The 136,364-nt window shown below is 42.7% G+C and overlaps 2 protein-coding genes across 3 annotated transcripts; both read right to left on the bottom strand.

The window, feature by feature from the left end:
- Positions 1-29,532: 29,532 nt before the first annotated feature.
- CFAP298 (cilia and flagella associated protein 298) lies at positions 29,533-45,702 on the bottom strand. The gene is made up of 7 exons (XM_060010388.1): positions 45,192-45,702; positions 42,764-42,931; positions 38,130-38,197; positions 32,700-32,858; positions 30,879-31,010; positions 30,159-30,254; positions 29,533-29,868 (listed from the first exon to the last, which is right to left on the bottom strand). The coding sequence occupies exons 1-7, from the start codon at positions 45,328-45,330 to the stop codon at positions 29,758-29,760; spliced, it is 873 nt and encodes a 290-aa protein (XP_059866371.1). The 5' UTR covers positions 45,331-45,702; the 3' UTR covers positions 29,533-29,757.
- A 3,643-nt stretch (positions 45,703-49,345) lies between these two features.
- On the bottom strand, positions 49,346-135,885 carry SYNJ1 (synaptojanin 1). 2 transcript variants are annotated; one of them, XM_060010386.1, is made up of 31 exons: positions 135,779-135,885; positions 134,576-134,721; positions 114,864-114,950; positions 112,741-113,008; positions 109,514-109,739; positions 108,656-108,739; positions 103,799-103,860; positions 102,561-102,657; positions 101,030-101,199; positions 98,594-98,675; positions 96,002-96,154; positions 92,798-92,963; positions 87,834-88,025; positions 85,841-85,925; positions 81,341-81,481; positions 79,663-79,855; positions 79,256-79,414; positions 77,999-78,155; positions 77,276-77,393; positions 76,961-77,176; positions 74,030-74,108; positions 69,598-69,760; positions 65,796-66,005; positions 64,370-64,477; positions 63,781-63,819; positions 62,020-62,067; positions 60,688-60,726; positions 60,487-60,557; positions 58,731-58,839; positions 58,278-58,471; positions 49,346-52,398 (listed from the first exon to the last, which is right to left on the bottom strand). In XM_060010386.1, the coding sequence occupies exons 1-31, from the start codon at positions 135,883-135,885 to the stop codon at positions 51,601-51,603; spliced, it is 4,767 nt and encodes a 1,588-aa protein (XP_059866369.1). In that variant the 3' UTR covers positions 49,346-51,600. The 2 variants fall into 2 exon arrangements, with proteins under 2 accessions (XP_059866369.1, XP_059866370.1); XM_060010387.1 differs by lacking the exons at positions 60,688-60,726; positions 62,020-62,067; positions 63,781-63,819.
- Positions 135,886-136,364: the final 479 nt, after the last annotated feature.

Genomic DNA, 136,364 nt, shown 5'->3' with positions numbered 1-136,364 from the left:
CCCACTCCTTGCCCCACCCAGACCCTGGAACACTGATGTCAACCAGACTGGACATGCCTCTGCACCAGCCCTGGCCTCAGGGTCCCCCTCCTGCTGTGCTGCCCTCTTGTTTCCCAACTTCTGTCTGACTTGGTCTTAGCTTGATCTCAGGAAGATCTATCTGTGCTTCAGTTTCCTCATCTGTAAAATGGGCACAATAATAGTAACTCCTCCCTAGCGGTGTGGAGAGTGACCGTGCTTCACACCTAATAAGAACCACCGTAAATGAAAGCTTTTATCTTTGATTATTTCTTCCTCCTGAGGGTCAGCATCCAGCAGGGCCAAAACTTCTCCAGTTTTACCACATTCAGGGCATCAGCCAGAGCTCTAGGGCAAAGTAAGAACAAGCTGCTGAGGGGGAGAACAAGGCACCCCTCCAGCCTCACCACAGAGGGGAGTTTGGAGGAGAAATGACTGTGCAGAGCTCCAAGGAAAGTGTCAAGGCCTGACCTTGCTGGGAGTCTTCAGCCAAGTCCATTGTGAAGTTTCCCACACTTGGACTTGAAAGGCCAGGCCCAGTATTGGCAGGATAGCTGTAAACCCGGAACTATGGTCACTGGGTTTTCAGAAGCCCATTGTAAGCCTGACCACCAATGCAGAGTTGGCCAAACTCCATCCCATGACTGGACGATAGCCTCAGAGATTAAATCCTAAATAAATACTCCAACTAAATGCCCTGTCAATTGGAAGCCACCCTGGCCTATAGCTGGAAGTAAGACAAGAAAGAAGCGCGATAGCATCAACCAGATAAGGGAGAATTCAGGAAGCCAGCTAATAATTATCCAAGGCCATCACATCCTTTGTAGGAATTTCGAATCAACAGGCACCTCCCCGTGGGGGCAGTGCTGGGCTCCCTGGAGAATGAATGAGACGGTACTAATCACCACGTTGATCGTCTGGTAGGGAGCCAGCAGCCACGTGTGCTTAGCTAATCTTAAACTGAAATCAGTTCATAACATTTATTTATTTATTTATTTTTAAGTTTTTAAATTTTGACTGCATTGGGTCTTCGTTGCTGCACGCAGGCTTTCTCTAGCTGCGGCGAGCAGGGGCTTCTCTTCGTTGCGGTGCGCGGGCTTCTCATTGTCGTGGCTTCTCTTGTTGCGGAACACGGGCTCTAGGCGTGCGGGCTTCAGTATTTGTGGCTCGTGAGCTCAGCAGTTGTGTCTCGCGGGCTCTAGAGCGCAGGCTCAGTAGCTGTGGTGCACGGGCTTAGTTGCTCCGCGGCATGTGGGATCTTCCCGGACCAGGGCTCGAACCCATGTCCCCTGCATTGGCAGGCAGATTCTTAACCACTACGCCACCAGGGAAGTCCGGTTAATAAAATGTAAAAGTCAGCTCTTCAATCACGCTAGTCACTCAGTGGCCACGTGGCCAGCGGCTCCCGTCTTGGATGGTGCAGAGAGCTCTTTTAGGCGATGCTGAGCTGGTGTATTAAGTCAGACTCGGAGACACAAGCCCAACTCACTGCAATGAAATGGAGCAGATATTTTATTACCAACCGAGGGGGTAATCAGATCAAAATCCCAGGCACAGAAACATGGGGTAAAGTACCTCCTACTCCCACCCTGGCTCACCTTCCTGGGGATGCCCTCACACGTCCCTAGTCTCCATGCCCTCAGGGCTCGGTCCTGCGGGGACACCTCGGTGCAGCCCAGCCCTTGTGGGCACCGACCCCTGCAGAGCCGCGCCCGCAGCCGTCGTGTCCACCTTTGCTGCCCCAGCTGCACACAGCTCATGGCGCCCTTTTGCTCTGGCCACCTGTCCTGCCGCAGCTGCTGCCACCAGCCCTCCTCTGGGCACCGCTGCTGCTATCAATTCACCTTTTATTATCGCCTCCTGAGAAGAGTGCGCCTTCCGAGAAGAGCCAGCGCCCCTTCCTCCTGGCCCAGCAGGCTAGCGGCACCCCCAGGAAGGGTCCAGAGGAACCTCAGGCCAAGCCCTCTTCACACCAAGGCCTGTCTCCCCATTTCCCAGGCAGCAGTGGCTGGTCCACCAGGCCCACACCTCCTACCCTCCTCTTCCTCGTAACCTTCAGGACCTTCCATCTTTTTGCTGAACCTGTGAGTGGAGTCAGCAGAGGCCCTCTTCTTTATCCTTTGGAGGTTTTAGCTTCACAAGACAGAGTATAAGAATGACATTAGCCCAATTCCCTGACTGTCCAGTTCGCTGCTGAGGCCTGGGTTCAGTCCCTGGTGGGGGAACTCAGATCCTGCGAGCCTCGGGGCGGGACCAGAAAGAAAAAAGAAAAAAAGAATGACATCAGATGGTCAAACCAAATGGCCATGGGAGCCCAGAGAGAACGATTCTACCTAATGGGCTGGAGATGCTTAATGGAGACGGTGCTCAACAGGGTCCTCAGGAATGAGCAGAATTTTTTTTGTTGTTTTTTTTGCGGTACGCGGGCCTCTCACTGTTGTGGCCTCTCCCGTTGCGGAGCACAGGCTCCGGATGCGCAGGCTCAGCGGCCATGGCTCACGGGCCCAGCCGCCCCGCGGCACGTGGGATCTTCCCGGACCGGGGCGCGAAACTGTGTCCCCTGCATCGGCAGTCGGACTCTCAACCACTGCGCCACCAGGGAAGCCCATGAGCAGAATTTTAAAAGGTGAAGGTGGGGAAACCTGAGGGAGAAACGGGAGCCGCAGCAGTGGGCCAGGAGGTGGGAACAGGAAGGGGATGTTTGGGAATGGGGAGCCGCCAGGGTGAGGGGCGCCATGGGAAATCAGGCTGACGGGGTAGAGAACACCGTGAGCTGGGTCTGGACTCCAGGGTGCAGGACTGGCTGTAGGGGGCATCACCCACTTTGGGCAGGATCCCTCCATCTCCAAGAAGCAAAAGCCAGTGTTCAGAGCACGTAAGGGACTTGCCCATTCAGCGCACCCACAGCCAGTAACGGACTGGGCCTGGCCTCAAACCTGGGCCTCGAACTCTTGGAATAGTAATGGCTCCTGATTTTAAGGTTGCTGGTGACTATCCAGCTAGTCTTACTATCTTATAAGTTACCAAATTACAGCTTAGTTTTCTCTTGGAGAAATTAAACAACGTTCTTAGAAAGCTATTCCAGGGACTGACTCGCAAGGGTGCTTGAAAATGCAGTGGGGACTTCCCTGGCGGTCCAGGGACTTCCTTGGTGGTCCAGAGGTTGAGACTTCGCCTTCCAGTGCAGGGCGTGTGGGTTTGATCCCTGGTGGAGGAGCTGGGATCCCACATGCCTCGCAGCCAGGAAGCCAAGACATAGACGGAGGCAATGTTGTAGCAGATTCATTGAAGACTTTGAGAATGGTTCACATCAAAAAAACTCTTAAAAAAAAAAAAGATGCAATGAACTTCTCCAATGATACAAATATATGTCCAGGACCTGACAGATGATCTGTAGCAGAGCCATTCTTTGGAATGTTCCCAATCTGCCTGAAGATTGCTCACGGCCCAACTGCCCTTCTTTCAGATGGGTCCGACAGAAAATCCAATTGGGGATTTATCTTGAGATGAAAATGCAGCCTTCCTGCTTGTAAGCAAACTGCCCACGATATCATGAGCTCAGACTGCATGACTCAGTAGAACAAAGACAGGAAGGCTGGTCACTTCCGATCGGGGCTGCATATTAATTCCCCGTACTTTGTTGCAACTCATGACTCCATGCATGGAGTTCTTTCAAGAAAAGAAAAATAGACCTTGTCATTTCCTATTGTTTCAAAGACAAAATCCAGCCTGGGAAAGATTACGGCAAGAGGAAGGGGACTCGTGTTCAGATGACTAAACAGCAATCTGACCTGGAAAATGCTTGATTAGTTTCCGAGGAAGGGAGGGAGTAGCAATTAGAGGGATGTGTAGAATCATGATATTACCTCCCTCACGGAGAAAAAGCAAAATGTTCCCAACCCACTCACCATGAACGAGCAAGAGAATGTGTTAGGAATCTACAAAACCCAGTGAGTTGCCTCCCAGCTCTGAGCTCCCCGAACTTCCTTCCTTAGAACTTGACCTCTGATTGTAAAGCCTCTGGACCCTGGGAGAGCAAGGCATGTGCTGTCAGCAGAGGGGGACTCACAGGAGCTATAGCCAGGCTCGCCTCCTCCGAGGTTTCTGTTAAATCAGACTTGCCTACATCACTCAGCTCAGGCACGTGGAAAACTTCTTTTCTTATGGAAGATGTCTTGGGAGGAATTCCAACTGTTCGGAAAAAATTAGAATAAAGACGGGTTGTACTGTGTTTTTAAATGAGGTAGATCTGTACATACAGACATGAAAACTTCTTGAAGTCCTATTCAATGAAAGGGGCAAATTGGAAAATAATGCATAGATTATGATATCATTATGTAAAAGGAAAAGACTCCCACATAAAACTATATTTTTCTGTGTATGCATAGAAATCTATAGGTCTGCCTCTCACATCTGCAGGTCGGAGAGAAGGAACGAGTGTTACATACCTAACAGCCAAGCGTTAAAATGTTATCGACATCAGGCCGAAAATATAAAGTTATATAAAGAATGTTCTCTTGCCTTCCTTGACACATATACCTTTATAACGACCTTGAAGCCCAGGTTCAAACAGAATTCTCAGGCTTTTCAGGGTTTGATGCGGCAACACGGCTGCATGGGGAGGAGGGGGCTGGTCTCATACTCTGGCCCCTGACCCTCCCTTCGAGTCCCACCTCCCTTCTGTCCCTCCCTGGGAGGGGCCTCCCATACTGAAGTGTGGATGACACGGCTCCTGTGTCCATTCCCTGTTCCATCCATGCCCCCAACAGCCTTAAGTATGTGATCTCCTGCTGGGGGCCCAGCCCTGTAGGAAGTCAGGGTGGCTGGCAAGGCACTGGGGTGAAGGACAGGGTGGAGAAGGCTGGAAGAGAGTGGAGAGCAGGTGGGTCAGGGCGAAGGGAAGGGATTCTGTACAAGGGCAAACAAAAAGCCCAAATATGGGGGGTACCTGGGCTGCAAGATATAAGCAGGTAGGTGACAGGGCTCAGGAAGCCCAGGCAGAGGCCAGGCTGGGCCTCTCAGCCGCCTGCCCATCGGAAACCGCAGGGAGGGAATTCCCTGGCAGTCCAGTGGTTAGGACTCTACACTCTCACTGCCCGGGCTTGATGCCTGGTCGGGGAACTAAGATCCCACAAGCCGTACAGCACGGCCAAAAAAAAAAAAACAGAACGAAACCCAGGGGAGTTTGTGATGAGAATGCAGATTCCCAGGCCCTGCCCCCTGAGACTCAGTGGCTCTTGGGTGGGGATTTGGAATCTATCCTCTTAGACAATGTGAAGAGCCCTGGGCGGGGGCTGCAGATGGGCTGAGGACAAGGTCCTTGAGGACCTCAAGAGGTCCTTGACCTGGGAAAGGCAGGGGGCAGGAAGCCAAGCAGGTAAAGACAGCTCAACTTCACGCCTCCAGAAACCCCTGACCCTCCTGTAAGCCTGTCTAAAAGCTCCCGCTGACCCAGTGGGTATCCTTGGGTGTCTGCCTACAGGGCTGGTGAGAAGCTCAGGTGAGTGGGTTTCACAAGCACTTCCCGTATCTGTAGTAATTTCAGCTAGGGTGACCCACCATCCTGGTTTGCTGGGGGCCAAGGGGTCTTCTGCAATGCGGGAGTCTCAGCGCTAAAACCAGGGTCGTCATCCTGGGCAGTCGCGATGGGTGGACACACACGGGTGGTCACCCTAATTCTCACCTTCCTTCTGACCAGGCAGTGCAAGGATAGAAATCTCACGTTGCAACGAACAGCCACTGGGTTCTAAATCTCGTTTTCCTTAAATCCATGTCCCAAAGAAATATTATAGCATTTGCTCTTTTTCGTTTTATAAGACATGTTGAAAAGCTGCCATTCATCTCTAAATCCCTCTTTTCAGTCACTTTTAATATCCTTTCAATATAAGAGAGAAAGAGAGAAGGCCCTTGGTACTGAAACTTCACATACTTGGACTAGACCCAAAGGTGAATATTTATTTCAGCAAAATTTATTCAGGGTCTTGAAAGTCAAGTGTGTGAATATAAAATGCACCTTTTCAGTCTAAAATAATGCCCTTTTCTGCGCTTGGATGCCTGAATCATGAAATGTCAGGTTGACATATTCGGCGATCCCAGGAATGTGACCCTAGAAAACAAGAAAGGAGAACGCGGTGCTTCTAAGGTCGTGGGCTCCTTGGGGCCTGCGAGGCTGCCCAGGCTGGTTGGCGGACTTGGGTTCTGGGAGGGTCCGGTCCAGCGGCCTTGCCTGGCGCTGCTCCCATCTTACCCCCTTCCTGCTCACGGGGTCTGTTTAAACTCATTTCACACACGAGCGTCATTCGTTTCAGCTTCAGCCCCTCACCCCGATTCCAGCGTGAAAGTGTATCTGGCTCTCACACAAGGTGCCCTCGTGTGGGCGGGGCCAGAAGGATCCCTCAGCACCTTCAAATTCCAGCCCCATCAACCCAGGGACAGAGCACCGCATCCCCCCACCCCACCCCGCTCACAAAGGCTCCCCGGCCCCAGAGCTGCAGAAACCAGGCTTTCACCCTCTCAGATCTTCATTTGCTCAGTTGTTCTTTCCATCAGAATCATTAGCTATTTGAAGGGCAAAGAGAACACGGTGTGCGTGCATGGGTGCATCTGTATGCGCGTGTGTGCACGTGCGTGTATGCCTGTGGGTGTGTACATGTGTGTGTGCAGGCATGTGTGTCTTATCTCCCTCTGCCCTTAAAAGCACGTTGCCAAGTGGCCAGGGCATGAGGCGTCGTTTCCACTCTGCAGGTCTGCACGTGTAAGTTTGAATAGCGGCCGCTGGCGTAGAGGTCAGTAGGGTGGGTGCTGGCTTCTGCTGACCTGGGATCAAACCCCACCTCTGCCACTCGGTAGCTGCGTGACCTTGGGTGGCTGGCTTGGCACCTCTGTGCCTCTGTTTCCTCCTCTGGAAAATAGAGATGGTACAACCACAGAGTGCTGTGGCGGGAAGTAAATGAGGTTGGGAGCGCCAAGTGCTTGCACAGGGCCCAGGTGTCAGAGTGCCCGGGGAACGGTAGCCGGGAGGCCCTGTTACCTGAGGATTCTCCAGGTGTTCCCACCCTCACAGGCAACCCTCCAACCCCACTGCTTGTTGAAAAGCCTGGCTTTGGTCAAGAAAGTGGGAAGTTTACTCATACAGAATTCCTAGGAAGTTTGTCTTTAATGAAAAGGAAACCAGAGAGAAGATAAAGGATGGAAGGAGCCTTGTCCATGGACACCTGGCCAGGCCCTGGGCTCAGGGGCCCTCTCGGCCACCTGGGCTGTTTCCCTGGAGAAGGCCCGGCTCATGTCACCTTGTGCCCCAAGAATGATTCCCTTTTGGTCAGCGTTGGAGCCCACCCACCATCCCCAAGACCACAGCCCGTCACCCCGCCCTGCCCAGCCCTCCAGAGCCCTTCAGGGAGATCACAGGATGGAAAGTCTTTGTTAAATCCTGTGTTCTAAGGCTCATCTAGGAAAACAGTGAAAGTAACACATTAGTGTATAGAAAAAACATCTATTAGAATGTGCTAGGCAGTGGCATTCCTATATATAAAAACATAAACATTGACATAGCAGTGTTATTCACAAGCGCCAAAAGGGGGAGGCAACCCAAGTGTCCACTGACAGATGATAAGCAAAATGTGGTCTGTCCACACAACGGAATATTATTCAGTCTTAAAAAGGAAGGACGTTCTGACACAGGCTACCATGTGTGAACCTTGAGGACATTTTGCTAAGTGACGTAAGGCAGACACAAAAGGACCAATACTGTGTTATTTCACTTATAGGAGTAGTCGAATCCAGGGAGACAAAGTAGAATGGTGGTTGCCAGGGGCTGGGGGTGGGGGGAACGGGAGAGTTGTTATTTAATGGGTATAGAGTTTCAGTTTTGCAAGATGAAAGGCGCTCTGGAGATGGGTTTCAGAACAGTCTGAATGTACTTAACACCGCTGAACTGTGCCCTTGGAAATGTTTAAGATGGTAGGTTTTGTGTTTTGTGTATCTTATCACAAGTCAAAAAGTATACGTAAACATTGATATTCATACTTAAAAATGAAAAGCTAACATTATGAAACAAAATACTTGTGTGACTCTGCCAGTGATTGGTTCAGGTCTCCTCAGCCACGCTCAGCCCGCATTTCACAGCCGGAGTACCTCCTTCTAGAATGAAGGCTGCAGCTCTTTCTACCCTGTGGTGAAGTCATGGTGGGAAAACCCCGTATTCGAGACCACCATGAGAAACAGACAAAGGAAAGGAGTCGCAGGGTGCTGGTTGTGCAGGGATATGGGGGAGTGTGGCGGGCCAAGCGGGATAGGTAGGAAATTGGAGTCTAAAGGGGCCCAGACAATCTCACCAGACATTCCAGCAACCACGCTCCTCTGTATTTACTCAAAGGAGTTGAAAACTTATCTCCACACACAAACCCACACACGAATGTTTAGAGCAGCTCTATTCATAATCCTCAGAACTTGGAAGCAACCAGAAGTCTTTCAGTAGGTGAATGGATAAACTGTGGTCCGTCCAGACAACGGGATATTATTCAGTGCTAAAACGAAATGAGCTTTCAAGCCATGAAAAGATATGAAGGAAACTTAAATGTATATTACAAAGTGAAAGAAGCCAATCTCAAAAGGCTGCCTATGCTATGATTCCAACCATACGACATTCTAGAAAAGGCAAGACTACAGAGACAGTGAAAGCATCAGTGGTGGCCAGGGTTAGGGGAGAGGGAGGGATGGATAGATGGAACTCAAAGGATTTTTAGGGCTGTGAAAATACTCTGTATGATACTATAATGTAGCTACGTGTCGTACATTTGCCCAGACCCATAGAATGTACAACACGAAGAGTGGACCTTAATGTAAACTATGGACTTCCGGTAATAATAATGTGTCAGCATAGGTTCATTGATTGTGACAAATGTATGCCTCTGGTCTGGGGTCTCAATAATGGGAAAGGCTGTGCATGTGTGGCGGCAGGTAGTTATGGGGACTCTCTGTACTTTCCATTCAGTTTTGTTGTGAACCTAACACAGTTCGAAAAAATAAAATCTATTTAAAAGAAAAAAAAATACGGGTAAATAAAGGCTAACTACTTTTTTAAAAAAGGACCCAGACAGGTTCCTTGAGAAATTAGAAAATGTCCCAGTTTATTAAATTCCATTCATTTCTTCATTCAATAATTTTTTTTTTTAATTTGCCATCTCTTCTTTGGTGAGGTGTCTGTTCAGATTTCTTGCCTATTTTTAGTTGGCAAAATAAACTTATTTTCTTATTGTTGAGTTTTAATAGCTCTTTATATATTTCAGATGTTAGACCTTGATCAGATAAGGACTTTAAAAAAATATGAGGGCTTACTCTGTGCCGAGCACTGTTCTAGGGAGTGAACAAAACAGAAAACAACCCACCCGCATGGATCTTACGTTCTAAGTAACCCACAGTAGGCCATCTTGTGATAAATGCTATGGGGACAAATAAAACAGAGTAAGGTGGAGGAAGAGACCTTGGGATGCTATTTATAAGAATGGTCAGGGAAGGTCTTGCTAGTAAGGTAGCATGTGAAGGAAGGAAGTGAAGGAAGGAAGGAAGGAAGGAACAAGCCACAAACCAGAAGGAAGTGAAGGAACAAGCCACAAAGCAGAGGGAAGAGGGCTCCCAGAAGAAGCAGAGTAAGTGCAAAGGCCCCGAGGAAGAGAACATGCTCAGCCTGTTTGGAGGAGAGCAGGAGGTCAGGGTGGTGGAGTCGGGTTGGGGGAGGGCAGGGGCTGGTCATTTAGGGCCATGTAGACCTCTGAGAAGGACTTTGGCTTTGGGTTGTGGATCCATTTCCTGCAGCTGCTGTAACAAATACCACAAACTAGGTGGCTTAAAACAACAGAAATTAGTCTCTGACAGTTCTGAACCCTAGAAGCCAGAAATCCAGGGGTCGCGAGGGCCGTGTTCTCTGAAGGCTCTAGGGGAGGATCCTCCCCGGCTTCCTCCAGCCTCTGGTGGCTCCGTGTGGTCTTGGCTTGTGGCTGCATCACTCCAGTGTCTGTCTCCCTCTTCACATGCCCTTCCCTTCTCTCCATGTCTCCTTCTCTGTGTGTCTCTAAAAGGACACGTCATTGGATTTAGGGCCCTCCTGGATAACCCAGGATGATCTTGTCTCGAGGTCCATAATTTAGATTATATCTGCAAAGGCTCTATTTCCAACAGCATGGAGGTCAACGGCGGTGTGACAAGAGCCACTTCCGTGATGCTGTGTGGACTAGAGGCCACCTGGAGTAAGTTCAGGAGAAAATGCGAGGGAACAGCAGGTGTGCACAATGATTTTAAGGTGCTTCTCCATAAAGGAAAGCAGAGAAGGGAGACAAGAGCTAGAGAAGGATGAGAGGTCAAGAGAGGATTTTTTAATATGCTGTTTAAATTTTTTATTTATTTAATTTATTACATAAATGCAGTCGCATTTATATATAATTTCAGTAAGCCACTTTGTGGCAACAATACGTTACAACTATCTTCCCATGTTATTTACTGTACTTCTACAACTGACTTTTAAATTTTTTTCTTTATTTTTTATTGTGGTAAAATATATATAACATAAAATTTTCCATTTTAACCACTTTCAAGTGTACAGTTCAGGAGTATAAAGTATATTTTGGGGCAACCATCACCACCGTCCACCACCAGAACTCTTTTCATCTTGCAAAACCGAAACTCGGAACCCATTAAAGACTAACTCTGCCATCCACGCCCCCCACAGCCCCCTGGAACCACCACTCTGCTTTCTGCCTCTGACTCTGACTACTCTGGGAAACTCATATAAGTGGAATTATGCAGTATTTGTCCTTTTGCGTCTGAGTCATGTCTCTTGGCAGAATGTCCTCAAGTTTCATCCATGTTGTAGCCTGTGTCAGAGTCTGCTTCCTTTTTAAGGCTGAATAATATTCCATGATATGGATAGACCACATTTTGTTTATCCATTCCTTCCTTGATGGACGCTTGGGTTGCTTCTGCCTTTTGGCTATAGTGAATGATGATGCTACGAGCATGGTGTACTATAACTGGCTCTCGTGTTTATTTGGTTAGGTGACTTCAAAAGGTACAAAAGAGCATATAGGGGCTTCCCTGGTGGCGCAGTGGTTGAGAGTCCGCCTGCCGATGCAGGGGACATGGGTGCGTGCCCTGGTCCGGGAAGATCCCACATGCCGCGGAGCGGCTGGGCCCGTGAGCCATGGCCGCTGAGCCTGCGCGTCCGGAGCCCGTGCTCTGCAACGGGAGAGGCCACAACAGTGAGAGCCCCGCATACCACAAATAAAGAAAAAAAAAAAAAAGAGCATAGAGTGAAAGCGTGACTCCTTCCATCCCATTCCCCTCCTCTCTACAGTTTTAACCACAAGTGGTCACAGTTACCAGTTTCTTGTGATTTTTCCACAAAGAGTCTATGAGTATATGAGCATTTATGTATTTATTTTTCTTTTTAAACAAATGGTTGAGTGCATACACATAGTTTTGTATCTTGATATCGTGTCCTTGTTCCTCATGGTGGTTGTAGGTGTTCCACTATGTGGATGTACAATAATTTATCCATCCATTCCTTTTTGATGAACATTCAAGATGCTTCCAATCTTTTGCTATTACAGTGCTGTTAGGTGTAGTAGACTGAATGGTGGCCACCCAAACTTATCAAGCCCTAATTCCTGGAACCTGAGAGTGTTACTTTATGTGGAAAAATTTTGCAGATGTGATTAAAGGTGTGATTAAGGCTCAAGATGAAGAGATGATCCTAGATTACATCTATCTCCCACTTTCTGAAAGTTCGTTTTAGGCCACTTCGCTTTTACTAAAGACCTACGTTAGTACCTGTTTTTGCTAACTGAAAGAATTTCGAAGAGGGTTTTCATTTATATGAAAAAAAAGGCAAAAATTGAAAAATAACATTCAGCATTTGTTTTGCAGCGAGCTGTTATAGAGGTAGTCATCCTCAGCAGCTAGAGTGGTACCACCACGCTCCTTCCCTAGGAACTCCACTCAGCATCTCAGCATCAAGCCGCCAGAGCTTTGAACTGTCTGAGCATCCATGCTCAACTTACTTTGTGCATTCATGAACAAGATGTGTCCTAAGGTAATTGCTTCTTTACTTTATGCCAGTTCGGCTTGCGGAAGATTTCATAGCAATGCTCTACTGTTGGATAGTGGGGGGAACCTCTATCTGAGTGAAATCATGTGTGTCCTTAGAGAGGCAGAGGGAGATTTGGTACAGACAGAAGAGAAGGCACACACAGAAAGAAGGTGATGTGAAGACAGAAGAAGAAACTGGGAGGCTGGCAGACACGAGAAGCCGGAAGAGGCAAGGAAGGACTTGTCTTCAGAGTGCGGACCCGCTGACACCTTGACTTTGGCTCAGTGACACCAATTTCGAACTTTATCTCCTAAATGTGAGATCATAAATTTCTGTTGTTTAAGCTACCAAGTTTGTGGTAATTTATAGCAGCCACAAGAAACAAACACAATAAATATATCCTCAGAATGTAAATCTACACACATTTGTGATTATATCTGTAGGAAAAATTGCTAGAAGTGGAATTATGAGGTTAAAGGATAAGTGTACTTTAAAATTTGATAGATATTTACCAAAACGCCCTTCATCAGGTGGTCCTAATTTCAGCTCCTGCCAACTATAAACAAGAATGCCTATCCCCGACGTGGGGCGACTTCCCATCCCCCACCGGGTCTCACGCATGCACATTTCACCGACAGGTGAAGTCTGTGAATCTAGCTCTGGCTGTTGGAATGTGAACAGAAGTGATGTGTGCATCCAAGGGAAGTGAGACGAGGGTGTGCATGCTCCACTTTCTCTTTTCCTCTCCACCAGCTGGAAGCCAATTTCAAGGCCCTGGGAAATGGTAGAGCCCACATGGTGGAAGGAATCCATCAATGAGTCACTGAACCACCGAGCGGAAAAACACGTCCACCAACTAGAAACGTCCACACGGGACTATTACAGAAGCAAGAAATACATTTCTATTGTATTAAGCCTCTGAAATGTTGGCTTTTGTCACATTACCCTAACTAATACGCCATGATACTATTTTTAAAATAAAAACACCAGATCCCCTTTTCTGAGGACTCACTTGGGAAGTGTTAGCCACATATGTCAAGGTTAAGAATGACATTAGCTGCCGGGACTTCCCTGGTGGCATAGTAGTTAAGAATCATCCTGCCAATGCAGGGGACATGGGTTCGATCCCTGGTCCGGGAAGATGCCACATGCCGCGGAGCAACTAAGCCCGTGCGCCACAACTGCTGAGCCTACACTCTGGAGCCCGTGAGCCACAACTACTGAGCCCATGTGCCACACTACTGAAGGCTGTGCACCACAACAAGAGAAGCCACCGCAATGAGAAGCCCGCACACCCCAACGAAGAGTTGCCCCCGCTCGCCTCAACTAGAGAAAGCCTGCGCGCAGCAACAAAGACCCAACACAGCCATAAATAAATAAATAAATGACATTAGCTGCTCTTTATTCTTTATCATGATGAGGAAGTATCCTCCATTTCATGGATTACCAATTGCCTTCCAACTCGGGGGATGCGGTTTCAATCCCTGGTCAGGGAACTAAGATCCCACATGCGGCAGGGCAACTAAGCCCACACGCCACAACTAGAGAGAAGCCCACGCGCCATGACAAGAGATCCTGCGTGCGCAACTAAGACCCAACACAGCCAAGTAAATAAATATTAAAAAAAAAAAAAAGTAAACAGAAAATGCAAATTAAAACATTTCGGTAGATGAAAATTCTTCCCCTAAAACCAACTACAAAGCACAAGACTTATTTGGACAAATAACAAAAAGAAAACCTAGAATCAGATAGTCAAAAAATAAAAACAGAAATGGAAGGAAAAATTAAAAAAAATTTTTTTTTTTTCCAATTAAGGAAGCAAAAAAGAGAAGAGATGCTTCTGACACCGAATTCATTGTGCGGACAGAGAGGATTTGTTTTAAGATGGGGACCCTTACGTAATTATAGATTAATGGGATGGATGATGCTGTAGGGAGTATGGCGGTGTGGAGCAGAGAGGGGGTCGGCCAGAGCTGTGTCCCGGCCGGGGAACAAGGCCCTGGCCTTGGCGGGAGCCCGGACAGTTTGCCCCCTGAAATGCGGGCAGATGCCAGGTGGGGGCGAAGTGGTGGCAGGAGCATGCGGACCATCTCTCTGGTAGGGGCTTCTGTTTTCTCTGTGAATTAGGAGGCAAGAGAGGATGGGAGGAGCGCAGAGGTGTGGCGAGAGAGGAGACGTGACGTGGGTGCCTAAGGGGAGAAGCTAAGGACCAGGGGTGCCCTCCCCATGGCCATGACTGTGCTGTTCTCTCCATCGTGCTGTGCTGGAATGTTGTTTTTAACAATGTTTGGGGTTTTGCCAAACAAAGTTCCCAAGGGAGAGGGCCGAGTGTGGGAGCTGACTGGGCCTGCTGTGGTGGTTTAAAGGCGCCCTGAGGTCTGTGAGGGGGTGTTCAGATGCAGGGTGGTGAAGGGGCAGCAAACAGAGCTGTACAAAGACCCCGAGGGGTTGAAGAAGTGTCAGAGGCAGGGTTTTGAGGGAGGAGAGAGGATTATGATCTAGAACAGCCAGGAGGACATCGACCCACACCCGCCTGGGAATCACCCACCTGGGAATCGGGGGATCGGGGAGAAACCGGTCCCCACTTCACAGGCTGCACAGAGAGCGGGCCTCAGGGGAGAGTCAGGCTTTCGATGCGACAGAGTGAAGGAGACGCTGGAGGGGAGGTTGAGCATATGAGGGATTTTTGTGGATGTACCACAGGCTCTCCCGAGCCAAATGGTAGGGGTCTGGATGAGAGACCCAGGAGTCTTGGGCCTCTTGGGACCATCAAAAACGGGAATAAAGGGCATGATGGGACCAGCCAGAATGGTCCCCAAGCAGATCACAGGGGCCTGGGACCCTCTACATTCTAGTGAAGTTCCTCATTCAACAACTTGCTCTTAAAATTTGACCTGTGGCAGGCACCATGAGAGAACCCCAGCTGGACCCAAACCTGACAGACGTCTTTCCTGGGGAGGCTGTGTCTGAAGATTGAGGCCATGATATGCTGGGTCCGTCACCTCCCTTGATCCACGAGAACTCAATTATCACTTGGTTCTGGAGGGTTTGACTGTCCTCAAATCACATCTCCTGAAACTGTGAACAGTAACTGAAAATTTTGGAACTCTTTCTCTGTGCCATGTTAAGTGTTTTCACAGGGAGTATTTCATTTAGTCTTCATAACAGCCCTATGAAGTTAGGTGTATTATCATTCCCATTTTACAGATGAGGACACTGAGGCAGACAAAGGTAAAGTAACTTGTTTGGATTCCAGAGCCAGCAAGAGGTGGTGTCAGGATTTGAACATAAGCCTGTGATCTTCACCCAAGCTCCTCTGCCTGCTACCAGCAAAAGCAAGCACCAAAAAAGCCTAAACTGACACGAGGGGCAATGCTCAATTGCCCCAGCTCTGGAGATGAAAAGATTTTTCTTTCGATTCAGAAAGAATCCTCCCCCATAGTCACCCACTCAGTGATCGGCTCTCATTGTTTCTACCTCTCTCAGTTAAACGGCCAAATGGTGCTTGCAGTGGTGACTTACCAATTCAAAACTACCAGCAGAAAATGCTCAGTAGAGGAAAAAGAGACGTTGCCGGATTAGGTGTTGATTCAGGAGCGATGAGCGATTCCCACGTTTGTCTATCTGACAGTCGAACGCTGAAGCATCTTGCTCGGGTCTTCTTTTGAGTGTGGAACGTGGGAAGACTCTTTGAAGTGTTCCTCTGTTTTCCTCTGGCAGGCAAGTGCCCTTCAGTCTTTCAACACTCCAGCACAAAGCATTGGCTCAGTGCATCTCGATTTTCCACAGCCCGAGGCAACTTTATCAATTCTGTCTCTGGTTTCTCTTGTTTACATTGTTAAGCGTTGCAGGAATGGGGCCGCCGTGAGGTAAGAGGAAGATGGAGATGGGTTGTGTAGCTATACCAATTAGATTGGGTTCATCTGCAAGTAACCTAATAATGAAAACAGTGACTTAACCTGTAGAGAAGAACACACATAAGCCTTCCTGAGTGATACGGTGGCCCATGGTGTTACAGACCCAGGCTTCTTCTACCTCGTTGCTCTGCCACACGTGGCTTTCTTTTCCAAGGTCATCTCATAGTCCAATATGATTGCTGGAGCTCCAGCCATTACCACTGCATTCCAGGTGACAGAAAAGAGAAGAAGAGGAAGAAATCACTTTTAAAGAGATGTTCCACTATTACCTCCACCCCTTCACTTTAATTTCTCTCTCCAAAGTTTTCTTCTATGGCTACCTCTAGATGTGAAGAATATTGGGGGATGTAGTGTTTTAGTTGGCAGCACTGTACCCAGCTTTTTTTTTTTTTTTTAAAGTGCTCTTTTGCTAAGAGAAAAGGAAAGAATTGCAACTGGGAGGCAAATGGCTGGCTTTGTTATAGTTACTCTGCTGTATTATGAGGAAGAAGATCAAGGTCATGGGTTCAGGAAGAACTAGGAGACATACATGTGTCTGGTGCTGGGATCTGTGGACAAGCTATGCTGGGTAAGCATATGCAAGCAAAGTGCCCCGAGGTGGTGGGTCTAAGGGTGATTTCTGCCTCCCCCAGAGCAGCCTGAAGGAGGGAGGCACAGGCAGGTGCTATTTAAATGGTAAAAAGAAGATGTTAAATTTGTCTCCTGGCCAATTCAACAGAGGTCCACTCTAGTTCATCGTGCCAGGGATGAGGGCCCAGCACTATGGGATCCCTGTCTGTCTCTCTTTATTCTGACACCCAGCTAATCACTGCAGGATCCTTGACAATGTCACAGAAAGTCAAGTTCAGGACTCGGTCCATCTCTCATGAGTTCAGACCCGTTATTACAAGTGTCCATGCATAGCCCAGCTTCCCCAGGCTCAGTAAGCCACCCATGTAGGAGGAGTCTCAGCTGGGTCAGGTTCATGGCCCCCACTGGCCCAGATGTTGTGTCTGTGACAATTAAAAAAATAAGAAAAAGGTACTCTCTCTGGGGACATGCAGCTCCATGCTCAATCTCAGCACACACAGCCAGGACCATCTGTGCTGTGTACAACCTGGACAGCTGTGAACGGCAGCCCTGATAAAGAGGGTATAAACTAGGGGCTGGCATCACATTTCCTGGTCACCCAAACAACCATTACTGATTATTTCCCAAGTGTGAGGAGTACCTTGTACTCCTGCCCCATTGATGTGGGCCCTCCCTCCACCCTGCCAAGCTGGAGAGGATAGAGCAAAGCAGTGAAGAACATAGGTTCAGATTTAGATAAACCTGGGGTCAAATCCTGGCTACGCACTTATGAGTTGGGCTTCAGGGAGAGATAACCTACGTGGTTTAGTTAGAATTGGGCTCAGCTTTGAGAAGCAGAAAAACCCAAGAGAGTAATGGCTTAAAAAAATACCAGTTTCTTTTCTCCCCGTACTCAAGACGGCAGGTACCTCCAGCTCCAAGATATGCCTCCCTTCTCAGGGTCAGGTTATGGTCCATGGTGTTGGAGTCCCAGGGACAAATAACCTGCACATTCCAGCTCGCTGGAAAGAGAGGGGTGGGCAGGTGAGAAGGCACATGTCTTAGAAGTCACACACACAGTTTCTGCTTGTAACCCAGAAACCACGAGGTTATGCTTCAGTGGGAAGCTGGGAAATGTAGATTTTATTCGGGGGGGTCCTGCTACCAGCTGAATATTGGGGTTTCAATTATTAAAGAAGTAGAGGAGATAGTGGGGGACTGCTACAGCCTCTGCTGTGGTGCTTGAAGCACTTAGCGCAGAATCCCGAACGTTCTTTGGACAGATCTCCATCTCACACCCAATAATCAGAATAGCGAGGAGTTCTTGAGCTCTATCGTGGAAGAGTGAGACTGGCACGACCAGGGCGTCTGCTCTTGTCTCGTCTCATTATACATGAAGGGAGGCTTCATGGAGAAGGGGGTCCTTGATCAGGTCCCTGAAGTCCAGGTAGAAGTGGCTCAGGTAGAAGTGTGTCGGGAAGAGGGTCTTCTGGGGGAGAGGGGGCAACAGGAGTGGAGGGGCGGACGCCAGAAATGTGAGCCTCTTAGGGGAATGTGTTAGGTCAGGATCCCTAGAAGCAGAACCTGAGATGGGGATTCATGTTCAAGAGATTCATTAAGGGAGGGCTGTCCGAGGGGAAGGGGGAAGAGGGATGGAGCAGAGGAAGAGAGCCCAGCAGGGGTGTGGATGCAGCCTGCCCCACTGGAGCCCTGGAGCGGAGCGCGTGCACAGGAGTGGTCCACAGTCGGGCGTGGCCTGGGGAACTTGGAGGGGAGAGACGCCAACTTCCCCATCAAGGTGGCTCCTGGCCGGCAGAGAGCAGTTCCCCAGGGAATGGGGTGGTGGTGGGAACTCAGCAGCCAATCTCACAGCAGTGGGGGGGATGGGCACATCAGCCCAGTTCAGCAAATGGTGGGGGAGGGAGGTGTGCTCAGCAGCGACCATCACAGGGAAGGATGGGCAGTTCCATTCGGCTGGAATATGGGGACCCAGAGGGAATGACGGTGATCCCTATGTCGCCAGGGGTGGGGAAACACAAACGGCCAGCTGGGCCCAGGTCATGACGCCAGCCAGTCGCGGGATGGGTTTGAAGCACCCACAGTGACCCATTCTAGCGGCTTTTCCTGCTTGAATGAGGAGTTTGAACTGAACTGTGACGTCAAAGGGGAGCCTTAGAGGGGCGGCTCCAACGAGTGAGGGGCTTGTGGTGGGAATCAGACAAAATCAGAGCAGAGAGAAAAATTGGAGGCAGTGGTCCAATTCAGAGACCGTAAAACACCATATGCCCCCAGTCACCTTCTTGATCACCCCAAACCCAATCATATTTAGTATAGTTTCCAGTGATTGATGTGCTTTAATTCTTTTGCGGTACACGGGCCTCTCGCTGTTGTGGCCTCTCCCGTTGCGGAGCACAGGCTCCGGACGCGCAGGCTCAGCGGCCATGGCTCACGGGCCCAGCCGCTCCGCGGCATGTGGGAATCTTCCCGGACCGGAGCACGAACCCGCGTCCCCTGCATCGGCAGGCGGACTCTCAACCACTGCGCCACCAGGGAAGCCCTATTTTAATTCTTTAAACATTGATATTTTAATGACTGTAGATCTATAGTGAGAATAATATTTGATTAAAAAGAGTATCCTGAGACTTCTGTTTCTGGCCAAAATGGAGAACAGAGACTAGATTTACCCTCCCACCTGCAACAATCAAAAACTTTAAAAAGTATGTGAAACAACGTCTTCAAGACATTGGACATGAGGCAAGGAGGGACAGTGCTCGCCCCACTCACTGCCTTGGGGGCAGCGTAGGCAGGGGCAGCCCCGGGGGCACGGGGGTGGGCAGTGGCTGACCTGAGTTGGAGACATGGAGCTGAGCATCCAGGGACACCAAGGTGGCCAGAGTCCCCGGGACAGACTGTCAGGGATGAGAGGGGTGCACAGGGAGAGAGAACCCAGGGGTGAGCAGAGGCCCCTCGAGAAGGCGGCTGAGAGCTCATCACATGTGCTTGGGAGGGAACCACTCGAGGCTGGGGTAGTGGGGTGGGTAAAACAGGCAAGGACCAGCAGAAGCTGCATCCCGAGCTCTGCAAGGAGAAGTGCCTGTTCCACCAGCGAGACTGGAAAACCTCGCAATTCTCGGGACAGCCGGCCAGGCACTCAGAGAGTCTCGCTTCAGAGGTGACTTTCAGAGATTCTGCCCCACGTGTCGTGGCTGCTCCGGTTATCCCCGCGGGCCTGCTTTATGATGACCTCCCCACACCCAGCCGAGCTCCTTCACTCTGGGGAGCACTTGGTTTCCCGAAGCCGAGGACCCGGGGCCGCTGAGAACCAGCCCGTCCCCTCTGACTTCACTTGGCCACCACGCGCTCCTGTTGGGAGTCTGCTTGGTCTCCAGCTATTGAAACTCCTTCTCACGATGGCAAAATCTTGAGCTCATGTGTAACTGGGCTGTGTCTGTATCCAAGGAAGTGCTATATTTCCCACAGCTTTCTATAAACTTCCTTTTACTGAAACAGCCAGACGCATCTGGGTTCACAGGCTGTGAACCTTTCTTTGAGATTCTAAACTTAGCAGCCTTTCCCCCCCCACCCCGTTCCCCAAATATGGGTTCAGATAGAGCATACACTCTGGGAATCCGAAGGTCCAGTCGCTGCACCCCACAGCCTCGTGGCCAGGGTGGGGTGCATGGGGACCGGGCAGTGGGGCAGGGGTCAGATGGAGATGTGGGGAAGAACTGCCAGGAAGGGCCACGCCCGGAGGCAGGGGCCGGCGTCCGCGTGCTTCCTGTGCGTCCTGTATGGACGGGAGAAGTAGCGCCTTCAGAGCTGGGCAGAGGCAGGTAGGCCACCTGCACACCAGGATCTCAGCCACGCGCCCAGGCGTGAGCAGCTCTCTAAACTGCCTGTACTTGCCTATATTTTTGTGTTATCCTCTTACTGTTAAAACATCGGTTTTATTATTATTTGGGGGTAGTGAAGGCAGCAGATCAGGAGACAACTGCTGCTGAAAAGACAGCTTGTTACTCACAGTTCCTAAGAGGAGGGGGCACACCGCCCCACGCAGGGCCACACGGGGAAGCACAAGGGTCGGTCAGGAGATGGAGGGAGTGCAGGGGAAATGTGAACAGAGCCTTTACTGTGGTTTAACTGGAAGGAATGGGCTAGGCAGGGTAAGCAGGCTTGAGACTGGCTAGTTTGAATAATTCCAGCAAGCTCTGGAGGGTAGGACTGTCTGATACCTAGCCCTGGGTGATGAGGGCAGGGAGATAAGTGGCCTTGAGTGTGAGAGTCCTGTGAGAGCTCAGTAAAGGAGGTCACTGGGGTGGGCCCTGGACTGGTTGGTTTGCATACAAAAGGTGTGCTCCCAGGTGAGCTGTTTGCTGTCTCTAGGAATCAGCTAACGCTGGGAGGGGCAGTCCCTCCAGGGCCAGCAAAGGCTCAGAGTCAAAGCATCAGAAACACATGGAGATGCCAGATCTCACTTTTGACCAGGACAGATTTGGATCAAGTAGTTGGACCTTGAGACGCTCAGCCAGCTGGCTGCCCAGGCTTGTCATTTTCCTCTCATTAGTCTTGCAGTAACGCAATCCTACATTTTACACGTTTGACGTTTTTGGACCTCACATGTTGAATTCATGGCTAAGTTTTATATCATCTCCACTATTCATTTGTCTTGCTTCAAACAAATTATCTCAATTAATCCTTCAACAACCCTGAGGTTAGGTACGGCAGATATGAGTAGTTAACTATCTAATATTCACTTTCCCTTTCTTCCTTACTAGCAGAACTCCAATTTTTTTCAAGGTAGCAATGCCCCTGGCTAAAATACTGACCACTTCATACTCCTTAATAGCTAACATTGATGAAACAACCAGTTCTAGCCAATGTGATACAAAGGAAAGAGGTCCTAGGAACCTTTTCAGGAGGGAGCAGACACGAGTGGCAACCACATTGCAGCTTCTTGCCTTTTGCCCCTCCCCTGTCCTCCTGCCTAATACAAAAGCTGGGTGCTAGAGGCATGAGAGTCAACTTCCAAGCATGAAGAAGAAAGCTTCAAGCCATGGAAAATGGAGCAGGAAGCCAGAAGGAGCCTGGGTCTTCAGCTGCCCCAACCCTGAATTGTCTGCCTCTGGATTGGTTGGTTTGTATACAGGAGGTGTGCTCCCAGGTGAGCTGTTTGCTGTCTCTAGGAATCAGCTAACCCTGGGAGGGGCAGTCCCTCCAGGGCCAGAAAAGGCCCAAAGTCAAAGCATCAGAAACACATGGAGATGCCAGGTCTCACTTTTGACCAGGACAGATTTGGATCAAGTAGTTGGATCCTGAGAAAAATGTAACCTCTATTTGGCTAAGTTACTGTGATTATGTCACTGGGACACGCAGCCAACTTTAGTCCTAATGGATGAAATAGGCAATGGTATTATTCCCTTTTATAGAGGAGGAGACTGAAGCCTATAATGTTAATAAAATTATCCAAAGCCTGGTGGCTCTTAAATGACAGAGCCTCTATGGACTGAACTGTGTCCTCCCAAAAGTCATATGGTGAAGCCCTAACCCTCAGCATCTTAGAATGTGACTGCATTTGCAGACAAGGTTAAATGAGGTCATTGTTGTGTGCCAGTCTCAGCCTGCTAATAACCAATGTTGTGGCTGGACAAGCCCTTGTGGTTATTATGATTTCAAGACACAATCATAAACATTTTTTTTTTTTCCCTCCAAACATACTTTCTTTATTTCCTCCAGAGAACAGGCTTCAGTCCTCCGGTCCTTGTAAACATTTAACACAATTGGTGTGAGACCAAACTGCAATAACCATCAGGAAACTGAAAAAAAATATGTATTACAGGACCCGGAAATTACACGGCACACCTGGGGTCACACCGCAAGATTGTGGGTAGAGAGCGCGTGAGCACAGGCCAGGGGTTCTCCTTTTATAGGGGTGAGGGTGGGGGCCTAGGGTTTCATGGGCTCACTACTGCTGAGTTCAAAACATAAGAGCAGGAATTTAAAGGGAGGGAAAAGAAAAAACAAGTGGCCCAAAGTCGGCAGTTATTGAAGTCAATCAAGATCTCTAAAACAAGAACAAAGACAAAAACAAAACAAAAGAAAAGATCTCTAGAACAAAAGAGCCTTAGTGGGGAAAGGCGGCCTGGCTCTTTACCTAGTCCTGTGGCTGGCAATGTGTTCATTCAATCAAAGCTGAAATCTGGCACTTGCATTACAAAAAGGAGAAAACCTCGTTTTCAGGGCTTACACCACAGTCATAAGGGTGAGGCCCTAATCCAATAAGACTCGCGTCCTTATAGGAAGAGGAAGAGACATGAGGGATGTGCACACACAGTGGAAGGACCACGAGGACACAGAGAGAAGGTGGCCATGTGCAGGCCAAGCACAGAGGCCTCGGAAGACACCAGACCTGCCAGCTTGATATTGGCCTGTGGCTCTGTTTCCTCCTCAACTGCTTGTACATCTGCGGTCAACCCTGCTTCCTTGTCTGACCTGAGCTCCTCCACCTCACCCTCCATGCTCAGCCTCCCCAGGGAGGGGGGCGTCCAGAGCACCCCCTTGGAACCTCATCCTTGTCATGTTTTGGAAGAATGTCTAAGAGCGTGATGAAGTGTGGCAGGATGCAAACCACCTGTACAGTGTGCTTTGTGGTTCACAGCCGGAGTCAACTGGGAGTTGAATTCTGTCAAATGCCTTGTAGGCATCTATGGACATGATCGTGTGATTTTCGTCCTCGCTCCGTTAATATGATAGATTTCCTAATATTAAACCACCCTTGCAATGCTGGAATAAATCCCACTGGGTTGTGAAATATCATATTTAATGCATTTTTGGATTCAATTTCCTTATATTTTTATTTTAAAATTTTGCCTTGGGACTTCCCTGGTGGGCCAGTGGTTAAGAATCCGCTTGCAATGCAGGGGACGCTAGTTCAATCCCTGGTTGGGGAACTAAGATCCCACATGCCGTGGGGGAACTAAGATCCCACATGCCGTGGGGCAACTAAGCCCATGTGCCGTAACTACTGAGCCCGTGAGCCACAACTACAGAGCCCATGCAGGACGCTCCGGGGGAAGGGTGCCTCATTCCCCTTTTGGAAGATACATCCCTGGGTTGAGGGTAGGGTGGGTGTCTACACACCTCTGCTCCACATACGCAGCAGGAAGCTTCCCAGAGACATTTCTCTTCTATTTGAAAATGTTCTATGAATATTTGGTAAATTTTCTATTTGGTAGCATTTCTACAGCCCTTTGGAGAAACACAGGCCTGGAGGAGGCCTCCAAGAACAAAAAGAATCTGTGTGCCCCATTTCAAGATGTGCTGGGTGGAACAGATCCATTGTAAATGTTTGGCCCTAAAATGTTTTCATTAAAAAAATGTAGATGATCTATTACATATGGTGCGCTCTGTGTGATGACAGAACTTCCCGTGCTCTGCTGAAGACCCCTCTCCGAAAGTGAAAGTCCGATCCTGTCATTGCTTCCCCAGTCACAAAAGCTGTAAGGCTGACTTTCACGGAGGACTTTCGGTGGTGACAAAGGCACACACAGTAGCTTGTAAACCGAGCACTCCGTTATGCGCTGAGCGCTATCCCCAAACTGCTTCCTGTACCAGGAAAGTCCACATCCAGCCACAGTGTGTGGGAGCAGTAGCATCTTCCAGGCAAGACCAGACAGCCCGGCGGAGGGTGGTGACTGTGGACCCTTATCACTGACCCCGAGGCATAGACTTGCAAAGAATTAACATCCCCCCTACCCCACCTTGCCCGACTCTGGCCCCATCGCCCCTTTCGATAATCAATGAGCAAAAAAGGCAAAGCAGCTCTTGAATTAAGACGGGAGTGCTGTCTGTTCACTCCACATCTGCTTCACCTTCTTTAGAAAGGTGGGGGGAAGTGTCAGAAAACTTGCTTTTGCGGGGAAAGAGTCAAGATATAGTAAAACAGTGTCTCTGCCGCCAAGAGCTCTCAGTCCGTTCAGGGGACAGACATGCAAATAAAGACTGAGTTACAAGCCGCTCAGAGGGATAGATTCTAACCATGGTAGTCTGAAGCATTATAGGGAACGTACTGCTTTGAGAAAAAGAAAAATGCCCAATTCCTCGGTCTTGTTTCAACAAGCATGGGATGTCCACACACTCCGAAATTCTCTCTCTCTCTCTCTCTCTCTCTCCCCCTTTCTTTCTCTGTTTTTAACAAATTGCTATTTTAGGCCAGGTAATGTTTCCTTTTCCTCCATCTCAGCTCAGGGTGAATTTTCTCATACAGACAGCTTCAATTGAACTTTATTAGGTTAAATTATATTTGCTAACAGTCAACTTGTGACATTTATTTTCTAGACATGTGCACCAATTTTTGACTTCCTTTAGCGTAAAGCTAATAAGATACTATATTCAATAACTTAAATCAGATTTACCTCCCAGGGAAAAATCAACAGCTGTGCCACTGGAAAACTCTCTCCTCAGTTCAATGCTAAGTTACCTCTAGAAATGCCAAGCGTTTTCAGACCTGGAAATAGTTGCAAGAAAAGGTGGACACCTGTTCACGTGAGCTGAGCTCCTTTTGTGAAGGTCTAAGAGTTAAACTCGGAGCAGCTCTCAGTTTGGGGGTTCTGATTTGCATATTAATGCCCTTAGTAGTTTTACCTCCATCTCTTTTATTTTACAATAAGTGATTTAGTTACAACACAGGATTCTGAGAGCAGGAGCCACTCCCCACCTCCACAAGGCTTGTGGGGTCCTAGTTCCCCGACCAGGGGAGTCCTAACCACTGGGCCACCAGGGAATTCCCAGTAGGAGCTTTGAGTGCATCTTGTATTTTGCTGACTTACCACTGAAACATACAGTTGCTCTGAGCCTATGGGACCTGGTCCAGCACAATGCAAATAGAGACGCGAAATGAGAAATGAGAACGGAAGGATAATGCTATCATGCCTGCCTACTTTGTCTGGGGGTGGGGCTGGGGGAGGTGAGAGTAAGCAAGCAGGGAGGAGGGGACAGAGGAGGCCTGTGGGCGTTTATTGCGCTGTAGTCACCCGCTCGTAGGCGGGGTTTGTCTTGTTTCAAAACTATGCGACAGGGACGTCCCTGGCGGCGCGGTGAAGACTCCATGCTCCCAATTCAGGCAGCCCAGGCTCGATCCCCGGTCGGGGAACTAGATCCCACCTGCATGCCGCAACTAAGAGTTCACATGCCACAACCGAGGAGCCTGAGTGCCGCAACTAAGGAGCAGGTGAGCCGCAACTAAGGAGCCCGCCTGCTGCAACCAAGACCCGGCGCAACCAAATAAATAAATAAATATTAAACAACAACAACATGATGTGACAGGTGAAGGGGCAGAATGAAGGCGCAGGTACCATCCTCACCTTCATTAGCCCTGTGCTGAGGCCACCTGGGCACCTGCAGTACAACGGCCTCTCTCAACGAGCCAAGGAAAAGCAACAGAACGCGTTGGGTACCTTGGGCGGATGTACCAAGCGCACTGGGGTGGGGTCAGGGGAACGGCAGGGACACAGCTGTGGTCACGGGGCTGCTGAGCAGGGCTGCCACCCAACACAGACGGTTGTAGGATCAGGGATTTAGGCGACAAAACTGCAAACGGAGCTGCTGGTACTTCCCATTCTGCATTTCATGACGATGCTGGAACCCTGTCCCGTGGCTGCAACAGCAAGACAGCTGTAGCTGTTGTTTTCTTGGTCTGAATGCAGCGAGTTCAATCTATTCACAGTAATGATAGCCTGGGACTTGGCCTGTGGGAATCTGCTCATCCAATAACCTCTGAATCCATGCTAGTGTGGCCCAGAATCCTACGGCAAAGTGTCCTACGACCCGTGTGTGCTGGGCCTGAGAGCAGGTTGGGGTCCCTTCTCCAGCAGGGACACAACCCCAGACACTTTTTATCGCTCTGGGCAGTGGTTTCAGAGTCAAGCCAAGTGTCTGTTTGCTTAAAGCACCTCATGGGTGGGCTCACATATCTCTTTTCCCCCTTTTCAGTGGTTGGTGAAACGAAGCAGTCTTAGGACCCGTAATCCCATCACTATCGGCCTCAGAGTAAGTTAAAATAATCGAAGGCTGCCACTTGCCCGCTCTGGAGAGAGCACTCCTGCTTGGGGCCCTTCACAGGGGCGGGTTCCGTGGACGTTCCCTCCCCGATGTTCCCTAGCACGTGGTTTCGCATCTACACTAGGTATACATGGAAACTTACCGTATAGTTCGTGGCAGATTCTGGGGCAAGCAGGTGGGCTTTTAGATGCTTCACCTTGGGCGAAAGAACCTTTCTGGGCTTGGGCTTCCTTATTGGTGCAATGACGACACTAGTTTCTTCCTGATTTGGCTGTCGAGAGGTTGTAAACGAGAAAACACACGTAAAGCACTTAGCACGTTGGTAGCTGGGAAACAGCCCCGTACTCTGACATCCAGTATCGAACTTTTCTTGGGAACCAGTGACATCTCTCCTGGCTCTCTCTCTGGGGCCAGTGGACTTGGAGGAACAGAGTGACGACCCCTGGGATCTTGGGATGAAGGGTGGGCGATGGACGCAGTTTCCTGAGGCTTCACGGAGAACGGCTCAAGGCCGCCTGCCCTCAGCTCGTGGCGGCTGACTTCAAGCCTGACGGCACAGCCTTCGCAGAGCCGTTGCCAAGGAACAACGTAATCCTGTGACAGAAACACTGCCCAGGGTTTCGGTTTGCCGGTGGAAAGGGTTTTGGGTGGTGACAAGTTTTATTACAGGCATTCCTGGTCTCCCTGAAACAACCGTGTGAGAAGACAAGTTATGGAGGACAAAACCGCAGACCCAGCCTGGCAACAGACAACATGCACTGTGTTTCCTTGCTATTGATCCACAGATGTATGGGATTAAAAAACAACGGTCCCACCGAAAAGCCCAGGCCTGCCTACTTAAGCTGGTCCACAGCCGGCCATCTGGCAAGATGACTTTTGCTGGTAGGTTGATTTCTTGGGAAGTCCTGGGAGTGGCCCTTGGCTCTAGCCTCACTAGCCAGGCCACCATGGATGAGCGAGGCCACCCATCTGAGGTCACCACCACCTTCCTCAGGGAGTGGATGTGAAGTGAATCAACCCACATTAGCACAGAGTCGCCCAGGGACTGCCTGCCCCCCTTCCTTATAGACAGACGGCCGTGAAGGGGCAGCTCCAGTACTGCCCTTCTGAGGAGCCGCTACGTCAGAACGGACAGAGCTCAGGGGTTATGACGAGGAGAGGACTGTGCGTTTTACGTGAGTATTCAATAAAGGGCTGTAGTGTGATGTTAGTAATGCAGTGATTTCTGTACTCAAAAGCCAGTGGCCCTTTGGTTAACAATTTCCGGTGATTATGTGAAGCAACAGAGTAACCGTCACGGCCACAGAAAGCATTGAAATCCCATTGAGTCAAGAATTCCTAGTGATACGGAAATAGTGATTCTTAAGAAGAGCTACTGTGATCACGTGGCTTAACGTCTTCTGCAATTCAAGTACGGCTGTCACGCATGCGTGTGAACTATGCACTGACAAGAGCGGGAGCTCCTCACATAAAATCACAGGATCTTATTGCGAACTTTATATCATCCAAGGACAGAGGCTTTCCACAGAGACGTTTACAATTATAATGAAAAAAAATAAAATTACAATGAAAGTTACACCTGAAACTAATATAATATCATGTCAACTCTACTTTGCTAAAAATAAAATAATAATGAAAGTCAAAAAGCAAACAGATGCAAACTTGATTTTACAAAATTTGACAAGCAGAAGAGTAAGGTACAATCAAGACGTAGAGTCGGTTACAAGCCACGTTAGAAAAATGCTGTTTTGAGGACAGCAGAAATGTTAGTCAGTGCAGGGGCCCTAAGTAACCTGGAGATTGTGGGGAGACGAGGACAGGCTGCAGAGGGTTCTGGGAGAAGAACCTGTGTAGGGTGCTCTCCAGGGGCACTCGTCTCTGACAGGAGCCAAGCCTCCCCTCGAGGTGAGGGCACTCTGAGTGGGTCTCGCCGATGTGTGAAGGGCTGGGGGAGACATGGACGGTCCTCACCCTCTACAACGGAATCAGGTCTGGGAACCCAGGGTCCCGGCCCCGGCCCCGGCCCCAGCTCCATCCCTGTGGCTGTGCGTGTACGGGGCGCTCCAGCACCGTGGCGGGCGAGGAGCAGTGGGCACAGGGAGACCAGGGCAGGGAGCGTCCTTGTCACTTCACTCTTCCTCAGAGTGAGCATGATGCGTTTCCTCCAACTAGGGGAAGAGTCTTCTACAGACCAAATGCAGCTGGACAAGACGTCTAGGCCACTTCTGGCTGCACAATCTGAGAGATGTACTCGAGCTGCTGAGACGTCAGCATTTGCAGAGATGATGAGTCGGAGAATTTAAAAGCAAAGATGTCCTAGAAAACCAGTCAGGATGACAGGTGAGCCAACGTGGTTGTCACCGAGCCAACAGCGTTTGCATCTGTCAGCCTCGGTACCGACCTCAGCACGACAAGAGCTGCAGGCTCTTGTGAGCCCACGGGGAGAACCATCGGTTACCAGGATCTGCATTTGTTTTCAGGAAAAGCCCAGAAACTACACAAGAATTTGTCCAGTTTCAAGGTTAGTCTAGTTTGGCCACCCAATTTCCATCACAGGTACAGCCTTTACACCTGGAAGAAAAGACCAGCCAGGTCTCAACCAGGGGGTGAACTTCACCTTTGAAGCTGGGAGACACGGGGCTACAGTTAGACCCCCTGCCAGTCTCTGAAACAAGATTGAGAATTGGGCCTCTGACAGTTCCACAGGGAGGGCCCAGGAAGAATGCAGGTAAGGAAGTGACGGGCGGCCTCTAGTGGCCACTGACAGCCAAGTTTCACAGCAGATCCCTGGGACAAAAGGTACTTTCAACCTCCTGCAATACAGCAATCAGGAAGCAAAAAATGTTCGTAACTATATCTTCAGTAGTTTGCCAAAGAAAAACCTCAGATTAGTAGATAGTCGTCCTGAAATAAAAATAGTTTAGGCGGATTCTTTTGAGGATGTATTTATTAAGTTCTAAAACCTTGAATAACTTTTATTTTAAACATTCAAACTGAAAAACAACTAGGAAAACCAGAAATTTCAACAACTTTCAAAGAGAGCTGTGGGTGTCCTTTTTAGTTATTATTATTATTATTATTTTGCCAAAAGAAAGGTGAGCTAGTATTTTAGAAAGCTTCATCAACTGGTGAACTTCATCTTGGTCTCCACTTTATGTCTTTTACTCCATGAAAATGTCTTTTCAAAGCAGTGTTATCTGCCCACGGAGAATTTAAACAGGAATCGTCGTCATTTTCTTCCAGTTTCTGGACACAAACGTATTTTGCTCAGGAAGGCATTTCAGTAAAGTATTCTGCAGAACCCACGACCAACCTCCTTGCTCCCCACGTCCCCAGAAGCAGGACACCTCCAGAGCCTAAGGCAGGCGGACACCGGGCAGGGCCCCCGCAGCCCCGGCGAGGCTGCAGCTCAGGACGTGCCCTCACCACACCCTGAAGAGCCCCCGAGCTACCCCCGTGCCCAGAGTAAGGCCTGGCGGTGAGGGGGTGAACGCCCCAGGCGCCAGCTAGCTGAGAAGCCATCAGTCACACGGTACCTTGAGCTCCTCTTGTCTTCTGTGATAGAAGAGCATCAGCTGCTTCTGCTCCTCACTGCTAATGATGGGTTCTCGCGCTGGAGCTCCTTGCCCCCTCTGAAAAGACGGGGGGGACAGCAAATTGCGGACTGAGGCGTTCTTATAAGGAAGTTACAGCTCACGCCTTACAACTGCCTTTGCCGACTGCTAAAGATAAACAGGCCATGCATCTCTGGTCATCCACAGCGGATCACGAGGGGAGTCTCGCTCTGGCCCTGGGCCCTCACAGTGGAGGCTGGAGGGTGCCGTGTTGGTCACAGCCATTCCCAAGTCAGCCACTGCAGGTCCAGTGAGGGAGGGGTAGAGACAATCGTGGGGGACACAGACTGTCAGCACTTAGAAAAACTTGAGATCAGTGCTCTGGGCTGTATTTTTCATTTCAAGAAACATTTTTAGTTACTTGTAAGCCCTTTTTTTTTTTTTTTTTTGTAAGCCTCATTTTTAAAGTTGAAATGAACGCAGCATACTCTCCTTTCCCCCCAATTAAAACAAACTCCAGATACCGTCCACCGATCCATATTTCCTTCATGTTTTTGTTGCCCCATAAAGAGGACAGTTTGACTTTAAGCCTGGACCGGCAGGATTAAAGTGTCTGCACAAGAGTTTAAATCTTTCAGACTTAATGTAAAGTTTTATCAGTTTGCAAGTAAGCGAAAAATAGTGACATGTTAAAGTACTTACCCGCTGAATCTTGACGATAATTTTGGTTTTTTCATTCTTCCCCACGTAGTCCGAAAGCTTCTTTGTTCGTCTTAGCTCCTTCGCTGCCCACCACAATTGTGCCTCTGATTCTGAGATGACACTGAGTGCTGCCTGGGTTCACGGTAAGAACCAGCTTTAAGGTAGTCAGGACACGGCCAAGAGTGTGGCCCGGCCCTGTGGGCAGGGAGCCTGGCCAATGCCCCTCCCAGCATCGGAAGTGGGACAGGCTTCCAGCACCCTGCCCTCCCCTGCCGTCCCCCACGGGCAGCACTAATGCCCCCGACTCAAAGCCCTCACTCATTTCAGCACCTTTCCTGTTAGTTTCAACTCATGCCCTGACTCAGGTCACTTCTGGAAGGTGGCGGGTATCCTATCTCATTTGCACCCTCATCCATGATACAAGGTCTGTCTTAGGTGGATTTTTAGGTTACTGCCAGGGAAGAATACGGGGATCCTGCTGGGTGTTTAAATACAAAAGCCTCTGACTTACGATGGTTCGATTTATGACTTTTTGACCATATGATGGTGTGAAAGTGATACGCATTCAGTAGAAGCCATGCTTTAAATTTTGAATTTTGATTTCTTCTCGGCCTGGTGATGTAGAGTACGAGACTTTCTCGTGATGCTGGGCAACGGCAGTAACTTGTGATCGCCAGAGTCATCAACCGATACAACTGTCCGTACCGGACAACAGTTCTGTTCTTCACTTTTAGTACAGTATTCAATAAATCACACTATTATAAAACGAGCTTTGTGTTAGATGACTTTGCCCAACGGCTGGCTAATGTAAGTGTTCTGAGCACGTTTCAGGTGGGCTAGGCTAAGCTATGATATTTGGTAGGTTAAATGTATTCAATGCATTTTCAACTTATGCTGGGTTTGTTGGGGCATAATCCCATCATAAATTGAGGAAGAGCTGTAGAGGTATAATGGGGCTGTTCGTTTGCTTCTGCATATCCTGCCTATTTAAGATAGCTCAGAGAAAAAGATACCGTCCCACAGGATAAGGAATGAAAAAATGAGAAAAACAAAGGAAAGTGGAACATAAAGCTAAGAAAATAATAAGGAGCAAGAGGTAAGGCTAGGGGCTTCCCTGGTGGCACAGTGGTTAAGAATCCGCCTGCCAATGCGGGGGACAGGGGTTCGAGCCCTGCTCCGGGAAGCTCCCACGTGCCGCGGAGCAACTAAGCCTGTGCGCCAGAACTACTGAGCCTGCGCTCTACAGCCCGCGAGCTACAACTACTGAAGCCCGCATGCCTAGAGCCCATGCTCCGCAGCAAGAGAAGCCACCGCAATGAGAAGCCCGTGCACCGCGACAAAGGGTAGCCCCTGCTCGCCACAACTAGAGAAAGCCCACGTGCAGCAACGAAGACCCAACGCAGCCAAGAATGAATGAATGAATGAACGAATAAATAAATAAATAAATGTATTGGGGAAAAAAAAAGAGATAAGGCTAGAACACAAAATTCCATGCAAAGGGACCGATACGTTTGGGTAGCAATAGGCACGAATTAGGGTTTTGGCTTCCCAGTGGTCAAAGAAAATGGGACTGTTTTCAGTTACTCCCTTGTCTCTTGCCACCCCTGTGTGTGGGGGCCAAGCCCTCAGCCAGGAGCACGTCCTCGCGGTCCTCCCCTGAATTCACAACTCTGCTCTGAAGCCTAGTCTAGCGAAATGGAAAGCTGTGTATGAAGCAACAAACTACATCAGCAGAGAAAGGTCAAATCGGAGGGGCTGCTGCTCTTTGGGGGCTGGGGGAGGGAAGGAACTCACCTGGAAGAAACCCCAAGAGCCACATACCTGACTCCCCGACAGATCTTCTTTATTTTCAAATTCCATCCGGATAGGATCGTATGGCGGCAACCCCATGGGATAGACAATCATCACTGCACCTCGAAGCTGGTCCAAGGCGTCTTTCACCATCTCCATGGTAACGCAGACATTGGCTTCCACGTGTTTCTGAAAGTGATAACAGGCATTGTTATCTATGATGCAGCTGATCGATTCAACAAACCTCAATCAAGTTCTTGTACAAGACCCGTGCCAGATACTGCCAGAGCGACAGAAAGAATCGGACGGCACTCGCTACCAAAGGGACTACGGTCTATTCCTGGGGCTGAGCCATGGCCACCACGACCTCGGTTATAAGGCAGGATACGAGCGGCACCAAGAGGGGTGAAGTGCAGAGGACACTCTGAGGGGAGGAACCCCAGTCCAGCGGTACAGATGCGAGAGGGCATCAGGAAACAGGGCAGAGGGGACGGCATCTCAGGGAACAGAGTGCTTCGGGACAAGCAACGGCAAAGAAAAGCAGGTCACAGCTAGCAGCCCACGCAGCTCGGGGAAGGGAAGGCACTGCTGGCCGGCCAGGCTGGAGCCTGTTTTGGGATGGCCGTGAACGCCAGGCTGAGGAGTTAGCATTGACAGTGAGGCAATGGGCAGCGAGTGGCTTCTCTGGGAAGAAGTGGTGACGCTGTGAGACTCATCTTGCAGTGGTTGTAGAATGGACCCGGGCGGGGGCAGACCACGTAGCAGGCTCTGAAGAGTGCAGAGAAAGGTGTGACGTAATCGAGAGTGTATCTGGTCTTTGCCCCCCGTTCCTGGCGCAGAGCTTCAAAAACCCTTGGCATTTCCTGAGTGATAGGGTTGTCATTATTCCTAAACAGCCCCCTCTGACCAGACCTGTGTTCATGCTGACGAGGTGATCCACGTGAACCCCTGGATAGTTTGGCGAGGGGTCGCCCCCCCAGGAAGCCCAAGCTGGGACTAGCAGGTTGGAGCTTTCAGACACCCTCCCCGCACCCCCATCATCACCACCTCTGGAGAAGGGGATTGGAGAGGAGCTCAGTCATGTGGCCACTGATTTAACCAATCAGGTCCACACAATGGAACCCTGATAAAAATTCTGGACGCTGAAGCTCAGTGGAGCTCCTGGATGGAGAGCACACTGAAGGTGTGCAGCCGGGGTCCACGAGGAGGAGAGGCCACGGAGGTTCTGCACCCCCTGCCCCTGGCTCTAACTTGGCTCTACGGGTCTCTCCCATCCGGCGGTTTCTGAGTTGTATGCTTTGTAACAAAACTTTACAACAAAATAGGAACTACAGCACTTGCAGCGTGTTCGGTGCGTCATTCAAGCAAATCACTGAACCTGAAGGGGGGTGGTGGGAACCTCCAAACCTGCGGCCAAACCAGACAGAGGGCAGGTCACCTGGTGCCGGAAGTCGGGCGAGTCTGGCTGAGGAACTCACCCTTTAGCTTGCGGGGTCCGTGCCAGCCCTGGGTAGTTAGTGTCAGAGCTGAGTTACAGGCCCCCCAGCTGGTGTCTGAACACAAAGGCTATCAGGGGAGCTTCCCTGGTGGCGCAGTGGTTGGGAGTCCACCTGCTGATGCGGGGGACGCGGGTTCGTGCCCCGGTCCAGGAGGATCCCACGTGCCGCGGAGCAGCTGGGCCCGTGAGCCATGGTCGCTGAGCCTGCGCGTCCGGAGCCTGTGCTCCGCGACGGGAGAGGCCACAGCAGTGAGAGGCCCACGTACCGGAAAAAAAAAAAAAAAAGGCTATCAGGGGAGCCTTAAATAAAGTGGTGACCGTGGAAATGAAACGAGGGGTTGGATTTAAGATGCATCTTAAATCCATGGGAGTGGACGGTACAGGACCAGACTTAAGGCATACGAGTGACAGAGAGGAAGTGACGAAGGTGACACTGAGCCTGGATAACCGAGACAGCAGTGGCTCTTAGTAGAAATGGAAAGTCTGCAGGAAGTGCTTCCTCTTGGGTAAAGAACACAGGGCAGAGGAATCAATGAGTTCAGGTCTAGAAAACTTGAGTTTGAAGTGCTGGTTGGACTTTCAGGTAGAACCTTCTAGAAACCAGCTGGAAACTCAGGTTGCAAGTAAAGGAAGATGCTGGGGTAGAGGACAGAGATTTGAGAGTTATTGTGGAGAGTGGAATCTGTATTTGGCAGAGAAGATAAAATGCCGAGGAAGAAAGAGCAGAAAGAAAAGAGAAGAGACTCAGGATAAAGTACTTTGAGAAACACCAAATTTAAGAGGCAAGAGCCAGAGAAAACAGCAACCAGGAAGCCGGGAGGGAACCAGGAAAGAGGAGGCTCATGTACGTGGTCGAAAGACAGAGAGGAGTCCAGGAGTCAGACGGGAAAAGCCCCTGGATTGCAGGAGGGGGGTCACTGTTGGTCCTGAGGCGGCCATTTCTGTGGCGGAAGAAAACAGAGGCCAGGTTCTGAGAAACCCGGGAGCATCTGGTCCGAGGATCTGGGGGCCTCTCCTTCGGGAAAGCTGCTGGGGGCGGGAAGATGGGGGAGGCGAGTGTTGGGGGGGCAGGTGGAAGGTTAAGCTGCGGAGGATTGATTTCAGGCTAAGGTAGGAGGCCCGAGTGTGCTTACAGAGCAGATGCTGCCATAGGACAGGAGAGCCTAAAGGCATTATTCCTCCTGGGTTTCTAGAAGGGGGGATGCAGACCAGCTGGAGTGGGGGCAGCAGCGGAAGTGGGAGAGCCCAGGGGCAGGAGACACTGGTCAGTTTCGAGGGAAGAACGAGAGAGATGCAGGAAGAGACGGTTTGCAGGGGGGACAGAAAACCGAGGGCTTACGCCAGACGGCCTCGACCTCACTACCAAAGCAGGAGGCAGATCTGCCACCACGGAGAAGGTGAGAGGGCAGGAGCCCAAGGAGAGGAAAGGTCTGAGACAGGCTGGGGGGAGGGCCAGCGGGCCCGCAGTCCCCATGAGGTCAGAGCTTGCTCAGCAAAGGAGGTCAGGCCAGGAGCACGGGCCACGCAGAGACCCGGAGCCCGGAAGAGGCCACCTGGGGCCCCGCTGGGCTGGGAGGCAAGGCAGGGGAGAGGGGTTATCGGGAACCCTCGGCACGCTGACAAGGGGCTGGGGGGCAAGGGCGGGGGCAGGGAAGGGTGGAGGATCCTGCACTACGAGGGCGACATCAGGGCCCACATCTGAGACGGAACCGCTCTGAGTAACTGTGAGTTATAACCTGACCGAGCTGTAGGCAAGTGACACGGAAGGGAGGTGAAAATCCTTGCTTCCGAGGAAATGCAGGAGTCCCGTGACCTGGTGCAACACGGATCATCAGCGTGGATGCCCAAGTCCCGGGGGGACCGGGGACCAGGCAGCACCCGTGGCCTGAAGCTGATGCACCCCAGGGAAGACAGAATGCCCTGGAGGCCCAGATTTAAACTCTCTAAACCTACGTTCTCATCTGTAGGACGGAGGTAATATTCCTGCCTTACCTACTCCCAGTGCGGCTTGTGAAATTGTTTCCAAGTCATACATCCTCATAAATCAGGCCTTCCCAGGAGGGGCACATGCCGTAGAGACGGTGTGACGATCTCCCGGATCCGGGGTCACCGGAGGGAAGCTGTCCCACTCGGAGGGCTCCACCCCCCACTACCAATATATGCGGAAAGGGGGCGCCACGGGGTCATTTTCTACAAAAACTCCACCAATGTCAAGGGCGGTGATTCCCCACCAGATGCCATGGTTGGGTAACAGAGAAACTCACGGTGCGGCCTCAGGACGACAGAGATTCCCCGCTGTCCTGGTCTCCCACTCACAGCAGAGGGTGGGTCCCAGGAAGAGAGGCGGCATGGACACCATCGTCCCACCCCAAGGAGCCCCAGTTTCGATATTCCACCGTCTTCCACTCTCCCCCTGAGGAACCTGAGCAATGGAGGTGGAGTCCCAGGCCCAGGGCCAAGGGACTGGTCACAGTGGGGCTGCTGGGACCTGAACTCTTCCTTCCTGCTCGCCCAGTGGGTTCTGACCCACAGGGCTAAGTGCCCCCCGCAGGGCAGGGTCTAGGGAGGCGAGAGCGACGCCGGCTGCATTTGGGAAGCAGCGTGGAAGCCCCGGGTGAGAAGTGAGGCCTGGCCACCCAGGAGCTCTGCAACTTTGGGAAAATCGCTGCAGCAAAGCGACTGGAGCCCCTGGGAAACCTCTCTCTCTCAACTATGACATGACTATGTAAAAAGACACACAGGCAAAGGGAAGAAGTGATACAAATGAATAGGAAGGATACCCACAGAAGCAAGAGTGGGGAGTGAAGGGGGCGGAGCAGGGTCCAGGCCACTGTTCTCCTAACGTGCTCTGAGATGTGCCCATTTGACTAGATGTTACTAGCTATTATCCTTTTAAAAAAAGGTGCTGCAGTCAAATGCATTTTGCGAACATTGGATCGAACCGAAGCCTTCCTTGTCGGCTTTCCCAGAGTCTTTCCTATATTAACAGGCAGAAGGGCAGCCTTTCCTGAAGCACTTAAAGGATTCGTTAAGAGCTTGAAGAATTCGGGAAATGTTGGTTTAGAAATAACAGTTATGCCCAGTGCATTGAGAGGAACAGAAGAAAAAGCAGTTATCTAGTGAGAAGGCCTGCAGTGGCGGGTGGGAGCAACTAGTCCCAGCGACACATAAACAAAAGCGACTGATAAAAACATTCAATTCTTGAAAAATCCTTAAATTATTCTCCTCCAGACTCACAGTATAGGCATGTCAATGGTATATTTCTCCTTCAATGAAACACTTTTTGTGTAAATACTTAAGACAATTACAAAAAGCTAATTCGTAATAAACACATGCTGTGCCAGTCAGGAATCTGTAGATCCGGCATGTGGTTACAACGTTCGCATCTCCCCGTTCCACTTTCATTAGTTCTTAAGGGTTACAGACTACAAAACATAAAACGGACAAGCAGTACGGGTTTACTGTGTAGCACAGGAACTTATCGTTAATACCTTGTAATAACCTAAAATAGAATATAATCAGGAAAAACCACAACTGAATCACCACGCGGTGCACCTGACACTGACACAATACTGTAAATCAACTATACTTCAACTAAAAAAAAAAAAAGTTAAGGAAACAAAATCATATACGCATCAATTCATACGTGAACCACATTTACACAAGCCGATACCCATTTCTGTCAGACCTGAAAGAACTGGGAGGATTGAGGACAATTATGAAAAGGAAAAGCTAGGGCCCACCCCGAACATGCTTGTTTCCCTTGCCTCTGGAAGGAGGAAGGAGGGAAGGAGGGAGGGGGAGAGAAAGAGAGGGAGAGAAAGAAAGAGAGAGAAAGGAAGAAAAGAAAGAAAGAAAGAAAAAGAAAGAAGGAAAGAGAAAAGGAAAGACAGAGAGGGAGAGGGAGGGAAGGAGGGAGGGAGGAAAGGAAAGGAAAGAAAGGCTTCATTTAAAAAGCTAACCTTCGATATTATTGCTTTGGCTTCTTCTATAGTCTTCTTTAAAACTTGCTTCATCTTTTCATTTGGAGCTATGAAAATAAAAAAGGGAAGGGGGAGAGAGACAGCCATCTTTAAAACTCTTCTTAAACATCTTAATCCCTTCTGTCTGCGTCAGGGAGGAAGTGAGATGAGAGAAAGTATAAGAATGGAATTCAGATGAGGGATACAGGAGAGCTGGCTGTAAGAAATTAGGTAAAAATCTTTCAAACTTCATATGCTGAATAAATAACATAGCCATTGAAAATACTAGAAATACAAAACTGTATTAAAATAAAAGTGATTAAGACAATCTTGGTTAAAGATGAATAATGAACTGGTAAAAATAAACTGTTAACTCTTCTTACGAGTACCATTCGTTTTTTCATTCATGCAATTCCTCCTAAAAAGCAAAAGATCTCTCCAAATTGAGAATGGGTTTAGGTATGAAAAGATGTGGAAGACAACCAACTATTTTCTAGGTTAACGTTCAAAAGAAACAATACTAGAAATTCCTATTATCTTCAATACTAAAAAAACAAATTTCTGAGCATGCAAAGGCCTTATAGGGACACTTTATTTCTTTCGCTCCTAATAGTGTTTTAAGGGCATAGTAGATACTTAGGTGTTTGTTGACTGATCAATTATAGTCTTTTATTTTATTTTTTTTTTAAAGAATCCATGATAAACTTTCTTCATTTATTTATTTGGCTGCATTGGGTCTTCGTTGCTGCGCGCGGGCTTTCTCTAGTTGCAGCGAGTTCGGCCTACTCTTCATTGTGGTGCGTGGGCTTCTCATTGCAGTGGCTTCTCTTGTTGCAGAGCACGGGCTCTAGGCACACGGGCTTCAGTAGTTGTGGCACATGGGCTCAGTAGTTGTGGCTCGCGGGCTGTAGAGCACAGGTTCAGTAGTTGCGGTGAACGGGTTTAGTTGCTCCGCAGCATGTGGGATCTTCCCGGACCAGGACTTGAACCCGTGTCCCCTGCATTGGTATGCGGATTCGTAACCACTGCGTCACCAGGGAAGTCCCAATTATAGTCTTTTTTGTTGATGTTTTTGTGTTTTTTGCCGTACGCGGGCCTCTCACTGTTGCGGCCTCTCCCGTTGCGGAACACAGGCTCCGGACGTGCAGGCTCAGCAGCCATGGCTCACGAACCTAGCTGCTCCGCGGCATGTGGGATCTTCCCGGACCGGGGCACGAACCCATGTCCCCTGCATTGGCAGGTGGACTCTCAACCACTGCGCCACCAGGGAAGCCCCTATAGTCTTTTAAATGGAGTTTTTTATGCAGGTTAAAAGGGATAAGAAGCTATCAAAATGGGTTATCATCCCTTTTTCCTTCCAGTTCCACACAAACAACCATATACTAAAACAAGAGGAATTTCTTCAGTGTGCTGGTGTGTCCTAAGCTGCTCTGTACAAGAGAGACATGTCCTCAATTCGAGCGGAGACTGTTGGGCTGACATTTATTTCCTCCTTCCACACAGAATCTCTAAATAAACCCTGATCTAAAAACTATAACAAAACACACCCTTCAATACATTATCAATGATTATCCCCTCAAACGATTAGGTCGAACCACATGAAAATGCCAATTTTCAATCACTTGTTGCCTACAAAAATGGTAATTTCTTTTTTTTTTTTTACATCTCTATTGTAGTATAATTGCTTTACAATGGTGTGTTAGTTTCTGCTTTATAACAAAGTGAATCAGGTATACATATACATATGTTCCCATATCTCTTCCCTCTTGCATCTCCCTCCCTCCCACCCTCCCTACCCCACCCCTCCAGGCGGTCACCAAGCACAGAGCTGATCTCCCTGTGCTATGCGGCTGCTTCCCACTAGCTCCCACTAGCTATCTACCTTACATTTGGTAGTGTATATGTCCATGCCTTTCTCTTGCTTTGTCACAGCTTACCCTTCCCCCTCCCCATATCCTCAAGTCCATTCTCTAGTAGGTCTGTGTCTTTATTCCTGTCTTACCCCTAGGTTCTTCATGACATTTTTTTTTCTTAAATTCCATATATATGTGTTAGCATACGGTATTTGTCTTTCTCCTTCTGACTTACTTCACTCCGTATGACAGACTCTAGGTCCATCCACCTCATTGCAAATAGCTCAATTTCATTTCTTTTTATGGCTGAGTAATATTCCATTGTATATATGTGCCACATCTTCTTTATCCATTCATCCGATGATGGACACTTAGGTTGTTTCCATCTCTGGGCTATTGTAAATAGAGCTGCAATGAACATTTTGGTACATGACTCTTTTTGAACCATGGTTTTCCCAGGGTACATGCCCAGCAGTGGGATTGCTGGGTCATATGGTAGTTCTATTTGTAGTTTTTTAAGGAACCTCCATACTGTTCTCCATAGGGGCTGTACCAATTCACATTCCCACCAGCAGTGCAAGAGTGTTCCCTTTTCTCCACACCCTCTCCAGCATTTATTGTTTCTAGATTTTTTGATGATGGCCATTCTGACTAGTGTGAGATGATATCTCATTGTAGTTTTGATTTGCATTTCTCTAATGATTAATGATGTTGAGCATTCTTTCATGTGTTTGTTGGCAGTCTGTATATCTTCTTTGGAGACATGTCTATTTAGGTCTTCTGCCCATTTTTGGACTGGGTTGTTTGTTTTTTTGTTATTGAGCTGCATGAGCTGCTTGTAAACTTTGGAGATTAATCCTTTGTCAGTTGCTTCATTTGCAAACATTTTCTCCCATTCTGAGGGTTGTCTTTTGGTGTTGTTTATGGTTTCCTTTGCTGTGCAAAAGCTTTTAAGTTTCATTAGGTCCCATTTGTTTATTTTTGTTTTTATTTCCATTTCTCTAGAAGGTGGGTCAAAAAGGACCTTGCTGTGATTTATGTCATAGGGTGTTCTGCCTATGTTTTCCTCTAAGAGTTTGATAGTTTCTGGCCTTACATTTAGGTCTTTAATCCATTTTGAGCTTATTTTTGTGTATGGTATTAGGGAGTAATCTAATCTCATACTTTTACATGTACCTGTCTAGTTTTCCCAGCACCACTTATTGAAGAGGCTGACCTTTCTCCACTGTACATTCCTGCCTCCTTTATCAAAGATAAGGTAACCATATGTGCGTGGGTTTATCTCTGGGCTTTCTATCCTGTTCCACTGATCTAACTTTCTACTCTACCCAGCAAGGATCTCATTATTTGATGGAGAAATTAAAACCTTTACAGACAAGCAAAAGCTGAGAGAGTTCAGCACCACCAAACCAGCTTTATAACAAATGCTAAAGGAACTTCTCTAGGCAAGAAACACAAGACAAGGAAAAGACCTACAATAACAAATCCAAAACAATTAAGAAAATGGGAATAGGAACATACATATCAATAATTACCTTAAATGCACATGGACGAAATGCTCCCACCAAAAGACACAGATTGGCTGAATGGATACAAAAACAAGACCCATATATATGCTGTCTACAAGAGACCCACTTCAGACCTAGAGACACATACAGACTGAAAGTAAGGGGAAGGAAAAAGATATTCCATGCAAATGGAAACCAAAAGAAAGCTGGAGTAGCAATTCTCATATCAGACAAAATAGACTTTAAAATAAAGACTATTAGAAGAGACAAAGAAGGACACTACGTAATGATCAAGGGATCGATCCAAGAAGAAGTTATAACAATTGTAAATATTTATGCACCCAACATAGGAGCACCTCAATACATAAGGCAAATACTAACAGCCATAAAAGGGGAAATCAACAGTAACACATTCATAGTAGGGGACTTTAACACCCCACTTTCACCAATGGACAGATCATCCAAAATGAAAATAAATAAGGAAACACAAGCTTTAAATGATACATTAAACAAGATGGACTTAATTGATATTTATAGGACATTCCATCCAAAAACAACAGAATACACTTTCTTCTCAAGTGCTCATGGAACATTCTCCAGGATAGATCATATCTTGGGCCACAAATCAAGCCTTGGTAAATTTAAGAAAACTGAAATTGTATCAAGTATCTTTTCCGACCACAACGCTATGAGACTAGATATCAATTACAGGAAAAGATCTGTAAAAAATACGAACACATGAAAAAAAAAAAAACACATGGAGGCTAAACAATACACTACTTAATAACTTAATAACCAAGTGATCACTGAAGAAATCAAAGAGGAAATAAAAAAATACCTAGAAACAAATGACAATGGAGACACGATGACCCAAAATCTATGGGATGCAGCAAAAGCAGTTCTAAGAGGGAAGTTTATAGCAATACAATCCCACCTTAAGAAACAGGAAACATCTCAAATAAACAACCTAACCTTGCACCTAAAGCAATTAGAGAAAGAAGAACAAAAAATGGTAATTTCTTATGGTTCATCTATCACATTTAAAAGCTAGCTGCAACTTAGAGCAAGAAGACAGATGCCTTCTTCTCCACCTAATTCATTCTGGATTAGTGTTTTACAAGTAGTTATATGGTGCAGTATTTTATAAGTTTGTATTTATAAGTATTTTATTAGTTTGTATTTATAAGTATTTTATGATTTTTTAACTTAAAGAACTGCTTTCGTACTTATCGCTATACTCAGGCATACAGAGAGAAGAAAAATGCTGAATTACCTTGTCCATTCCTTCGTCCAATATCATCCTTTTTAAATACTGAACCCGCACTGGGGACACACTTTTCACCCCATTCATCCTTTAATTTCAAATCTTCAATCTGGTCATCAGTCAGTCCTTGCATATTGGGAGGGAGAAATACGCCATGTTCTGCTAATTCTTCCATTTCTTAAAAACAAGAGAAAGTTAGACAATATGTATGGTAGTCATCATCATAAAACCTTACACCTCATTGGAATGTAAGCTCCCTAGTGGTCGGGGGTCTTGCCCATTGGCTATTTTATTTAACAAACACTCTGATGCCACTTGCTATGTGCCAGATCTGTCCTTGCCCTCTGACAAATGCTCACCAATTTGTCCTAGGTCAACCGATGCAGAGAGTCTGGGTGTTTACCCACCGTTCACAGGCTACAGGTTCTGTGCTCTCACCCACTGTGCTATGTTATACTTCCCGGCACTCAGGAAGCACAAATTCAAATTCATTGACAGTCTGAATACACATCCACATAGGGAGTTATGGTTTTCCAAGTGCGTTCACATAGCGTATCTCATTTAATTTAACCTTGAGAGGTAGGCCAGACCGTTATCAACATCCTCATCTTCCCTAATTTGCAGCTGTATCACCTGAGGCTTGCTCTGGTCACACTTCAACTACTGTATATAAAACTTTATATAAATACTTTATAAAGGATTTATGTACATCTGATCATTGGGGAGGATATAAGGCAGCTCATGCCCTTCCACAGTGGCAGAGACAAGATCTTGATTTTCTAGTATCATGTTCACTATTCAGATGCATGCTTTATATTTTTCCTGTTCCGTATATATTCACCCCAAAACGAATCCACATTTCAACCTTGCAAAACTGTCTTTCTTTCTTCTCTTTCCTTCTCTCTCTCTCTCCCTTCTTTCTTTCACATGAAGGAGGTAGGTGGAGCTAAGTCTTCCCATAGCACTGTGTGAAGACACTAGATGGCCTGTAATAATAAAGTACTATGGAACAAATGGTGGAACTTAATGGGCTATTTATGCGATACATATTATCTCTCTCCCCACCAGACTGTAAGTATCTGGGGGTCAAGGAGCTGGTCTCATTCATCCCTGTCTTCAGTGGGCATAGCACTGGGGCCTGCCTGAATCACGGCTGATAACAAGGACTGTAGACTAAATGAATGGGTTGGGTTTTTTTTTTGGTCACGTCGCATGGCATGTAGGATCTTAGTTCCCCCACCAGGGATCGAACCCGCGCCCCCTGCAGTGGAAGCGCAGAGTCTTAACCACTGGACCACCATGGAAGTCCCAAATGAATGGGTTTTAAGTTCACTAACATGCCTGAACAATCAGCACCACATTTCAATGGATAATTTCATAGAAGAAGAAGTTGAGGCCCTTTTCTCCCCAAATGCTTTCATTTTAAAATAACACTTAATCGAGCTTGTTTTGGAGTCAGTAAATTTTACTAAGAAACTATACATATGACCCATAAAGGTAGAAACCATGACGCTTAAGGAGTTCTCCATGGTACAAAAATCACGTGGTATAACTATAGACACAATCACACCCTAGAGCACACCTGGAGTAGCATCCTGTCAAGTACTGCGCTGCCTAATGTGGCAGTTACTAGCTGCACGTGGCTACTTGGATTTAAGTTGAAATGCAATGAAATAAAAAACGCAGTTTCTTCGTGGTGCTCAACGGCCCCCTGTGCTTAGTGGATACCTTACTGGACAGCACAACCTGGGAACATTTTCCATCGCGGTGGAAAGCTCCCTTGGACGGCACTGCTCCAGAGTGTCGAGAGGACAGTGACCAAAACACTGTAACAGGAGAATCAGGCTTTGCTTCCTGGAGAAGGGAACACCAAGAGAGGCAAGAACACCGAGGCTCTCTCACTGTTTCTCACCTCTGAAGGCCATCCCAAAGGTGGGGGGCTCACCACCGGAAACTGCTCTACCTCCAAAGTCTCAAAATAGGAAATTCACTTGTAAAAAACGGCCCAGTGGTCGTGCCACCTCTCACACTTGTTGAAATCCACTACACCGGCTCTTGGGCCCAAGCTTCCGGCTCCCTCCTGTGCCTCTTGCCTCCTCTGTACAGGGTTTATTTCGGTTTGCTCACAGCGCCCCAATCCCGGCTCCCAGACCCTGGGGTGCACCCTCCCCGCCGGCTCCGGGAGCCTCTCCTCGCGGTCCACCAGCTCTTGAAGCATCTCTGGCGAACCCCGCTGTCCCATTTCAAGCCCGGCTGCCGCATATCTTTGCAAATCTTCACAAACTTGACCCTCGGCCCCAGCCTGCCCGAAAAAGCCTCGCTGGTCCCGCCCAACTTCGTCCCAGATGGCCCAGTTTCTTCTTCCCTTCCGGGGCCCTCGCGGTGCGGGCCCCCACCCCAACCCAGCCGGCAAACTCGCCGCGCCGCCGGGCCGCACCTGAGCAGACGCGCTGCACCTTGAGCCGCCCGTTGTAGACCCGGGCCACCTGCACCGTGAGCTCCTCCAGCTCCGTGCTCCCCGGCGCCTGCAGCAGGAACTGACTCTCGTCGCCCCGCTTCACGTGCAGCAGAACCATGGTGGCTCCGGAGGTCCCGCCGAGGAGGCGAGAAGGCCCAGGATGAGCGGCGAACAGCGACGACCGACCGACTAACTGCCGCTGGGAGGCGGGAACCCGGGGCTCCGGGGCTCGCGTTGCTGGGGGAACTGCACTCGCTCCCGGAAGTGGCTGTTGCCAGGAGCAACAAAGAAACAGTCTGAGGGCCGCCGCTCAAGGTCACACCCCGAGGCTGGGGCGGAGACCTCGCCCTCCACTCTCGGGAGCAGGTGCTGGCGAGCAAAGATCCACACAGTCCGGGAAGGCCTCCGGGGCCCGCCCGCACCCGGCGAGCCGGATTCGCCGAGCCCTGCTCCCGGAAGTGGGTGTCGTCAGGGCAACCCTCAAACAGACCAGCCGGCTGAGTGGAGCGCTGGCCGCCCAGTCGTCTCGCCTGGGGCCCAAGATTCCACCCAGGGAGGTGGGTGGGTGGGAAAGAGGTTGCTAGGTCGGGGATGGGTGGGGTGGTGGGAACCCACAGGTGCCCAGCCCCGCAGCAGTCTCCCCACCGCAGCTCCGAGCCTCGGTAGCATTTCCGCCGCCCCCAGTCTCCACTTCCGGGAATGCCTCCCGCTGCTTCGGGTCTGGAACGCACGGAAGAGGCTGTCTCAGATCGCGGATCCCCGGTGTCTGCTGCCTCTGCTCCGGTTTTCAGCACTGAAGGGTCAGGGAAAGTGTCCGTACTCCTTCGTGGGGCTGATTCGAATTCGTATCTCTAGAGTGGCTCGAGCGGCTGCTGCCGTAGCGACCCTCCCCAAACTATCCAGCAACTCACTGCCCAACAAATTCTTATTAAAGGCAATCGGGTTCGGTGCTTCCTTCCGGGCGCCGGTGACAGGGAGGCAGATTGAGGGTCACTGCTTTCATGGAGCTTATATTCAGTGTAAGTGACAAAGAGAAAACAAAAACGGATACGGCAAATTCAAATAGATATAAAAACAGAACAGGGTGACTGGCTTTTTAGATTGGATGGTCAGGGAATGCCTTAAGCCTTCAGGCATTCCTTGGGTGACATTTGTACTGAGGCCTTGATAACGAGGCGCTAGCAAAGCTAAAATAGTGCAAGGCCCCGATCCCTGGTTATCTCCTTGGAAGGGCCATTGCCAAATGCAAATTGAATATTACAAGCACCTGCCACTTTGTGTACCTGAAACTTTGCCTCCCTCCATTGAAACCCTTAAGTTCCGGGGCAGAGTGGAGAAAGTGTGTGACTGTAGGCCTTGGAAATGCCCAAAGCCAATCCAGAGCCTCATGTGAAGACCGTTAGACTGACGCTGGATAGAAGCGGGATGGCGCCCAGGGAGAGATGTGTTTTCATCTCTAGTAGTGTTGCGGCAGGGTTCACCCAGACCCTGGAACATGCAGTACTGGTCAGATTGGCAAATGTCTCTCTTCCCCAGAGGAAGAAAGTGGCCTACTGTGGTCACTTAGCTCCTGACTGCTGGCTGTAAGATCATCCCCCTATTTCTCCTGAATCCAACTGCATATCCATCAAGCCAACTCCTGCTTAAAAACTTGGTTTATAGTATAGCCTTCTAGGTAGAGAGAACCATTTATCCACACACTCATGTACTACAGGGTCTCTAGGTATACTTTTTAATTATATAAAATGAATGAAAAGTATAGAAAACCCATGTTTGTACTGGCCACTCAGTTTTATTTAAATACGTAGTTATCAACTACATATCTGGTGGAAAATCTGCCAGACTGTCACAGGTCGAGCCCTTGCACCATCTTTAACCTTTGTCAGCACTGATATTTGCCTTTGTAGTCCTCTTAACTTTACTCTTCCGTTGCATTCCTTTCAGTGTTCTCTTTAGGTCTTTTTCTTCTCATACAGTCCATGTCTTACAAATTCTGTGCGTAGCTTTCTCTCAGTGTGGTTATTTTGTTTTATAAATTTATTTACTTATTTTTGGCTGCGTTGGGTCTTCATTGCTGCGCGCGGGCTTTTCTCCAGTTGCGGTGAGCGGGGGCTACTCTTCATTGCGGGGCGCGGGCTTCTCATTGCAGTGGCTTCTCTTGCTGTGGAGCACGGGCTCTAGGTGCGTGGGCTTTGGTAGGTGTGGCACATGGGCTCAGTAGTTGTGGCTTGCGGGCTACAGAGCGCAGGCTCAGTAGTTTTGGTGCACGGGCTTTGTTGTTCCGCGGCATGTGGGATCTTCCCGGGTCAGGGCTTGAATCCGTGTCCCCTGCATTGGCAGGCGGATTCTTAACCACCGTGCCACCAGGGAAGCCCTCTCAGTGTGGTTTAAGTGATCATAAATCATGCCAAAGCCTGTTGTCTTGTCACCACCCAAGTGGGTTCTGAATCTGAAGACAAAGATGACATCTGGGTGGTCTTGTGTACTTTAGCTTATTGTCTCAATATTTTAGGTACTGTTGCCTTTCTAGGGTAAAGGGCATCTTATGACCATTTGTATCTGCTGAAGCACTGCATTAGTGATGAACACTCTGGTACAAATAACTAATAACTAATAACTAAAAAAATAGTAACAGCAGCAAATGCAGGCAAGGATGAGGAGAAACTGGATCACTCGTAAATTGCCAATGGGAATGTTAAATGGTACAGTCATTCTGGAAGACAATCTGGCCGTTCTAAAAAATCCAAGCATGCAACCACCCTACGACCCAGCAATTGCACTCCTGGGCATTTATCCCAGAGAAAACTTATGTGCACATAAAAACCTGAGATGAATGTTCATAGCAGCTTCATTTATAATAGCCCCAAACTGGAACAACCCAGATGTCCTTCAATGGGTGGGCAAATGGTTAACCCAGTTGTGGTACATCCGTACCATGGAATACTATTGATATACACAGCAATAAAAAGGAACAAACTATTGATACACGCAATCCAGATGAATCTCCAGGGAATTATGGAGTAAAAAAGGTCAATCCCAAACGGTTACACATGATTCCATTTACGGAACACTCGAAGTGGCAAAATTGTAGAAATGGAGAGTAGGTTAGTGGTTGCCAGAAGTTAAGGACACAGGAGAGGGGCATGGGATGGGAGGGAAGCAGGAAAGGGGAAACATGAAGGATCTTTGTGGTGATGGGAAGGTCTTGTGTCAATGTGAATGTCCTGGTTGTAGTAGTGTACTATAGTTTTGCAAAATGTTGCCACTGAAGGAAACTGGGTAAAAGGTAGTTTCCCAGTTTGGGGAAACTGGGATCTCTCTGTATTATTTCTTATAACTGCATACAAATTTACCTTAAAATAAAAAGGTTTTACAAAGCCTATTATTCTGTATCTGTAACTTCTTAATCAGAGGTTAATGAACATAACTGAACTATGTAAGAATCAAGGTTATTGTTTTAAATGGCAATCTGAAAAAAGGCAATACTCACAGGAACAACTGGCCTCGGTCTCTTACTTTGGGTCTTTTTTTTTTTTTGCGGTACGCGGGCCTCTCACTGTTGTGGCCCCTCCCGTTGTGGAGCACAGGCTCCGGACGCGCAGGCCCAGCGGCCATGGCTCACGGGCCCAGCCGCTCCGCGGCATGTGGGATCTTCCTGGACCGGGGCACGAACCCATGTTCCCTGCATCAGCAGGCAGACTCTCAACCACTGCGCCACCAGGGAAGCCCCCGACTTTGGGTCTTTTAAGGCAGTCTCTTCTTTCGCCTGACTCCTCGTGCACCTGTCTCCCTTCTGCGCCTCCCCTTGACCCCCCAGGCTGTTTCTCTTGCTCTGGGTTAGAAGATCATCATTCATGCTTCACGTGTTATTTTCGAGCCAACAAGATTTTGCATCAGGGCCTCTCTTGCAGAATAAGTGCATGGCTTCTTAACGGTGATTAGTAATCTCAGAATAGCTTTCTTCTTACTTTTAGCCGAAATATTACATAGAGAAGTGAAATGGATGAAAATAAGACCTTGAATTAAAATACCCAATTATACAACAAGAATTAATCCCCAAATGTCACCAAACCTGTATATATAAACTTCAAGGAAAACGGCTGAGAAAAATTCCTCCCTTTTGAGCAAAGGAGTCAATATGGTAAAGACAGGTATATTTATTTCATATGAGAGCACATTTCACAGGATATGTACAGAGTGTTTACATACCACTGACTTTAATACTGTACTTCTATAAAGTATATAGTTATAAATACTATATGCCACATAAGCAATAAAATTCTTACATATAAACAGCAATCTACTATAGAGAATGAAGAATTCACAAAGAGATCCTGTGTCTAGCTTCTGCTCTGCTTTTAACAGAACTGGTAAATATTTTAATAATACACAGAATAGTGGCTAGTTATTTGCAGCAGACCTTTAACTTTCATAACTTTGTGTACTTTTTCAGCAACTTGCCAAGTAGAATTTGCTGATAAAGGCTGAGCTGCTACATGATATGTATATTTTAGACAGTAGTTTATATTCAATAGGAAACATTGCTCACAGAACTGCAATCTGCACTAGTGAAGTTTATAATGAATTATTTTGCTAATAGAGAGCAAATATTGAATACCATATATACTAATCACATAGATTTGTTAAAGCCACAGTTTCAACAAGTTAATTCACATTTTGAAGCGCACTGCCTCTAGTAATACTGCTGTTTAAAATATACTACTGCTGAAATGATTAGAACCCCCCCAAAAAGCACAATATAAAACTCACGAGTTATTTCTAACAGCAAATCCTGGCTGTTAATAGAGAGAGGGTTACTTTTATAAACATAGTATTCTGATAACATTTGAGTATTTAGAAAAGTGCTTTTTTCCTAACAGATTTGCTTTATGCGGTTAAGTGCGATGCAGTTTGCTGTGCTTTTACATTTTACGTATTCTTAGCCAGGAACTCTTTTTTCTGATATTCCGCTAATGCACATCTTGAAAGGTTAAATGCAGACAACGGAATTTAGGTCGACATATACAACTCTTTGTATAAAAGGAACGTTAATATAATGGGTAAAGGTAATCTTAAACTGACAACAAAACAACTATTGCTCAAGGAGTTTTCTGATTAGGATTACTCAATGGTATCAAAATACTACATTCTGTATACATTCTGTGTACGTCTTCATAAAATTAAAGCAGGATCAGCTGCATATTGGCAGTGCAGGAGACAAAATCCACAGCTAATTTGAGGTGTAGCCTCTACAAACGTAAAGCAGCATCACAGATGTGTCGTGTAGTTCGTGAGAGGGAGAGAACACACAAGGAGTAGATCCCAGTTCCGCCCCGGGCGGCGCCTGTGGCCCGCTCACCACTTCCAGAGCGGAGGCGGCAAGAGAAGCGCGCAAGGGCCGTGGGCAGCGGATGCCTTCGCGTACGTTGAGCTCTAACGCTTTTCACTGAGCTTGGTGGCACGTGCTTTCCCGACTTTCTGGGCCAGCGTGCTTTTTTGAAAGGGCCGGGGTGTCGGTCCACGTGACCGACTGTAACCACACACTACGCTGCTTCCGGCTGCAAGAAGCTCCTCCCCCGGAAAAGCCGGCACACGTGCTGCAGTGGCAGGTAACAAGGGTGTGCGCGGTGTGCGTGTCAGACGGGGGTGGGTGTGGAACGGTGGTCGATTCTGGTTCCCTAGTGAGATCATTCTAGTTTTAGAAAGAAAAGGAATGAAATATCCAAATTTCATTTTCAGCCATCCTTTAGATAATGAAATATTGAAAGAAGAACTATGTTCGAATTTTTAGGTAAAAATTTGGTCTGATTTAGAATTTAAATTATGCGTTTTACAAATATATGTGTGTGTATATATATATATATATATACATATTACTGTATATATATACACATACAATTACTGTATATATATATATATACACAGTGTGTATATATATATATATATCCTTTTAAATTCTGTTTCAGTATAAGTTTGACAGCTCTTTGATAAATACTTATAAATACCAATTTCTAACAAGTAAGAAAGGGGCTGGCAGTAATGTCAGCTAGAAGTTGTTTGGGCTTTTTGAGATTCTGTAAAGGTGACCGACAAAGAATTTCTGAATAAGGACTATTTTCTAAAGTAGTTTCAAGCACTTTTTATGGCTTCTACTCTCTCGTATTTATCCAAACAGAAACACACCAAAATTCCAGTTAATAATGAGAAAGATTTTTCCTTATTTCCAATATACACATATTCCAACTTTGTACACATTAAATAGTGGTATTTCATGACAACATCAGTGCACTTAACAATTACTTATTGCACATAATGAATAACGAATGCCCGATTCTTTTGGCTCTACCCTGCCAAAACTATAAAAACAACTGCTTTCTACTGTATAACATTATCTTTCTGTAAAGTCTAGCGTGGGTGATGCCTTAGAGGCCAAGGCTGTGAAAGGGTCTGCTGGAGGGGTGGTGCCAGGTGGGAGCAGAGGGACAGGAGGCGGAGGTGGTCTTCTTGCTGGCAACACACAGAAAGAGACACTGGTACCTTTATTCCAGTCATCACTAAGGGTCACCTTGGAGCCAGAAGACGAACTCGGCTGATGACCCAGTAGGTCTGGACAAGTGGGCCTTGACTTTCCTGTCACACCGAAGTCCTCTTCTTCCTCGAAGGTTACCCATCCTTTTGGGTTGCTGCTTTTTAGTGTGGGTGGGCCCTGCGGACCAAAACTGTCCTCAAAGCCATCCAGTGAAGATGAAGGCTTGCTACTGTTCTGTCTGAGAGGCTGCAGAGAAGGGAAAGGACTCTGAGCAAGGGGCTCTTCTCTGGAGAACCACGAAGTGGCCTCTGATTCTTGAGATTCAGCTCTAAAGGGGTTTCTGGGAGCGGCAGTCCTGTCGGTGAAAGGATTTGTGCTGCTCGAGCTCTCAGTGAATGGGTTTGGAGAACATCGTGTGTTTTCCTGGGATTTACTCCGGGCTGGAACTGGAGGTATTGTCGGCATGCAGCTTACAGAACTCAAAGTATTCATGTTACTTGGGGTTGCAGAAGGCAATGGAATCAACCCCTTCGGGTTTGGGGTTTGAACAGATGGCTGAGCCTTTGATACAGCAAGCAGGTTCAAAGACAGGTCTTCAAATGGGTCGGTCTTTAATGGCGAGTCCAGTCTGATGGCGGAGACCCCGTTTGTTTTTACCTGGAGAAGAGAGCGAGCACTGAATAATCAACCAAAAAGCAATATACTTACTTTGAATACCCCCTATTCTTCCTGTCTCAGTTATTCCTCATTTTCGGGGGTGGGGGTGGGGAAGTATACGAATTTAGGAAATAAAAAGCAGCTTTGCGTGGCTTGTTACTCTGGTGGTTTAAGTAAGATAACAGCTAAAGTATTATTTTGTAAAAACTGGCTACTGAATAAATAAGTCCTTCTATTAAACTGAGCTTATTTTATCCATGCAAGTATTGAGACAGTAAAATGGGGAACTGCACAGAATTAGCAGACGAGTCTTGCTCATGCCCAGTACTATCAGATGTTCACACAAACTGAAGAAATCCATCTTTAGAACTTACGCGAAATCTCTATAAATAAACTTCCAGCACCCATCTATGATGATGATGTGGTTTCACTGTTCTTTTAAATATATTTTCATTGAGATTTAAATATGGAAATTCAACTTTATGGATGAAAATTAATTTTATTAGTATATTTGTATTCACCAGCTGAAAACAATACATCTTTTCCTTTTCTACTTGGATAAATGAATTTCCAAAGCATTCTTTGCTTTTTAATGTAGGTTCTCCTTTGCAGGATAAACGCTGTGAGTAACATAACGGTACTCCTTAATTGACCTTCCTTCATCTTGTAAAAATGTTCCAAAACGGATACGTTTGTTAACAATCAAATGCAATGACTGTTTAAAACGGGGTGGTGGGGGAAGTCCCATTTTCTATTTGGTATATTAATTCTTAAACCAAAATGAAGCTGTGCCCAGAGGGTGCACAGTCCTCTCTACGTGACAGAGTTGGCTGTGCACTGTTACTGGCAGGAGGAGGGGTCGGAATTACTTCACAGTCATGAAAAATCTGCCCTGTGTGCCTACTTCACAAAGAAGCTGGCTGGAGTGGAGCATGGCTGTGGGACTGAGCACGGCCAACTTTCCCTACGGGTAACAGAACTGGGGACCTGGCCTTATAAGAAAACTGGCTCATCAGGAACTTCATTTTAATAATTTTCAAAACCCTACATAATTATTAAAACTAGGTAGGTGACTTGGATATTTATGCCAAATTAAAGGTAAGGAAACAAACCTTTGGGTTGAAAAGGACAGGGGAGGGAGAATTTTAGCTCAAGACTTGCAACGTAACAAAACAGAGCATGACCCAAAATGAATTTAGATCGTTGTTAAACAAATAACTAAACATTCATGAAATATGTTGAAAAAAAGAGCAGCAGTCCCTATAAAATGTAACTGCATCTTATGAAACAGTAACTTGGTGCTTAAGAATAGGGAAGGCTGTTCATTTGCAAAAGGAAACAGTGTGGATAACTTCGTAAGTGAATCACTCTCTCTATCTGTTTTATTCAACTGATCTAGAACATACTTTATAATTGAATAAACAAATATGTTTTTCTTTAAACTTAATGTGGCAATAAATTTGTACAAAATTGAAGAGTAAACATGTCACAGATTCTAAACTGTATTCTAAGTGTATTAAAGTACTTGAGAGACAAATTTATTACAGACGTCATAAAATTACAATTAGCTCTACATTACCAATAATGTCTGGATTATTTATGGTTCATATAACAAAACAGAAGTACTTGACTGGGCCTGGGCCCCAATCCTCCCATGGTAGATGCAAGAGTCCACGGCACAGACATTACAGGTAAGACGTGTATGCTTGCACAGCTTAGAACAGTAGGCCCTTGCCAAATAAATGCTAGACATTTAAATATCTTTATTTTCATATATTAAAATATTTTCTTTCAAAATAATTTAAAGGGTAATTTGATAGGAACAGGATCATTTTGCCCAATCAGACTTGAAATTATAATGAGAGCCACACCATCATTCATTACATTGGAATTAATTTATATATATCTAAGCAGGATTTGTGATGACTTGACATTAATGACGATGGTATTTTTACAGAGAAGGGTGTTGGAAAGGCCCTTAAACAATCCTGCTATGTTAACTTTCATCTTTGTAAATCATCAATTCTTCCTTACGAAAAAGAATTGTGCTACTAAAATTATTTTTTTTAATTTCCCAAAAGAAATCTAAGAAAAAAAATTGAATTTTGTATTTATGTAATTATGCCATTGTTAAAACCAAGAACCTTTTTGGTTTTGCCAAATACACTTCTATATACCTAAAGCTTACCTTCTTGAAGTTAAACTTCTTAGTCTTTGTTAATTTTTGTAAAAAACAAAGCAAAAAAAAATGGGAAAGCATTAGCAAGAACTAAAATGGTTCCTAAAAATTCAAAATACTAAGAAAAAAAGGTTTTATGGTATGATAATAGAATTTATTAATGTGGACAGGTGGTTTTTAAAATGAGTGAAAATTTAGATGTATGAAGCGAAAGACTCATACATCTAATGTGCTAAGACAGATGAAAAGCACATATAAGATTGAGAAATAATCCAATACCTGTTACCCTGATGGTTGCTCCTGCTTTGAGAAAAGGAACACAGACATCAAAGGAAAGAGTTAGGAGGACAATCGGAGACCAACCAACAACCCTAACAATTCAGCCTTCAAAATACTTTTATTTCTATATTATATACAAAATCCAAGAGCAGTGATATTTGCAGGTCATAGCATAAGACCAAGAGACAATTCCAATTTCTTCTGTCATTTAGAATGAAAAATGTATTGTTGAATTAGTGTTCAAACTTAATTTTGTCTGAGGTTGATTACTAACTAGTTCAAAGTGATTTTTCCAAAAATAATATTCCGAATAGGGTTTGGAAGCTCTAAAATATTTGAAGCAGCCTGTTATGGATGAAATGTTTGTGTCTCCCCCCACCCCAAATTCATATGTTGAAAGCCCTAACCCGCAAAGTGATGGTCTTTGGAGATGGGGCCTTTGGGAGGTAACTGGGGTTAGATGAGGTCATGGGAGTGGGGCCCTCACGATGGAATTAGCACCCTTAGGCGGAGACACACCAGAGGGCTTGCTCTTTTTCTCCTCGTGCAAGCACTGAGGAAAGGCCATGTGAGCACACAGCAAGAAGGCAGCTGTCTGCAAGCCAGGAAAACAGCCCAGAACCCAACCACGGTGGCATCTTCATCTCAGACTTCCAGCCTCCAGAACTGTGAGAAAACAAATTTCTACTGTTTGAGCCACCCAGTTTATGGTATTTTGTTATGGCAGCCCAAGAAGAGTAGGACACAGCCTTAAGATAGTCTGTGGGTTTATCACCATTAGAGAAAATGTACAAAATGGCATCACTTTGCAAAAAAGTGAAAAATGGTATTTAACAAATGGTCAGGATCCAGGCTTGTTCTATATTACTCAGGTTTTCTGAAGGGTGATACTATCATTAATTCACTTCATAATTTATGAGCTGGAAGGTACAACAAGGTAAGAAACTGGATCCTCTTTTTGTTGTTTAAAAATGAAATCATAATCTTTTCATAATATAGCAGTACTTTTAAAACTTACAGTATTCTCAAGGAACAGTTTGAGCAAATCTTCCCCAATATTTAAAGCTCACCTTATTTTAAAATACCAAAACTCTCTTTGACAATTTAAGTATTACTTAAGTAATTACTTAAGTATTAAGTAATTACTTAAGTATTAAGTATTACTAGAGTTTCCTGCCTACGAAACATGAGACTCCTGAATTTAAGCTTTCCTGATGGTCCTGATGTATCAGCTTTGGCACAGGACAGGACACAGGAATGGGTCTATACTAAGATACACAGGGATGGAATTCAGTTGATCCGGAATGCTGAGGTGTTCCACTTGCCCTCTTCCCTCACTGGCAGCAATCACGCTGACAGTATAGCCACGATGCTAATATTTTACTTCTCATTGGATTCCTGACTTCTGCTTTTTAGCTGATAATCAGATGACTAAGATGTTGGAAGTCAGATAGGTGAGGCATTTTCACATTTTGTAAAGGATATATAACATGTGGTATAATCATATGAATTAGAAGAATCTTTTCTATATAGAATTATCGAATCAAAGGACACTTAAATAGTTATAAAAAGTAAAGCTGGGTCATGTGTGTTTTTATGTTTTAAATACCTTGTAGATTTTTGGCAGAATTGATAAAGACTTGTAAAAATTACTAAGTGTTCAATTCTAAGACTATTTCATATTATTACCAAAATAACAAATGTCATATTTTACTATCCCATCCTTTTCAACTTATAGCCACTACAGAAGATTTTAAAAATTTTAAATGTCTATTATTTTTTGAATAGGTATTATTCTTATGGTTCAAAGTTCAAAAGGCACAAAAGGTAAAATACTTCCCTTTCCTTCCGGCCCCTCAGCGTTGTAAGCTCCAAGGAGGAAACTAACCACTTTGTGATCCTTCACAAAGACAGTCACAAAGACATGAACAAGATCCCACTCCCCCAAAAGAAAAGTCTGTGTATATAATGTGCAGAGGAATTTGGTATCGGTGATTGAGGCAAAAAGAAGGTTTAAAACAAACATCTTTCATAGTTTTGATGAACAGAATACAAGAGTCAAGAACACAATCTACTGAGCCACACACAAAGCATGGGCTTGCTGCCTGTCACCAGATTACCGCACCCACTCCAATGAAAATCAGAAAGCAAAACAAGCTGAAAAATGACCTAAGAAAATGACACATGGCAGTCATTGGAATACTCATCCTGTAGTACTTCTGTGTCACAGATGACTTTCTACTGAGAATTGCAACCTTACCTGAAGTGTGTCCTTTCTGAAGTTGTTCAGAGTACCATACCTACTTTCAATACTGAAAACATTTATAGAGTTTTAGGAATCAGGGTTCACTTTTACTATGAAACTCATGATCACTTTCTGTCCTAAAACAGCAATACAAAGCTCTAAGATACGGCTACTTTGAAAGTTTCTTGCCCTCCAATTACATTAAAAAAAAAATACAATAGTACACCTCACAAGAAAATGAGAAGAAAAATTCATGATACACTAAAAGCCGATTGGCAGAGAGAAAATAATAGATATTTATTGTTGGAAGGATTTCTACAATTATTATACATCTTCAGCATCCTCAACAGTGCAATGGCACTGTTTTCTGTGTGACACTCATGAGATAACATTATTTTGATGGTTTTCACTTTGGTGAATAAGCCTGCTGCTGCACGCCCAAAACTTCTAAACTGATCCAATAGTGTCTGAAACTGCTAGAGATCCCTGAGGAAGCCCAGTGCTGGCTCCACCACGGAAAAGAGCTAGCTGTGTGGCATCAGGAGGAATAAGAGCGTTACTGGAAATTAACTTGACTGCCAGTGGTCAGGAGTGATCTGACTGCCTCTCTCTCCAGGATGTAAAAGCCAAAACTTATTAACTGTGAGCAATAAGAAAATAAATTATTATTGTCCATCCTAATTCATTAACTAGCCAAAGTAAATTATGCATAAAAAACCCAGAAAGTCACCAACACTTTAAACATTAACAAGATAAAACAGCCTGGGAGCTGCCTGGAATTCCTTAAAGATCCCTAATCTAGGGTCACTCTCTGAGAACCCTTGATCCAGGCCACAGGTTAGACAGACAGACAGAAACCCCAAACCTCAAACAGCCAAACCATGCATCTGTTGTGTGACTGGTTTGAGATGTCCAATGACATTCGCCTGTTGAAGTCATATCTGAACATGCGATTAAATGTTTGTCTACCAAAAGACAAACATTTGTTAAAAGTGAATCTCATATTTGTTTATTTCTTAAGCTAATAATTAAAATAAGTATGTTCAAAGACTATACCAAAGGCATCAAATATACCTCAGTAAAAAAAGAAAAACAGAAAAACAAAACAAAACAAAAAATAAGCCCAAACCCTCACAGAAGCGTCCAGATGATCTTCTGCCGGCTGGCAGGACTTACCTGCGGCTGCACTGAAGGCTCAGAAGGCAAGCTGTGGGACGACCTGCTCCGAGGGGGCGGCTGCGGGGCAGACTGAGGCATAGGTGTGGCCACCGGGACAAGAGGCTCCCGCATCTGCTGAACCGGCGGGGCCAGAGAAGGCTGCACAGGAGGGGCGGCCTGAGGCTTCAGTGGTTCAGGAAGAACAGCCGGCCCTAAAAAAAGTCATTTCCAGATGTTAGGTGTTTTCTAGAAAACCACTTTCTATCCTTCCTTTAGTGAAATGTAAGGGATTCTAGTCCCTGTCCCGCCCACCCCTGGCCCCAAGCAGCCTCATTTCTTGTGGCATAAAGAAAGACACAAGGCTATCCCACTTCAAGTAAGTTGTAAAAAGCGAGACACTGCAGAAAGGAAAAGAAAAAGAAAAAGGGAAAGAATACAGAACGGCACTGCTGTTTCTAATACAGGGCCTACCTTTCAGTACTTCTGATGGTTTGCTTTGGCTTTCAGGAGTCAGTCTTCCAGCAGACACCCGAGCATGGCTCTGGGGGGCGCTGATCACCCCGGCACGGGGTGGAATAATCTAAAAATGGAAAACGTAACCGTTGAGATATTTACTTATTTTCAACAGATAAGATTTGGTGAAAATATTTGCTTTTGCATCTCATCTCATTTCCTCAGCCTCTTGTCATTTTAATGGCTCTTTATTTATAGCCACATCGTCACAAGTTTTAAAAATCTTCCTTTTTATTTTCCACCGTTTACTATGTGCCAGGCGCTGTGTTAATTAAGCACTGTGGAGGCATTTCCATTTCATTGTCCAAATGGCCCTCAGAGGTAGGTATTCTTTTATCATCTCTATTATAAATGAAGATGAAGAAATGTATACAACTTTCCCAAAGCCGCAGAGCTAGAAAGTAGAGCCAGGAGCCAGACTCAGGTCTGACCCGCTGCAGGGCCGTGCTCTTCATCCTGTGCGATGCTGCCTTAATGGGCGACGGGGATGGTATTACAGGTCACGAGGACGTGACCTGACATACACTGTGTAACTAAGTGGCTTATGAAAAACCATGCCGAGGTCTTTTTTTTTAAACACAGATGTAAAACCTCTTGAGTGCCTTACTCGATATGCTAAAATAAATACACTGGAAGACACACTGGTGAAAAACGTCTTTTCTATTTTCACACATTTGCTGAAGACTTTAAGCTCCCAATACTCCTTATTTTAAGCAAAAGTTATGAATGTTATCTCACAAAATTCTGACTTTCCTTCCCTATTCTTACAGTATTAAATAAAGAAAGTACTTTGTGGGAAGTGGTAGAATCGACGGATAGCAATTTCCCCTTCTTTGGGAAAAAGGAGAGTGGGTAACGGCTATCTTTAGGTATACTCCACAGACATTTTACTTTGGAGTGTGATGTTATATATAGAAAAAGGCCTTTAGGTTGGATGTTAAATAGAAAGCTACAAGAGAAAGAACGAAGTATTTCTATCTTATAAATCTTATGAGGATTCCTTAGAAATTAGAAGTAGTTTCATTAACAGAAGTTTCTTAATTTCCAGTTACAGTCACAGTTCCCACTTCTTACTCTTCAGCTGGAAGCCTCCCAGCAGTCCCAGGACCCACTAGACTGATCCTGGTTTCTGTTTTCTTTCTTTCTTTTTTTCCCCTTAAGTTACTTGCTCTATCCCAGAGAAAATTTTCACTTGGGTGAATAAGAGGATAATTCTGTGTATAAGAGAACACTGATAAACACGCAGAAAACCACAGATTCACAACACAGGGAAAGGCACTGCAATGCCACCTGCTCTCCTGCTTTTAATACCTTTAGAACCAGCTTTAGTTGACCGACTATCATAAATGGGTTTTCTGAAATCTAGTTTTCAAATCCTTCTGATTGAAGAATTACTCAGATAATATAAAAAGTTGCCCCAAAACATCACTTCCTCATATAGAGATTCTAAGATATTTATGTAGCGACTGCAACTACTTAATTGCATCACTTTTATTCAAATAAGAAAGTATGTTTAGTTACTTTTGAAGAGGATGTTAAAATACTTAGTGTTGAAAGGTACCTTGGAGAGCGTCAAGTGCAATTCCCCATTTTAGAGTTGAGGAAACTGGGGCCTTAATGGGCCCCATGATTTCTTCAAGATAACACATTTCATTAGCAGCAAATTGGGACCTAGAACCTAGACCTCCTGGCTCCCAGGCGAGATGCTGCCTACCGGTCTGGCTGTACTGTATCCAGCAGGTCCTGGGCCTGTGAGTCCTGTTTGAGGTGAAGGCTGATTGCGTCCTGGAACAAAGACATCGCACCGTGTATTTCATTTTTTTTAAAAAAGAAAGAAACAAGAAACCATCACTTATATCCCAAGTGTCTATTCACGGTCCAGTTTTAAGGTTAAGCTGAATTCAAGTGTTTTTACCTATATTATCTTTCCGTGTCGTTCCAGGGCTTTTGGGTGCTTTGAAGCAGGAAGGAAAAAAAAATTAGTCATAAGTAAACAATCAAGCCATACTGCATAACACTGGCTGCTGTTGTTTCATTACCAGCAGAAATTGGGGGCGTGAGATGGAAACAAAAGTACTTTGCTTTAGATAATGATGAAGGAAGCGTATTATCAGCTCTGAAGGAAATACCCCCAAAAAGAGAAAAATTAGGATACTGAGAGTGACATTCATGGGAGCCAGCTTAGCACTTGGTCTGATACCTCATTCAGAAGGTCACTTTTAAGGTGACTTTCCCAACAGAGCTCTCTCCTGTGAACCTTGAAAACACATGGTCAGCTTAGGGGGATGGTCACAAGATGCAGCCCCGCTGTTTCCCAGAGCTTGGTGGACAAACAGCTCCGGAGCAAACAGACGGCACTACATTTTCCGAGTCACACAAGAGGCACCTAATGGCACTGTTTCAGGGCTTCACGCTGTAGATGTCATTATGGATAAAGGAATCTCACGATGAGATCTTTGGGATTTCTATAGCAAAATCCTATGATGAAGGCACATCTTATTACCAAATATCTGCCTTATGCAAGACAATGTTAAACTACGGTTCAAACTCATTAGAAAGGTAGTAAAAGGATGAAATGAAATAAACTACTTTTGGGGCCAAAAGGAGTTAGGGGACACTATTGAGGCCTGCATCTCATATTTATTCTTTTTGAAAGGAAATTCAAGTGTGATTGTTGTATGAAATCCATCAGCTTTTTAAGAACTATAATCTTAATGAATGGCTTCTAGTTTTTATAGCCTTTTAAGCAAATTTAGTTCAGCGTCATTAAAACATTTCTGTTATCTGAAATCATCCGAAAAACACTATATTCTTGGACCTCAATTAATAAGGTTTAATTACAATTAAATTAATAAGGTTTAATTACAATTATTAATTTTTAAAACTCCAGAGTTAGTATAGTACATTTCTAAACATTTGACTTATTCTGAAAAGAATTTTGAAGGCATTCTTCTTAAAATAACATTGTACAATAATTTCACATCCAAAGGATATATGAAATATATACAACACAGAGTGCAAAACAACATGAGAACTGTGCGGAAATTAAATGGACATCCATTAGAAACTATATACAACACAGAATGGAAAGAGAAAAAAAATACCAAGTTACAAGGTATACATAAGGATGGGAGGGGGAGTTTACAGTTGGACCAAGAAAAGATTTGGTATGCCTTTAAACACTGGAGGGGCTGACATTTAGAAATAAAACGAGAGATCCATTTCTATGATGCAAAAGCCTTGTTACCTTCCATCTCTCGCCTAGCTACCCCAGGACTGGGAGGGGCTCCAGTACCTTTTTAGAGAAAGAACAGAAGCTGTATATTGTTCAGGGCCCACAGCACACAGAATGAAAGGCAGGCACACAAAACAATTTCTGAGTTAAGCTGACTTTTGCAAAAAAGTTCTTTCACTGGTTTAAATTTCTTCAAAGGTATCAGTACAAACCAAAGTGACTTCAGGTGCCTGGCCCAAACCTGAGTCTGGCCCTTTCCACAGTTAGAATGCAAGAGAAGGACAGTTTGCGTTTTATATCTGACATTACTAGCAGTAAGGAATTGCAAAATATGTGTAATGAAAGCCTTTGCTTTATGATCATCTCATTCTTTATATTCAGAGTTAAATCACTAATAAAAGCTCCAATATTGGCCAGTCAAAAAGGAACAAAAATCTTAAAGTTCCAATTTCATATGAAATCTCTGAGACTATATTAGTCTCTTAGAAGTTAGTTTTCGATACATAATTTAAAAAAAAATACTAAAAGTACTGTAATTACTTTCTCTCAGCTTATTGCCTTCAAGCAGTTATTGGTTTATAGGGTTAAAAAAATACACTGCGAACATTGCCTACAAAAGAATTGTGAAGAGAAGTGATTTTTAAAATTAAATCAGATTTCTAAGTAAGCCACTGAATTGCTATCATGTATAACTTTTCACAAATTTATTTAGCAACTTATTTCTATAGATCGTTTTCCTAATTAAAGGAGAAAATAAATAAAAGTCTATTATAACTATAAATAAAAGCACAAGTTTGAAACGGGAAAAATTAATGTTTTCTGTAAGTCAATGGAAAAGTTATACTCCAGCAGTATCTTGCAGAGGCCACAGTGCTGAAATAACTTTGCTACCTTTATTATACAAAGTCATTAAAATCTACACACAGCAAAGTCAATCTGTAACAACACACGAGCCGGTCCGCAATGTCCTTAGGCAGCTAGAGTAGAAAGACCAACTGCATGTGTATAGTGAGCCTTAATGACATTAAAACTGGATTTGTAAAAGCTCTTCTGAAATATCTTGCCTCAGCCTTTCCTGAGAATTAGATTAAATAAACTTGTCAAATGTATACCTCCAACTACGCTCTGTGAAAGTTTTCATGTAAACCAAGTAAACTACACTTTTAACAAAAAGTGACCCATGTGCTAGTAAGAATTTCCTTATTGAAATATATAAAAGAAAATTGTTCTTACATTTTAAAAATGAGGCATGAATGCTATGACAAGTTATGATAGAGCCATGCAAAATGAAAGCTATATTTCAGATAATTATTTTAAATTGCATTTCTAGGACACTTTGCTAATCCACAGGCTACTGGCAAGGGAATGTACTAGAGCTCTAATACAATCTAATATAATCAAATACTTGGGAAACATTCTATACTCATTGTGCCTGAATCACTTTTGAAAGTAGTATGATTTGGGGGAATTAAATCTTTGTAACCAAATTGACTGTATTTGTTAAGAAAAAGTATATCAGGCCTTGATGAGTAATTCACCTCTATCTGGGAAGTGGAAGCTCTTGTTAATTCTATTCACTAATAAAACCAAGCTCTAATCTTTTACTTAACAGGAATATAATGGAAGTTTGGAGCTATTTTTAACTTGGCATATAAATGTCATTCATTTTGACTTTTATCAAACAAACCTAAAATGTCTTTCAGTTATAGGAATCAAACTCCAAAAAAATTAATGAACCAAGATCCATACATTACAACAAATATAAATGGTTACCTCCAAATTCTTTTCTAGCAGGTGCAGGACTCCTAGCCCCTTATGGTTCATAAGAGAATGTGCAGCAGAAAGGAAACGACATTAAATAAAGAACTGAAATGTCAAAGATTTACTATAGTATTCATGATGTCAAATATCATGTAGAAACCACATATTCATGTCTTGGTGCTATAAAAAAGCTATTATGTAATGCAAATGCTTCTAAATAGAAACATTATACTTATTTTAAAAGAACATTTAAACAAATATATAAACTTTATAGTAAATAAGTATATGTATGTTCTTCAGTTCTAATCATGCATTTTATAGAAATCAGTACAACCCCATTAGCAAAAACAAAACAAACACTTCTTTCACACTTGTAAAAGGTCAGCTCTGAAAACATGTTACAGGAATCTAGTTGAGAAACAATATTTTTCCCTCTTCTGTCACACCCACCACGTTTTTTAGAGAAAAACTGAGGAAGTAGCACCAGTGATAGAAAAATAGTAAAATCTAGAAGCTAGAAGTTTGAAACATGCAAAACATTTTTAAACAGAGTGGAGGGAGATTTTAAACCGAGCAAAAATGGAAATAAATGGTTTGTTACCTGCAGGCGGAGGCGGTCTTTGTGGGGGGGCTGGACGCGCAGGAGGAGCAGCCGGGCGGGGAGGGGGGGGCCGCTTGGGCTCCAGGGGCTGAGTGTCAACAGGAGAACCTACCGAAAAAGTACCTGAGGTAAGAGGATCACGTTCCAAGTGGATGTGAGCACAAAGGTACTTTCTATACGCGTATGATAAATTATTTTGCTAATTTTCTAAATTTGTACTACAGTGTAATGTCACACATTTCTGGTATCAATAACATAAGCAGTTCTGCTACTACATTACCCTTTGGTACCATGAGAGCAATCAGGCTAGCTCTCTGTGGACTTCTTACCCAGGCCCCAGGTGCTGAAGGGGATTTATCGAGCGGCCCTATTAAGACAGCACAAAGGGGGCTTCCCTGGTGGTGCAGTGGTTAAGAATATGCATGCCAATGCAGCGGACACGGGTTCGGGCCCTGGTCTAGGAAGATCCCATGTGCCGCGGAGCAACTAAGCCCGTGCACCACAACTACTAAGCCTGCGCTCCAGAGCCCACGAGCCGCAACTACCGAGCCTGCATGCCACAACTACTGAAGCCCGCGTGTCTAGAGCTTGTGCTCCAAAACAAAAGAAGCCACTGCAATGAGAAGCCCGCGCACCACAAAGAAGAATAGCCCCTGCTCGCTGCAACTAGAGAAAGCCCATGCACAACAACGAAGATCCAACGCACCCGAAAAAAAAAAAAGAGACAGTGGTTATATTATTAAAAAAAAAAAGATGGCATGAAGTACTGTGTGAGTTAAGTCATTTGCAGTGTACTGGCCAATAGAGAGAAGAAAAAGAAAAGGGTGTCTCTTCTCTCTATACCCTGGCTTATCTTGAATTTATTGAATGAAGCCAGTCCTCTAAGAGTAGCATGGGCGAGCTAGAGAAGTTTATGAAATGGAAGGTATTTTCTGAAGACATTGGTTAGCATGGAACAGTGACTAAACCATGTAACGTAACAACCTCCAGAGATAAATCTTCCAACTCTGGAGAAGTCATGACTATCAAGTTGAATTCAAAAAATATATCTTGTCTCTTTCTGCTTCATATTATAATTTAGGTAATGTACAGATAGACAGTTAAGCCCGAATAGTTATGGGTCCTGACTGTAACGATAGAAAATCATCAACGATAAGACATGGACAAGCCTGGCCACATAGAAAAAGAACTAAGAAAAATTCTCATCTAGTGGCAGTGATGAGTATCCTTTCCATTTAGGGCTTACCATCTGCGAAGTTTCCTCTTTCGTATACACAGAAAACATGCTACACTTCAGCCTATGGATATGAAAGTTAAAACAAAAATGGGTCTCCAAAGGAGAGGCAAAGGCATCAGAGGTTTAACCGTCTAAAATCAAATGCATTAGCCAAGGAAAGTCATACAAAACTTTAAGTAAAATACACACTTTGTGAAGCTGGGTGCCCGGGTGTTCTTGATGGAGCTCGACTTGGTCTCACGGGAAGGGAAGGCACAGGCCCCTCTGATATGGTAGGTGACTGGCAGGGACTGGTCCGGGGTGAAGAACTTGGGGAAGTGCCAAGGCCAGAACTGGAAGATGGCTGGAGATGCTGAGGAAGGATTTCCTCTACCTCAGCACTGTAGTCATCAACATCACCTGAGAAAGTGCAAGGTCAGCCAAGGTCAGCCAAGTTACCACCATGTTAACTTTCTCAGAGATTTTTTTCACCAATCTAGGCTTTAAGGGGTTATATACATAAGATAAACACATTTAACATTATGACACTGCAAACATATATAGGTTAAGCATGTGGGCATATATAAAAATTTTATACATATAAAAGTAGAATTAGTGCAAACGCTCTTACAGGAAATGTAACTGAAGATAGTCTTCTGTTTCAGAGCAACAGGAGGCCGGTGGTGACTAACAGCTGGAGCTGGGTTGGCTCCAGAGCTTTCAATATTCCACTGAGCAGCTGTCTCAGTGCTGGCTGACTTGGAAGCTTAATGCTCTCCCTCCAAACCTTCCTTCTCGCCCATGGAACTGCCCGCTCCCCAGTGCCCTCAACTCAGGTCCTGCCCTCGCAGTAGACAGGCTCTCACGCGGTCACACACTTTCCCCAGAAGTCTCCTCGCTACTCTGTCCCCTGGACTCCCCCAACCTGACATATACACAACAGGGGGGAGTTGGTTCTCCCCTGAGATCTCCTCACCTCCTCTTTCCTTAGGGTTGGAAAGTGGGGTCAGGGTGCCCCTTGCAACCCAATTCCGATTGCAGAACTCAATCTTCCAAGCCTGAACGAAAAGGCCTATTTCCTTGAGGCTGCGCCATCACGCATTGATGCAGCTCCCTCAACCCCCGCTTGCCGCCATAATCTCCGACCTCCAGCCTTCTGGTCTCCTGCACCCATTCACTGAGGACTAAGGAGAGAGCAAGCTGGTAAGCTGGGTCCTGCCATCTTTCTGGGCGACATCGAAGTCCATGTGGTCAGCCCATCAACAACCTGATGTCTTTTCCCTGCTGATGCTCTCCTCCACTCCTGGCACATATGCCCCTTGGAACTGCAGTGCCTCTGAAACGGTGAACTCAGAACACTGCCCTCTGACCACCACTTCCCAGACTTCCACTCTCGCCCTCAGTTACTCTTTCCTCTTTTGACTTCACCAGGATCCAGGCCTTTGATTTTGTGTCTCTGCATCTGTCTTCACGTCCTCTGGTTCCTCAGCTCGGCCGTTCCCCTCCTGCACTATTCTTCCATCGCACCTGCATCAACTCCACTGTCTAACCTCTCCATAACTGCGCACCTGGGCTGCTGGGTGCTGCGGCCAGAGACAACCACGTGGCCCCGATGACTGAAGCCATGTTAACTCTGTGGTTTTCAGCCTCATCTGGGCTCCCAGGGCTGCCTGGTAATTCCACAATTTCCTGGCTGGCTCTCCCTCTGACCCCTTCTCAGGAGCTTTATCTTGAACCTTCTCAATTCTCCTGAAACCATGAGTTGCCCCACTCCTTAAACTTCACAGAGAAAAGGGTAGTCTTAAGATGGGACCCCCTCTCTTCAACAATCTGGCCCCCAACTGGAGCCTAACCACGTGGTTGGCACTCAGGTATTTGTGGATGGAAACAGTGGGGTTCTGCCCACCCCCGTTTTCCCAGGGACCGTGTTCTGCCACTCATTCTGCCCTGCCCCTCCCCAATGGCGTCAGCCCTTTCCATCAGCACTAAGCGTTCTGAAGCGTCCCCATTTCAAAATAACACTCCCTGGAGCAGCTGCCTTCCTCTCCCTTTCCCCCGCCTTAGCCAAACTTCTGTGAAGAGTTGCCTACAGACACTCTCTGCACGTCTTCGCCTTGCATCCACACCCCGATTTACCACCATCTGCCTTCTTCACTCCACTGAAATCACTCTCCTGAATGTCACCAACAGCCTCCTCCCCGGGACTAAACCCAAAGGGCAGGCTGCGGTGCTCACTTCTCCTTCTTGCCACAGACCACTCTCCCTTGTTATCTTTTCTTTCCTTGATTTTTAAGCTGCTATATTCTCCTGGCTCTTTGACATTTCTGGTTCTTTCTTCTCATTTTCCTTTTATGGGCAGTCTTCTTCTGCCTGTCCTTGAAGTCTGCATTTCTGTTTGATCCCAGGACCAGTCCTCTCCCATCTCTATCTCATCCTCCTGGCCAAGCTAATAAAAACGCATGGCCTTAAACTGTCATCAGAGCTGCCTGGTGGGCCCAGAGCTCTCTGCTGAGTGCCAGGCCCACATACCACAGCCTACATCTGGGCCTGATGGACCCTACAGACACCTCAGACTCAACATATTCAAAACCAAATCCACCTCCCATCCACACCCACTCCCCCTGCACAAGCATACTTGCATCGTCTACTTAGATCCTTTTTGTCCCCTGAGGTCTCTGCACATTCCTTCTTCCTGGTTCACGCCTTTCTATCCTCTTTAATCTAATTCTCACTCAGTCTACAGACTCTCAATTTCAGTTTCTCTGGTAGAACTCTCCCGACTTCCAACTCTAGGTCAGGCAGCTGCCCCATGAACTACTGCAGCATCGTTCACCAGTGCATTGATGTCACATGATTACAATTGCCTGCTTACTTGTTTGTAACACCAACTGAGCTGTGAGCTTGGGGAGAGCAAGGATGACATCTGTTGAATTTACAGCACCTAGCATGGACCTGGCACATGAAAGGTACTACATAAATGTGTGGACCAAGTAAACAAATGAACAGTGAAATGTGAAAGTGAGATGATTTTCTGAGGTGTTCAACTCTTAAATGCGTTATCTAGACATACAGGGTATCACAATATGATGCATTGTCATTTTATAAACTAAGGTATGCATCTTAATGGAAAATATGCTAAAATAATATAGCACATATATAGCATTAAAAAGCAAATGCATTTCTTAATCACATTTAAGGAAATTACTATATCGAGATAATCTGTCCCGAACTCCAAACTTGAAATGATTACATTTATATGGCTGGGTTCAGTTTCAAATGCATGTGTTCCTAGCCACTTTGAGAATCTTTTAAAATTACTTTGAAATATATCCTCTTTTGAACAGACTTGTGGTTGCCAAGGGGGTGGGGGGTGGGGGAGGGATGGATTGGGAATTTGAGACTAGCAGATGCAAACTATTATATGTAGAATGGATAAACAACAAGGTCCTACTGTAAAGCACAGGGAACTATATTCAATATCGTGATAAACCATAATGCAAAAGAATATGAAAAAGAATGTATGTATGTATGTGTGTGTGTGTGTGTGTGTATAACTGAATCACTGCTGTACAGCAGAAATTAATACAACACTGTAAAGTCAACTATACTTCAATAAATTTTTTAAAAAAGAAAGCAATATATCTTCTTTTGTAGTAATTATTCTTTTGTAGTAATTATTTTGAACACATTTCAGCACATTGAGCTTCTACTTTTCTACCTTAACTACAATTAGGGGGACAAAACCACACACCAAAAATACCACTTTGTGCTCTTATGACGCAAGGACATAAACTAACATTTGGAAAGGTCTTGACCTTTGCATGGCAGAATGGCAAACACATTTAAGTCTGGGTACAAGCAAAAGACACACAATACGATGCAAAACAAAATCTCGTTAATATTGCTCTCAGTGTTACAGGAAGGAAGAGAAGGATAAACTTGGAGACTGAGACGTTACTGATGGGAAGGAAACATCTTGAAGGACAGCAGTAAATGTGTTCAACAAGCAGACCTTCCATATCGAAGTCGGCCGCAACCTCCGCGTCTTCACCCAGCAGGGTGGAGCTTGTTGAGGACGGCAAGGGGACGCTGATTTTCTCTAAACTCATTTCTTCTTCCAAAGTTTTGATCCAGTCTGGACTCTTTAAAGTAATAGTTATAGTCCGACCCAATAACTAGTTGAGTAAAAGAGATACAAAATAAAAATTCATTGCATGAAAATTCACTATCTTGGAATAAAGTGCCTGCCTCAGTCATACTACGACAACAGTATAGGCTTCATTCAGCTAGACTCAATTCAACATAACCATTTCACATATACTGTATTTTTAACTAATTTTTTGTTTTGTTTTGGTTGGGTTTTGGTTTTGGGGTTTTTTTTTTTTTTTTGGCCGCTCCACGTGGCTGGCAGAATCTTAGTTCCCCGACCAGGGATCAAACCCGGACCCCCCCTCTGCAGTGGAAGCGCGTAGTCCTAACCTGGGAATTCCCTTAACTAGTTTCAAATGTCCCCAATCCTCCCTTTAAAAGCCTGTGTTGCTAAATCTCAGGTCTTTCTTAGGATGCACACAGATTTAAGTTTCCTTTGCTGCAGTAAGTATCTTTCCCTGGCCAGATATAAATTCACTGACAACTCTACTACATAATTTTATACTTCCTATGATTTTGATTCACAGATTAAATAATTGTTCCTACATGAGACAACTAAAGAAAGGACAGTAGAAAATCCTTAAAATAATTGCCCTGTTCATTTGGGCCTTCCTAACTTGGTGTAATGGTCTTGAAAGGTGCTATACTGTCAAAGTAGTTTCAGCATTTCAAACGTCAGAAGAATATTGAGAGGATTTAAGACCATTTTAAATCTTCAACAAAAGTTAATCATTCTGAAAACAGAAAGACTGGTATCTGTGAAACTGGCACCCTGCCTTTCCTATAAATGTGAGAAGCTTTTAGACAAAAGTATAATCTAAAACAACCAACATATTATAATCAAGTTACACTGTCCTGTGGATGTATTAAAAAAAATACTTTCCTTACGTGCTATTGACATTAGAATTCTTTGAAGACATAGGCTGGAGAGGTTGAAAGCTGCTGGCCTGAACAGCACAGCCGTGTTTAATAGGAATTTAGTGTCCATCCTGAGCTTTGAAGTCAGAGTCCTAAGAACTAATAATTCTTTACTCACTTATTAGACCAAATCAATTAAATTTCAGAACTTGGCAACAGGCTTCATATGCCATTTGTTACTTTTTAAAGTCAACAGCATTCTTTATATATTCACCAAAGAATACTAACAAGTATTCTTAAGCCTCAGTCACTAATAACGGGCTGACTAATAATAACTAAAATAATGGCCATTTAAGAGGCACTTCATCCACTTGGCAGAGATCAGAGCCAAATGAAAAGAAAGAAATTTAGACGACAGAAAAGAAAATGCTCAAGAAGGTCATCCTTCAGGTTTGTCCTGCTTACGCTATATACTTTTTCCAGACTCTCCCCTGGATTGGAAGTGTTCCTATTAGTCTTGCGTCTAGAAGATTTCGGGCTGAAACAGTGGTACTAACAAAGATAGACTAGAGGTTTGGAAATGTCTAACTTTCAAAAGGATAAATCAAACATTATTATGCACTTTCCCAAAACATTATTTTTTCAGAATTTTGAAAATCTTTTAAGGGAGCTAAGGGTGGGTCCTTTCTAAGAGCATAACATACATGACTAGACTTGAGGGTGAGGAACAGAGCTGAAAAGAAGGGAGGAAAAAACCAAACAAGGAAAATTATCAGGGGAAAGACAAAAGAAATATTCAGAAAGGGAATAAGAGCTGACAAAGAATGCCAAACTGAGAGCCGCTCTTAAATATTTACAGCACCATGGGAGAAGGAAGGGCTTTTTAAGATATCAAAGGTAGAACTAAATTTAAAGATCAGTTATTTCCATATGGTGAAGACACAACAAAGTCATAAAGCAAACTGGGAAGAATATCTGCAGCATGTTATGAAAAGGGATTAACATCAAGGGAGCTTCAAAAGATGAATAATACCCCAGGGGAAAAATGAGCTAAGGTCACAAACAGCTCGTCAGAGAAGTACAAAATGACCAATGAATTAAAAGAGCTAGCAATCAAAATCTTAACACAGAAGTGACATACTACTTCTAGTTTTTCAGACGGTCAAAGTTAAAAAACATCCAATACTGATTAGAATGTTGGATGTTAGGTAATCCGAGGCATAATACAACTAGATGCATTCCTCCTGAAGAGCAGTTAGCCAACAAGTATCAACATTTAATATGTTAATATCTTTATCGTAGCAAATTTACATTTAAGAATTTATCTTAAGGAATAATAGTTAAGCATGCAAAGTTAGAGCGTACACAGGGGTTCCCTGGAATGCTGGTTTTAGTAATTAAAAGTTGGAAACAGCCTCTTGCCTTCCAAGGTGGCCCACACTCTGTCTATGGAGTGTGTATCTCCCTGAATAAACCTTCTTTCACTTTACTGTGTCTTGCTCTTGAATTCTTGCCTGCACAAAGCCAAGAACCCACACTGGGCGGCCATCCCAGGGACGCAGACATGACTTGGGATGTGACCATCCTCTCGCACCCCACTCTCTCTCCTGCAACATCTTTCCTGGCACCCAATGCGGGGCCTCCAAGGCCATAATCTCGATCCGCCTGTTGGGCTATGGCTCCCCTCTGAAGGGCGGCTGGGACTTACCCTGAGCCACGTAGATTCAAGTAGCCCGTTAAGTGGCAGCTGACGTCGCCTGCAGGATCTGGCGGAGACCAGTGCTCTGGCCGTGAAGAAGCGCACTGAGGCCAAGGCTTTTCCCCCTCAGTCTTTCTCATTCTCCTATTGCTCTATCTCTCTGGACTTGAAAAGATCCACCCAGACAACCACCAAACATCCAAATTAAGACTGCGCGGCAAGTAACTGACAACTTGGTTGGGTCTAAAGAACTCCTGCCAGGGGGCTTATCTGGTGGCGCAGTGGTTGAGAATCTGCCTGCCAATGCAGGGGACACGGGTTCGAGCCCTGGTCTGGGAGGATCCCACATGCCACAGAGCAGCTGGGCCCGTGAGCCACAACTACTGAGCCTGCGCGTCTGGAGCCTGTGCTCCGCAACAGGAGAGGCCGCGATAGTGAGAGGCCCGCGCACTGCAATGAAGAGTGGCCCTCGCTTGCCGCAACTAGAGAAAGCCCTCGCAGAGAAATGAAGACCTGACACAGCCAAAAATTTAAAAATAAAATAAATTTTAAAAAAAGTTGGAAACAACCTAGATGTCTATTAATAGGAGTTTGGTTAAATAAATTTATATATTTATCCACATAATAAAATTAATTTTTAATTAATTTTTAATTAAAATGCAGTCATTAAAAATGACATATTTGTTCATATAGAAAGATGTCCATGATATGTATATCTCATTTTTGTTAACATATATGTACATGTATATGTAATCCCATTTGTTTTAATATATATATATGCCTATATGAAGGTTTAGAAAAATTATTTTATAACGGTAGGACCACAAGTGGTCTTTATTATTTCTTCATACTTTTCTGTGTTTCTTAATTTACTTTTGCATGAGCGTATTACTAATGCATTTGGGAAAAACAAGCAAAACCCTACAAAATCTATTTCAAAAGCAATATACACATGGAAATCTTTTTCTCCAAGGAAGTGGAAGTTATGTAACAGAAGAGGAAGCTCAGGTAAATCTTTACCGAGTTGCCTGCTGTTGGAGAAATCAGGCCTGGATTTTAGTCCATCCTATCTAGTGACCATATACTTAGATATATAGGATTTGTCTAAAAGCATTCAGAAAAAACTAATAGACATAGCACTTTACAGCAGTAAAACTATTCCAGGACATTGATGTAAGTTTCCCACAACCAATGCCATTTCAAATCGTAGGTTAGGAATATCTCCACTAATTACAACTTTCTAAAATGCCTCAATGGGATGGATTTGTTATCTACGGGAATTATTTCACCTACGCTTGAAAAAGGGACCTGGGTACCACAATCCAAGCCAATAAAACAAGTTCCTTGGAATAATGAGCACATTCCTCCTTTGTTTTCTTGTAAGTGAAGCATTTTCTTCCATTTGCTAGAAATCTTTTCTACTATATAGATGAGCCAGAATATCTATTCCAATTAAACATTTTAAAGTTTTATATAAGAAAATATAATAAAATAAAATTTGGTAGTAAACATGTTTTCTTCTTAGTCTATATCAATGATTAACATCTCTAGGGCAGGACCAAAATAATCCTAAATTAGTCTGAAATCTAGTCTAAATAATAAATATTAAAGCGCAATACTAGGTCTTTTATCCTCCTGAACTGGAAACACATTTAGATAATTTGCTGCATGTCTCTAAAAATACAATCTTCAGACACTTAATTACAGAATGGTTTAGACTCAACAAATGCTACCTTACCTCTTTACCATTCAGGCTCAGAACACTCAAGGCAGAGCTTCCCTCCAAAAATGTAACCCACATTTTATCTTCTACAAATCTTTAAGGAAGGGGAAAGGAAACATAAAAAAAATCATAATTAATACCTAAGGTATAACTAGCCCAATGACTAGTCCAATGATTATCGATTAACAAGGGCTTATAGAGGTCAGAAAGTAAGAGCGAGAGCAACAGGGCCAGCGGTGACCTGGAGAGGGTACTCTTTCCCTAAAAGCATTCAAATTCAAATTTCTTTCAAATACTTTGTTAATAAAACAGCCTGCCAGAAGAAATGGACCGGTGGACCTCCAATTATGATCCCTGCTAATCCAATCCTTCATTTCATGGACAAGGAGAAAAAGGGCCAGAGGTGAAGTGGCTTGTTCAAAGTGACCCTATGAGAATAAAATACAGGGCTAGGACCCAATTCTCCTGACCCTGTAGTCTAGTATTATGTATTTTCACTGTCTCAGTGATTTTCCTGAAGCAAATTTCCTTTGACCAAGAAAGAAGACAGGGAGTTGTCACAAAAACAAAAAAACAATTGATATCAGTCAATCAGACTGGCCCCAAGGAGCCTTAGATTATGGTCTTTGTTTTTATTCAATGACAGGCATTTAAATGACTTCAAAGGCCTGTGCTATCATTCTAAGTTTATAGTTTTGAAATAAGAAATAAGAAACCCCCAAAAGGAAAAATAAAAAGGACACTGGAACAAGCTCTGAAGGAGATGGTCACTGATACATAATAATGTTATCATGAAAAAAGAAAACAAATTACAACATTATCAGTCTTATTTACAGAAACAATTTTACTAGTTGAACTACTCCCAACTGTATAAATCAGGGTCAGAAATCCTTGCAGATTTTTCAGATGAGAGACAGTAAAACATGTACATGCGTACATACCCCCCCACACAAAACACAGGTAAGAGACAATTTCTTTGGCATAAAGTTCCTAAATTGCAGGATGCTGCATTTGAAAGACACAGGGACATCATTCCTACCTAAAGACCATGAAGGGGATCTTTTTCAAATCGTTGGCAATGGACCAGATCCATCCTCCAAAGGTTATAATCACTATCAAAAGGCTGCATTTACGCTGCACCAGTCTCCCCCACGCCAAACCCTATTTGTTCTCTGATACTGGTACCAAAGCGTTTGTGGCCACGTGGCAGGGCTAATTTCTTGGTCCTATCCTTACGTGGCAATGTGCCCCCTATACATTTTGAACTTTAACAAGAGATTCTGGTTCTGATATCCATGGATTTATGTAGGACCTTTTAGAAGCTGTATTTTCTTCCTTTTTTTCACTCACGAGGATAAAAGCTTCTAGACTTTTCCCCCAATTAATACAAGTATCTAAATTTGCCCCATCTACACTTCCAGGGGATCTCTTACTTACATATAAAGACTTCACTCATTCCCTAATGGTTGCCTTATTCCAGAACAAAAAGTGATGATCAGTTTAGCCTACCAGTGACAGTAGTCCTGTCCTTGTTTACTTTCATCGCCTGCTTTTTCTATTCTAACTTGGTTGTCTAAGGTGTAACAACCAGAATATTCCAGGTGAGGAGGCACAGCATGGTTTTATAATGCTAGGATAATGCCTTGTTTCGTTACCAATTCTTTTTCCAATGATAACAAGCATTTTGGGGAAAGTTTTCAGCTCCAATTTAACACCAAGTTCTTTAGAGCCTAGGATAAAGGCAGACAGGTCCTCTTCCTGCATCAGTCTTTCATCCGTTATGCACACTCTGGGTTCTCTCTGGCCCAGTGCAATATTTTAACTTGCTCAAAAGGGCATTTATCTGCTACTGTGCTGCCCACTCACACAGTCCATGTGATGCTCCGGTGGTTTGGCATTTCTGTACTTGGCAAAGCTTACTGTCATCTGGAGATTTCACCACGTACTCGCTAGAGTCTTAAGATCTCTAGCCATTTTTTGTTTCATTTTAAACCTTTGGGGTAGACCTTTGTCAAATGACTTCAGGTTAAGTCTAAATACAATTTCCTCTCTATTCGCCCATGTACTCTCAGAAAGGAGAGTAAGGTTTCCCAGGCATGCTTCTCACTCCAGAAGAAACTACCCCATCTTCATTCTGTGGAGTATTCTGTGTAGCATCTAGGAAAGCCACTACACACATGCTGATATTCCCTAGATTCCAAACAGGAATTGGGTCTTCCATTTGTCCTCTGCTCTGCCACAGCACCTAATATAGAGATTTGCCCACTAAATAGCTATAAAACATCCCTAAATAAACAGAGGAACAGCACAGAAAGGAACTGGATAGTACCTCTTCCCTATGGAATTCAATACATGTTATTCAGTCTCTCAAGATTGCTGGGCATTTGGAATAGGCCGTTTTTTTAAACCACACAAGAGGCATCTGGTTCTGCAAAAGGCAGATGGTTAAGTCAGTGATGGAAACCAAGACGGGAAAGAATGACTCCTGACTATTCACCTGGCAGGGCTGCTCCTCCATCAGATGGAAATTAAACGACTTAAAATTACAGAAAACATCAAATTTCTTAAACCGAGGGCAGAAAAGTCACTCCGCTTTACTCCTGTCACTCCTTAAAAAAATGAAATAGCAATCACATGTTCATTCTTCTGTAGGGCTCACATGTTATAGCGTATAGGAATCCTGAGAGAACACATCTAAATGTGCACCTATTCTTGTCATCAGTTGTTCACATCAAGTGTTGCTACTCAACTTCAAACTTTCTAAGTAGCAAGTCCAGTTTCAAAACCTATGAGCTCTTTGAATAATAGTTCTATAGTATGATTCGCCTTCAGTTCGGAAATACAAATACTCATATGCTATTCAAATACTAAATAAAGTGATTTCTAACACAGAAAATATTATTTACAGATCATGAGCTGCTTTTGGACAATACATATTTTACTTACCTTATGAGTATAACTTCACCAAAATTTGTAAACTGTTGCAGAAGTTCATCAATCAAAGCATCATCGAAAAAATTATTTTCTGGTAGAGAACTTTTGATGGAGACCAACACCGTACCATCTGGTGGACCCTGAACGGCAATTACTTCTTTATAAATGTTTTGCCTCTCTTCAGCTTCCACTTCAAATATATCGATGTCAATCAGGGCAACGACAGGCCTTAGGCATAAAGGAAGGAAGATGTGTTAGGAACATTTAAGGAAGGATGTATTTCAAATAAATTTCAAGCACAATTAGGAATACAGAGACTGTTTAAACCTATGGTCAGAAGTCTTCAGCTCGGCCCTTCCGTAGTGCAGCAAAGTGCCAGGAGTCCACGTGTAGAGGATTTTGCTTCCATCTTGAAAACTAGCATTTAGGAGATCTAAATCTTCAGCTGTAGTCAGAATAAAACAAAACATAGGAGAAGCCACCTGAGCATGACCAATCATGTGGAGCTCGTTCATTTCACTGGCTTCAGTTGCCTGAGGCTGGGAAGCCAGACACACTTGCTAACAGGCAAGAAGTCTAGACACCGTTAAGTTAAAAAGGTTTCTTGGTGAGGTTATCATGTTATGCTTTACTTAGTTAAAATTAAGATGAGCCTTTACTCTGAGGCTACTTAAAGGCCTGTGACCAGAGAGTGTTTCAAAAATAACTGAACAGACAGGTAGCAGTTCAAAATATCTGCAAACCACTTGAGTTATTCAAATTAGAAATCTTAATTAGCATTCAGTTGACAATTCCGTAAAAATGTTTCCCTGCTTCTCTTTGTATGACACTACACCACTGAAAGAAAACAAATTGAAAAATTAAAGTATTACAAGCAAGTCTGAGAATTTTTTTTAAGTTTTATATTTAAATTGAATTTATTTTATTCTAGATAACCTGTGTTGAAAAAAAAAAGTAGTCCTCCTCGCCTTATTTGTATCATTCCCTTCTTCCTTGTAAAATTTGCACTAGTTCACTTAAATGAAGAAGTCCATTTCCAACTTTCCCAACCTGATCTATCAAAAGGCCATTTCCTTCTTCTCCAGAGGACACGGTCTGTCCATGCAGGGGTGCGGCACTTTTCACTGGTGTCGTAGTCATCAGAAAACAAATCATATTTATATGTTGGAGCAAAGGTTACTTTTCCTTCTAAAAATCCTCTGAAAATCTAAAATAAACATACATAAAGTAAGTTATTCGAAAAGGCAAAAATGTTCTGTTTTCATTCAGGCAGCCATGCATTAAATGTCTATTATGCACTGGAGACTCATGAAATTTATGTGCCTCTGATGAACACTTCTAACTGAATGGAACAGAGCTTAAGAAAAAATAACCCAAGACGTGGGCTTTATCATGCCACTTGTCTGACATTTGATTAAGCAAAGTACAAAAACGTGAACAATGGAATTCCACCAGACTTTTGAGCTACATGACACATTTAAAACTGTATGGGATTTTGGAAATCAAATAGTTTGATGTCTTATTCTCAAATGAGGAATTGGGGCCTAAGGAGGTTACATGGTATCCATCAGAATTTAAGTCTGATGACCAGAAAGATACCATATCAAGTGGCTTCAATCACCCCTTCTTAAAAAACTTTTTTTTAAAATAAATTCTTCCAACTTTTGTGGTCACAAGTTTTTAGAACTAAGTCTCAAAAAGGCAGATGATATGAGAAACAACAACATCAAAATAAAGCAAATTACCATAGGATCTTAAAGCCAAAAAGCTCTAGCCCTGACAAGTAAGATTCTAAATTTGCTATTACTGAAAGAAAAAATGTATATTCTTCTACTTGAAAGTGAATCTTATGGAGACACAATATATTTTTCCTCCTGGAAATTATTATGAGTTTTCCTTTCCTTTTTTTTTTTAAAAGAGAAGGCAGGGCTTCCCTGGTGGCACAATGGTTGAGAGTCTGCCTGACGATGCAGGGGACACGGGTTTGTGCCCCAGTCCGGGAAGATCCCACATGCCGCGGAGCAGCTGGGCCCGTGAGCCATGGCCGCTGAGCCTGCGCGTCCGGAGCCTGTGCTCCGCAACGGGAGAGGCCACAACAGTGAGAGGCCCATGTACCGCCAAAAAAAAAAAAAAAAAAAAAAAGAGAGAAGGCAATTTTCTACCTGTTAAACTATAGATACATATCTACTAAGTATAAAGAGACTCCAAGAGGTTAAAAAAAAAAAAAAGCAACACTTTAAGAAAAGTATGTTTTCATAATCAAAGGTCCCCTTCTTCCCAATGCAAGTATCTTAAGTATGTATCTACCTGTCCAGCATTTTTCTGGTTGATAAGCTGATCTCCTGCTATAAGAGAATCCCAATTTTGCTGTCTTATGAGCTCTTTCACTTCTTCATTAGGAAGATCGATTCGGTAGTTGAAGTCACCACACCAAAATACGTAGTCATGGGAGAACAGCATCCTCCCCTGGAAGCAAAGAGAGAATTTTAAACAATCAATTAAAAAAATGTTTTACAACTTCTTCTTTGCCTCACCCCTGCCATGCCCGATTTATTTAACCCCACAGTAATTACACATGAAGTACCTAATATTTAGGTGAACAATGCTGACATTTCTAGGAACTACCTTAAATTTTCAAAAACTGATATAGAATTTGGGGTAAATTGAAACACATTTCAAAGCTTCCTCTTCAAAAACAAGCCACAAGAGTTTACCATTGGAAAACTCAACTTCCGCGCTATTTCCACAAAATCTTCATTTCGTTCTTTGACCTGCGATTGTCCTGCAGCAAAGTGGCTGCAGACGAAGCAGAGGCTTGTGGTGTGGAACAGCATTCGTATTGCGACTGCTCCCTTATTTCCAGTTGCACCTCCCATTCCCGTCTTCACAGTATCAACTGCAACATCCCTTTAAAAGGAAGAATTCTAAATCAAAGATCAGAAATTCCAATAGTTCCGTGTGCATAAGAAAATAGGAATGTCTGTTACATAATTATAACGTTACACACTGTGGGGCACTTTGAGGGCAGGCCTGTGAAAGAGTACAGTGAAACTATTCGTGATTCTTTACTCAAGAACACATTTAAATAGAGTTACCATATGATCCAGGGATCCCACTCCTGGGCATACATTGGGAGAAAACTATAATTCTAAAAGACACATGCACCCCAATGTTCATTGCAGCACTATTTACAATAGCCAAGATATGGAAGCAACCTAAATGTCCATCCACAGATGAATGGATAAAGAAGATGTGGTACAGGGACTTCCCTGGTGGCGCAGTGGTTAAGAATCCGCCTGCCAAAGCAGGGGACACGGGTTCAAGACCTGGTCTGGGAAGATCCCACATGCCGCAGAGCAACTAAGCCTGTACACCACAACTACTGAGCCCACGTGCCACAACTACTGAGGCTCACGCACCTAGAGCCTGTGCTCTGCAACAAGAGAAGCCACCACAATGAGAAGCCCGTGCACCGCAACAAAGACCCAACGCAGCCATAAATAAATAAATAAATAAATAATTTTTAAATAAATAAATTTAAATCTTCAGAAAAGTTTAAAAAAAAGAGTAAGTACTACTTTATAAACAAAAAAAGAAAAGAAAAGAAAAGAAGATGTGGTATATATATACAATGGAATACTACTCAGCCACAAAAAAGAATGAAATAACGCCATTTGTGGCAACATGAATAGACCTAGAGATTGTCATACTAAGTGAAAGAAGTCAGAGAAAGACAAATACCATATCACTTACAAGCAAATGAACTTATTTACAAAACAGAAGTAGACCCACAGACACAGAACACGAATTTATGGTTACCAAAGGAGAAGGGGGCTGGTGGGAGGGATAAATTAAGAGTTTGGGATTAACATATACACACTACTATATATAAAATAGATAACTAATAAGGGCCTAGCGTATAGCACAGGGAACTCTACTCAATACTCTGTAATGGCCTATATAGGAAAAGAAGCTAAAAAAGAGTGGATATATGTATATGTATAACAGATTCACTTTTCTGTACACCTGAAACTAACACAACATTGCAAATTATACCCCAATAAAATTTTTTTAAATAATAAAATAAAATCAAACATAACCAACAAGGACCTACTTTATAGCACAGGAAACTATACTCAATATTTTGTAACAACCTATTAGGGAAAAGAATCTGTAAAAGAATAGATATATATACAAATGTATAACTGAATCACTTTGCTGTATTCCTGAAACTAACACAACATTGTAAGTCAACTATATTTCAATTAAAAAAAAAAGCACATTTAAAAACAAGAACCATGAACAAGTGTTTCTCTGAAGCCACAAACATGACAGGCCTTTTTATTATCTGATGTTAGGAAGCAGCCTTAGGAGAGCGATCTGTTTACTGACCTGATGAACGGAGCATGCTGTGGTCTGATAAAAACAAACAGACAGACGCCCACTAACTGCTCGGAGGCTAGCAGCACATACTTGTTGTCTCTGGAGATGGTCTTCTGAAGTTCCACGGCCCAGAGCTTCTGATTTGTTGTGCTAACAGAAAATATTAAAGAGGGAATCTTCAAAAAGATGGTGACAGTAATATAGCCTGTTTTATAAGACAGTTGTCAATTATACCTTTATATGCCCACATTTAATAAAACTACTGACGTCACGAAATCCACACCAACAGTGAAGTCTTTACGCGGGCTGGGCTTTTTTGTTTGTTTCCTTTAAAAAGGAAAACCCAAAATTTAGCCAAAAGAACACCCACACTATTACTCCCTTACAAAGAAAATATGAGCTTACTGATTAAATGAGTGCTCACCATGTAAGTAATCTCAAGCTTGTATACTTTATTTTTTCTTTAGTATTCATTGGGATAACAGTGAAGAACATGCTTCCAGATACATTCCCCCGCCTTTTCTTATTTTTATGGGTTATAATACCTTAAAAAAAACCTTATAATGGAAAAATTTAAACAGCCACAAAAAAGAGATACTCATAAAATAAACCACCATACACCCATTATCCAGCTTCAACATTTATCAACATTTTGCCAATCATTCTTCTTCCATACCCCCTCTCCTTTTTTTAAACCTGAAATATTTTAACCCAAATCTGAGACATAGGCCATTTCACCCAGAAACACTTTGGTATGCACCTGTAAATGCAACAGGACATCTTCATTTTTGCATAGTCACAATGCCATTATCACACTCAAATATTAACGATTCTTTAGTATCATCTAATACTCAGTTCGTATTTAAATTTAAATTTAAATCCCTGATTATCTAAAAAAACCTCTTCTTACAGTTGGTTTCTTTAAAACAGGGTCCAAATAAGGTCCACACATTGCATTTGCTTGTCTCTTAATCTCTCTTAATCTTTAGCAGTCTCTCAGCTCACCCAACCCTCTTTTTAATGCTATTTATTTTTTAAGAAGCTGGGCTATTTGTCTGTAAAATGTTTAACAGTCTGGATTTGTCTGATGTGTCTTCATGGTACCTTGTTCCTCTGTCAGGTTTGTTTTAAACTGGTTACTCTAGAAGCTTGATTAAGAAACATTCAATTTTATTGATTTGTTTTAGCAAAAATAACCTCACAGGTGGTATAGTCACCCTTGCATGATAGTGGGAACTAATCTCTGTGATATTACACCCGATAGGCTGTTAGGACCGTGACAATTGACTCGCTGTAATAAAAAGTTACTCCACTGATCCTTCTTCTAAGATTTTAACATCGACTGATGATCATTGCCTAGATCCATTATTTCATTAGGGGTTACAACCTGTTGACTTCATAATTTCAGCATTCCATGGGCATTTGTAATAAGTTGGAATTCTTCTATAAACAACTTCTCTCTTATCAACTACTCAGTTATTCTGAAACACAGTTCGTATAAAGAAGGTAGCAAAAATGCTTGAGTCTTTCTCTTTATACATTTTCAGAGTATTAAGTTTGTGCCCAAGAACCTCCAATGGTGAGCAAAAACAATCTTCTTGTAGTTCCAGGTCATACAAACGATAAACGGTAAGCCAGAATACGACCTCACATCCACCCATCTAATCTATCTAACACCATGCCACACTGCCTCCAAAATACCAATTCAGAGCACGGATTCCCTACCAACCCCACCACCAAGACTTGGATTCTGAAAACAGAACGACAGCTTTCATCCCTTTCTTCAGCTCTCTCAATGAACCCTGATCACTCCATTCCAAACCACACACACCTCCCCACCTCCACATGCCCAATCCCCTGACCTCTATCTATCTACTTTCGGTTGCACCTACCGTCTTCTAACATGCTATATAACTTACTTATTCGAGTTATTTATTGTCTGTCTCCTCCACTAGAAAAGAAGGTGCACACAGGTAGGGATACTTGTCTGTTTTATTCATTGATGTATCTTTAGCACTTAGGGCAGGTGCTCTGTAGATATTGGTTAAATATATGAATGATCAATCACCATTTTCATTAAAGAATAATTTGATTAATCTCTACTTAGACCAACAACTGAACAATGTGTTTGGTACTGGGAGCCCTCAGAATATGTTCTAAGACCTGAATCTGTACTTTCAGGAAAGAGTCAAACAGCAAAATGAATGAAGTCGGAATTATTTTCTACTTCCCTGTATAAATTGTTATTCACTTTAGCTAAGAAGAAAGTTGTCACTTTCAAGACTGATGACTATAATACCATACTATTTCAGTCCATAATTTTATTCTGAAAATCTTTTTTAAAAAGTCACAAAAGAGGACTTCCCTGGTGGCACAGTGGTTAAGAATCCGCCTGCCGGGCTTCCCTGGTGGCGCAGTGGTTGAGAATCCGCCTGCCGATGCAGGGGGCGCGGGTTTGTGCCCCGGTCGGGGAAGATCCCACATGCCGTGAGCCACGGCCGCTGAGCCTGCGCATCCGGAGCCTGTGCTCCGCAACGGGAGGGGCCACAACAGTGAGGGGCCCGCATAACGCAAAAAAAAAAAAAAAAAAGAATCCGCCTGCCAATGCAGGGGACACGGGTTCGAGCCCTGGTCTGGGAAGATCCCACATGCCGTGGAGCAACTAACTAAGCCTGTGCACCACAACTACTGAGTCTGCGCTCTAGAGCCCGCGAGCCACAATTACTGAAGCCTGCACGCCTAGAGCCCGTGCTCCGCAACAAGAGAAGCCACCGCAATGAGAAGTCCGTGCACCGCAACAAATAGTAGCCCCCGCTCGCCGCAACTAGAGAAAAGCCCGCGCTCAGCAACAAAGACCCAACGCAGCCCAAAATAAATTAATTAATTAATTAAATTAAAAAAAGAAAAAGATTCTTTAAAAAAAGTCACAAAAGATGGGCAACTACTCAACTTTTAAAGCAAGCATCATTTCTTAAAATAAAACACTTAAGCTTTCAATTTCACTAAAATAATCTGTATTTGTAATAACACTTCAGAACATCAGTTCTCTGCTGTGGTCGGGGAACATCCCTGGGGATCCCTAAAACCCATGATGTCAAAACTGTCTCCCTAATATCGCTAAGAGATTGCCTTTTTCACTGTATTGACATTTGCATGATGGTGCAAAAACAATAAGTAAAAGTGCTGATGTCTTAGCAGGAATCCAGGCACCAAACTGTACTAGTTAGTATTCCTTATAATCTTTACCCCCATGCGCTCACAGTTTAAAAAAATGCCATTTCACCTAAGAAAATCCTGATGAAGCAGTAAACATTATTAATTCTGTCAAAGCTCAATCCTTGAGTCCCATCTTTATAGTATTCTGTGTGATGAATGGACAATACACATCAAGCACTTCTGCTGCATACTGAATGCATACACCATGGTTGTTTCAGAGAAAAGCACCTGATACTTTGAGTTCAGAGCTGAAATGCCCCTTTTTTCATAGAATATAAGAAAGAACGAGTGACAGACTATGGTTATTCAGATTTAGATTATTTGGCAAACAGCTTTTCAGCCAAGTCTGTGTTTTCAAGGGGAAAAAAAATAGCATCTATTCCCAAAGATAAAATTTATGTTTTCAAGCAAAATGAGAATCTTGATAAACCTGTATCTGCTACTCTGATCTTGACAGCTTCCACATACTTGAAGAATTTGCTGATGAGATGAGTGATGAAATTAACCAATATAATGTTTAATATTGTATAATGAAATGTGTCAAAATTTGGAAGATCTACATAACTCAGTGAACTAATATGTTCCAAATGACCAACACATGATGTTTCAAAATCATGCAAGGGTAAAAGATAGACCAATGTTTTAATATAACTGAGCACAAAAAGGTCATCGCTATGGTTTCAGATTCCACACTGCAACTAACCTTTGGGAAACTATTTGTTAAGTGGTATCAGAGAAGAAATGGTCTGAAAAGGCTATTAAGATATTTCGGTTTCCAGCTACATATTTATGTGATTTTCTTCATATAATTCAACCAAAACAACATATTGCAACAGACTAATGCAGAAGTAGATGTGAGAATACAGCCGTCTTAAGCCAGATTCTAAAGACATTTGCAAAACTATCAAATCAATGCCATCCTTCTCAGTAAATTTTTGTTTTGGAAAACAGCTACTTTTCAGGAAGAAAATGTGTTATTTATGTTAACATGTATGAGTTTATTATCATTGTTATTTTTAAATGAATTAAATGTTTTAAATTTTTCATTTTCAATTTCTAATGTGATACATATCAAGAGATAAAACTCACATAAATAAAAGTTCTTTAAGATTTTCAATATGTTTAAGAGTTTAGAAAGACCTGAAACCAAAAAGTTTGAGAACTGCTATTTTATAGTTTAAAAAGCATCTTCACATATATTCTCTCAATCTATCCTTGTAACAAGTACTTAGTTATCTGCTCCCCATGCCCGTCAACTAGAAAGTTTCCCTGTGTGTTACCTGGCTGGCTTACCTTGCACTCACAATGTTTCCAGCATTCAACTCTACCATTTCCTCAAAACCAATGGCAAATATATCAGTTGGTTTACTTCTTTTATCTACAATGAAGCATCCAGGAGAGACTTTTAAGAGATGGCCTTAGTTAAATGGCAACCCCCCTACCCCCCAACCCAACTGAGATCAACATCAGATCTCATGAAAGTCCACTTTTGCGTTTCAAGTTTAACCAAATTCAAATTAAAGGCAAAACCCCCTGAGGGGGACAAAATTACTTTCCATTTAGTTTCTATTTAGGTGACCTAAGTTTGCCTATCTAAGACTGTTATTCTTGAAGATCCTTAAGTCCTTTCAGAAATCATTTTGAAAGAATTCTTGCTAAAGTTTGTACCATGGACAGCAGAGGAACAAGCCACTGCTCAAAGGCTAAAGTGACTCAAAATGGAGAGGGAAAGAAATTTTTCAGAAAGGGTACAAATAATAAAGTGGTTGAGTAACAGTCTCAAATTAGAGGAAACAGTTGAGAGGGATTTTTTACACTTAAATTTGAAGATTCCTAAGTGGAAGCAATCTAGGAAAATGAGAAGAGTCAGGGGCTCAGACTAACCCCTCTGTTCTAGCCATTAGCTCTCTCATAGCTGACAAGACCAAAAGAGAACAGAGCTGTTTTAGATAAGCAACCCCAGGGTACTTTGGGTGGCCCAAGCATTCAGAAATGAGGATAAATAGCTAGAGAAAGAACTTATAAATACTATGAACAAATACTGAGAAAAAAAAATTTATTGACTGCTATTATGTGCAAGGCTTATATACAAATCTTCTCATTTACTACACAAACACCTTAGGAGACAAGATTATATTTGCCTTTTATTTACAGACAGGAAACTGAGGCTTTGGAGAACCTAAGCAACTTGCCCGAGTTCACAAATAAAATGCAGTGGCCCAACTCTGGAAGGAAACTGCCTGAGTTCAAACCCTGGCTGTGTCACTACTAGCTGAATGACCTTGGGCAGGTCACTTCTCTTACTGTGTCTCAGTTTCTCATCTGTGAAACTGGAATAATAATAGTGATGGTATATTAGGTCTGTTATAAGGATTAAATGAATACATGTAAAGTAGTTAGAATTGTAGTATTAGCTGTTATTTTATTATTGTTATTATTACTACTACAACAACAGTTTCAAGTTAGGTTCAGTGTAAATGAAAAAGGGCATTTTAATAAAAGTTTAGGGAAATTCCCAGGGTTTAAGGTGTGACTGATTAAAGACAACTAAAAAAGGAAAATCTGCATCTCACAGTATTTCCTATGTACATCACCTTCATAAATAACACTTGGTAAATGTGTACCATTTGAAAAAGGAATTAAAGTTGACTTAAACGACGAAGGCCTCAAATCCTTGACTCTAGTTAGAATCTGAATACAAGCATCCTCAGCTCAGCGTTTGGTTCTGGCTAGTAAGAGCTTGGTGGCAGAGCACCCAAACTGAATGACAAGTCTTTACAAGGGTGAGTCAGTACCGTTTGCTATAAAGGGCCAACAAACGTCAAAACAAGTTTTGTAAAACTGCTCATGATCACCCTATTTCTTATCTTAGCAAATAAAGGACTGTATTTGAAAAATAGAACATATTAAATTTGAAAAATTATCAATCATAAAATAAGCTTCCTTTGTATCAGTCTAAAGAATAAAAACAGAACTAGTTTTTCTTATACGTGTAGTTACCTTAAAGATATCAATTTATGTACGGATCCAATTTCCTGAGAATCAAATAACAAAGAAAAGGATTTTTTATTTTACCATGTTTTCTTATGAAGTAGTAGATAAAGGTCTAGGAATACAAAAGACCTAAGATTTGAACAGATTTACCTATAAGAATGTTGGTCTTCAAATGTATAAATCCCAGTTTCTTTTATAAGGTAATGTATACTGTGAAGTGCCACATTTCTTTTCTAGATTAATAAATCACAGTCAGGGTTAATTAATTAAATCCGTATTATAAAAAGCCAACCTTGAAACTCCTGGATGCCAGCTAACTTGGGTGCATCGAGAAGCCAGTCAGTGAGGGTCTGATTCTTAAAAGCTATGCTGCGAAACTGCTTCCCGCCATTCACATTCCAGGTGCCCACACATACTCGAATTTTCTTGGGCTTTGAATACTTGTAGAAATTCTCACACAGGCTCTTTAGAACTTTAGAAGATGCTAATCGAGAACAAAACACAACAGAATTTTGGCTGCATTTAACCATTTACAAAAATTGATTTTCATGACTGAGAAATGATGGCTGGAAAGTACAATTACCATCATCAGCACAAAGAAGCATCAGATACATGCATAAGCACAAAAAAGACAGCCTTGAACACAGAGCCCAGCACAATGCAATTAACCAACACAACTTTTAAAAAATCATACATTAAGTACAATAGCCCAAGTAAAAAAACTATTACAAAATTAATGCAGCAACAAAAAAACATGCAGAACAAACAGTTCTGTTTCACTGAAATGGTACACTATTTTATGAAATACAAAAGCACAGACTGCACATTTTTAGGAATATAGCAACTGACTTTCATACAGCTTTCATTCGGAGGCTAGTAAAAATATGTTACTTCTCCCCAAACAAAAACATTCAAGAACCATTACATTTAGGATTCTAGCTACTGACAGGTGGTTTAATGAATAATGGCCCCCTGACAAAAACACAAATTATGGACAATAATGAGAGGATGGAGATGAAGCCATGACTAAATGCCTCCCAGCTCAGAGGAGACACCAAGTCCTTACAAACGTTCTGCAAGGCCCCAAACAACCTGCCCCACCTTTCTGCCCTCACCTGCCACCCCATCCCTGTTCTCTCACTGCTCAGCCACTGGACCCTCACAAGAATGGAAGCTCCATGAGGGCAGAAATGGTCTAATATCCCTAGTGACTAGAAGAGCGCCTGGTACATAGTAAGTGCTCAGCAAGTAATGGTTAAATGAATAAATGTTCAATACATTTTGAATCCTCAATCCTTTCCCCACCTATTTTTGTGACTTCCACCTATCCTTCTTCTTCCTAAACCATGCTTCATTTAGGTTAAGTCAAATCCTTGGCACTTAAATTAACAGAGCCTTAACAGGACTTCAATCTAAAGACAGAGAATATGCCCTTAACGGGCGGTTAACTGGCAAGAGGAAAGGGAAATCACAATGGTGCTCACCTTTCACCACAGGATCTTATTTTATTACGATATTAATTATTATTGTTGGATACCAAGGTACATACAGCAAGCAGTCTTGTGAGAGAACGAGTGAAAGAGGCAAATAACTTTTTCGGATTAGAGTGAAAATAGTTTGACCTGTGAATCCCATGAAAGGACTGCTGATTTACATGACAAGCACGTCCCCACTGTTCCCAGGGGCAAACGTGCACATTTCTAGCCCTCTTGCTATTTGATTTGATTACTCATATAGAGGTGTCCAGTGGTAATGAAAGCAGATTATTTGTTCTGGCCTGTTGGTATGGTTAACTGAAAGCCTGCTGAACCTGGATAAAGAATAATTCTCTATTACTACAGATTATCAGTGGTCTTTCTAATTGAAGTCATTGCCATTGTTACTGCTAGAAAACAGCTTCTACAATCTTTTCTACATCAAAACACAAGTTCCATAATGATTTAACAGCTTAAAATATCCAGCAAGACAAATAATGAATTGTGTGAACAAAAACATGTTGCCACGTTGGGTGAGCTACTAAAGTCTGTTTACAAATGGAATAGAAAGTTTACAAAAAATTCCTAGTTTATTCTTAACTGGTTGGCACCTTAACGTGCAGAAAGACATGAGTCTATGTTCAAACAGATGTCCATCCCTAAATACCATACCATTTCAGAAAATGGATTCCATGACGTAACTCAAAAATATATCCAAGGGCTCTCTTCCTCCATCCTTCTCAAAAAAATTGCCAATAGTTTCTCAAAACACTCAGAACAATAACTAAGTGAAACAAATCTTAAGGGATACCAAATCTTAAGTGAAAGTCTTTTTCAGCTAAATTTCTGGCAGGAGTTTAGCTTTTGCTCATTTCACCACAGATTCAAGTTTAAAGACAAGATCATAAACCTTGTCCAGAGAATGAAGGCGTGAGATTCCTAAGAACAGGAAAGGCAAGAAAAATAATGACCTTTAGGTCTTACACACTTAACTCTTCTAAGTTTGTTAGCAATCTTAATGCTTTTTAAAAGATTTCAGATCATATTTTAGTACACTAAATGCCTTTTAAAATATTATGTGTGAGAAGCACCACTGAGTAGTCATAAATATCACAGTACTCGGGCATTCATCCGAAAGAGTCACACCTGGGTTTCTTCCAGTAGCCTATAAAGAGTAAGATATAACACTAATAATGTTTGTTCAATGAAATATGAAAGTAAAATGAAAACTAGATGACCTACATTTAATTGGAATTAAGCATTTGCTACAGGAATACGAAGAGCATTGCATATTTCCTTCTAAATGAAATACTTAGTTTTCTCAAACTCAAAATATTTTTCTCAGATTAAAACAAGGTTATCAATTTATCATGTTAGATTCGGAGGGCAAAATAAAGTTTCCATTTATTTGCGGCTTTATTTATATACAACATCAACTTTTTAAAAAAATAGAGAAAAAGTTGCTTTTATTTACAGATTGATTTTCTATACTGTACCTGACTGTAATGTCTGTTCAGAAACTATGGATGCATCAAGAAGAAAACAAAGAATCATTAGTAAAACAGCAAGTTACAGCTGAAGTCTAGAATGTTATGACAAAACATTCTCAGACAGCCTCATTTTTTTCTTTTGATTTAGTTTGAGGAGTTAATTTTTTTCTGATGGCTGTAGGACACCAAAGATAAAAGTAAATGATGATGACTGATGCAAACCTTCTGCATCAAAGAAAAATCCTATGGGGACTCAGTGATGTCCAGAGTTTCACAATCAGAAGGGTCTAGGCCTGCTTTCCAGGCTACTCCCGTATGTAAGTCTGTGTGTGTGCACGTGCATATACTTGTGAGGGAGAATATGAACCTGAAAACCTAAGAGGCTGGAGGACTTTGAAATACTGAAGTTACTGCCCTTACACCTTGTAGCATTCTTTCTGGGACTCACCAGCTGATAAGTACTATCAGTTCAGTTATAACAAAACATATACATTCCAGCAAAATCACCATGCTAGGCAAAATGGTGCCAATTCCCACAGGCACAGGGCTTATGGCAAAAATGGGGTTCGGGCACAACATTCAAACACTTCGGCAATGACGTGCCAAGAAAGATAGGAACCTAATATAAAAACAGTAGCAGAATTTTACGCATGTTAGATGGTTAAGGAATGTACGAATACGTCTAAAATACGGCACTTCATTTTGACAAAGACCTAAGGTTTGCTCATAGAAATGGGCAGCAGGAGGCCTGTGCTTGTAAGTAATTGTGAATCCTGGGAGAAGAGGTCTCTGCAATTGGACGGTAAGTTGTAACACCAGTTACGGATGGATCTGGTGAGCGGAGGGAGCGATGTCTCAGGTGCACGCACATGTGTATGTGTGTTGTGTATATTTCCACCCAACGCAGTTCTGCTGGGTGCAGCTTTCCGCATTTCCCCAGCATTATTACCAGTGAAATCACGCATAAACTACTGCAGAACTGGCATTATACTCAAAATGTTCCCTGATATAGCATCCATGTTGGAACAAAATTCCCATTCTCAGAATAAGCATTAGAGCAGAACTGACTGTACTTTTTTTAAGGGTATATTTTTCATATAGTAAAATGTGCAGGAAACCAAAAAAACTGATGAACAAGTCTGGGAATTACTCAGGTCCCTCACTTCTTCTCTTTCCTTCAATGGCTTACTTTCAGTTGTTGCTGATAAATGCCTCCATATCAAAGTAGGCACAGGTGGAAAGAGGTGATAAGATGCAAATCAGTCAGCGTCTACTGCTGGAAGCCAGGAAGAAAGCTTGTTGTTAAAAGGAGTAGCTAAGATCAGATTCTGGTTTTCAGAGCTTTAGTAGACTTCAGTCCCCAGCCTACTCACAGACCCCTGAGGAGCTGACTGTAATTAACTACCTTCAGCACCATGCAGAATTCTGAAAGAATCCATGATAACGTATTTGACTAAGTAATGACCCAAGAGTACATAATTCGATGAAGAACAATTTCTCCTACTTGAACAGGGAAAATTGAAAGGTTTGGTTTGGGGGGGTAACAGAAGAAATGAAAATGTTCAGAGTGTTACAGTGTTAAAATAGAAAAAAATATGAAATTAAGGAAGTCTATTAAGTTTTACAATGTATACTGAGTTTTCCCACGATACTGCTTAATATACGCTCACTGATATGAGCTCAAATTCTTTTGATTTTAATGAAAGACACAGTGAAAGATAAACAGCCATTCTGAAAGCCATATATTTATGTCAAATATTAAAATTGGGAATGATGGTGTCCAATAATAAGCATTTTAAAATTATTAATATGATTTAATGCTTATTCAAACAACAGCATTTAAAAGGTAGGACCAAGTTATAGAAACTTTTGGGGTGGTGATTAGCTAAATAACCAACAAAGGTATTGTTTTTTTCAATAAAGCAATGTTTTCTACATAATTATTAAATACTCTACTGAAAGTACTAGCTGAATATTTTATGAATTCCTGCCTTATATAAAGTTAGCAATACTTAAACCATTTCCCTCCTCAATCATAATCTATAAAAGAAAACATGCATGGGCCTCGGTTTTAGCTTAATAATTCCACTAATGATATAGACGTTTTAGGAGAGATAAACTTCCTTTGGAGAATGCAATTTTAGAAAATTACACGGACAGAAATTCCTTCCAAAACTATTTTAATCAACTCAATCTAAAAAGTATTCACGTAAGTAAGTTTACATTTACCTCTTGGACTTTTAGAAGGAATATAAACAATATAAAGTAAAATATAAAGTAAGGACGCATACCACGCAAACTTCCAGTAGTTAAAAGGGCTCGAGCTTTGTCAGCTAAATCACTATTTAAAGTATTTCCCAGTAGCAAAACATCAATGGCCTCTTGCTTGGAGCTGTCAAAGAAGTTATTCTGAATTGTTCTACTAACAGAACGAGCACCATCTTTTAACTTTCCAGCCTGTTGGGGAAAAAAGCATGGACTTTCATTCTAAATTGTTTTTATTCAATAGGTATTCTGAAACTTTAAATAAGTTTTATATGACTTTACTGTAATAAAAAGGACCTAATTATTCTATTTTGAATATCAAACCATCACATTAAAATGTCTCAAGATGTCACTGTTTCTTTTCCTCTTTTGGATAACAGCTCTGCACAGAGACAGAAGAAGCTCAGCGCCACAACTGCATCCACTAATGATATCTAGAGCCTTAAAAGTTTAAAATTGTTTACTATAAAGGAAATAAACTGAAATATACTTATTCAAGACAAGGAAATTACTTCTTACATAGTAACTTTTAGACCTGGGGATGGATGGGATAGGTGGGGAGAAGCAGGGGAGATAAAGGAGGATACACTGCACTTGCATGTTCTCAGGAAAACTTCGAAGTACTCTAATAGTAGAAAAATAAAATTGAAATTGCTCCCAATAACTTACATTAGTTAAAACTAAAATTGAATATGAGAACGAAGGTCTAGTCTGTAACATGTAAACTACAGTTTGTATATTTTAGGTCACTTTGCCTATGTAAATATAAGTAATAAAAATAAATATATGCCAATTCCTACAGTGAGAGAGCCGATTACAACTTCTAATGAACATATATTTTACTCAGGTGTGTTAGCTATCATAAAGATATTTTAATCTTACAGATTTTGATGATTGTTTTAAAAAAACAACAACAAACTCTTGCCTTTTAGAAAAAGAACTTTAGTTTGCAATATGTAATTTTTATTCCTTAAAGAAATAACAGGAATTTGAGGCTTAAAATGTTATTTCCTTCCATAAAACATATGCAAATGACATTATTTGAAAAGAGACTCACCATTCACATTATCAGGCAATTAATCAAAAGGAACCCAGAGAAAGGAAAAGAAAGAGCAGTTCAGATGTTAGATTTTAGTTCAATTCAGACTAGAATATTTAATACATAAAAGTTCATATCTATTTTGTTAGAGATAAAAGACCGCTGAAAATATATGTAACCTCTGTACATAGATAGTCAACTGCAGAAACAAAAAGGCAGAACATAAAAGAATATTTTAAGCAATAGTTGTAGAGAATCAGGTTTAAAAGCAAGAATTATGTTCTTTATTCAAAAGGAATACATGAAAGTTTAACAATCTCGGGTTTTCAAAAATAGGGACCATTTAAGGGGGCTTCCCTGGTGGCACAGTAGTTGAGAGTCCGCCTGCCAATGCAGGGGACACGGGTTCATGTCCCGGACAGGGAAGATCCTATATGCCACGGAGCGGCTGGGCCCGTGAGCGATGGCCGCTGAGCCTGCGTGTCCAGAGCCTGTGCTCCGCAACGGGAGAGGCCACAACAGTGAGAGGCCCGCGTACCGCCAAAAAAAAAAAAAAAAAAAAAGGGACCATTTGAGATGTAAATACTTGTAAATGTCAGTACAAATTATTTCTGTGAGTTGAACAAAAGGAACTTTTGCAGGTAAGGCCAATGCCTCTGAAGAGAGGCATGACACTTTATGAGACACAGAAGAGGAGGAAGATTTGGAAATTAAAAGAAGACTTTGTGATGATGAACTTCAGCTGCTATATTGAAGCGGCTAAATAAGAAACTATAAAAGTGGTAAATGTCCCTGTTTCTATTTCTGGGGATAGGGATTTAGAATATTAAATTCAATGGAGGCCAGGAGACATAAAAGGTCAATATTTAAGTATATAAAATAATGAAAAATACCTCAAGTATGCACCCAAAGTCCCTCAGTAAGGGCCAAACACTAAAGGAGAAAGTAGTCTGTAGATAAAAGTAATGACGAGGCACAGACTTATAATTATGTCCATATTTCACACTTCCTTTGCACATTTTGATAGCCTCCTTTTCAAGGTAAGAAAAGAAAAAGAATAAAAACCTAAGCCCTGGGCTTCCCTGGTGGTGCAGTGGTTGAGAGTCCGCCTGCTGATGCAGGGGACACGGGTTCGTGCCCTGGTCTGGGAAGATCCCACATGCCGCGGAGCGGCTGGGCCCATGAGCCATGGCCGCTGAGCCTGCGCGTTCGGAGCCTGTGCTCCGCAACGGGAGAGGCCACAACAGTGAGAGGCCCACGTACCCCGCAAAAAAAAACAAAAGCAAAAACAAAAACAAAAAACAAACTTAAGCCCTAATAGCATTTGGTTCACAGTGGGTGTGGCATAAATTGCCCATTGATTTATTGGTCCATCCAGCATTTATCACACATCTATCCAACAGAATGCACTGCGTCAAGTGCTGGGTAAACAAAGTCAAATAAGACAAGACTCTTCATTGGGAAGACTATGATTTGGGAGGGAGGGGAGGTTTTGTTTTGTTGTTTTACTTTTTTAATTAAAAAAAAATTTTTTTTTGGCCGTGCCACACAGCAAGCATGTGGAATCTTAGTTCCCCAACCAGAGATCAAACCCATGCCCCCTGCACTGGAAGTGTGGAATCTTAACCACTGAACCACCAGGGAAGTCTCTGATTTTTTTTTTTTAAAGAAAAACATATTTGGGGGAATTCCCTAGCAGTCCAGTGGTTAGGACTCTGTGCTTCTACTGCAGGGGGCCTGGGTTCGATCCCTAGACCAGGAAACCAAGATCCTGCATGTCGTGCTGTGCGGCCACATACACACACACACACACACACACACACACAAAACCAAAGGTTTAAAAAAAACATATTTTTAATCAAAATAATATGAAAAGTAAAACAGATATTATGCAGGTGAAAAATCATTTTAAAAAATGTGAGGAACACATATCTAAGCCTAGTGGATTATCACTAAACAACTGAATATGTCATGTATACGTGTCCCTCAAACCTAGGGAAATAACTATCTGTTCAATCATTAGTATCCACTATAGAAGGAAGTGTTAAAGAGGACATAAAAGCATGATAAAGCAGAATTCTAAAACAGATACCTTATAAAAACCAAACTATTAATTTAAAAGAGTCCATTTAAAGCTTTATTAAAGAAGGAAAAAGGATCTTTTATAATGTTATGATAGATCTAGATCTACCTTAGCCTTTCCTTCAAGAGCTCCAGTTCCTGCATAAATCTTACTGATTGAATCACCATTCACAGACCACATTGACCGAAAAACTTCTTGGAAGCGAGTCACCAGCTGAGGCTTTTCAGCTAAGCCGAGAGCTTCCAATTGTTTAGTTAGCATCTAAAACAGCAAAAGAGAAACTTTTGTAAGTATATGAATACATTCATTATGATGTGACTTTTTAAGAACTACCAGAATCAAACCAAGAATTTACAGTTACAGGACTTTGTGGGTCTGGATTCTGAAAACACAAGTTTACTATTTTCCACCATGTCAATTTCTAAAGTAAATATCACATCAATGAAACCTACAAGTAACTCAGTATTCCCTTGCAGTAATAAGAACTTCTTTCTGGTTAAATGATATTAAGCTTATCAAAATGGCCCTATGGGGAATTCCCTGGCGGTCCAGTGGTTAGGACTCCCCTCTTTCACTGCCGAGGGCCCAGGTTCAATCCCTGGTTGGGGAACTAAGTTCCCACAAGCCGCGCAGCCAAAAAGTAGGGAAAAAATGTCCCTATAAATCAGACTAGTTTATCTTGTTCACCTAAAAGAACAATACACAACAGCACGCATTGGAGCAGAGAAATATATCAATATTTACCTCGTTTATTTAAATATATGTAGAAATAACTAAGTTTCTTTAATTTCTGGATTTGGGTCTACACATTTGGGTAATTAAGGTCAGGAGATTGTGAGAAAAGTAGAGCTGCTCTTGAATTGTTATCAAAATTTTAAAAGTGAGTCATATCTCTGAATAAAGTCACGACAGCTTCTAATGTATAAAATTCGTATCAGTAAAGCATATAAGGGAGAACTAGGGGGGACACAGCATGCAAGGAATGCAAGGATCTTTGGGCTCCCACAGTTCCTTCATCACAGTAGAAGTGTTCAGAAAAGTTATTGGTCTTTACTATGAATGACTCTTAGCCTTGAAGTCTGGCAAAGGCAAAGCAACGTATAATCCTTATCCAGTCTCTTTCTCTTATTTGGAATCTAGTCGATGTCTTGCATTTTTACTTAACTCCCTCCCATTTGTGTTTCCTTTTATCTTGTCTATAAGTGGACATTATCCATAATTATAGAGGGATCAAACATTAAAATAATATTAAAAACCCTATACTGGGTTTATCTGATTGCCTAGAGACCTACACCAGGGCTACTCTTTGCTGGCATGGAGTATTAACAAAATCAGCCTCCGGCATCTGCTTTATCATTTATACCTCCTTCTTCAAGGAACTGGGCAAAAGTGGCCTTCACTACAAGTAGTTTGGTTTTGCCTACACTAGCAGTATATTTTGTAACCAGTCAACCAACTGCTATACTAGGGAGTATTCTCACACCTAACAACAGACAGTGGGTAGTCAGCTAAGTCAGATTCTATCACTTGTTCTACTTTTAATGAAGATGTTCAAGTACTTCACTAAGCTTACTCTCAGAATCTAACTAAATGTTTTTAGCCACTTCAGAACAGAACTCAAAACAAACCTGAGCCGTGTGATAAACTCCATCCCTAGGACCAAATTCCTGCTTTTACTTTTATTTCTGTTGTATTTTCTAAGTAAACCTCAAGGACAGATTTCAAAAAAGGCAAAGCAGTAAAATTTACTTAGTTACATGAAAACTACATTTTTGTAGTAGACAATTCTATACATTGTACTTGCATTTCGAGAAAGAAAGACCCTCAGTTGCAGAGTAACTAATTAACCAATATTCTGGCCAAATTTAAGATCCTCTGTTAGAGGAAATAAGAACCTGTTACTTCCTATTCCTGTTTTTCATAGTATTTGAGAACTATGCTAAGTTCCTATGGAACTAAATGAAGACCCACAATAGCCTTATGAACCTAACTGCTGCGTAATAGGCAAGACTTAGAAATCTCAGCATTGCTACACAGTTTGTCAAATAGTTGAGATTATGCCTAAATTAGACTGAATTTGATATATAAATAGTAAAGGAAAAAACTTTTAAACAGAGACTTCGTTACAGAAGTTGGCTCTCATTCACTCTCCTTCTAACAATGACATTTTCATCTGGTCCTGTTTTTTGTAGCTACTGATTTGAAAATGCCATGTAAATGGCACTGGATCAGACTCTGTCGAAAATATAATCCTATAGGGTTGTACATGTGAAAACAGATCCTCCCCCATTCCAAAAAGACTTTTAAAAGACAACACAGAGAATGAAGGCCAAATATATACACGTTTGTTTGTTTCTTCTTCACACACACTATACACGTATTTCTTTTCTTTATCCAAAAGACAGGCAGAAAGAGGCAATTACTGGAATAGTATAAATAGCAGGGGTTTTTTTTAAGGGAAAGTTAAGGAACAATAGAGGGAAACAGATGCTATCTAAAGAAAGTATTTAGAACAGATAAAGGAAACATTTAAACGAAAAGGGATGTTGCTCCCTCCCCCAAAGAAAAAGACTAGAAGTAAAGAATGCCTTTAGCATAACTTCATTTTGTGAAAAGTCATTAATGAGAAACATAAATATTACAAAAGCACTGAAGAAGGCATTTGATACAAGTTGCACAGACATATTTTATTCTTTTTACCTCTAAGCCAAGGAATGCCTGCACACTATTTGTTCTATCAAGACAATCCAAGCAGTTTGTTCGAACTGTACCACTCTGGCATCTGTAACAAATTCAGTGAAATTAAACAGACAGTTTAAAACAAAAATAACAAACCTAAAACAAACTGAGAAAAATTAAGCTGATTAAAGTGTAGCATCTACTTTCTCCCCCCCCCCCGCAACTTTCTGGTCTAACAGTTCTCAAACACACAAAAAAGGTGAAAGAGTTTTACAGTGAACACCCATATACCCACCATCCAGATTCTACAACTGTTAACATTCTGCCACACATTTTTTTTTTAGATTTGCAAGATAGATTTTATTATCTCCATTCAATTTGTTGAAAACACAAAAGACTTTAGAAAGTCACAAGGAATTACATTGAATTGTTTTCTTGTTACCTGACTTTTGGGAACATAGAGAAAGGGAAAAGTTGAGTACTCTATTCAGATGCCCCTAATTATTTGTAAAATCATTATCTTCAAGAGCTGTAGCATCAGCTTACATTTATTGAGTATTTTAGGCTTTCAAGTCCCTTCATACACATCATTGAACACCCTCAATAACCTATGAGGGGGAAAATGTCTATTATAGACTGTATCTTCTTCACTAATCCATGAGCTCCTTTAAGGCAGGAAACGCATCTTGTCTTTCTTGGACCTCTCCCTCCTAGCACAGCCTCTAGCTCCTAGCAGGCATTCATTAACTATTAACGGAATCTGGGTCATTTGTAGCATAAGAAATAGACTCCTAATAGCTAAGTGACTTATCCAGGCTCACAAAATCAGAAGGGGAACAAACTAGAATTTGAACTCAAGTCACCTAATTGTAAGTCCTCTATACTCACCCCCTCCATGGCACTGTTCAGGGGGGATTTGTGACCACATCCTAATTGAAATGTGCCATATATTCTTTATTACATATCTCTCTACTCAACCACATCCACTTATTTTTTTTGTTTCCAAATAAATGATTTATGTAGATTATAATTAAACCATGGGTAATTATTAGTCAAATCCATTTTACCTGCCTTCACTAATCAAGGTCATTTTAAGACTTGCACATCCTCCAAGCAGCAGGCAGGCTAAGCAATAAGATGTTTGTCCAAGTTATTTTCCAGGGACTTGGAGTCAGCTGTGTATAGCTGGAGATGAGCTGGTTAAGACTGGATAGGACCAAGCTGAACTGGTTAACACTGGTTAGGACCACCAACCCTCCAACTGGGCATGTGTGAATGTTGAGTCAGTGACCTTTTGATGTCAGAGGGCCAAAAACTCCACGCTCAGACCATGCTAAGCACCTCCATTTTTGAATGTGCAGAGGCCTTCATAGAACGATGGCGATTACCACGTATTTTTAATTAGGCCAGTAGTCAGGAGCCAGACACACACTCAGATTTATAACCCCATAGTTCTGTATCAGAGCAGACAATAACCAATGTCTTCTTTTTTTTTTTTTGCATTTAATAATCCTTACTGGGGTCTTCCCTGGTGGCGCAGTGGCTAAGAATTCACCTGCCAATGCAGGGGACACGGGTTCAAGCCCTGGTCCAGGAGGCTCCCACATGCCACGGAGCAACTAAGCCTGTGCGCCACAACTACTGAGCCTGCGCTCTAGAGCCCGTGAGCCACAACTACTGAGCCTGCTTGCATAACCACTGAAGCTCGTGTACCTAGAGCCCGTGCTCTGCAACAAGAGAAACCACCGCAGTGAGAAGCCCGCGCACCACAACAAACAGTAGCCTCCACTCACCGCAACTAGAGACAGCCCGCATGCAGCAACAAAGACCCAACACAGCCAAATAATAATAATAATCCTTACTGAAGCCAAGAAATATTATTAATTTTTTTTTTTTTTTGCAGTACGTGGGCCTCTCGCTGCTGTGGCCTCTCCCACTGCGAAGCACAGGCTCCGGAAGCACAGGCTCAGCGGCCATGGCTCACGGGCCCAGCCGCTCCGCGGCATGTGGGATCCTCCCGGACTGGGGCACGAATCCGCATCCCCTGCATCGGCAGGCGGACTCCCAACCACTGCGCCACCAGGGAAGCCCCTAAGACATTAATTTTAAGAGAGAAATGTAATAGCCTCAGAGATAGCAGCATGAGATCTGGAGCCAGATAAATCAAGCTCTACCGTTTCCTAGTTATATGACCTGGGGCAGATGATAGCTTTGTGCCTCCGCTTCCTCAAATGTGAATGGAGATAATAAAAGAACTGATCTCTACGATTGTTATTATACTTGTAAAGACTGAGTGTACTGCTTGACCCATGGTATGTACCCAGTAATGTAAGCTATTACTAGAAAGAAAGGAAAACAAGCTTAAAATCAAGTATAATAAAGGAAGGTATTTTATTTAATTAAATAAAATTATAGCAAAGTCCCAATTTAAAGAAAAGAGAAACAGAGCAGTCAAACCTTTGAACTTCACTTCCATTGAAATAAAAAAATCCATAATCCAGAAACTTCTGGACTTGAGGTTTAAGAACACTATGTAATTTTTCTGCCTTTCCTCCTTTAACCATTTGATGATAGTCAAAATTCACCATCTGGATGTCAGTTGCATGTTCAGAAGCTTTCAAATGACTCTGAAAATAAAAGGTAAATATTCATTTAAATGTTAACTAAATATGATCTTATCAATATACTGTTATAAATGGAACTTTACATTTTAAATGAAAATCTCAGCAGGTCCTTGAAATCTTACTAATCTCACAAAGCTTTCATCGCCACTGGCAGTAAAATGGAAAATTACTTGCTGATATCTTATGGCATCTTTTTCCTAAAACCTCATATACTATCCCGGAAAGATTGGGTATGGCATGATTAATATCAGGGAACTTAAATAACATTCCCATCTGGTTTAGAAAATGAAAAATGATTTCCAGCCACCAGCGTTTCATTTTTTACCATAAAAATATAATGACTTTATATCTATTACAGAATCTCAAAATAAAATAGCTTATTTTTTAAGACAAAGCCCATTGAAAAATTCATTTTTCTATACCTTCAATATATACAAACGTTTCAAAAGTTTACCATAAAAAGTTTACCACATTCTCTGAAGTATAAGTTGTTTATTAACAATATTAAAACAAAATAGCCAAATAATTAATTTTGGACTTCATTAGCTTAAACTTTAGAAAATGTTTTCTAACCATTTTGTTTAAGTTCATAATCTTATGTAACACTATAATTTATATCAATTCAGACTCAATAAACATTTATGAAAAATATTTTTCCTTAGAAGTCAGACATTTCTTTAGGTTCTTATTTAATGAAAATTCTCAAATTTTCTCTCATCAGTACAAGAAGTCTTGTGTGTATACAAATGCATTATTCAACATTTCATAGGTTTAAAACAGTGACTATGGTTTCTAGGAAATAGGCAAGACGATGAACAGATGAAGGAGGAAACTGCCTGGTATCTTTTTTTTTTTTTTTTTTTTTTTTTTGCAGTATGCAGGCCTCTCACTGTTGTGGCCTCTCCCGTTGCGGAGCACAGGCTCCAGACGCACAGGCTCAGCGGCCATGGCTCACGGGCACAGCCGCTCCGCGGCATGTGGGATCTTCCCGGACCAGGGCACGAACCCGTGTCCCCTGCATCGGCAGGTGGACTCTCAACCACTGCGCCACCAGGGAAGCCCTGCCTGGTATCTTTATGCCAGTGACAGACGAGGGGGAGGGTATCCTTCTGCTTCTCTACAACATAAATAAGGAGATTAGAAAACAGGGTCAATTGCCTTGAAAGCTTTCCATAATCCCAATTTCAGCAAGATTATCCTAAACTGTTACCTAATTGCCCCAAAGAATGAATGGTTCCAACAAGTACCCAATCTTTTTCTAGGAAGTAATTTACTTCCTGGAAGAATCTGATTATTGTATTATTTAAAAATACCATTCTAGGTGTCCATGGGCCAGAACAGAAGAAAAAAATGATCACACTTACCTGGAAAGCCTTACTTAGCATATGTTCCCCTTCCTTAGATCCGAGCAAATTTACTATTATTTGTTTACCATATAAATTCTTAAGTGTTCTAAAATGCCTATTAAAGAAAGAAAGGAAATAAACGTATGTCAAATGACAAGCCAAAAACCTTTTTCAATAAACAGGAACCCATTATTAAACAGGACCCACGTGGCAGTATTTTATTCTTTCCTTTTTTTGGCTGTGCCTTGTGGCATGTGGGATCTTAGTTCCCCTACCAGGGATCGAATCCAAGCCCCCTGCAGTGGAAGTGCGGAGTCTTAACCACTGGACCACCAGGGAAGCCCCTCAACTCATACAATTGGCAAAACTGGATACAAATCCATTCCACACAGACTCAAAACTCTGAATTTATAAAAACTCAATGCAATTTCCTCTCTGACAAACTCCCACCTATGCTCGAGCTGTTGGAATCATCTAGATCCCTCTCCACCCTGAGGCTGAAGCTAGACAGCCACGGAAAACACGAGCCACCCAGCTTTGGTGGGAAGGCAGCAAGGACAGAGAGCGTAGGGCTGCACCTCACACATGAGGACATCACACACTCCGTGAGTACTCAGAGAGACCTCCTTAATAGCTCTAGCCTTAAGGAAAAGAGACCCCAAATAGAAGCCTTTATTTTCTCTAGCTTCTAACCATTCCAGAAGCTAGAGAGCAATGCTGTCCAAAGGAAATGTAATATGAGCCACAGACAAAATTTAAAATTTTCTAGAAGGCATATTAAAAAAGTAAACATCAAAGGAGGAAATTAATTTACATATATTTTATTTAACCCAATACAGCTAAAATATCATTTCTACATATAATTGATATATAAAACAAATATCAATAAAGTATTTTGCATTTTTTTTGCACTAAGTCTCAAATCCAGTATATATTATATACCTACAGCACATCTCAATCCGGCCTAGTCGATTTCAAATGCTCAAGAGTTACAGGCGGCTAGTAACTACCGTACTGGACAGCGCACCGGTGAGAGGTAGTTTTAAGGCCCAGACGACAAGACCCACACACCTAGTGCTACCACCCCTAGAATTCATAACAGTAAGTGTCACTGTCCTCCAGTTAAATTAGGAGTCAAGAAGAAATTTTCCTTAGAGCCAAAAAAGCTGAAATGAATCAGTAAATACAATTAGAACTAGTCTCACTGCTTAGCAATATCAAAACCTACAGCACTATGTAAAAATAATCAGTCTTACCTGTCAAAAGCAGGTGCATTGGCTTCAAACCCCCTTGACATACGAACACGATGAGATCCCACCTAAGATAAGAAAAATATGTGTAACCATACCAAAAGCCAACACGTAGACAAAAGAAATATTGTTTACAGTATGTAACAATGCATTTGCTAAACACCCAGTAGCGAGCTGAGTGATTGCCATTCATGATATTCTTTAAAAAACAAGTTCTAGGAGGTTCTCATCCCTTTTATTTTTTAAAACACAACCTCACAAAAAAAGAACTAGAAGTTAGACCATTATGAAACACTTGTAAACTAACAAGGATTTTTATTTATGTAAGATATTTTTAAGAGTGCTTTCACATACATTACCTTGTTTTAAGCTCAAATTACTTGCCCTTCATATGTCAACCGATATTGCCATTTGGGCAATAAAAAACCAAATACAGCCAAGTGAATAAACTTGTCCTCTCAGGGCAACAGCATTCATTTCAAAAAAGATTCGCATGACAATTCAGGCCTCCTGACAAAAATTCCTACTCTTCCGGGCAGCCGACAAGTGCAATGTCTACATATTCTTTTTTTCTCTGTTATGCTGCATACTCTGTTCACTCCTCCCTCACCCAAAGATCCTACAAATTAAAAACATTGTTCCTGGAAAAACAGACTTTCCAAGTCAATCTCTCAGGCACACAACTACAGTTACAGCACATTTTGCAGAATCAGAAAATCTGGGTTAAGAGAATTAAACAAGATGGAAAATAACTAGCAATTGTGTTTTGTTACAGTTTTTCTTTTCTCCTATAGGAAAGCAACAGAGAGATGAGGCAGAATTGAGAAAGGTATAACAGATGCCAAGAAGATGTACAGCAGTGAGACCAGATTCCTTCCCTGAATTTCACTTTTAAACATTTCCCTGAGACTTTGGGATCAAAGTTCCCCAGAATTCGTTCTTGCTAATCTGTGAACAAAGTGACTTTAAAGGCAGCGTGGGAGGAGGGCTGCCAAATCAGTCATGCAGTTGGACAAATAAAACTAGAAAATAAGCACTAATATGCCCATCCAATTCAGTTCAAAACTGAATTAACAGTATTATCATCCACTCAGCATTACCCCTCCTGATCTGATGAGACAACTGAATGACTGTCCTGAGAAATCAGTGGATTCTCTCTTTAGTGCTTTTTATTCTTAGTAAGAAATTGATTAGCCAAATGTCACATCTATATTCCATTTCATTTTCTAGTGCTTAACAGACTGCATAAAATCTTAAATTTTGAAAGATGTGTGCTCCAGGACTTTAAGCATTTTAGGCGGCAGAAAACTTTCTCTTTGGAGTCCTCTCAGGTAATTGCCTATACTATAAAAGTTCAAGACTTAGCATTTTGTTTATTCATTAACATTTATCTTGCACAGTACTCTCAACTGTTAAGAAGGTGAAAAAAATACAAGTTTTCTCATGTTTTTTAGGTAACGGCTGTGCTGGTTCCCTACTGTCTGCTCCCCAACGCATATACACAATTAGCTACACATCATAACACTTACAGCAATCTGTTGGTTAGACTAGACTAGGTTTTATTACCCAATGTTAAAAAAAAATTCTATAATAAAAAAGTTATGTCAATGGTGATAAAAGTTTTAAGGCTTTAAATAACCATAAATTTACCCCATTAAAAAAAAAAGTTACATCAAAGGTATTTTTAGAAAACCATTTCATTGGGTGGTATGGAACATCATCTTCTGACAATAGTATTGCTTCATGTTCACATACTTCTGAAACTTCAATTCAACCAAATATTCAATGTGCCACACCACGCCAGGCATAAATCTCATGATGCTTACCATTTTTAAGACTAATATAGGCTATAATATAATGTAATGATATAGTATCAGAGGAACACTACAAATTATAAATGCTAAATACCTTCAAAAAAAGGAAATCATAAGTAAAATGAGTGAGTTGCCAGCACTTGAAATATCACTCTTACCTGGGCAGCACCTTATGACAACTCTTATGATGCCTCGAACTAATTGATACTGATGTTTATCTTTTCCATAAAAGGCCTGTCTCCCCAAACAGATTGCAAGCTCTCTCTGAAGCATCACTACAGTCTTTGAATTTCTCATAGGATACAAGACTATATACACCTAATGTGTACAGAATAATACACGTTTAGAAGAACTTAAGGATTTCATGAAGAGATCAGTGTGGAGGAGTGACCGGAATCCATTCCACGAGATCTGAGTCGGCTACTGAAGGACAACAAACCTTCGTTTGGGGAGCAGAGGATTCTTGCTAGAAACAGCCAGGCATGAAGCCAGATAAGTAGAGGAAGCCAGAACACGAAGCAACGGGTGCACAGATCTGATGAGTGAAATAGATCAAAAGTGGTAAGAATGGCCAGAAAGCAGGGAGGAGACCAGTTAGAAAACTGTGAGAATCTTCCAGGCAAGAAGGAATTATGAAAACCTTAACTGAGATGACAGGAGTGGGGATGAAAAGAAAGAGAAAGTCCCAAGACCTAGGAGAAAGCTGGGGCTAAGCGTCACAGGGCCGCCTTGCTGGCTCAGGACTGGCCGCTGGAGCAGGCAGGGCTGGATACACCGCAAGGGCAGCAGGAAAGGATCCAGTACAGCACAAGTTCTCTAATTTGAGTGGTTAACTTAACCACTCAAATTAAAATGCAGATTCCTGGCCCCATTCCAAAAGATTCTTTTTTTGAATCTTTTCAAAAAGATTCAAGTTGATTCAAGTTGAATCTTTCAAAAAGATTCAAGTGAAGTTGAGGCCATGAATCTGCATTTTAAAATCACTTCCAAAGATTCCTTTAAAATATTTTAAGAACCTGAGAGGAATTATTCATGGACGAAAAGAGGTAGAACAAGGGACAACTGCCTGAGGATTCTCTGTCTGTGACTTGCGAAGTGCGACATCTCACTAGGCAACACTAACTTCAAGGATTCCCAATAATAAATTCCAGTCCCGAGAACACACAGGACACCTAACGACCATTTACAGCCACCCTAAGTCAAAAGTCCTTATTTGTCTTCTATGAGAAAATGAACTTGGGGTCTTGATATTTTTATTTTTTTTAAATCAATATCTATTATTTTCATTCCTCTATTCCTACTCTTTTAGAATGGTGGGGAAATGATAAAAAATACTCATGAAACGGATCCATCCCTGTTCAAAGAAAGGCTGGCTTTAAAAACTACTAAGCTAAATAACTGGGAACTACTGACCCAATCCTCAATCCAACCTGAGACAACAGGCCAGCTCAGTGATGATTTGGCAGAATTGCTGGACTGCCTTGATGTCTCAAAAATTACTATCTCTATCAAGAAAGGCACGATTTAAAAATCTGTAGTTTTCAGCCCATAATCAAACGACATTATCCAGCCAGACTACTTGTGTGGACAGGCCACAGAACACAGAAGGAAGTCGGAAGGAAGTCCCACCCCAGGAGGATCCCTCAGTGTAACTACTCAGGATCCAACCTTACTGAATAACCAAACACTGTAATTCTGAACTTCCTAATAACACAGAAAGCAGGTAAAACAGAGGGCTTATAAATAGGCTATTACAATCTCTTATACTAGCCTGTCTCTAGAGCAAAAGCATTTACCTTGCATCAAAACAGGGTTTTAGAAATTTCTTAAAGCAAATATTCCAAACACCCTCCTCTGGTCACAAAAAGTTTGGAGAAGTGGGGTAGGGCGGGTATTCTTTCCCAAGAGAGACTTGGGGAGCAATGTATCTATTTAAGTTACGCCTATATGCCAAAGATAAAACCCACATGAGTTAAACTGGTCTTAACGAGAACTCAGGAATTTTAGCAAAGCAGCACAAGTATTAATCCTTGTTAATTCTTAGCCTGTCTTGAATAAACTGCCTTACTGAAAAGGTTCAAGTGGTCTGCAATTTTCCTCCACAATAACCATCCTAGAATAAGAGAGATACAACTGTGAACTAAATGGAGGCAAGATTTTTTTTTTTTCTGTTTTCTCAATACTGTAGACTGAGGCACAAAATTTACTACACATTATATACCAGAAGCCTAAAATGAATATAATTTAACACTTTCAGAACTAAACATGTTTGAGTAAAAATAAAATGCAAAATCACACTACTATGGGCAATCCAGTATTATGATCTTAGGTGAAAAAAAATCTTACATTTAATCGACAAAGGAAAGTTTAGGAAAAAAAGATCAGAAAGCAAAACAGAGAACATATTCAAGATGACAAGTCACTACAAATTACAAAGTAAAATTTCAGTAGCAGATATATTCTTATTAACAACAATAGCTAACCCTTACCTAGTGCTGACTGTGTGTGCCAGTTACTATTCTAAGCACTTTCCATTTCATCCTCATAAGAACCCTAAGACCTAAGAAGTAGGAACTACTAATATTATTCCCATGTTACAGATAAGAAACCTGAGACACAAAGGGGTTAAATCACTTGTCCAAGATCACAAAACTAGTAGTGGTAAGTAAGGGCTCAAACTGAGAAGTCTGGTTTCAGAAGCTTTGTTTTAACTACTACATTTTTCTACCTACAGAGACTAATTTGTTATACACTAAGATACTGAGATAGTAAGCACAGAAACACTTTGAAAATCAGTGTGCCATGAAAACATCAAAATTTTAATATTAAATATGGGAGCTGAATTTCTATGGATATTTAAAAGAACATTAAAGGAAAAAATAACTAGAACAATTCCAGGACCTCTGTACTTGGATCCTCATTTATGGATCTAGCTAATATTATTAGACGGAGTAGTAGAACTATCAAATGAACTGATAAACTATCCTGAAACTTTAGAAAATATGGAAAGTTCTCAAGAGAAAAAAAACCTGAATGTCAAAACGCATACCTGCAACCCTGGTTGCTCCCAGAACAATGGGACAGACCCCCGGATTTGTATGAAGGAAGAAACACAGTCATCTAAGTACACAACCTACAGAGAAAAATAATGGGTAAAATGTTTCCACAGACGAAGCTGTTACCTCTACAGCAAACGACAAGTTTCCTAACTTCTAGTGCACGCCAGTTATATCTCATGACCAATCTCTCATATACAAACGATCCTAACAAAATATCCAATAGGCCACTAAATAAGTTGGATTCTTTTTTCAACTAGTGATAGTTCTTCTATATACATTAACCAAGAAAATCGTGACTATAGAAGCATAAGAATTACAACTTTTAAAAAGGAATTCCTTCTGAATTTCAATATTTTATACATACACCTTCAGAGTTCATTTTTTTTCTTTAGCTTTTTCTATTTTTCAAAAACTAATTTGAAGATCTGAAATGGACCGGGGGCATCGCCTGAATTTACAATTACATAGTTTCATAGTCAAAAATATTATAACTTTTCATTTTAATGGTACTACATACCTAGCTTTAAGAGTTGGGTTTGACTTAATTTCATCAAAACACTTTTCTTAAGCTGTCTGGCTCTATAATTGAGGATTTTAAATTCAATACTAAAACGTATGACACTGGCAATGCCATGCTGATTAGCAAAAAGTTTTGTTACTTACTTGAAGAGCCATGGCTGAATAAGTTTGTTTTTGGGAATCCTCTCTTAAGGCTAATAAGTAGCCAAGAACAACCATAAAACGACATTACAGATGTCGAAATGAGTTCTGAATCAATAAAAATCTGTTATCGTACTATTCTCTGTGCCCCTCCCCTAATACATGAATTAAGCAATATAAACATATACCTGTTCTGTTTCTACAAAATTGGCGACGTGACCATCATCATTTGTTCCCCGGACATTGAACCTGGTCCCAGCTCGTTCACAGCTTAACCTGGAAACGAGGCAAGCCTTTGCCTGTTTATGAGCAGCATAAATTGTTCTGACTTCTACTCCGCCACACATGAGGCGTAATAACCAGTCATCGCAATTCACACCATAGTGCTTGAGATGCAAGTGCAAAGACTGATTCCTAACAGAAAAAGAAGTAATTGCATTAGCGTAATGAGCACTGGACGACTCACAGCGTACATTTCAAAATGTTGCTCCTGGAACATGCACATTAAAAGGCACCAAAAATAAATCAATTCATTTACATTTACTATGGCAGGGATTGGAAGATAGGGCTATAAAATGAGATCCTTGGACATGTGATCTATGGTCCATAGAAAAGCAGCATACATTCTATGGTTTTAGAATCTGGGCCCCATTTCTGTTATGTCTTTATTCATAATGTATTTATCACTTGTTCCAAAAAAGGGTTTCATACACACATCCCCACCCTACTTTAGAAGGCTCTACTTAAGGCTTGACTTTTATGAGGCTCCATTTTAATTAATTTAAGTTTAAACAGCCAGAAGGGCTAGTGGTTACCGTATTAATGCATATCTAGAGTTCTCCACTGCTCCAAATACTTTTACATTCTAGATAACGGATGGGGCCTGGTTGCCAAACTTTTTTGGGGCAAAGAGTTTTGTTCAAACGAACACGCAGAAGCCTGGTGATCAGGAAACATAAAAGCAGAGTTGCTACGGCTAAAGCAGGGCTGAGGGGCTGGGGTCCTGCCACGCCGGCCATCTTCTCATCCTGCTGACCGCCTCAGGGGCTCTGTCCAAACCTTATTCCTCCAACAGCAAACACGTGAAGCTCCTCACCAACCTACCACCAAAGCAAATATACTGTTGTGAAGAAAAACTTTCTATCTGGTACTTTCAGATAAAAAGGTGCCTTACAAAAGTGAAGTTTCTAGAATACTGAAGCTTAGTTCTCTGAGTTTTAAAACTACCAATCTAAGCGGAAATCTTTCTTAAGTGCTTTGCACTATCTTGTTGTCTTAAGAGGTATAAAAACAATGTCACAGCATTTTCTTGACGCCTTAGGGCCATTAATACCAAGAATACACAGCAACGCGGCTGGAGCAGTTGTCCCCAACCCCCTCCTCAAGTGACAGCTGTAGGAGAGAGAAAACAGGTGGTGGCCACGTGCAGCCCTGGAAAACCAGCTACAACCCCAGCCCTTCTCACCCGCTCAGGAAAGCATACTGGAATGGCGATGAGTAGTAGGATTACTCGGAGGATAACATTAAATCCAATGACCGCCATTAATTTCAAAAGAGGACGTAAGCTTCCACGCTTATTATTATCTACATTGATCTGAGGCAAAGCTCAAACTGTGACCCAGTCTGTCCAGACACCACAGCTGAGGCCCCTGTCCTAGCAGAGGTCCCCCATTTAAATAGGAGCGGGATCCATACATTTGTTCAGGTAGAGTTTCTCCCTCTGCTGTCAGTCTTCATTTTTCTTTGCAGTCAATGCCTTGCTGTTTTGATTGTTTAAATTTACACCTGACTCTCGACTGGCAGCAGCCTCAAATCTCCAATGGAGGAAGTTGCTACTCTCTGGCTACAAAACTTACTTGGCTGTATCCTGGAAAATACTCCTACTAATAAGCTGCAAGGGTAGCACAATGAGTTCTAAGAGCTTTCGTTTTTCTATACTAAGTGAAGCTCCAGTATCCAATCCTTAGCAAAACTGTAGAAACTGTAAAATGAGCAAAACTCACCTTTGGCATTTCAGCGTCCCCTTCGCTCAGCCTGTCTCCTGCTGGATAAACCCTTCAATCTGTTATCTAAATTTGCCCCAACTCTAGCCATAATTGAATGAAAGGATACATGAATTATTCCCACTGATTAAACTTAGTGATGTTCTGGACTGCTGACCATCCAGCCAATGCATCTGCACCTGCCTGGACTTCTAATTATGGCAGGAAAACTTTTCTCTCTCAATCAAGGAAATTTTGGGTAAGAATGAGCAGGGGGGAGAAAGGTAAGGATAGCTGCCCTAAGTCCAGCTGCAACACCGTTACCTTTTGCAGAATCTTCAATGTCTCTTCCATCAGAAAAGTGTAGGGCTGACACAAGCAGACAGGACTCCGTCCACTCATCTGTCCCACTGACCTCCCCACCACACCCCACCCCCTGACTACAGTGCTCCAAAGCCCTTTTCACTCTGCCCTCTCTGCTCCCCCATGCCACTCCTCTGGGCCAAGATACTTCCATGTGATCTACAAGGTGACCAAGCTATTGCTCTGAAGTTAGCTTCCTGTCCTAAGGTTGTTGACTTTAAGCCCTCTAACACCCAGGGCCTTCTCCAGGACCATAATGGCAGATAGCGAAAGTGGGAGGGAAAGTATACAGGAGGAAACACCCTGAATCTGAACTACTGAGGGAGACCGAGAGCAGAGAGGCCCGGACTTTGGCCTTATAACATAAGTAAACAAATGAAATAAAATTTGTCCGTTGTGTTAAGGAAAAAAGTCAACATCGATGCTGACTGTGGACAAGAGAACAGCTATACTAGAAATCTGGTCTGCTCCAGTAAAGTGGTACTAATTACAGTCATGTGGGCCCTGCCCCCATTAGTGCTTACTTACAATACAGCACACTTACGCATCATCGTGAAACATGGCACAGTTACGTATTTTATTATGGTAAGTTTTATTAAGTCTTATATTATTACAGTACTAAACTTTATCCCAGTGTACTACTTCCTCGTAGTCGGTTGCTCTTGAATCAAGATCATCTACTTACAACCTTAAAATTAAAAATAATAAGGGAATGTGGGCTTAGAAAGGCAATGCTGCCAGACACAAGACCTCAAAACTAAGAACAGTGGATGTGAGTGACGCAATTGTATTACAATTAATTCGTTCCTAATTTTAAAATAAATATTTTAAATATATGTCTGAAATGGAAGGTCAGTCTAGATCAGGGAGAGTAAATGGGTTTCACATCACATGACAACTTTTAAAAAATGACAGTGGATGCCTGCTATGCTCTGCTGAGGATACCGCAGCAGGAAAGAGCGGTGTGCTCAATGGGCAATGCCCACTGCTGCTATCTCTGGAAATAACTGTTCAACCTTCTATGTTGCACAGCACGTGATTACAAAGGGAAAAATGTAATATGAACTCACCAGAAAAATCTATTATCGGTTGTATGTTCTTGCATGCTACGATGGGCATTAAGACTCAGATCCAAACTGACTCCAGATGCAGACCACGCGAAATAGAAGTTTCCTGAATTCAACACTTTTCGCACTTCTGAAACGCGATCCTCATCTGAAGAATCGATTCGTAGTGATATAAATTCAGTGGAAGTAACTCGGAAAACTTCAGATTCTTGAATTTTTCCAACAGACATACATCCAGTGACAAGGACCAGATAATGTAACATAATATCACCTGCAAAAACCAAAGACTTTAATTGGATGAAAAGTCCCAATGTTTTTTAAGCTATTCAAAGTTTCTTCCGCCTTCCTTCTTGTGTCTCCATGTTTGAAAATCTGGCCTTGTGGTTATTTTAAGTTTATCATAGACATGTTTAAGTTCACAACTAGATTTTGGCAAAAGTTAGGGGAAAAAATCCTTGTTTAGATACATTCAGTATAATGAAGCATTTAAACATTAACAGAATAATCTCACATTTATGAAACTGTTCCTCTACTTAATTGAAGGGTATGCAAGATTTATCAAATTAAAAAAATATATATGCGTTATCTTCCCTACCTTTCCTTTAAGACTGTTAGGAAGTTCAGACAAGACAATGAATGTGAGAGTTCTGTGTAAATGGTAAGGTTGAAAAAATGGCACATAAATGTGAGCTGCTGCTATGTGGACAAAAAGTCCTTGGAAACAATTTATAAAGCAATTTGGCTTATAAAAAACTCAGGGATTTTTTCATCTAGTTTTGACAAAAATTCTGTGCAATGGGTATGAAGGTGGAATTCAGCAGTGGTGTACTTTGGTTTTTTGTTTGTTTTAATTCATTAATTAATCTTATTTTTGGCTGTGTTGGGTCTTTGTTGCTCTGCACGGGCTTTCTCTAGTTGCGGTGAGCAGGGGCTACTCTTCATTGCAGCGTGCGGGCTTCTCACTGCGGTGCCTTCTCTTGTTGCGGAGCACGGGCTCTAGGCACGCAGGCTTCAGTAGTTGCGGCTTGCAGGCTCCAGAGCGCAGGCTCAGTAGTTGTGGCACACGGGCTTAGTTGCTCCGCGGCATGTGGGATATTCCCGGACCAGGGCTCAAACCCGTGTCCCCTGCATTGGCAGGCGGATTCTTAACCACCAGCAGTGGTGTACTTTGAACGTGGGCTTTAACGTAGGCAGAAGCACCCTGCGCCTTGGCTCCTCCACTACTTATTATCCAGACCAACTTCACTGTGTTAACATAACCAACCTGAGATATCCACCCTTAGAAAATAAGATTAAAACAAATCTCACTGGACTGCGAGGATGACCCAAGACAGTATTAGCTAAGAGCTAGGCACAGTACTTTACACGTGATAGATTCAAAACATATGGCAAATCTCCATTTGATAGACCAGAGCTCCTCAAAGTATGCCCCATGAACCAGTTCACAGGTACCAGTTCATGGTGAGAAAAGGTGCTTCTCCTAGAACAGAAAATGGTATCACTAAGTTTACCATTTGGTTTCGCTGACTTCTTTTTTTCTCCATAGTAAGACTTTATCAATGAAGGAAGCCATGTGTTGATTTGCACGATGGTGCTGGCTTCTCTTCTCATCCAGACCAATAACAAAACAGTTTATGGAACGTAACCAGTCCTTGGGCCACGCTCCGAGTCACACCTTTATAGAATCATAAAGGTTACTTTGCAGCCCATGGTGACACTAGGTAGCAGACACAGGCTCGACTGAGACCTTTTGAATACAAAGCAGATGTCTTTTCCACTATAAACCAGGGAAATCAGTGTGTGGTTCCCACTAAGACATCTTTTCCTAAATGCACTGAAACAAGGAAAAAGGGCAATGCCCTGATTTTCTCTTTTGACAACTGATACCAGTCTCTTAAAGTGTTCAAATAGGACGCTGTCTCTGGAACTTAAAATCACAAGAGCACCAGCATGTAGTATGCCTTTTCGGGCAAGAAGCATTATCTCAAGATTAGCTTAATTAAGGTTTAAAAGCTGTTACCACACTTATAGCTCAGATATAGAGTCTGAAATAGATGTCTCTCTCAAATCCTTAGAATTACAAAAACAGAAATGAAAAAAATAGATCAATTATATCGACTACTTACCAAGATTTAATCGTAAAACACCTAAAAGTCCATAGGCATCGAGAACTTTGGAGTATGTACTCTTGATTGCTTCTTTTTCTGCTGATGCTATAAAAATCAATCAATCAATAAATAAAAGTTTTAGGGTAAGAAAAAGGACCTGAAACATCAGATTCTATTTAGCTATAAAGCCAGAGTTTCAAGCAAAAATGTCCAAATCTAAACCTGATATTCTTAACATAAATGCATCGCATAAAAGATTTTTTCAAACCAGTAAATTAACAGTTTTTCCCAAAGAATTAACAAGTTACTCCAGCCCCATCTATTCCCTAATCCATCCTCTCCTAAAGATCTGAAGTACTACCTTTAACAATATTTGTATGTTTTGGAGGTTGCTTTTGAATTTTCTTCTCTGTTCCACTGATCTGTTCACCTACTCTAATACCAGGAACACTCTCTGTTATGATATCCCCTATAGGACAACACCCAACTCCTTAACAAAGAGTCTTCCAGAATCTGGCCTCAACATACCCTTTCTGCTTCATTCTTCATAACTCTCCTCTCCTTCCCACCGCCTGCATCTTAGGCTCCAATCATATTAAACTATCACTATGGCCCAAGCATGGTCTTTTACATTTCTGCACCTTTGCACAGCGATCTGGCTTTCCGCCTGAAAGACTCTATACCCAACCTTTGCCTCTTGGCAAAATTCTATTCACCCTATAAAAACACAGGCACAAAATCACTTTCTGGAAACCTTTCTTTACTCCTCCAGGCACAGGTCTTTCACAGAGCTCCCTCTTCACGCTGCCCAAACATTTAAAATATACTCATTGCTTGTCCTTCTCATTAGCCAGCCTGCTCCTTGAAGGCAGGAATTCTGTCCTATTCATCCTTTCATCCCTAACACTTAGAACAGTGCTTGACGCACAAAAGGCTACTAACGTTTAAATAATGAAAGCTAATGGCAATACTTGACCACAGAGACTAGCAGGGGGGAAATCGTCATTCTGGCCTTTGTCTGGATTTATTTCTCCTGCTATGAAGTTAATGTTATCTGCTAATGAATATAACGCACAGAATAATTTCCCTAGAACAGGCTGTTGTGGTTATTCTATTCAGAAAAAACAAAACAAAACAAACAAAAAAACAAATCCTGAAGCTTTAAAGGAAAATGCCTAGTTCCTAGCAAATACACTTATTAAAAATTGAACACAGAACCAAAGAAACATAAACCACAGCTAGTAACTCAATGGACGAATACAAATACTACATTCTAAGGTCTACAAATCTGGAAAGGTATGAGCCTCTTTCTCATTCTATCCTTTCCCTTCCAGTTCTTTTCTTCTTTACTGCCTTCCCTTATCCACTCCCTACCCACAACCCACCAACTCACCTCTTAGCTGACTGGTTTACTCCTCATTTACCTCTTATCTCTTGCACTTACCCCTTTTCCCTTTCCCCATTCCTCTATGATCTGTACATGAACGATAGTATGTTATAAATTCTAATAAATTACATTCTGATACAGAATTATAGTACATTTTTAAAATTTATTTATTTATTTATGGCTGCGTTGGGTCTTCATTGCTGCACGCGGGCTTTTCTCTAGTTGAGGCAAGCGGGGTCTACTCTTTTATTTTTTTTGCGGTACGCAGGCCTCTCACTGCTGTGGCCTCTCCCGTTGCAGAGCACAGTCTCCGGACACGCAGGCTCAGCGGCCATGGCTCACAGGCCCAGCCACTCCGCGGCATGTGGGATCTTCCTGGACCGGGGCACGAACCTGTGTCCCCTGCAACGGCAGGCGGACTCTCAACCACTGTGCCACCAGGGAAGCCCGCGGGGTCTACTCTTCATTGCAGTGCATGGGCTTCTCATTGCGGTGGCTTCTCTTGTTGCGAAGCATGGGCTCTAGGCACACGGGCTTCAGTAGTTGTGGTCTGCAGCCTCAGCAGTTGTGGCTCGCGGGCTCTAGAGTACAGGCTCAGTAGTTGTGGCACATGGGCTTAGTTGCTCTGCGGCATGTGGGATCTTCCCAGACCAGGACTTGAACCCGTGTGTCCTGCATTGGCAGGCAGATTCTTAACCACTGTACCACCAAGGAAGTCCCTCTCTGTCGACATTTATTGCCAACAAAATGGCTATCTTCTCAGTCTACTGCTTTCCTAATATCCCATAGTACTCTGCATTAGAGCTCTTTTCCTTTGTTTTGAAGCTCTTCTCCAGGGTTCTACAGACCAGCTCACTTTCTCTGCCTGCCTCACCTCTTTTCAGACCATCTACTCTTATGCTTCTTCCTAGTTATCCCATTTCTGCCTTCGAATGAGCTGTGCTCTGCTAGCTGGCAGCACAGGCCTTACAAGACTGAAGGACTCAGTCACTCAATTAGCTGATACTGTCACAATTTTCTAGTATGTTCATTATTAGGGGTAGGTCTTTATCTTTATCAAACCACCCAGTATGAAGTTAAGGAGTGAGGAAGATTTCACCAAGCCACTGAAGTTACGGGGATTTGAACTTCATTCTGCATTCCTAGAGTTCCTATGATTATTACTGCACTATATATTTAGGAACAGTTACTCCTAACATTCAGTGACAAGGAACACAGCTAGAAAACATCACAACATAAATTTTAATATTTTATAAAGAAAAACAGGAACTTCTTCCCCTAAATACTGCCTTGTTAAGAGTACCACATGTACAAAAGCAAACCTTAGAGAGGCTTGCTATCTCTGATGACAGAAGGCATGGCTTCCAGGGCAAATACTATTCCAGAGTTTTACAGGTTACATGTTACATGCATTTCAAATACTATCACTGGTAGAATAATATAGACATTACTAGATGTATCTATCAGTTTAGCAGCAACCAGTTGGGTTCCAATACCAGCAGCTAGTAAGGGTTAAAAAGAAAATATATTTTTAATATTAAGTCATCACCTTCCCTTAGAAAAGAGAAAGTCATTTTATAACAAATTATCCTGCAACAAAATGTTCTCTCTCTAATAATGCATAATAATTACCTTTTCATTAACTGTGCTCCAAACATATGAATCTACCATGTCTTTCAGGCCCAAAGAAGACCCATCTATTAGACTGTCACCTGATACAAACATGCAGACAAATGTCATGTTGCCTGGTTATTTGTGCTCTTGTATTATATTCTGAGGCTCAAGAAACAGGACACATTTAAACACACAATTTAAACTAAAGTGCATATTCTTAGATAAAAGTATGCTAAAAGAAAAAAAAAAGATTCAAAGAATAGATGAGATTTCATCTTCCCTGCCAGGAATTTTTTTGGTTTCCCCTCAAAATATTAAATGAAAAATTTAAATGATTTTTTTAGAGTGACGAATATTATTTTAGCTGAGGTACTTGTATATTGTTTCTGTGATGATCACGACAGTAGCTAACTAGTTACTGGGCTAGGTATTTTTCATGTGTTATTCAATTTCCACAAGCACCCCATGAGCAGAATTGTGACTACTTCCACTTGACATGAGGAAACAGGCTTAGAGAGATTACTAAGTTGCTACTAACCTGTTTAAGCTTAAACAGAGTCAGAGAATGCAGCTTCATGAGGGAAGGGGCTTTGTCTAGCTCGCCGTCCTATCCCCGGTGACCTAGCTCAGTGCCTGGCACCCAGGAGGGGTTCAGTAATTTATGTTCAATGAACTGGTGAATGCAATTTCAGAGCCATATGAACGTTTATCTCTAGACACTTCCAATTTCATAAAAGAAAACCAAGTGTTTTCTTCTTAAATATTTTTATTTAAGGACTGCAGATGATTACCTATTTTTCCATTTACGCTTCAAAGGTTTGGGGTGGATGGAAGGAGGTCCTTTGCAGGCTGTGAGAGTCTAGGTAGAGTAAGAAGGGTGGCCCTGTTCATGGAGTTGAAGCCAGAGGTGGGGAAAGAAAGCATCCACTTGGGGGGAGGAGCAGCCGGGCAGGAGATGAAGTCTGAGTGAGGAGGGTGGTGTCCATCCAGAGACAGTAGGAGTGGCCTGGCACGGGATGAGAAGGCAGGGTGCACTGGAGGGAGCCCCAGGCAGGGTGCTGGAGCCCCACTGGGGTGAAGAAGGCAGCCACACGGTGGAGGAGGCTGCAGCGGCAACAGGAGAGTGGTTATGCACAGGGGAATGATCAAAGACCACAGGAGTAGGCTTCTCACTGTCAGAGAAGGGAATTGCAAACATGGAAAGAGAGAAAACTAGAAAGGACACTGCAGTGCTGATCAGAATTGGAGTTACCAGTATGAACTCACAGTTTTCTAGTGAGACAGACTGACACAGATATAAATGGGTGCGTATAACTATGTATGCATATCATATACACTTACATGTTCTCCTTAGCTCTAGCCATTGACAGGACCACAACCAGCAATACTCCAATAACAAACAGCACACCTAGCACCCAGACCTTGCCTTCTAATACCATTCTCCACTAAAAGGAACTAGGACTCCTCGGACAGCTAATTCCAGGGGAAGGGCAGGGACAAGATGAGCCTATAACATGTTTTTGCACCAGAAAGTAAGGGAGTGTTCAAAGAATGATGGTGGCATGTTACAAAAATGCGGAAGCTGGCTTAAAGGGGCTTCTTTTACTCGTGAAATCTGGGACAATTTGAGCATCAAAATAAATTATAAGAGTAACAGATTACAACCCACTGAATAAACCCATAAACTGAAAGTTTGAAGAGCAATGGGACCATACATAATCTCAAAGTACCTCACCTCCAAACACTTATTAATTATAAAGGAAAAAAGAGCCAGCCAGAGACACCTGGCAGACACCACCTTAACCCAAGTAATCCAAGTGAACACCAACAGTAATGGGACAAGTCAAGATTGTGTCAACTAACAGGATACAATGAAAAGAACGCAGCAGCACTTCTGTAATATTCCTGCCAAGACAACCTCAATCTGAGCACGAGGAACCATAAGACAAACCCAGAGTGAGGGACATTCTACAAAACAATGAAGATGGCCTTCATCTTCAAAAGTTTTATGGTCATAAAGGTCAAAGACTGAGAAACTTTTCCGCATTTAAGGAGACTAAAGAGACATGATAACTAAATAAAATGCACAAAATTCAACTGGATCTTTTTTGCTACGAAAGACATTGTTGGGACAATTGATGAACTTAAATGGAGTCTGAGGATTAGACAGCAGTAAGGTACCAATGTTAATTTTTTGATGATTATATTGTAGTTATGTAGGTGAATACCTTTCTAGGAAATATGTAATAAAGTATTTGGGGGTGACAGGGTAACTTGTTGGCAACTTAGTAGTCTTAAATAGTTCAGAAAAAAAAAGTTCTTTTGTACTGAACTTCAACTTTTCCATATATTTGAAATTATTTAAAAATTAAAAAAATTTTTCTTAATGTAGCCAGTAAGAATAACTTTGAAAATACATGTGCATATGCCTAAGTTATGAAGCTTTTTTCTCTAAATGGCATGAAGATAAACTCTTATAATACCATTTTATTCCCTCCCCATATGTATTTTTTTAATTGGGGGAAAAAGATTCCCTTCTTTTATGAAACTCCATGAAATCCAGAGAAATATATGATTAGGAGGGATCTAATTAAATTATTATCCCATTTCTCTGGTAACTTAATTCTAGAAAATAATTTGAGATTCCTCCACTGTAAAAAGATTACTTAAAATAAGAAAGCCATGGGGGAAAAAAAAAAAAAAAAGAAAGCCATGGGACTTCCCTGGTGGCACAGTGGTTAAGAATCCACCTGCCAATGCAGGGACACAGGTTCGAGTCCTGGTCTGGGATGATCCCACATGCCGTGGAGCAACTAAGCCCGTGCGCCACGACTGAGCCTGCGCTCTAGAGCCCGCGAGCCACAACTACTGAAGCCCAGGCGCCTAGAGCCTGTGCTCCACAACAAAGACAAGCCACCACAATGAGAAGCCAAGGCACCGCAATGAAGAGAAGCCCCGCCCCCCCCCACCGCAACTAGAGAAAGCCTGCGTGCAGTAACCAAGACCCAAGGCAGCCAAAAATAAATAATTTAAAAAAAGAAAGAAAGCCATAACACTTTTAATGTGTATAACCTTTAGATAAAACACAGCATTTGTAACGACTTTACTCAATCCATCCCCATCTTTCTTCTTCCCTTAACACTCTCCCCTTGCATCCCAGGCCTTAGCCAAAATGAGTGACGTGTGCCCCTCCTACAGGCTCCATGTTCTTTCCCCTCCCTCCCCTCTTTCGCTGTTCACCACGTTCTTTCCATCCCGAACACTTGTTAGCCATCTTTGTGTTTCCAAATATTACCCATCTTTCAATACCTAACAAAAAATGCCGCTTTCTTCCTGAAGTTTCCTCTGATTACTCTGGCTGGAAGGAAATCTTTCTTCTCTTTACTTTATGCCACAGACACTCGTCTACTAGTAGCAATAGAAACTAAGTCTTATTTCTTTATATCTCAACACGATGCCCACCTAACACAGTGACTCTAAACACTGCAGCTATTGATTAAGTATTCATCTAACAGACAAAAATAAATTGAGAGATTTTGGCACAAAAGGGAATGTTTCGTAAGTTTTAAAATAATACATAAGGGGAATTCCCTGGCAATCCAGTGGTTAGGACTCTGTGCTTTCACTGCAGGGGGCCTGGGTTCAATCCCTGGTTCAGGAACTAAGATCTCACAAGCCGCGCAGCACAGCCAAAAATAGTAGTAATAATAATTTTTTTTTTAAATAAAAAAAATTGGGGCTTCCCTGGTGGCGCAGTGGTTGGGAGTCCGCCTGCCGATGCAGGGGACGCGGGTGCATGCCCCGGTCCGGGAGGATCCCACGTGCCGCGGAGTGGCTGGGCCCGTGAGCCATGGCCGCTGGGCCTGCGTGTCCGGAGCCTGTGCTCCGCAACGGAAGAGGCCACAACAGTGAGAGGCCCGCGTACCGAAAAAAAAATAAATAAAAAATTTTTTAAAAAATTAAAAATTTTAAAAAACCTTAAAAATAAATAAATAAATAATGCATAAAAAGATAAACATTTTATCTTACTATTGACAGCATTTGAATGCCTTCATTATTGAAGTTTAACAGCTCCTCACAGTGACGTCATGTCTGTCCTGGGGTGTGAAGGTGAGGATGGGAAAATGGGCACTGTTAAATGACTGCTAACAAGGGTGTAAGCTGTGGAGTGTATAAAATGGCAGGGGGTGTGGAGAGCTCAGAGGAAACAACGAGCAGAAATGAAAGTTCAGGAAACGTGGTGATACGGAAGTTCAGGCTACTCACTCTCTTGTTAGTGCTGTCTTTCAATGTTATCTACTACGCTTTCCATGAGGGCAACAGACTGCTTTTTGAAAGAGAAGTGGGTTTTTTTCCTCCTTTTCATGTTGTTATTAAACAAACGAAACGCTAGGAAAAACAAACCTTTCTTTTTACAAGTGACTGATTTCTAACCACGGGTAGGTAGGAATAGCCAAGAAGCCCATTGTTTTAGGAGTCATTCTGAGCCGATCAAGATCTTGTGCAGTTCAGCTGAGGTAAGGAGGGCCACATGTCTTCAGCTCATTTGTTAAGCCCGGAAGGTAAGACAGAGCCTGGCTTCTGAAGTTACTGCTGTGACACCTCAGGCAACAACAGTAACTAACCTCCTCCTTATTTTCCTTATTTTAACTGGAAAAACTTTTCTTCTCATGTCACATTCAACACTATCTTTCATTCGTGCTTTAAATCTTAGTCATCAATCTAGTGCAAATGTGCATTTCCTGAGAACACAGAGCTATCTTAAGCATAAATTTATAATTATAGCTATATTTTTAACATATTCTCACATCATTAGAACTGATCATCTGAAGGGCCTCTGAATCTACTCCTAGTGAATATATGAATATGAATCAGGTCACAGAAAAGAATTTAAAGCAAAATAAAATATGTGCCATAAACATTTATTCTCAAAAAATATTTATGGATGAAATTAAATGATGTCCAGGGTTTACTTCAAAATAAACAGTGGTGGCGGGGGTGGGGGGGCAATAGCAGATAAGGGATATAGATAAACACAAGCGTCTGTGATTGGACTTCCCTGGTGGCGCAGTGGTTAAGAATCCGCCTGTCAATGCAGGGGACACGGGTTCGAGCCCTGGTCCAGGAAGATCCCACAGGCCGAGGAGCAACTAAGCCCGTGTGCCACAACTACTGAGTCTGCGCTCTAGAGCCTGCAAGCCACAACTACTGAGCCCGCACGCCACAACTACTGAAGCCTGCGCACCTAGAGCCCGTGCTCTTCAGCAAGAGAAGCCACCGCAATGAGAAGCCCACGCACCGCAACGAAGGGTAGCCCCTGCTCACCGCAACTAGAGAAAGCCTGTGCGCAGCAATGAAGACCCAACACAGACATAAATAAATAAATATATTTTTAAAAGTGTCTGTGATAATCGCTGAGGCTGGCTGGCAGATACATGGGAATCAATGACACTATTCTCTCTTTTTTGATGTCTGTTTGATATTTCCCCAGATAAAATTTATTCTGACAACATCCTTTGGTATCCTGGATAAATTCAGAGAGGAGAGAATACAAGATAACCTGGCCAGTCAGTGGAAGAGGACAGGCTACTGGGATTCTAAGTGATCCGAGAGGTATTTTCCTCCAAGTAGGCAAAAGTTCAATGGGCACTAGGACTTTTATAAACTTGAAAGGGAGCAATAAGTTCTACAGCCTTGAGAATGGCCCCATGGCCTGCTCTTCCCAAGTCTATCATATATTCATCAAATAACAGATATATAACAAATTGGGAAAGAAGCAGACTCGGCAATTATAGAATGGGGAGCCCAGGAAGGGTAAATATTGCTAATACTCTGTCACAAATGTTTTCCTTACATTCATCCTAAATAAATTAGCTTTCATATCCTCCTGTCAAACTTGTAGCTGGAAAATCATAAGCTTACCTTTACCTGTCATCACAGAAGTAGTTAAGAAGTCTTTAAAACTACGTAAAGCCACAAGCTAGTGATATCCCACAACTTAATACAGACAACTTATTCATTATTTTAGCTCTGTGCCTGTTTCAGAGTTGTTTAACTGAACAAACTGATGACTGAAGGCAGGCCTAATCTACGTCTCCTATTTAAACTACAGGAAAGTAATGAAAATAGAAGGTATGGAGATTATCTGTTTATAGACTACAGAAAACACTCAGAGTATAAATATATCAATTGTTCTCTATCAAAATTTAACACACCTATTGTTCTCTATCACATTACTCAACACCTTTTTTTGCTGGACTGGCTTATTTTATAGCACTCTGTCATATGACACAGCTGGCATTACTCAGCATTGTTGGTGTTACACCCGCCCTTCTCAAATGAGAAGTTAAGGCAATTAAGAAACATAAGATCAGGCTACAGAAATTCAGATGAAAACATAATCATATACCTATGTCTTGATTTTCATGAGTTGTGTCTCTAAAATACAGGCTTATTAAACATAGGATAATTGCAACACGATGGTCACATCTGCCTTGCTAACTCTACCATCTGAATGGAAAGAAATAAAATTAACTTATTATCTCAGACATTCAGATAAATAAAAAGTCATTTCTCTAAAAACCTAAATGGTATTTTGAAGATTAAATTTAAATGTAGATTTCTCTAACTTCTGATGAATTAACAATATTTCAAACTAAATAATTACGCTACCCACTGAAGGTCCTGCCATCCAAGGTCAACATTCTGCTGTGGCTCAAACCTTCCAGGTGGGAACAGACTGTCTTTCCTTAGCTGATGATACAGAAGACCAAGCTGAAGAAAGCCAGTAAGAATATGAAAACAAGTTAGCTGAAGAAAGCCAGTAAGAATATGATTACAAGTTAGCACAACCTTCCTAGAAACACAATTTGCCTGTGGTTGCATGCACCGCAGTTTGTGGCTGACTTATTTGCATGCAGGTACCGCTCTGGTGTAGAAGCAGAGAGCCTCTAGTCAGAGGATCCTTGAGATCGTGCAGTCCAAGCTACTCATTTTCAGAAGAAAAAGACTAGAGGTTAGGTGATTCGTCCAAGATCATATAACCAGCTGGTGGTAAAGACTCCTTCCATTTCATCACACATAAAGAGAAAATTATTTTAAAGGAAAAAGGTTTTCTTTGTATCAGTAAATAACTAAAATTCCAGCTGAAAGATACTCAGCTATCCAAATTAGTGTTCTATATAAACTGCACATCCCAATCTTGGCAACATTTCAAAATAAAAATAACCTTTCACTCATTTGTGCAACAAGTATTTACTGAATGCCTACCATATACCAGGATCCTGGCAAAGTTCTAGGAATAAAAAAAAGTCGGTGCCCCAATACCTTCCACTGGGAAGACAGGCATTATATAATCATACACCTGCAAAATTATGAATTATACTAAGTACAGTGATGGAGTTCCAACAGACTGCAACAGGAGGACCTAATCTAAAATTGTTTGTGGGGTACTGCGGTGGTTAGAATAGGCCTGCCTGCCTGCAGAAGTGACCTGTAAGTTGAAACCTGAAGAATAAACAGGAAGTTAGCCAAATTAAGAGTGCAGGTAAAAGTGTTCCAGACAACATCCACATGCCCTACGACCAGAAATTCCATTCCTAAGAAAATATCCAACAGAAATATGTATGTGTGTGCACCAAAAGACATGTAAAAAGATGTTCATACTAGTGTCATTTATAATAGGAAAAATTGTAAAGAAAGCAAATGTCAACAGAATAGTGGAATATTCATACAGTGGAATACTACATAGCAATGAAAATGAATAAACTACTGCTATACGCTACAACATGCATGATCTCCCATATTTAACACTGAATGAAAGAAGCTGGGCACAACAGGATACATATTGAATGATTCCATTTATGTTAAGTTGAAAACCAGATAAAACTAATCTATGAGGTAAGAAGTCAGGACAGTGATTATCTTTGCAGATCATGATGGAGATAATTGGAAAGGAACATGAGAGAATCTTCTGGAGAGCCAGCAATAATGTTCTATTCTCGACCTGGTAGTGGTAACATGAATATGTTCACTCTGTGATAAGTCAAGTCGAACATTTATCGTTTATATACTTTTCCACGTGTGCAAACAAGTTTATCTTTAAAAATAAAATCCTGAGCAGAAGGAACAGCTTTTGTGAAGACCCTGAGACCAGAGAGAATTTGATACATTCAGAACTAAAAAAAAAGGGCCAATGTGGCTGGAACACAGAAACCAACAGACAGTACAGTGTAAGACTGAAGAGGGAGATGGACTCGATTTTACTGCAGGTCATTTTAAAGAGTTTGGATTTTAAGTTCAGTGACCAACCCCTGAAGGGTATTAAGCAGGGGAATAATAAGATCTAAACTGTGTATTTAAGAACACTGAAGAGTGGGTAGGGGGAGTGGAAGCAGCGAGACCATTTAAGGAGGCTATTATAATGGTCCATGAAAGAGACTGCAGTGGCTTGACTGGTGTAGAACCAGCTGAAATGGTGAACTGCGTGGATTCTCAATGAAATTAGGAGGTTGAGTTGACTGTACTTGGTAATGGAGTGAATGTGTGAAATGAGAGAGAAGGAGGTGTAGAGGGTGATTCTTAAGTTCTGGTTTAAGCAGCTAGGTGGATGGAAAGCAATCCCCTGAGATAAGGAAGACTGAAGGCGAGCAGATTTGAAGGAATGCAGTGGTCAAGGTGACCATCGACCCAGTACCTGTGCCCACCCTCCCTTACTATGTAGCCATGGTACAGGTGGGGTTTTATGGGAACTCAAACAATCATAGAAATTTCTACCTTCTTTTGCCAATCATCTGCCCAACCCAAGTAGCACCTGATATCCCTGTAGCCACAGTAGTTGGTTCAGGAATGGACATAAAACTCAAACAAGGGGGAGCGCATTTTCATTTTGTAGGTTCTAATCCATTTTCTCAGTTTGAAAAAAAATTGGATCTCAGCTGTGCCATCCAAAATAAATAATTATTCTACCCAGCTCTGTATCAGTCCCACACAGCTTTGCAACATCTACAAATCTGATAACGACCTTTCTACCCCATTCTCCAAGAAAATAATCAAATTGTGAAACAAGATAGGCCAAAGTCACATCCCCAACGTTGACCAAGACAGACCACTAACGAGCACTAATGTACAACCAGCTAGGAATTTACTTAATAATAAGATTCAGGACTTCCCTGATGGTCCAGTGGTTAAGACTCCGTGCTCCCAATGCAGGGGTCCTGGGTTCAATCCCTGGTCAGGGAACTAGATCCCACATGCATGCCACAACTGAAAGAGCCGCATGCCGCAAAGAAGAGCCCGTGTGCCGCAACTAAGGCCCAGCACAGCCAAATAAATGAATAAAATATATTTTTTTAATTTAAAAAATAAAATAAATAACAAATAATAAGATTCATCCTGCCTATACTTCGAACATGGTCCACAGGATAGTAAAAGGCTGTTTATCTACCTTTCAGTAAGGTATTCAACAGACAACAGCAATCCTACGGTCGACTAGTGAACAAAATGAAACATAACCCATAATAAATATTTATTGCGAAGACCTAGTTTATATAAGCAAAGAAACTTTATAAAGTTACGTAAGAAGACTATAATAAAAGGGAAGAAGAGAGTATTTTAATAACATTCAATATGTTTTAGTTAATAATTTAATAAGAAGTATTTTTATTTTTTCTTTTAACTAAGTTATCTTAAAATCATCCAGGAGTATAAAGAGCGCATAAATTCTTTCAGCCTGAACTGAGGGAGTAATTAAATAGGTGTCCAGTTGACCACGAAGAGTTAATGCATATCTCCAAATGCCAAATGTACTCACAGTAATTTGATTAGTTCATTAGCTATGAAATGCACTCCAATGTGAATGCATTGCTTATATTGTGTAACATTACAGAGGAATAATGATGGCTTTCACTTGCAAAATCTATTTTAGTGGAAAAAGATAAACACAAATTCTTATTAACAACCATTAAAAAACTCAAGCAAATTTAAACTGTCACCAGTAAAAACATGATATGCAATTTTTAAATATATACCTCCTTTTGGCACTCTGCTTACAAGACTAACCCCAATTGCACTAATCTATTCCACTCTTTCTACCTCTTTCAAGCTTAGAGTTAAAACATAACTAAGTAACAAAATGTCACTGATTCAGACTTTACAACCTCAAAATTTCTGAATGCACTGGCGCTAGATGCAAAGAAAAGCAATACTATTTAAATTGCTACTCATATAACTGGCTCATTTTTTTTAGCTTCGGAACATCTGAAAGTCTTTACATCATCTTTGTGACTGGGTACAGAATTCTAGGTGGACAGTTTCAGGGCTGTTTTGTTTGTTTGTTTGTTTGTTTTTCCATTTCAGTACATTAAAGATCTAGCTCTATGTAAAATAAAAATAAAAAAATAAAGATCTAGCTCTTTCTCATCTGGCTTGGACTGTTTCTGAAGAAGTCCATCATGATTTGTATCTTCCTTCTTCTACATGTATATCTTTTTTTTTTTTCTTTCCTGGGCTGTTTTTAGGATTTTTCTCTGCGTCACCGTTTTAAGCAATTTGATCACATATTTGGGTGTAGTTCTTTCTCTTCATGGTTCTTCTGCTTGGGGTTCATTTAGCTTCTTGGATCCATGGATTTATAGTTTTCATCAATTCTGGAAACTTGTCAGCCATTATTTCTTCAAATATTTTCCTGCTCCACCCCCTTCCTTCTAGGATTCCAACTGCACATACATATGGGGCCACTTGAAGTTGTCCCACAGCCCTCTGATGCTCTGTTCATCTATTTTAGTCTGCTTTTCTGTGCTTCATTTTGGGTTGTTTCTATTATTTTGTCTTCAAATTTGCCACTCATTTATCCTGCAGAGTCTAATCTATTAATCCCCATCAGTGTATTTTTTTCATTTCAGACATTGTTTTTTTTCAATTCTGGAAGTTTGATTTGGGCCTTTACATTTTTCATGTCTCTTCTTAACATGCTCATTCTTTCCTGTGTTCCTGAACATATGGACTATATTTATAATAGCTGTTTTAATGTTCTTATTAATTTGAGCATCTGTTTTACAGATTGACTTTTCTCCTCATTACAGGGTATATCTTCCTGCTTCTTTTCATGCATGGTAATTTTTAATTGAATGCCAGACATTGTGAAATTGACAGGGTTGAATGCTGGATACATGTATATACATTTTGTATTCCTATAAACAGTCTTAATCTTTATTCTGGGATACAGTTGCGTTATTTGGAAATTATCTGGAAACAGTTTGACCCCTTTGGGTCTTGCTTTGAAGCTCTGTCAGGCAGGACCAGAGCAGCATGTGGTCTAGAGCTACTTGGCTCCACTACTGAAGTAATATACCCTTCTCTGAGTGCTCAACCCAATCCCCCAAGAATTACCAGTTTTCTCCATTCTGGCTGTTTGGAGCATGAACTATTCCCAGCCCTGAGCTCCAGGAATTTTTCTGCCTGCTCCTCTTCGGTGGTTCTTTCCTGCCTTGATAGCTTCCTCATACACTGGCACCAATCAGAACTCAGCTGATGTCTCAAGTGTAATCCGCTACACATCTCAGGAGCTCTGTGCAGTTATTCCTTTCCTGGTACTTAGTCCTGAGAATTCTAGATGCTCGCGTTTCGCCGAAGCCCCTACTCTATCTCCTCAACTCAGGGAGACTGCCAGGCTTTGTCTGGGTTCACCCTGCTGCTGCTGTAGCCTGGAAGCTCTCAAGGCAGCGACTGCAAGGCTCCCCTCATTTGTTTCCCTTCTCTTAGGGATCAGTGTCTTGTGCTGCCTATTGTTCAAGAGCTGAAAATTGTTTCACATTTTTTTGTTCTTTTGTTGTTGTTGTTATTTAAGGTGGGAGGGCAAATACAGATCCTGTTACACCATCATGCTCAGAAGCAAGTATCCTGCTACATTCTTGGCCTAGTTATATTTTAAGGACATTTTAGAACATCTGAGAGACCTGAAATCATATAATAAGAAGTCACATAACAAGGCTTTACTGTTCAGTGAGAGAGAAATTTTTTGCCTTCATTTTTATTTCCTCATAGCACACTTAAGTGGTAAAGAAATGAAGGCACTTAGGAACGACTACTGGCCCTATGTTAGCAGGCTAATCCTGCTGCCCAGGATAGAGAAGTAAGGTTGATTTTTTTTAAGTGTTGATATTTAAGTTGCTATTTATTTTCTTTTCTATTAAATATGAACATTCCAAAAATTATTTACAAAAAGAAAATGAATTTTTGCAACCCTAACATAAAGTGATATATAACAAGTCTAAATTTCATTTTTCTGCACAGAAAAAGTCAACTATAAAAAAGGCACTTCTGGGCTTCCCTGGTGGCGCAGTGGTTGAGAGTCCGCCTGCCGATGCAGGGGACACGGGTTCGTGCCCCGGTCCGGGAAGATCCCACGTGCCGCGGAGCGGCTGGGCCCGTGAGCCACGGCTGCTGAGCCTGCGCGTCCGGAGCCTGTGCTCCGCAACAGGAGAGGCCACAACAGTGAGAGGCCCGTGCACCGCGATGAAGAGTGGCCCCTGCTTGCCACAACTGGAGAAAGCCCTCGCGCAGAAACGAAGACCCAACGCAGCCAAAAATAAATAAATTTTTTAAAAAAATTAGTTTCCAAGAAGAAGGGTGTAGTGTTACAACTTGCTGACCATCACTCTTGTGCTTATGCTGGTTCAGACGCAGTATACCAGTCACAGAGAGTCCACTTGCTACACTGAGTCACTGCTCCACAGACATCAAATTTTTGGTTCAACTGAACATTTTTCTGGACTAGTAATTTTCAAAAATGAGTAACACTGAAAATGGGCATGTGACTAAAAATAATATTAACTATTATCTAAGAACGTTTCAGAAGGTTTTTTTAATTTTTATTTTGTTATTATTATTTTTTTCACTTTTGGCCGTGCCTTGAGGCATATGGGATCTTAGTTCCCCAACCAGGGATCAAACCCGTGCCCCATGCAGTGGAAGTGTGGAGTCTTAACCACTGGACTGCCAGGGAAGTCCAAAGGTTTCTTTAAATAAATAAATGCAATGAAAGAAATCAATAAAATTATATTCCATCTCAAGAAAAGTAATTTTAAAACAAACTGTTAACAGTACTTATGGTAGTTATGAAGAACATTCATCACACACATTTTAATTGGCATTTCAGAAAAACCTTAATGATGTGGTTAATAGTTATTTCCAAGAGAATTTTTCAGTAACAAATCCAAACAATGTGTAACATATGTGTTTCACATCAGCAGTTCGGTCAAACAGCAATTCTTTAGAAGACAGAAAATAAATTTTATATGAAAAGGTACCACACTTTCAAACACAGAATACTGCACTACAAACATAGAATACTATAATCTACATTAGGTTAGTCTTCCCCCCATGCCATTTATTTAATAATCATTTATTCTGCAATATGAGTAAGACACTGAACTAAGCACTAGGGATACAAAGATTACTGAGACCCGGGCCTTTTCCTCAAGGAGTGAAGCATCCAGATGCAGAAACCTGAACACAGTTCCAGGTTCTGTGAAAAGCACTAGACTAAAAGCGCTATGGGAACATCAGCACTTGGTTCAGGCTGAGGGTTTCAAGGAAACTCATTACAGACCCCACAGTAGACAGTAACAGCACTGAAATTCTGGAAACATGGTTATTTTGGATAGCGTCTGCGAGCCAAAAAAGTTATGCCATAATCTATCATAGAAAGGCCTATATAAACCATGCTCAGAAATGGTCATCCCAATCTAATTATACCAGAATCTCTGGGGGGCTGGAGCCCAGGCATCAGTATTTGTAAAAACCTTCCCAGGGAATTATAATGTGCACACAGGGCTGAAAATCACTGATTCATTGATTGATTAAGTCATAGCATCATGACTGATTTAACATCTTTATCAACATTAAGACAGAATTCTAAGGCTTGATTAATTAGTGGATACTTGGGTCCTAAGAGGACCCATGAGCTGAGTTTATTTTCACTCGCACCCTATTTTTTAATATGTGCTAATAGGAAAAATGACATTTCATATTGGTTATCTCATGACACTTCTGGCCTAAGCCAAGAAAATTAAGTGACTGTCAGTCCTTAACGATATGTATTGCCTAAGCTGTCTAATTGTTTAAACGTTAAACCCAGGCAACTGAAGTCTGTAGAAGTCACAAACTTTGGGTACGTGAAACTGAGTCCTGCTAGGGTCACTCTCACCATGTACGTTCAAGAAAAACACCTGCATACAAGCATGTAGAGAACAACAAAAGCAGCATATAAAAAGCATTCATCTTGTGATACAGACTAAGTTCCACAAAATGAAGGGAAGGAAGAGACAAGAGTGAGCTGGAGGGGCAGATTCTCATTAAGGAAGAAGACTCAAGCTGGAACTGACAGGCTTCGACTGGAAAGGCAGAAAAAAGCATTCTAGCAGTCTTGGAGGAAGAGGGACAGCATGATGATGGTTGGAAAAAGCACGCTACTTTGGGAGAGCACTGAGGAAACACCAGTCTCCCTTAAAGGAGATCAACACTGAACCAACAGGGTGGCACCAAATGATGGCAGGCCTTGATTGACAGGCTGAGGAGTCTGAACTTAATCTTATTGAAAAATAGGGTTACATTTGGGTTTAATATCAAAAATGATTTTAGGAGATTCTTCTGGTAGATTAATATGCAAGATGCATCGAAATTCAAAGGTCTGAGATTGGTGAAGATAAACAGAACATCTCAGTATTTTACAAGCACAGCCCCCTGAATACAACAGGCACTGACAAAATGTGAAGGTTTTAAAAATGAACATTCTACAGCACAATACACACCTTGGTATCATTCTGACCTGAATGTCAAATTAATTTTACACGTCAAATAAGTTATAAAAAGGTCTGTTAGCTCTTAAATATTAATGTTTTAAATATGAAAGTTTACAGTAGAAAAGCTACTGACATAGAAAAGCTAATTAGTAGAAAAGCTAATGACATACCCAAGAGATTATATATCCATTTATGCTAGCTTTACGGAGAGAGGCAACATTCACAGTTTTTTTCTCCTGAAAAGAATTACTTATATAGTCTAAATCTAATGAAAATAAAAAGAGTTAATAAATAGTTAAGACAATGTTTTTAAGATTCTTTTCCTTAAAATGAATGTTAATGCCAAAAGAATGGTTTGGGAAGTTGTTTTGTTTTGTTTTGTTTTTTTAAACCATTATTTGGCATAAAAGAGAGGACTGCTGGAGGTTTGGAAGTAGGATTATCCTTAAGCTTCCTGACCTTGGAGTAAAGTATAGCAATAACCCTAATAACTATAGGTAATACAAACTTTGTAGCTGAAAATTTGACTTCCCATTATTACCAGTAATCACAATTAGAGAAACATTTAGAATTTAGACAAATTAGGAAATCACCAAAACACACAAGCAGCTGAAAAGGGTTTCACATGCTGAAACAAACCTTTTTCCCCCACAGATAGTTTTATCTAGATAGAATTCATCAGTATAAGAATAATATTTGTAGTATGAAGAAACATGCTTTGCAAAATTAATATTGTAGCAAGTAATATTTTAGTTGATTTAAGCATAAATAACAATGTATCAGTAAATGAATTAAGTCTGACTGAATATAACCCATATTACTAACACTTGTTTCTTAGAACACATATAGTCTCTTCCTGTTCACTCAAACCATGTTACCACATGTACCAAAAAATACATATTTCTTATACATTGTTCTCTGCTTAAGACTTTTCATTATGTCACTATCCTTTTCCCCAATCAGCATAAAATTTTGCTATTTCAGAGAATTAAGATCAATCAGGTTTAACTGATATTAATATTCTGTACGTTAGTATTCTGTATGCAGAGATTAGGGTCTCCTGCCCTTCACTACTGAATATGGAGAAAGTTTAACAGTTCAAAATATTTAGGGGCTTACAGTTGTAAGTATGCCTTTCAAATGGTATTTTTAATTTTTAAAAATATGACCAATAACTAAACTGATCCTACATAGCAAAAGCATAATATAGAACAAGTCGTTACCACTAGAGAGCCTCTGACAACACAGTCACATTTGAAATAATCCTAAATTGAGGTTACCAGACGAAATCTTATATTACCAAGTGTAATGTTCAAATTAATCTTTTTCGTTTTAATTTCATCCATCGGCCCACAAAATAACCCAAGCCTTACTAATCTACTATTTTTCTTGTGGTGCAGTAGTCCTTTTCTTTAAAATAAACTATCAAAGTAGTTTCTTAAACAATATGAAATCAATCACCTACCTTACATGAAATTTTGAAGGTTGTTTACAATCCTCTTAATGAAAATGTAAGTAAGCACCTCACCATAAAATCCTCCAACAATATTAAATAAATACTTATAGTCCATTACTACAACTGACATATAAGAAATGCTGTTCATTACAGCCAAAATGTCAAGCAAGCCATCTTACAGGTTTATGTGATATGCTATACACTGCAACGATAATTTTTTGGAAAGAAAGATTTACTTTGAGAAGCAGCAGAAGAACCCAAGAAAGCAAAAATCTGTACCAAAACCTGCATCTTCCCCAGCCCCAACAAAAACCTGCAGTGGGGGAAGAAAAGAAAATAAAAGTTTTAAAGAAAATAAGGTCTGGTTAAAAGGAAATAAAAGCATATCAGAGTCTTCTTTAAAAAATGGTTGAAGCTGAATTATTTCAAGCAAAACAGACCCTGATCAGCTGGGCTGTGAGAGATGACTTACAGAGCACAGCTACAGCCCCAGACTCGAACATGAGACATTCTTCCTTATGCCTAGTTTCCACTATGAGGCTGAAAGGTGGAGGATCCAATTTGTGATAGATCCGAAATCCTTTGCTGAACGCCATTCTCCTTTCTTCCGAGGCAGCCCTGTGAAAACCAAGCAAAGCAAAGCAAATGAAGCTAATGTTTCCTTCTGCAGCAAAGGACTGCAAGGCATCCAGAAGTCCCTCCCTGCCAGGTTCTGATGGGGGGGTGGGGTGGTAAAAAAAAAAGGGGGGGAGCTTGGGGAGAGAATGGTTGATTCCAAAAGATAAGTCGTCACTTAATTTTACCGAAAAGCAAGAGGAAAAGCTGCCAATTCTCACAGCAAGGCAAGGCAGGGTTTTATCACTCCAAGTCCATGAACGGTTTGGTGAAGATGAGTTTCCCCTTTACTTAATGTTTACCAAAAGGAAACATTTTGAGCGTATTTCGCTCGGAGTTGTTTATCAGCTTCCTGCTTCAGAATTTGTCAACTACGTTGAAAGGGAAACGATTCGGAAACTTCAAGCCGATCCTCTGCGGGGCAAGAAGAGGTAGGTGCGAAGGAAGGTTAACAAGGCTGATTCAAAGCGCCTTAGGGGGCGAGATAAGAGGAAAGGATTATCCGACACAACGGGCTCTCCCGGGGGCGGCGGTGAAGGGCAAGAGCAGCGGTACGGGCTACCGCCGCCTCCAGCCCAGCGCCAGGGCACCGCCGGCTGAGGGGTCCGCAGGCAGCAGCCAGTGGATATGAATGGCCACCCGGGAAGAGTCACGAGTCGGGACACGGACCGGACCGAGGCTCCTCGGGGTTTCCCGACAGTCGACCGCCCGGAGAGCGGCTCCTTCCCAGGGGGACATAAGTGCGGAGCAGCCCGATCCCTCCATTATACGCCAGAAGAGATGACCAGGCGCCCAAACTGACTCGGTGCCTTCACCGCGGGCAGGCTGACAGCCGCTGTCACCTCTGCTCCCCGCCCGACGCGGCGCCCCGCACAACCGGTGGTCTCCCAACCACCCCGCCTGCCCTCCAGTACCTGGCTGCCCGCGGTCGCCGCTCACCGCTCCCGCCCAGGCTGCGGAGGTGGAGACTGCTTCAGGAAGCGCCGGCCTGCGCGCCCCGCAGCCGGTGCGTCTGGCCGCTGCCGCTCCCCGCCCCCCCCCCACCAGCCGGCCGGCTCACCTCTTCCTCCGGCTCCTCCTCCTCCTTCTTCCGCAGCCGCCGCCGCCGCCGCCGCCACAGCCGCCCGAAGCGTCACTTCCGCTCCAGCAGGCCCATCTCTTCCGCATGGCGCAGCGGCCGGGGGAGGAAGGCCCGCCCCTCGCGGGGAAGGGCGGGACGTCGGGGGGAGGTCCCGCCCCCTCTGGGCTTCCCGGCTGGCCAGGTAACAGTGAGCTGCCAGCCGCCTCCACGCGCAGCGACCTTCTCCTCGGGCGGCGTGTTCCCCAAGCTGCAGCTGCAGGTCCCACCGCTGAGGATGCTGGGAGAGGGAGGATGCGGCCTCCCCGGGCCCCTCAAGTGGGCTTTTCAGAGCTTACCAACCACGGGGAGGGACTCAGGGGAAAAGCTTTGGGGGCTGGGTATTGATAGGTGCCCAAGAAGGGTATCAGGACCACCCCCTGCCTCCCCCACCTAACTGGCTGGGGGGAGGCTTCGGGACAGCACGCTGGGCAGCAGGGCAGCGCCTGAAGAGCTGTCCATGGTGTCTCACTGCGAACAGCGCAGAGTTCTTATTCTGAGCGTCTGGGTAGGTAGCAGGAAGAAAAAC

The sequence above is a fragment of the Delphinus delphis genome, chromosome 4 (assembly GCF_949987515.2).
Source record: "Delphinus delphis chromosome 4, mDelDel1.2, whole genome shotgun sequence".
NCBI lineage: Eukaryota > Metazoa > Chordata > Mammalia > Artiodactyla > Delphinidae > Delphinus > Delphinus delphis.
The sequence above is the reverse complement of the archived record's forward strand: the minus strand, read 5'-3'. Positions and strand labels throughout refer to the sequence as shown.

Coding starts and splice junctions, on each gene's coding strand:
- CFAP298 (XM_060010388.1), bottom strand. CDS start 45,330: ATGGTTCTGCTGCACGTGAAGCGGGGCGACGAGAGTCAGTTCCTGCTG. Junction 32,859..38,129: donor CCAAAGCAATAATATCGAAG/GTTAGCTTTTTA, acceptor TATCACTTTCAG/AAACACGTGGAAGCCAATGT. Junction 30,255..30,878: donor TTATCGTCAAGATTCAGCGG/GTAAGTACTTTA, acceptor CCGTCTTTTCAG/AGGGGGCAAGGAGCTCCAGC.
- SYNJ1 (XM_060010386.1), bottom strand. CDS start 135,885: ATGCGGAAGAGATGGGCCTGCTGGAGCGGAAGTGACGCTTCGGGCGGC. Junction 98,676..101,029: donor AATGGAAGTGAAGTTCAAAG/GTTTGACTGCTC, acceptor AATTTGTTACAG/ATGCCAGAGTGGTACAGTTC. Junction 66,006..69,597: donor GGCCGACTTCGATATGGAAG/GTCTGCTTGTTG, acceptor GCACTTTCTCAG/GTGATGTTGATGACTACAGT.